This window comes from Podarcis pityusensis (genome assembly GCF_964106645.2).
Source record: "Podarcis pityusensis genome assembly, chromosome: 13".
In the NCBI taxonomy this organism is placed as follows: domain Eukaryota; kingdom Metazoa; phylum Chordata; class Lepidosauria; order Squamata; family Lacertidae; genus Podarcis; species Podarcis pityusensis.
Window position 1 is genome coordinate 19,892,832 of NC_138038.1, and position 120,363 is coordinate 20,013,194.

At 46.8% G+C, this 120,363-nt stretch overlaps 3 protein-coding genes and 2 long non-coding RNA genes across 8 annotated transcripts; 2 read left to right on the top strand and 3 right to left on the bottom strand.

Moving 5' to 3' along the window:
• Positions 1-1,731: 1,731 nt before the first annotated feature.
• On the bottom strand, positions 1,732-31,489 carry KAT7 (lysine acetyltransferase 7). Of its 3 annotated transcripts, none has more exons than XM_080979344.1 (15): positions 30,434-31,384; positions 26,843-26,990; positions 25,864-26,040; positions 24,789-25,028; positions 24,589-24,671; positions 23,311-23,400; positions 21,590-21,688; positions 20,065-20,193; positions 13,685-13,876; positions 13,416-13,505; positions 11,957-12,097; positions 9,601-9,694; positions 8,092-8,238; positions 7,229-7,335; positions 1,732-5,338 (listed from the first exon to the last, which is right to left on the bottom strand). In XM_080979344.1, the coding sequence occupies exons 1-15, from the start codon at positions 30,446-30,448 to the stop codon at positions 5,237-5,239; spliced, it is 1,854 nt and encodes a 617-aa protein (XP_080835470.1). In that variant the 5' UTR covers positions 30,449-31,384; the 3' UTR covers positions 1,732-5,236. The 3 variants fall into 3 exon arrangements, with proteins under 3 accessions (XP_080835470.1, XP_080835471.1, XP_080835472.1); XM_080979345.1 differs by having other exon boundaries at positions 20,083-20,193; positions 30,434-31,379; XM_080979346.1 differs by lacking the exons at positions 1,732-5,338; positions 7,229-7,335; positions 8,092-8,238; positions 9,601-9,694 and adding an exon at positions 9,702-9,801 and having other exon boundaries at positions 30,434-31,489.
• A 4,783-nt stretch (positions 31,490-36,272) lies between these two features.
• FAM117A (family with sequence similarity 117 member A) lies at positions 36,273-74,915 on the top strand. 2 transcript variants are annotated; one of them, XM_080979427.1, is made up of 8 exons: positions 36,273-36,489; positions 55,798-55,970; positions 65,346-65,435; positions 67,204-67,317; positions 68,717-68,851; positions 69,866-70,094; positions 71,985-72,105; positions 73,193-74,915. In XM_080979427.1, the coding sequence occupies exons 1-8, from the start codon at positions 36,384-36,386 to the stop codon at positions 73,533-73,535; spliced, it is 1,311 nt and encodes a 436-aa protein (XP_080835553.1). In that variant the 5' UTR covers positions 36,273-36,383; the 3' UTR covers positions 73,536-74,915. The 2 variants fall into 2 exon arrangements, with proteins under 2 accessions (XP_080835553.1, XP_080835554.1); XM_080979428.1 differs by lacking the exon at positions 36,273-36,489 and adding an exon at positions 42,412-42,466.
• On the bottom strand, positions 60,431-61,375 carry LOC308462185. Its single transcript, XR_013979055.1, has 2 exons — positions 60,598-61,375; positions 60,431-60,499 (listed from the first exon to the last, which is right to left on the bottom strand). It is a non-coding gene; the product is annotated as an uncharacterized lncRNA (long non-coding RNA).
• On the bottom strand, positions 73,879-75,432 carry LOC308462172. The gene is made up of 2 exons (XR_013979041.1): positions 75,237-75,432; positions 73,879-74,990 (listed from the first exon to the last, which is right to left on the bottom strand). It is a non-coding gene; the product is annotated as an uncharacterized lncRNA (long non-coding RNA).
• Positions 75,433-76,397: 965 nt separating this feature from the next.
• SLC35B1 (solute carrier family 35 member B1) lies at positions 76,398-95,964 on the top strand. The gene is made up of 9 exons (XM_080979478.1): positions 76,398-76,636; positions 78,229-78,332; positions 79,615-79,745; positions 81,060-81,090; positions 82,954-83,114; positions 86,702-86,828; positions 91,359-91,465; positions 92,947-93,100; positions 95,559-95,964. The coding sequence occupies exons 1-9, from the start codon at positions 76,413-76,415 to the stop codon at positions 95,609-95,611; spliced, it is 1,092 nt and encodes a 363-aa protein (XP_080835604.1). The 5' UTR covers positions 76,398-76,412; the 3' UTR covers positions 95,612-95,964.
• Positions 95,965-120,363: the final 24,399 nt, after the last annotated feature.

A 120,363-nucleotide genomic window follows, 5' to 3' on the forward strand; every position in this document is an offset into this window, starting at 1 on the left:
ACATACTGGGAGCCAATGTAGTTCTTTCAGGACCGGTGTTATGTGGTCTTGGCAGCCACTCCCAGTCACCTGTCTAGCTGTTGCGTTCTGAATTTGTTGTAGTTTCCAGGTCACCTTCAAAGGTAGCCCCACGTAGAGCGCGTTGCAGTAGTCCGAGCAGGAGATAACCATAGCATGCACCACTCTGGCAAGACAGTCCGCGGGCAGGTAGGGTCTCAGCCTGCGTAACAGATGGAGCTGGTAAACAGCTGCCCTGGACATAGAACTGACCTGCATCTCCATGGACAGCTGTGAGTCCAAAATGACTCCCAGGCTGCACACCTGGTCCTTCAGGGGCAGTTACCCCATTCAGGACCAGGGAGTCCTCCACACCAGCCAAAAATCTTCCAGCTCATGCTCTTAACTGCTTTGATGCCAGCTTGAAAACAGGTGTCTATTAAACTGATCAGAGGAGAAGTTTAAGACCCGATCTCCATCACCCCTGGGAACTCTGGCAGGAAGGTTTGAAATCTCTGCAAATTGTCCCATGGTTGATGTTTCTACGGTGCCTCCCATTTAATAAGAAATGGATTGTTTCCCCTAATGGAAGATCCAGAGTTGTGTATTGGCATGGCTCAAGTCACAGGGCGCATAGACAAGAAACATTAGCCCCCAAAGAATTACACGGATGTCTCAATTGACGGTGGGAGTTCACAGTACAAAAACAAACCAATTTCACCTTCAAGCTTTACTAGAATTGGACCTCCAATAAAAAATGGGGGCCATGGGAATCTGCACTGCCCAGGGCTCCTTTGTGTTAGGCCAGTGCTTAGAACAGGGATAGGAAGCTTGTTATTGGATTCCACAACTTGGATAGCTAGAGTATGAAGACTCTTCATCTTGGGGTCACTGGTTTGAGCCCCGCGTTGGCCAAGATTCCAGCATTACAGGAGGCTTGAGTAGATTACCCTCGTGGTCCCTTCCAACTCTACAATTCTATGATTTCAGCATGCAATCATCATGGTCAATGGTCAGAGACAATGAAGTACACTGAGAAAACCATAGGTATCCCAGGCTTACCATTTAAATTGGCCTTGGCCTCACTTCTCCATATTACCCTACACTGCCAGGCCACAGATATGAGAACTGATATTTAGCTCAGTACTCTCCTCTCCTAATGGCTTTGGCTTCAAGTTATCAGGTGGAAGACTTTTCCAGGTTTGCTTCCTGAGATCCTTTTGAACAGAGATGCCAGGGCCCGAAACCTGAACTCTCTGCATTCAAAAATGTGCTGTGCCACTGATAAGATTTTATCTTTCCCTTTGTACAGTGGTACCTTGGGTTAAGAACTTAATTCGTTCCGGAGGTCCGTACTTAACCTGAAACTGTTCTTAACCTGAAGCACCACTTTAGCTAATGGAGCCTCCCACTGCCGCCGCACAATTTCTGTTCTCATCCTGAAGCAAAATTCTTAAACCAAGGTACTATTTCTGGGTTAGCGGAGTCTGTAACCTGAAGCGTATGTAACCTGAGGTACCACTGTATTCCCGAACTTGGAAGAATGTGAGCGAAAAAAAGGAAAGAAACATGTGCCAGAAGCCGATACAAGCAAATGGCTTCCCCTGCGTAGTCTATAGGGGATCAGTTTTGTTTGTTGCAAAATGGGCAACGGCAGGGAAGTCTCCAAAAGTCCAAAGCTCAGATCAACACATTGAACGGACATTTTCCCCCCAGGAATGATTGTGCTTGGAATACTAGAGCAGAGAACATGCTTTATTGAGAAGTAGATACACTGGTAGCATATTCTAACATATCCAGGAAACAGAGATTCACTTCTGTACAAGAATGGCCAACCTCCCCTCCCCACCTGAGAGGGCGCCACCTCACCATTTGCTAAAAACTAGAAGCTGAGGGTGCTGGATGACACTTGCCAGTAATGTGCACAGAAATCTAAACTTTGGCAGATTTAGGATGGCAATGAAAAGACAAAACCAAACACGAGAGCCAACCACAGGAGTGCTTGCGGAAAGATCTGTGCTAGAGGGATCGGCTTTCAACTGGAATCCATTTTGTCCCAAGATGGGAGACAAGGAGAGGCGTTTCTTTTTTTGGGGGGGGGGGGAGAAGTTCAGCTAGAAACGAAGAGGTTGTGTTCCACACACGCAGCAGACTAGAGGCCAAAGACATGGCGAAAGGATGGCTATTTATGCCCTCAGGGTGTTTTGCTTTGAGTTGGAAGGGTTTTTGTTTTGTTTGCCAAACCTTACAATCGAAAAACACTTTCTGGAAATGGATCGTAACACATCCATCCGACTGACGGCAGTCTGAAAGACAGGTGAAAACACAGTGCGCTCTCTGGCCAGGCATCCCCAAGGTCCAAAGGCTTGTGCCAAGGTAATTTCTAGGAAGGAAAGAAAATTATGTTCTAGGGATGACATACAGTACTAAGATGCAACCTGGAGTGAGGTGGTGCAGGGGGGCAAATATGTGACTTGCGCGCGCACACACACACACCCGTTTCCTTTGTGGCCTCTTTGGTTGTGCTGCATGTGACACACACACGTAGCCCAGCTTGGTCTGTGGCTCGTGACATGTGCCCTCGGACCCTGGACCCTTTGTGCAAAAGCACCTCAGCGTTCAAGGGAGTGGGCTTTTGGCCCCCCAAATGCTGGGGTGTCACCAGGCGACTCTGCCCTGCACAAAAGCTCACCGGAAGCAGCGCAGGGCAAATGCCACCCGACGATTCACAATTTTGAAATCACGCCAATGGCGTGTGAGGGGCACAGACCTTCAAAGAGCAAACCTGTCAAGAGGTTTCTGACTCTGTAAGCAAAGGGACCTCTCTGGCTGCAGCTTTTCAATGGGTTGTCCTCTCTGTGAATAGCAAGGTTAGGCAAAGTGTGCTCAGTGGAGGCTTCCCTTTGGTCTCTGAACACTTAAGGCGTATTTGTGAGCTTAATACCTAGAGCAGGGATGGGGAACCTGTGGCTCATCCCACCATCCCCTAAGCATGGGGTTGATGGGAGCTGCAGTCCTCATCTCTGACTTCACAAGACATTTTAAAACGACCAAGCGCCCTCCCCCTTAACAGACAGCCCATCAGGTCCACCTACCGCACAAGCTTCCTGCCTTTCCCCTCCCAGTCCTTGGGAACAAGTGCCACACAGCTCAGGCAAGAGTTTCCATCCCAAGCCGGGGAGTGACGATCACTTAAAAGATGGGAGGGCTCCCCTTGAAAAGGGGCACACCCATTATTTTTGTCAAACTGATGCTATGTGTGCTTGCACACACACTTTCCAGGCTCTTGGAACTATTTCCACAATTTTTCTAAGGGCGAATTTGTCTTGGGACGAGGACCCGCATGCAACCAGGTACGGCATCCCAGAAGTGTGGGAGAAACCCAGCCTTTCTGGGGGACCTCATGCTTCTGCGAGACCATCAAACAAAACCAGTAGAGAAGGTCAGAAATGAATGGGGTAGGCTGCCTGCCCATGGTGGCCCTTAGGGGCTCTCGCAATCTATGGGTGAAATAAGCACACGTTCTGGAAAATGGAAGCTGATTCCCCCCCCCCCCGGCAATCCTTTAAAAACAACGGCTGTTTGCCTTGGCCAGAATGGAGGTGGGGAAAGGTCCAGGGTTGTCTCCGGATGAGCACAGAGGGTTCAAGAGATGCAGGAGCATGCATTGCAAAAGGAGCCAAAACGTGTCGGGGGGAACTAAAACTACCACTGCATGAAGGCAAGCCAGCCGACTGCAGCTAACTCCTGCCTAGATCTGACACTATCGGATCACCGCCGCAATTCAAAGTAGCGCCAAAGCTGGGCGGTAAAAGCTGCTGCGCAGGAGCAGGCTGGCAAAAGGAGCGGCGTCCGGCTGGCAGTGCTCTCTGAGCAGCCGCCGCAGTGTGGCTGAATGCACGCTCCTTGGCCTGTTAGGTGCGGGTTTCTTTTGGAGCGGGTGGAAGTTCAAAGGACAAAAAATGTCGGGAGCGGCGTGGAGGCACCAGGACAAGGGGGCTGGTAAGGGCTGCTGGTCCTGCCATTTCTCCTCCTGCAAAGGAACAGTTATAGCTGGCTCTTCAGAAGGGTTTGTGGTCAGAGCACTCAAAAGCAGCTGCGAGGAAGAGCAAGGAGCTCCATGTCAGGCGACACTGGGCAAGGGCACAACTACTGCAGGAGTGAGGGAAGTGGTGCTTTTCCCCCCGTTAGGCCGCTTTCCCCCACCGGGGACTCAGCTGTGTGGCCCACAGAGATAGCAGCACGGCCTTAACGTTCAAACTTTTCGAGGGAAGGGAAGGGGAAGCAGCCAAAGGACGTCCCCACATTCAGTCAGAACCTCCCGGAGATTTCCTGGCCTGCTGGGAAGGAAGAAATAACTGCTGTTTGCACACACTTGGTGTGCAATATCCAGTTAGCGCTCAGACCTGCAAACGGGTATGAGAAATTGATGGTCTCGAAGGAGCCCAAGGGGGTGTCTGATCATTTCCACTTGCAGTGTGACGGGGGGGGGAGGGGTCCAGCAAACCCACCTTTAGGCTGGATCCAAAGGTGCAGCAGAATAAGAGGGGGGTGGGAATGTGGGGTAGAATGGACTGGCCCAAAATTTCTTATGACTGATAGGAGATAATTGATTCTGAATGCTCTCCTTTGTATTAAAAAAAAAACCCCTGTGAGTAGAAACCTAGGACAGGAGATAAGAGAGCCTGCTAGAATCTTTATCACTGTCACTGCTGGTTTTCTACTGAAAGGGAATTCTTTACATGGGGAATTGCGGTGCCCCACACTTGCAATCTGAAACAGTACAGCCCTCTGTATCGTGCAGGACCTTCACCACCTCACAGCAGGTGCCAACCAGGCCCTTCAAGGCTGCATGGAAGCAGGAGGCTGAAACAACTAAGAAATTACGAGTTACGACACCATCTTATGGACTAGGGCCTTGTGGTTCACGGAGCGGCAAGTTGCAACGGTGCAATGGAAGATCTTACTGCCCCTTCACGGGGCCACATTAACACTGTATCCATTCTGATCTTCCCGACCTTGCAGTGCGGAGGAAGGACCTGGGTCAAAACGGTCCCGGGGAGAAGAGAAACATCCTGAAGGCATGTGAAAGAGGGGCGGGGAGGGTTGGTATCAACAGCAAGTCACAAATCTGCGATCCCAAAGGCAGTTCCTAATGCTGGAAAAGGAAAGGGGGTTATGGTGGTGGTGGTGGTCGGCGGCGAGGAGGTGTCCACACTTCTCAGAGAGGTTGGTCAAATTAAGTGCCCTTAGGAGGGGTCCATTTCAAACAGCTGGGATCCATGCTTTTATTGCTGTTAGACCGCTTGGCCTCTTTGGCTATCCATTCGTCGATAAGATCCTGAAGGGGGGGGGGAGAAAAAGGGAAGGCACAGGTTAAACGTCTGGGGGAAGCTGCTAACAAGATGATAGAGCTGCGTCTAGCATTGATAAGGATGTCCCTAAATTCAAGGAAACAAGCACAGTAGTAGTTTTGTGCTGCAAAATGACCCAGCTTAATCAGCTGGGGCTTCCATAGTAGGAGAACTCTCTTTCTGTGTAACTGCCGAGTAGTAACTTCAGTTTCCATCGTGCAAACATGGACCTCCATTTTTGAGAATCTGCTGACCTTTCCTGCTTGTGTGTTGCGTTTTCTGCAGGTCAAATCTTGTCACTGGGGGGTTTCAGGCTTGATGTTTTGGAGGGGGGTTGCAGGAGGCTGAAATATCTGGGTGTTTTAATGCTATGCTAGAGAGACTAGAGATGGAAGGAGAAGAAGACAGAGAAGACTTAACGAAAGAAGAAGGCTGATTTCGTTGATCTCTCCACATTCTGGTTATCGTCTTAACCCGATGTTTGCCGAGCCCCATCACGAATGTAGCAAGGAGGCGATTTTGCTTAGCAGACAGGGTTTTCTGTGTGCTAGCTAAGTAGCAATGAAACATTTGAGGCTGCAACCCTAACCACAGTTACTGGGGAGTAAGCCTTGCACTGAACAAGTGAGACTTACGTGTGAGCACAATCCTAACTATGTCTACTCAGCAGTAGGTCCCATTGGAATTCAGGGAGCGTTACTCCTAAGTGGAAAGGGTTAGGTTTGCAGCCTAAGCCCACAAAACTCGCCAGCTTGCCCCAAAAATATTAGTAGCCTCCTGGAGGGTGACAAAGGAGTGAAAGGGCCCCGTGTCTTCTCTAGTAACCTGATTGGTGCAGAAAAAGGATGCAGTATTGCACCTCCCATTCTGCAGGTTCATCACTCATTGGCATGCAATTCCTTATCACCAGGTGAGTTGACTCTAGTCTAAGGCACTTCAAATGACACTGTAGACAAGAGACTGATGGGTGAAACAACCCAAACGTCTCCTGAAAGGTAAATGAGATACACAGTGCAGAGGGAGCATGCAACGGAAGCCACAAGAGGGTTCCCTAAATGCAGTGGTTCTCAAATTTGGGTCCCCATCTGTTGTTAGACTACAACTCCCATCATCCCTGACCACTTGTCCTCCTAGCTAGGGAATGATGGGAGTTGTAGTCCAGCAACGGCTGGGGACCCAAGCTGGAGAAACACTGGCTCACTGGAACCTCATTCCTGTGGTCTGTCTGTACGGCACACTTCGTTCTTTTCAACTGCAGTGGCTTTTCTGCTCCATAAAAGCAGCTTTGTTGTGACCAACTGGGCGCATGTCTGATGTTGTCAAGAACCACGGCAGCTGGAATTGGAGCAGTAGCAACCATCACGAGCAGAAATACAGAGGCAGGGAAGGAAAGAGAGACTCTGTGGGTGGGAAGTCAAGGAACAGGGAAGCTACACACATCCACTTTTCCTGGTAGCCATCCCTAGCCCTAAAGCAGGCATGTCCAAAGTCCATTTCGGGGGCCTAATCCGGCCCGCTGGTCGGTTTCATCCGGCCCCTGTGGCAGTTTATTTCCTGGGGTAAAATCCTACAAAAACCTCAACAACTTCAACCCTCAAAAAAGTCAACAACTTTGGTCGGCTCTTTGGTCGGCCCTCACGGCCCTTCACTTCATCAAATCTGGCCCTCTCGGAGAAAAGTTTGGACACCACTGACTGGTTACATGCAGAAAACAATCCTGCCATAGGTGGTTTCTGTGCTAAGCTGGGCTCTCTGCTTTTCGTTCACAGCAAATCTCGGGCGAAAGAGTGATGCTTTTCTTAGAAATCTCTCAAGAGAAACACAGCGACCCAAGAGAGGCAGATTCCTCTCTCGCAGGTATTAGCCCCACAACTTACCTGCCTCTTTAAGACTAGGTGTTTGCCCTTCCAATACTTGAGCATCTGAAGCGCTTGCAGAGTGCTAACAATGTCAACAGGGTTGACGGCTGTCTCCTGGCTGATTTCTGAAACAGAGAAGAAAGAGTGTGTTTTACTGAGGGCCTTGGGGGAGAGGGGGATATATGGGACAAACCACCAAGAGAGCTCTCGCTGTCTCCTGCCAACTCCAGCTTTAAATGCACGGAAGCATCAGGACCGAGCGTCTTCCACGACTCCAGACAAGATCCCCGAGCATGATGGCTGAGAAAGGTAGGTAGGAAGCAGATGAGCAAGGCTAGGAGAATCTCAGTATACAGGGGGGAGGTAAACAGAGGTTCAGCACCCCACATTGCTCCTTTGGCATTCGAGGGAGGAGGAAAGGTGGGAGAAATTACATTTCACAGTTTTGGGGAAGAAAGACTAGAACAGGGGTCGGCAAGGCTTACCGGCCATGGGCCGGAAATTGCGTCTGCGCATGTCCGGGGCGCCAGAAATCGCTTCTGCGCATGCCCAGACGCCGAAAATCACGCCTGTGCAGAAGCGGTTTTCAGCATCTGGGCATGCGCAGAAGTAACTTCCGGTATGTGCGCGTGCGCAGATGCAATTTCCTGCGCCGCTCAGCAAATTCCCATGCGGCACCAGTTTAGCGCAGCACGTGGGGGACTCACTGAGTGGGTGGCTTGCTTTGGGAACGGCTCGTGGGCCAGTAAAACGGTCTTCGTGGGCCGCATCTGGCCTATGGGCTGCACATTGGCAACCCCTGGATTAGAAGGGTTGTTGTTGTCGTTTTCAAAAGGTGCTGTTTGCTACTGATGGACTGGGGAGGAACATCTAGAACCCACCTTTAATGGAGATCTCTTTGCCTTGAAAGTTATGCAGATAGCGGAGAAGAACTTCCTTCCAGTAACTACGGTAGCTAATAAGGCCCAGGTCTGAGAGGGGCCTTTCTGGGGAGCCAACCTTTTCTTCCACTTTGGAGAGTAAATAGCCTGTTGAAAGAGAACAAAACAGACTCTCTGGAACCTGAATGAAGTGGTCAGTCATCCCCTAGCTGCTGTCAAAAGCTCGTAGCTCCCTGTCAGGCAGTTTCATTTTAAAGTCTTTTTTAAAAAGTATTTTTTTTTTTTTAAACATCACAAAAGCTTGTGCTACTGCAAAGCTAAAGCACCTCCAAAATATGTAGAAAAGACCTTATTTCGGAGGTGGCCAAATTTTACTTCCAAGCTAACTGGCCCTCGATCAAAAGGGTTTGTTATAGAAAGATGGTGATTGCTAAGAAAGCAGCAATCATGTTTATTTACCTCTTAACAGCCCTGAGACCCTAGTCATACGACCACTAGAGTTATAACTTTTTTACAACCTCATGCTCCATTAAGATTAGTTAGATGAACTTTTACCTAAAAACAAAGGAATGAACTTTCATTTCCAAAACTCTTGAAAAAAGGTCCCCCCGAAATCAATAAATTGATTTTTGTATATGCAACTGTATAATGCATTACAGTATGTCATATGCATAGCATATATTACAATACAGGAAAAATAGAGCTTGCAAATTTTCTAACACTTGTACAGTGGAACCTCGGATCCAAACGGCTCCATTGTTGCACATTTCAGTTTCCAAACGCCGAAAACCTGGAAGTAAATGCTTCCGTTTTCGAACGTATTTCAGAACCCAAACATGCGACGCAGCTTCTGCTGAGCGCAAGAAGCTCTTGCAACCAATGGGAAGCCACACCTTGGTTTTTTAACGGTTCAGAAGCCAAATGGGCTTCCAGAACGGATTTTGTATGAGAACCGAGGTACCACTGTATAAGGTTTTGTACATTGTGCATTACTTCTTATTGCTTAGAATAAACCAAGGTTGCAGTTTGTCTTTGTTTCTGCTGCAAGCACCGTAAAGTTCCCGCATCGCTTTGATTGCGCACTGATTACTTCTTGGTATCTTGAGTACGGATGGCTCCTGCTTCCAGTGATTCTCCAATACAGTTTCAGGAAGTTCCATAAAAGTCCTAAACAGTCCCATAAAGTTTTTAAAAGTGCTAATACTTATGAGTAGTAACATTACATATACAGTGATTCCAACTTTCATTTCGGGGTGACCTTTTTTTCACAACTGAGAAGAATTAGTCCCTAATTGCTTAGTGTTTCTAAGCAAAAGTTCATCCCTCTATGATACAGGAAATCATTGTTTTGAGAGAAAAATAGTCAAAAAGTTATACCCTAACAACCATGCTGCATTTAAAAACCCCCTCAACTGCTCTGTGTCACATTTGAGGCTATGAAACCATCTGATTTGTGGCAGCATGTAAGCATTGGATTAAGAACAAAAGCGAGTGTCTGTCCACACTTACTGAAGTCGATGAGCATTTTGCCGTAACCCTGCCTCATGTACTGAGGCATCGTCAGGATACAGGAAACGTTGTAGTTGAGGAATGAGTTCTTCTCCTGGAAGTAAACAGTATAGCCGCGAAGGGTCATGTTTGACAAGAACTGATCACATCGTGGCAAAAGTTCAAATGCATGGCTTTTGCAAGCTGATCAAAACAGAATGGCTGCAATGCAAAGAATCACAAAGCTAGTCCTGGGCACCCAAGGAGCCTTGAGACCAGGGGTGGGGAACCTCGGGCCCAGGAGTTAAATGTGACCTTCAAGGCCTCTCTATGGGGTCTTCAAGACTCTTCCCAGGCCACAGTCCTCACTGGTCCTGCTCTGCACCCTCTCCGAACGGTTTTGTTTGGCTGGAATGCGTCCTTGAACGGTGACAATGTCTCTCGCTTGCCTAGATGGACAGGTGTGGGTGAAGAAAGCGTCTTTTGCATGGTCTGGATGCAGTCTGCTATACAAAAGCAACAGCTTTGGCTCCACCCTCTTGTCCCACCTGCTAGGGAATGTGGCCCTCGGGCTGAAACAGATTCCCTACCCTGGCTTTGGGCCTGAATTTCTCAAACACCAGCTCCCCTCAGGTCTTGGGAATGCCAGCGAAAGCTCTTTTGATATTAGCTCATACAGAGACAACTTGAATTGGCCTTGTTTGGCTGTGATGGCCGTTTCCCGCAAATGTCTGCCTGGGCGATGAGTAGATTCCAAACTATTTGTGAGGGGAAATGTCAAACTGGAAAAGGAAGTGAGCGATCGTAACATTCAACTTCATCCTTAATACCTGTAACAGGATGCACACAAGACTGCTGAGCTAGGTTTGAGGTGCTTCTACAAAGCCCTGTACAGCTTGGGATCAGGATACCTAAGACCTAAAAGACTGTCTTACCCCTTCTTATGTCCAATCTATCACTGCACACTTTAGGAGAGGGCATCCTGCAGATACCATCTTATTAGGAGGTCTGTTCCATAGGATATACGAATTGGGACTTTAGTGTGGTGGCATCTACGCTTTGGAACTCCCTCCCCTTGAATTTTAGACAAGCATCGTCTATATTGCTTAGGGTGCTGTTTTCAAAACCCACACAAATTGAGAGTTGGGCAAAACAGTCCATTTGTCTTACAGAATTTGTTTGTTTAATCTTTTCACAGAAACTGTACCAAAACGGGGATTTTATCAACCTATCATGTAAAAATGCACGAGGCAAAAACTTGAAAGTGCTGCACGTCCAATGGCAAACTATTAAAGTTTTTTGATGCAGCACTCCTAGTGGCCTTGCTGCACACGTCAGAGACCAAAGTTAAACAGAATCGATAGTTCTAATGGCCGTTTTGGAAAATGGCCTCTCACACTGCCAGAGAAAGTGAAATTCAAATTGTTCCTGTGCTCTATTTTGATCAGCATGACAAAGCACTGTATCTGGGAATTCAGATCAAATGTAAAGGAACATACAGAACCCACACCAGGCCTTCATTTAACCTCACATCACACCTGGACTTGCAATATTCCTCTGTCAACAAAACAGAGACTAATATTGAGATGGAGAGCTTGGCTGCCTGGGCTAAAAAGCCCTTACTGAGGAGCAGGCTAGAAGCCATCTCCTCTGTTTAAAACAGTGGTGGCCAAACTTGGCCCTCCAGATGTTTCGGGACTACAACTTCCATCATCCCTAGCTAACAGGACCAGTGGTCAGGGATGATGGGAACTGTAGTCCCAAAACAGTTGGAGGGCCGTTTGGCCACCACTGGTTTAAAAGATGAGGATTCAGTCCACAAACCTGATGTTGATCCAATTCTAAGCCAGCAAACCAATGAGCAGAACCACCACCCACCCAACAGTCTTTTCAAGAAAGCTCAGTAGATTTATAGTCGGAACTGATCCCACTGTGGATCTGATACGGGGTGTGTGTGTCAGGGTGTTGTGCTCCCTGCCACACAATGCAAGAGCACATTCAAAACCCTGATTTCTGATTAATATACCTCCGAAACCCAGCTCTTATGAATGTTACTGGAAGCAGGTGTTTGCACATGCAACTATAAGGGGGGTGGAGGAGCCTCATGAATACCAAGAATAACTGGCTCTGTTTGGCACCAGAAGTTTGCACTTGTAACAAAGCCTGAATAAGATTCCAGTAAGCAGCCTGGCTTTCATTTGTCTTTGGACTATAAGCTTGCTTTCCGCTGTTAACTATATTTCACGAACCAACTCTTACAGATTCAGTGCCTGGCCTTTGAACCCCCTCTCCAGAGCAGGCCTGTCGTTCTGATTTAATGCCTAAGTCGTGGCCAGTGCCCTGGTTGTGGAACAGAGCTCGAGAGGCTGCTACCGACCTTGGAGAAATAGCCTATCAGGTGACAGCCGGTGTTGTCGGCTTCCGTCATGACGTAGAAGAGGAAGGGCTCCACATCGTAATACAGGGTCTTGTGGTCCAAAAAGAGCTTTGCCAGAAGGCAGAGGTTCTGGCAGTATATCTGGAAGAATCAGAAGGCATGTCAAAACGCAGATGTGTTGGGAAGAGGCGGCCAATTCTAGACACCCCTCTCACTGCCCTCAAACCCTGAAAAACCTCTTTGGCTAAATCTGCTTCTTTGAAGCTGTGACTGGCCCATCTCTGGTTTTCTGAAACTGGCCCCAATATGTTTCCAAACACAATTCAAAGTGTTGGTGCTGACCTTTATAAAGCCTAAAACAGACGATGCTCGGCAAAGGGAGGGCATCCTCTGAAGTATGCGGCTTGGCTTACTTGCATGAGTCATCTGAACCCAGATGCTCTGCAGGTATTGTTTGTCAGTGCACCCAAACCTCTGATTGTGCCACACTGTGACCCAGATTCTGCAGATCAGCCTTTGCCAAACTGGTGCGGTAAAGATGTTTCAGACTAAACATCTGCTGGTAGTCCAAAACATCTGGGGGCACCAGGTTGGTGAAAGATTAGAACCTACATTGGCTCCCAGTATATTTCCGAGCACAATTCAAAGTGTTGGTGCTGACCTTTAAAGCACTAACGGCTTTGGCCCTGCATACCCCCATTGTTCAGCCCGGATACTGAGATCTAGTTCTGAGGGCCTTCTGGAGGGTCCCTCACTGTGAGAAGTGAAGTTACAGGGAACCAGGCAGAGGGCCTTCTCGGTAGTGGTGCCCTCCTTTTGGAATGCCCTCACATCAGATGTCAAGGACAACTTTTAGAAGACATCTGAAGACAGCCCTGTAAAAGGAAGTTTGTAATGTTTGATTTTTTTTTTTTAATATTCTGTTGGCTGTGGCAACCTAGTCAATGGGTGGCACATAAATTTATTATTATTATTATTATTATTATTATTATTATTTAAAGAAACTTTGGTATCGGTTTGAGAAAAAGTCTGCTTCAGGCATGCACGAGTGTATACATTTAATATGGAGTTCTGTGGACACTAGTAAGCCGGGCAAGACTACCTGTCTAATACCATCAAAGGCAATGGAGTTAGACCAATATAATGACCAGTACCATATCCAGGTTTTGGAAGGTCTTAGGGCAAAACATCCTCTATAGGATACCCTCCTGCAGCAGGTCCCAGGGCTCTTGTCAATGGGCCCCTGCTTGGGTGTGACCTCTCGCCAGATGCCCAATAATGCCAACCCTTGACACTGATCCTAATTAGCATTTTTCAGAGAGAGCTGGGACAGGTTGGGGTGGCAGACTTCAAGGAGAGCCAGCTGGGCAGCCTGCCTATGGCCCACAAAAGACAACGTGTTGCACAAATTCTCTCCTCCTCCTCCTCCTCCGAAACCAACTCCAGTTAAGTATGTTACCTTGTTCTTTTTCCCATCGACTTCAAACACCGAAATGGAGCCTTTACGGTAAATTTCGTCACCCGGAGGATGCTTCCAGACACATTTCGCCTACGGAGAGCATTGCACAAGCATTAGCGTGGCCAACGGCATCAGAAGCACAAAGAGGTGGAAGAGAGAATCGCGAGGGGAAGAACAAGATCCTTACTAGGGGGCACAATAACATAGCAGCAGAAGCAGCTACACATTTTCTGCTCAGCCAATAAAAAGGCGGTGTGCCCAACGCTTACCATGTGCCTGCGTAGTATCGTCTGGCTCTTCATGTATTTGAGGCAGAACTCGCACATGTAGAGGCGCCCCAGTCGCGCATACTCCTCTGGGTAGGGAGAATGGTACCATGTGTCCAGCTCATAGCGGCCAAAAGCAATCGTCTTGATCATGTTGCTCCCTTCTGTGATCTGGCCCTGAAGTCGCAGCTTTTCCTATTGAGAGAGAAGGGGAATCAAAATTATTTTAAAAAAGAAACAGTTCACCATGCTATTTATTCATACGATCTATGCTAGGCCCATGTGAAAAGAGAAAACATTCCCACCCACCCCAAAAACTCAAATCAAAACAAACTCCAGTATCGGGAAGAACTGAGTTTTGATACACAGATTAAGAAAATTTATGTGGAGTTGCTTATTTTGCAGTTTATTTCACTAATCGCAGGGAGCGGCAGAGCTATAAAAAGCATCAAAGCCCCACTCCGATCTTTGGAAATGCAAATTGCCCCACCCACATTCAAGTCTCTCTTTATTTAGCCTTAAGGTCTACAAACAGAAAACTGAAACTGTTAGGAAACTGAACTCCACAGCTTGTGAAATACGGAATTGGCCAACTCCGGTCTGGATCCATCCCAAGTTAACTGCACTTTCAAATCTATGGAACTTAAAAGTCAAGACTAGCTGGATCCAATGAATTCAAAGGCATTCAAGTTCAAAGGCATTGGGGCCATGTCTACTCAGCCCCAATGAATTCAATGGGACTTAACCACGGTTTAGTGCAAGAAGGACGGCAATCTAATTTAGGCTGGATCAAGCCCATGTGTGTAAATTCTATGTGAAGGTGTCTAGTAGAGGACAGCAGCCGCAGCCTCTGTCTCCTCTTCCTCACCATGGTGCCTTGAGAACAGCTGTGGAGGGAATTGTCTTCATCGAATGCTGGAAGGGACCCAAGGGTCATCTAGTCCAACCCCCCATTAATCTCAGCTAAAGCATCCATGGCAGATGGCCATTCCCTTCTGAACAACCTTCTGGGATCACATGGTAGTGGGGGATGAGACCAGAAGCAAATGCAGACAGAGCAAAACATGTCATTTACACCTTTGTGCAGTAGTGAGGGTTTTTTCACATTCACCTACAGACTTTTTAATGTTTTATGTGATGTGTTTTAGTTTTTTGGAAGCCCCTCAGAGTGGTAGGGTAACCCAGTCTGGTGGGCGGCATGTATACCAAATAATCGTAATCATTATCGTCATCATCATCCTACAGCCAGGCAAACAACAAGTATCATCAGAGTCCCAGGACACACTCCAGCCCATCCCTGCAGTAAGGATTTAGTTTTTTCTCACTGCTTGTACAAAGTTTCCCAGTGTGTTTGGGGGCGTCTTAGAGGAGTCTTCTGGCAAGTTAAAAAAATAACAATTCAAAGACCTCTATTCAGTATTCACTCAATGTCTTCACGCCTCTCTGTATTTGCAGGTTCTGTGTCCCAGGTACAGAGGTACCTTGGTTTTAGAACAGCTTAGTTTATGAACAACTTGGAATAAGAGCGCTGCAAACCCGGAAGTAGATGTTTTGGTTTGTGAACTTTGCCTTGGAAGCAGAACATGCTCCGCTTCCTGTTGAGTGTCTTCCGTTTGTGAATTGAGTCCCCCGCTGCTAATCAGAGTCTGTCGGCTGTTGAGTACCAAGCACCCACGCAACACAGAGGTGATATTTGGATCTTTTGATTTTGCTATTATTATTTTTTTGCATTTTTGTTTGTGTGGCTTTTTCATATTTTTTTACTGTGACTTGTTCTTTGTTTTATGGGACTGACTTGTGACTTCGCTTCTGTGACTTGTTTTTGTGACTGTGTGGAACCCAGTTCAGCTACTGGTTGATTGTGTGACTGCAGAAATGGATCAAAGCCCCACATCCAAACAATGACTATCATCAGTGCACATAAGAAAAAAAAATTTTTTAATTTATTTAATCTACAATACTGTTTTATTTATTTTATAGTACAGTACATTGATTATTGCTTTTATTTTATGGATCAATGGTCTCGTTAGATCAGGCATAGGCAAACTCGGCCCTCCAGATGTTTTGGGACTATAACTCCCATCATCCCTAGCTAACAGGACCCAGTGGTCAGGGATGATGGGAATTGTCTCAAAACATCTGGAGGGCCGAGTTTGCCTATGCCTGTGTTAGATAGTAAAGTTCATATTAAAATGCTGTTTTAGGGGTTGTTTTGCATTGTCTAGATTCATTTTCCATTACTTTCTATGGGAAAGCAGGCCTTGGTTTAAGAACGCTTTGGTTTAAGAACGGACTTACGGAATGGATTAAGTTCGTAAACCCAGATAACACCCACATTCCCCTGAATGGCATTCATTGGAGGCAGGATTCCTTGAGGATGCAGGAAGGCACAAGTGGGTGAAGGCGTGGTTAACAAGCAGCTATTGGGGCTCTGTGATTTCCCTCTGCCCTGGATCCCATTGACTCCATGTTTTACATCCTGGGCCTGGTTTTCAGAAGTCCTGAGAAAAATCAGGAGACACTGCCCACTTGCCTTTCATTTTCAAAGCCTGTGTGTATTTTCTTCCTCTCTCGTTGTGAACAAGATGGGGGCACAGCAGCGGAGGTGAGCTGGCATATGTGTAGCTTTTAACACTGAGGCTCGAGGACTGGGGTTGTGGGGAGGAAGTTGGTGGTAAATCGTGGCTCCTTGGCATCACGGTGGTTAACCTGACCCGCTGTGCAGCTCTGATCACAGTTAGCCGTTGGAGACGGGAAATCTGGAAGGCCAGTTAATAAGCTCCCCTCCCCAAGATCTGAACAATGCAGAGAGCTTGGAGGTCCCTGCAGCTTGCAGTCTTTTTCAGATTAACTCCCAACACAAATCTGAAGAAAGTGCTGTTCTCAAAGCCGCCGCGGCCACGTGGAATAGGGGGCTCACCACTTCCACATGACTTAACAGAAGTACCAAAACATTATTCTGGAAGTGGTGGTCCACTCTCAGCAGAACCCCAAGTTTCTTGCTGTTTTGATTTACTCTAGATGCTTTGATCTACGTTTGCCAGAAGTCTCTCCCTAATCTTTTGGGGGAGAAGCATGGGCCTGAGGGGTCATATCACAAGGAAAGCATCAAATGAGCTTCAATCAAACATGAAAAAGGATCCATTCTCTTGCCCCAGGGCTTCTGGCACTCTCTAAGCTGGGAAACCAAAGAGATGCAGACTGCACCTCCGGCAACTGCTTTCGGAAGTCTGGCACCTCCTTACGCAGCGAAAGACAGCGAGGTGGAGGCCTGCGCTCAGTGTAACTGTCACCGCAGAAAGAAAGTGGCACTTCTTCCAAATGAGAACACTTACGAAGCTGTTTCATCTTCTCACACTTTTCAGCGCCGGTCCTCAGGGGCACGTCAACACAGCCATCCACACCCCAACAGCAGGGCCAAGAAATGCTGGCTCAGAAACAGTGGGGCTGGGCATATACGTCTGCATATCTTGGCTTCCAAAGATTATGGCACATGTAGTTCTGCAATTCTTTCCTCCAGGCTTTTTTTCCTTTTCTATTTAAACCTTAAGCAGCTCGGTCTGCTCTGAGCAGAAAACGGGCAGGCCAAGAGAGCCTGCTTAACTCCATGGCGCTCTTGTCATCTTGCAGCTCAAAATTGCTGTACTCAAGCTGCTTTTTCACTCTGGGGAGGTGGGAAGGAGCCACCCCATCCTCTTCAAGTGGAAAAGAAGCTTGGGGAGGGAAGTTTTGAGCTGGGAAAGGACCAGGAGGGAAAGGGTGCATATTCCCACCTGAATGTCTTCTCAGGCACAGTCTCCCACCCCAGCCTGCTTTGAGTTTGAGAAAGAAGCAGAATGATGCAACTCCGCTTAAGACATAGCTTAAGCCTCAAGCAACCTAAAACCTGCATCTCCAGATAGGCAGTGAGGTTTCAAAAGCATCGTCTTTTCTCTCTAGGCATTTTCTCTCTGGAGGTCCTTTGGCAGGACCAGTGCATCTACAGCGAAACTGCCATTCAGCTGACATAGCCCCGGTCCGACCGAATCCACGTTCTGCTGCCATCGGCAGGTTAAAAAAACTTGTTCTGCTGCCAGAGCTTTCCCACACAATTGATCGGTCCACTTTCCGCACGCCTCTTCATTGTCATTTTTTTAAATGTGCCCTTTGTTAGCATTTTCTTAATTATTATTTTTTTAGAAAAAAGAAAACGGTTTGAGAGTTTGGTCTCATTGGGAAATATGCTTTGATTGTTTCATCACAAATCTAAAAAGGGGCCAATGCAAAACATTATGTGACATTTGTCGCAGCTCTTACACTGCATTAGGCTCCCTCCAACTGCAACTGCAATGTCTTTAATAACTGCCCTTCATCCAAGACAGGGTTTCCCAAACTTGGGTGTCCAGCTGTTTTGAGACTACAACTCCCATCATCCCTAGCTAACAGGTCCAGTGGTCAGGGATGATGGGAGTCGTAGTCCAAAAAAAGCTCGAAACCCTGGTCAAAGACATAGAATTCACCTGCCCCCCCCCAACAAGGAGGGAAAACTAAATAGATATTTGATGCTGGTGGGGAGAGTGTAAAAACAAAAAACAAAATCAGCTGTGTACGAATCACTGTTTATGAGTGATCTAAATTGCAAATACAGTGGTACCTTGGTTTATGAACTTAATCCATTCTGGAAATCCATTCTTAAACCAAAACGTTCTTAAACCAAGGCGTGCTTTCCCATAGCAGCGGGGGACTCAATTTACGCTCAACAGGAAGCAGAACATGTCCTGCTTCCAAGGCAAAGTTCACAAACCAAAACACCTACTTCCGGGTTTGCAGCGTTCTTAATCCAAGTTGTTCATAAACTAAGCTGTGCTTAAACCAATGTACCACTGTAAAGAAAGATACGATAAAAAAGAAAAGCAAACCTTAACTGATCTAGTGAATGGTTTGCAGTGGAAACATCCAAGAAAGGGCCAAATTTTGGGGTGGAGAGAAGACACTAAGAAGATAAGAATAGGGGAGTGACCGTAGTTTACCTTGATCAAGGCCACAGCAGACAGAAGCGGTCCAGCTTCCAAGAAATGGCCTGCTGTACCTCTATACGTTTAAAAACGGTTTTATTTGTAAGTTGTCTTGAAGTGTTTCCTGAAGGGCAATAGATACACTCTAAAAATATAAGCAGATGCACAGCAGATGAGAAGCTGGCAATCTTCTTTCATTCTGCTATGTGAATGGTTCCACGGTGCTCCTTGATCTCCTTCTGCTGTTCTGCCATCAATACACTTAGCCTTCAGTTCACATTAATCTAAAAGCGTCAATGAACGGAGAGGTGGGGCGTGTCCCGCACTTGGAAACCGAGACCCTCTCCTCATTTTCTCAAGGTTAAGTCTGATAACAGTGGGAGAGGCACTTGCTTGCGGTCCCCATCCCCACAAACAAAAGTGGGGTCAAGAGCTCTGATTCCCAGGAAAAACAGCAACTGAAATGGACTAGCGTAAGATTGGGACCAGTGGGCTGAGCCTAGCTCGGAATACTGAGCACATGTGTAGTAACAGTAACTCAGAAGACAAAAAATCCACATACAGCTCCTCAAATACCTTGTTCTCAGAACTGAGGAGTCAGAAACCCACAACCTAGACCTAGTTAAAGATCCATCATTGCTTTTCCAATCCTCCGCTGGCTCAGGAACCAAGAGAGACCACCAAGATTCTCTACACCACACAGCTCTCTCTGTCCATTCTGCTGATTCAGCTTCTACCCCCTGCCCAACTGTCCTCCCCTCCAGCTGCCATGATTGGTGAGGGCCTACTGCCAAATGCCTCCAGTAACAGTTGCCTCAGATTCTCCGTACCCTGGTTTCTCCCTCCATGCAATGCATATTGTTGAATTTCTGAGCCCTTTTGAGGAATACTTTTCCTTCTTTCTGTTTACTTCTCCCCACCCCTTGCTCAGAAGTTTGATTCTGTCCAAACGGAGTCACAAGCTTAGTACAGTGGTACCTCGGAAGACGAATGCCTCGCAAGACAAAAAACTCGCTAGACGAAAGGGTTTTTTGTTTTTCGAGCTGCTTCGCAAGACGATTTTCCCTATGGGCTTGCTTCGCAAGACGGAAACGTCTTGCAAGTTTGTTTCCTTTTTCTTAACACAGTTAATACAGTTGCGACTTGACTTCGAGGAGCAACTCATAGAACGCGGTGTGGTAGCCTTTTTTGAGGTTTTTAAAGACTTTGGTGATTTTTGAAGCTTTTCCAAAACTTTCCCGACACCGTGCTTCGCAAGACAAAAAAAATCGCAAGACGACAAAACTCGCGGAACGAATTAATTTCGTCTTGCGAGGCACCACTGTACAAAAAAAGAGAGTACAAATGGTTTTACTTCAAGCCTAGAAGGTGGAAGGATGTGTATCTTACCCAGCCCAGTCCTCTTACCAGATCCTCAGAGGCTCTTGCTTGCGCTCGTCGGAATAACTCGAGGTCGTACTCACTGGTCAGATTCTCTAGAAGGGGCTCTCTGGTGTTGCCGTAGGTTTGCCGGTGCTCCTACAATAAACAGCAGAAATAATCTCTTAGAAATAGTTTGCCTGTCCTGGGGAAAGTGGATCCCCTCATCCTCTCCTCTCTGCCCTTTCTTGCTGGATAGTGAAATTATACTGGCTCCTGCTCTGAGGGAAGTAGAAGGCTGAGGGAGCCTGGAAAGCTTCATGCAGGATTGCTTGTAAGGACAAGAAGAGTTGTGGGCTGTTGTGAGTGCAGAAGCAAGGAGTCAATACAGAGATGATGCATATACAGTAGTACCTTGGTTGTCAAACTTAATCCGTTCCGGGAGTCCGTTCAACTCCCAAAACAGTTTGAAAACCAAGGCACGGCTTCTGATTGGCTGCAGGAGCTTCCTGCACTCAAGCGGAAGCCATGTCGGACGTTCAGCTTCGAAAAACGTTCGCAAACAGGAACACTTTCTTCCGGGTTTGCGGCGTTTGGGAGCAGATTTCTTTGGGAGCCAAGCCGTTTGAGAACCAAGGTACCACTGTACCATATCCAGTTCTAGGTACCACATTTTAAGAAGCCTGTGGATAAGGGGCAGCCCTCCTCTGTGTTGTTGGGACTACAGCTTCCATCATTCCTGACCACTGGCTCAGCTGGCAGAGGCTGATGGGAGCTGTAGTTCCACGACATCTGGAGGGCTACAGCTTTCCCACTCAGTGGAGACCGTATGAACTGGGAGGCAACAGATATAGTATGGAACACAACTCCTACGATGGAAGGCTGAAGGAACTATGTTTAACCCGGGGGGGGGGGGGATAGAGGGAAAATCTACAGAAGCACTCTTCAACTGCATGAAAGGCTGTTCGACAGAAGAGGGCGGAGGCTTGTTCTCTACTGTCCAAAAGGGCAGGACTAAGTCCAGTGGATTTAGAGGATAAATATTGATTGAACATTAAGAGAAATATCCTATTGGTAAGAACAGTTTAGGAAGGGAACAAATTACCTAGAGAGGCAGTGGGCTCTCCCTTGTTGGAGGCAGTCAATGCAGAGGCTCGGCAGGAACCGGATGAGGTTGCTCCAGCACTTAATTTCTTACATGGCACAGGGGGCTGGGCTGGGTGGCCTATAAGCCCCCCACCCCAACTATGGCCTCGCGCAGGGCCAAAGGACACGAAGGTCTGTGTGCAAGAAGGGATGGGAAGCAGCAAGGCTGGAATTCACAAACTGAATCAAAATAACTGGAGGAGTGTTTAGCTCATGGCTGCCTATTCTTGTTTTGGTTCTACTGTATAGCACTATGACCTAGAATCTTGGGATCAGATGCAGTTAGAAATTAACTATTCCCTCTATGCAGGGTGTGAAATATGCCATGACATTAAGGGTGGCCTGATTCTGCCAAACACACACTCCTGAGAGAGAGAGAGAGAGAGAGAGAGAGAGAAAGCTTCTGTACCATGTACTTTTCCTTCTGCTCCTTAGTCAGCCCAGCATTCCTCTTCTTCCTCATCTCTGCTACTTTCTCTTTGTACCTTAGCTGTCTTTCAGTTGGTGCCTACACAGGGGATGACAAACACAGGACATGCATAGGAGCCGGCAACCTGCCTAGGATCCTCTGACCCCATAGCAGGCCAACTATTGCTTCATATGCTATAACAGAGGTGGAAAGCCAGGTGTTGCTGGACTACAACTCCCATCATTCCTGACCATTCCTGACCTGTGCTGGGCTGACGGGAGCTGGAGTCCAGCAACAACCTGGAGGGCCACAGTTTCCCCAACTCCGTGCTATAGGCCACACCTTTCTGACACGGAATGTCGCATATGCAATATAGCACAAGCTCCCGCCGCATGGGTCTGGCAGCTCAAGTGTGTCTGCGCTGAAATGGATTCTTGCACTTCACTCCATACATAATGGGATATGCGTTTCTTTCACACACAACATCAGCTCATGTAGCAAAAAGTACTCTGAATCAAACTGCACTAAGCCAGATACCAAATTCCATGGAGAAGAGGTGTTGGCTGTGGTGTTGTGAAGTCTGCTGAGCATGCCCAGAAACATTCGCATTGCCAGCAATCTGGCAAGTGCAGAGGACCATGGCACTGTCAGGTTTCTAACCTGCTATTCTTTTGAGTATGCTTTTGCGGGAGTTAGATGCTCGTCTATTGCACTTCCATGTCAAACAATCCAGACCATGGGTAGGCAAACTAAGGTCCGGGGGCCGGATCTGGCCCAATCACCTTCTAAATCCGGCCCGCAGACGGGAATCAGTGTGTTTTTACATGAGTAGAATGTGTGCTTTTATTTAAAATGCATCTCTGGGTTATTTGTGGGCCATAGGAATTGGTTCATTTTTTTCCCTTCAAAATATAGTCCGGCCCCCCACAAGGTCTGAGGGACAGTGGGCCGGTCCCCTGCTGAAAAAGTTTGCTTACCCCTGGTCCAGACCATCCCTTGCAAACCAACATGAGCCTGATCACTGGGAACTATTACTGGATGGCAGAACAGGACTCTTGCCACACTGCATTGTAATATGTGTGTTTTATCCCGGTATAGCAAGATGGTATACTTGGGACCGTGCTTGAAAAATATCAGGGATTATTTACATGTCCTTCACTTGGCAACAGAGAGATGACTGTGAGAACTGCCTTCAGTGAAGTGTATGGCATTTGAAAGGATACAAAACATATTATTATGATCTATTAAATTTGTATACTGCCCTATACCCATAGATCTTGGTGGGGTTTCACACATACCTATCGCTACAGCTGAAGGATGAACATGCACAGAGTATTCTCAATCTAAAGAACCACATCCCGTGAACAAGGCACAAAGCATGAATTCTTCTCAAGTTATCATGGGGCAAGTTATATTCAATTGTTTTAGAAACTAACATATTTATTCTTTTCTTGGTAAAACTGAAGAATGGAACGTGTCTGTCCCCCCCCCCCCCCCGAGTTTTAGATTACTCAGAAAATGTGGTCAGCAAGATAAGTAGACACAGGTTCAGACAGAATTTCCACACAAAATTGCTTTTGATTCTGGGTTCTTTTAATTTTTTAACTGTCTTCTGAAACTGAGATGTCAATGATCACTAGAAAAAAGATGGTCCTGTTGGGTTGTTAAAGCCAGTGGATACTTGATAAAGGTGCAAAAGTAAAAATGTAAGATGGAAGTACCTGATGTCTGGTAGCATGTCTGTTGTTATCATCTTGTCGGTGAGACAGCATTCTGTCCTCAACTTGTTTATCGCGGCTCTGCGCTCTCACCTTGAAATCCAGAGAGAGATCGTATCAATCCTCCCCTTCTCACGCCATGCGAATTCTTGCTCAGATAATGTAAGAACAGTCCAACCAAAACCACAATATGAGGGAGTTAAGGTACTGTTGGCCCTGAGCCCAGGCAACTCTGAGGTTTGCAGGCAGGAAAGGATCATCCAAGGAGCCATAAGCCCTCAATTTGCAATTGACCAAACAAGATTTGATGTTTGAAAAGAGAAGTGGCAGGGCTCAAGCCCAACTTCAGGCTATGCAGCTCCATCAGGAATTTCTGCCCCAAATTACAGGTGAATTTTTAGATTTCATTGTATTTTTGTATTGTCTTCTGCCCCAGAAACCATGGTGGCTGAAGATGTAGGATATAATTTTACAAAATAAAGAATAATTTAACTAATTCCTACACAAGCATTCAATATGAGAAAATCTGATCACCTCTCCCTGCCCCATTTTACCACCTCAAGTTCATTTCAGCAGTTACTACCAGAGTCCCTAGTAAATAATTTCTTAGTCACGTGCAAAAAAGACTCTGAATATCATGCACAGAGAGACATTTGCTACAAACAGCTGGTGTTCAACAGCATACAATTTTTTTAAAAAATGTTAACTTTCTTGGGGAAATAGCAAAAAGCAAATTTGTAAATTGAAATTTTGAACACCAACATACAGAAAGCCTACAAACGAAGGGTTCAATTCAAGTTTCAAATAACCATTTTAAAACTCAAATCATAGGTTTGCTGGATTTTTGGACAAGCCTGAGAACAGAAATTCCTAAGTATGCTTCAAATAGCGTGCTTCCCGTGAGAATTTTGTCCCCGTGTTTGTTTCTGTGTCACAAATCACAACGCTCAGAGGAGAGGAACTGCACCAGTCTTTGACAACCTGGTGCTCTCCAGATGGTTTTGACTACAGCTCTCATCAGATCCAGCCAGCACCGCTGATAGAAATGGTAATCCAAAACATCTGAAGGTCAGCAAGTTGGCAAAGGCTGCGCTGCACATTACATGGCCATGCTGTATGTCCAAACACTGAGCACCGCTTCTCTCCTGCAAAGCAGCACTGAAAAGAGGAGAGACGGTGGGTGGGATGAACTGTGCTGTAATTCTCTCTGCTCCCCATGCCATTCCTCCTGACTGATCTCTTTCCATTGCCACAAGCTCATTTTCCAAGAGAATAAATTACCTTGCATTCGTCCGCTGAAAGGTTATGATACAGTGGGCATCCAGATATGGAGAAATGCCGCTCGTGTTTTCCCGTCAGGTGTCCTGTGGAGAGCCAAAGGAACACGCCTTAGGGCTGGTAACAAGAAAGGGCACGTGGGGGATTTGGGCAAGAGGAGAGTCCGCTAATGAAATCTCAGATCATGGAAGGTTCCACAGTACCTAATGAATTGCAGCCGGGCGTCGGGCATTTCATGTTGAAGTTGTAGCTCTCGTGGAATCGGCGGCGTTTGGGACGATGGGACAGGTCACTCCCCGAATCCTTCATGGACATATCCTTGGCGATACTCTCATCGTGAGACATGTTGGGGCTGGAGATGTCGATGTCGGACTCGGAAGACGGGGCGTTCCCAGTCGGCGTGCGGGGTGGCGACTCATCATGGTCAGCGGCGTTTTTAGTGTCTGTGTAGTCACAATGTTACAAAAGTGAGCAGAGCCCAATAAACTGGGGGGGGGGGGGGAGTCCTCCCCAGAATCCCTTGTAGGTCAAAATGCCAGGCCTAAAAAAGCAATACAGTGGTACCTCGGGTTACATACGCTTCAGGTTACATACGCTTCAGGTTACAGACTCCGCTAACCCAGAAATATTACCTCGGGTTAAGAACTTTGCTTCAGGATGAGAACAGAAATTGTGCTCTGGCGGCGCGACGGCAGCAGGAGGCCCCATTAGCTAAAGTGGTGCTTCAGGTTAAGAACGGACCTCCGGAACGAATTAAGTACTTAACCCGAGGTACCACTGTACAGTGGACGCTCGGGTTGCGAATGTGGTCTGTGCAGGATGCACGTTTGCAACCCGCAGCGGCGCTTCTGCGCATGCGCGACTGCCGAAACCCAGAAGTAACCCATTCCGATACATCTGGGTTTCGGCGGGTGCGTAACCTGAAAAAACGCAACCTGACGCAGCTGTAACCCAAGGTATGACTGTACTGTACTAGGAAATGTATTGTTGCTCTCCTGACCAAAACTGCCAGGGTGATCTTGAGATGCAGAAAGAAATCAGAGGGGCAGATAAAAGGCGATTTCAACTGGGCATCATCTCAGCTGTGCTTTTACTCTCTTTGGGATCAACACAGCAACTAGTATTTCGAAAGCAGCCTTGGCTAAGCTAGTGCCCCTCAACCTAACCTAGAAGTCATCGAAGTTGTAAAGAAATCTGATGAAGAACATGGTATAAAGAAATTCAGCATGATCTGTGCCAGTTCTAGCCACTCTATATCCTGCCCAGCCATTTACAAACCTCTATCTGAAAAGTCAACCACTTGCTCCGTTTCAGATCCTGACGAGCGGGTCTGTCGAAGGGGATATTTCTTGGGAGTCACGGGTGTGGGTTGCTGCTGGCTACGGGTTACCCTCCGGGTGGAATAAACAGGCTCCTCTGCTCCAAACGATGGTGGGTTGCGAACCGGGCTGGAATCTAGTTTTAAGAGGATGGGGTGGTAAGGAAGTGGGGAAACACACACACGTAAGTTTCATTGGGAGAAACCATCTGCAACACTCACACTGCAAAAACATCTGCCCCCTGCATGGAAGGACACAGTGCAGCCTGCCTTCCCAACATCATCAACATACGTTCTGAGGATTTAAGAATTTTAATATAGCCAGGATTTTCAAAAGCACAAGTTAAGGAGCAAAGAACAGCAAGGTAATAAACAAGCTTCTTTCTGATACTACTCCATGCCCAAGTTCAGTTTTGAACTGAACTCATATTTTGAGTATATGAGAGCCAGTGTAAGTAACGGATGTGAGCGAGCAGATCCTGGGTTCAAATCCCAACTCAGCTCTGATCTCAGAGCCACTCTCTCAGCCTCTCTCTGGAATATAGGAATAATACTGGAATACCCAACATTTGCAATGCCTCTCCTTGCTGCTTCTTTGCATACACCAAACAGAAGTCTGGAAATCCTCCAGGGAGATAGAATTCTAATTACTGGCCCATCAATATCATCCACTTGATGTCCAAGCTCGTTTTAAAGGTGTTATTATGTAGAGGTCATTTTCTTACAGACTGACCTGTTGCAGGTCCACAAGGTGGTTAACGCAGAATGTGCAATGGCTTACAGGGCTTCAGGGGTGGGTGGGACTAAAGCTAGCATGTCTCCAATTAAGATTTTGGCTGTGCCTGCATATGGAGTGGGGTGAGGAGGGCAGACACCAGCTTATTGTACAGCTCATGCCATTTAGAATAAGGCTTAAGACCAAACATTCAAACGCTCTACCTTGGGAGCTCTGGCTGAGCCTGGCGGAAGAGCGAGTCACACGCGCAGACTGGCGTGGCGTCCCGTCACTTTCTGAACTGTCTGTATGCTCTGGGTCCGTGGAGAAATCGGAGTCTTCGGTTCCGTCAGAACTGCTGCCTGCATTCCTCTGAAAGGCCAAAGACTCAGCCACATAAGCAACACACATCATTTATCTGGGGTCTGCTCCTTGAGGAGCAGCACTAACTAAAATGTTGCAGAAAAACAGACATCGTAAACTAGAAAGTATTGCGCACTGTGCTTGCAGAAGCCAAAACAGAAACCTCTTACAACGGATTGGAACAAAACGCTTAGGCTAAAGCACTGATGAATCTCCACACAGCCACAAGAATATTTCTCTCTGTGCTCTTGCTGTCCAGACCGTGCATACAACTATACGTGAGTGCTCATTTAGTATATGGGATTGCAATGGGACATGGTGACGGTACTGATCTCTGATTTCAGTCAAGAGGAATTGCATAGGTCAAACCAAACTCTCCAGAACTTTGTCTAGAAGGCAACAGGAACAATCCCATCAGAAGAAATGAGCTCTGTTGTATGCTGGCCACAACTTCAAAACAGTCTTCAGCCTGAGGAGAAGCATATTGTGCCTGTAACCCAAGTCTCACGCACATTCAGTCAACACAATAGGAGAGGATATGGTACAGTGCATTAGCAAGCCTTAAGTGTGCAGGCAATTCTTCTTCCTAGCATGAAGATAAGTAGTGGTAAAGGTTCACCTCCTTGATTTCTGTTGTTAAAAAGACACAGGACCGGACAAAAAGTGGCAACTCCACCCAGTCTGTGTATACCACAATCTTCACATCACAGGAATCGACACACTCTGAGCAAAAGTCTGTTTTTGCAATTGCCACCAAACAGGGATGAGATCTCAAAACCCAGGGAACAAAAGCTATAGCTGAACAATTCATCCAGGGGCACACAGCAATCCACTTAAGATTGAAAGTTATGAAGCAAGGATGGGAAACCTGTTGATCTTCAAATGCCCATCAGCCCTGGCCAGCACAGCCAACAGTTAGGCAGGATGGAATTTATACTCCAACATCTGGAGGGCCACAGGTTCCCAAACCTACTACCCAGACTAGCTTTCCTCAAGTCTGAAACAAACATTGTATTTGTAGAAGCAGCTGCCGCTCCTTTTAAATAGCCAGCCTAAAGCCAATAACCTTTTTCCTTTTTTGCCAGCACAATGCATCTCTTACTACAAGCATGGCAACCTATTCTCTACTCTGCAAGAAAGAGTAGCCAAGTTTGGCTCTTGAACTCAGTCTGCTACTACTGGCATCAATTTTGAACCTGTCACAAAACAATTCTCTTTTTGTAGGAGCACGACATTGCAACAGATGAAAGACCCATCAGCCACTTCCCACAAATTCAAGAGTTGCTGCCTGGTTCGGGCAGGCAGAAATATAACAGGTGACAGAAATGCAGTGATAGGGAAATCTGTTCTGTTGCTACCTGTAGGGGGTAAGTGGGAAAGGAAGGATTGTACACCATCCATGTACACAAGCAGAAAGCACCCCACCTCACACACAGCTGGTGCAATATATTCAGTAGTCAGAGCAGGAGCAGACACCAGGTGTGTTGCATAGAGGGGGGGCTGCAGACCAGATGGCTCTACAAGAGACTCAAGCATGTGAGACAAGCCAGCACACTGCAGGGAAAGGCAAACATCTCAATTTGGCTTCCACTGCAGGACTGAACAAGCATAAAGAATAGCCTTCCTCTGACTCACAATTCTTTCAGGACCTTAAGTTTGACCATGAGAGCAAATTCCCCCATCGTGCTTTCCAATTTCTATTGTAATTCCTCCCACTTATTTTTTTTCCCCTCTGACTCTATTTCCCCACTTGTAATGATGTGTGTGACACAAGAGGGATACCAGGGAAGGGGGAGAAAACAATCTAGAGTTGCAGGGAATGAGGATTTCATTTATATAGCACTCCAAACAGATATGAAGGTGGGCCTTTGAATGCTGCAGGTGCCATCCCAATTCATTTCTGATTATGACTGGGGCAGTCAACCTTTTTTCTGTTGAGGGCCACATTTACCTAGGGGTAATATATTGTGGAGCTGCATGGTGGGTGCAGCTGGAGACAAATGGGGTCAGGACCAGAGCCTAAAGTAGGCTATCCTACCCCTTCTCTCTCTTTCTCTCTCTCCCCCACTCCCCATGACTTTCTTTCCCCCAATATTTGTTCCTCCTTTCCACTTGCATGAAATGAGGTTATTACTCATTGCTTTAAGACAATCTGCACAAGTAACAAAACTGGTCTGCTAAATGTTATATTTTGTTGTTGTGAACCTTTAGCGAAACAGGCACTTTTTTAATATACAGACTAATGAGATCACTGAACAACCTGGAAGGACCAGATGCTACAGCAGGGCTGATTCTAAGCAGGTAGGAATCGGGTCAACCCCCATGGTGTATATGCACGTGTGTGTCTCATAAAAGAAATACATTTTAAAAAGCAATATGAAGACTGGAACTTTGAGCCTTCCAGACTGCATGTTTAACATGTTGTGGGCTAGAAATCTGCTCTTTTAAGCTAGATTTGTACAGGGTAGCAAAACTTGGTTCTTGTCCAAGTTAAAGGACTTGATGGTTCAAAACCAAGACTGCAGCCCAATTCAAAATACAGCTACTACGAAACATGTCCTATTATTAAACCTCTTGGTGAATTGTCATTCACATTGCAGCCTCCCTTCCTTTGTTGCAAGAGACTATGGAAAGTCCTCTAAAAATGTGTAAGATTCCTACTCTCCTGAAATCAAACTAATTCTATCTGTATTTAAAACTGGATAGTTGCAAAAAACGACTTGGATTTGCAGCTAGAATGATCAATCCTTTTATACATGCAGACCGATTGTAAGAAGATTTACTTATAAGAAACTCCTATTGAATTCCATGGGACTTACACACAAGTAGGCACAAAACTATAGCCTTGGCTGCTACCCATCCCCATGGCCCAGTCCATCTTGCTTGCTGTGTTTTGAACCCTCTGTGCCATTTTCCCTCTCCTCCAATCACAACAGCGAGGAGGAGGACCTTTACGCGACCCTGTCCCCCAATGGGAAACGGAGAAACAAGAGAGGGGCGGGACTCCGTGGACGCCAATTCAGGCCAGAATGCCCGGCCAATCAGCAGCTACTTCAACACCCGCTCCCAAGGCACCTAGCCAAGTATGAAGTCGTTGGGAACAGGAGCGACGGGGGAGGAGGGGAAAAGAAAACCGCGCCAGTAGGAAGTGATAGGGAAAGCAGCCAATGGCATTTCAGCGCCGGAGCCAATGAGCAACGAAAGAAGGCGGGACACAACAATCACCGAAAGGGTGGAGGGAAACAAATAACCGTTGAGGGTGGGGGCTGCGCTTGACTGATGGCGAAGATGGCCATAGAAGTTGCGGCGGGAGGCAGCGGCGCCCAATCAAGACGCGAGATGATGCAGGGGCTTGAAGGCCTACGTTTTTAACTGGTTTTCGAGCCTGACGGTCTATGCAGCTAAAGGAGAGGAGACGGGAAGGGGGTTTGGCTCGGTTTGCGCTCTCTCACCTTCCTACGCGACATCCTCGGCGGAGGAGGCGGCGGAGGCAGCGAGGGTGGCTGCGCCCCGGCCGCCGCGTTGGCTCCGGCTGTATCCGTGGTGACTGGCGTGTCTCCGGTTCTCCAGCGCTAGGCCGCGCCGCTTTGTTTTCCCTTTCCCTCCAGCTGCGACCTTTCAGCCGACTCCCTTCACTCTTCCGCCGGGACACACGACGGGGATACACACACCCCCGTCCTGCCTGTCACGTGACGCAGACAAACCTCACCTCACGCCGACGGCGCTCCGCCATCTTGGAGTCGGGATTGGCGCCTCCGAGAACCAGTCGCCGGTGAAGTGCCGCGGCCATCTTGGTTGTGGGCAGCTCCTCCACTCTTTATAGCGGGGGCGGCCATGTTTGAGGTGGGCACCGTTGGTGGTTTCCTGCACTCGAGGTCAAGCGTCCTCAAGTGCAGTGCGGTTCGCACTCGCCCCGATGCTGGATCCGCCATCTTTGGTTAGGGGCCCAGCCTGCGTTTTTCGTGGTGGAAGAACCATCTTTACTTTGGGCAACGGAGGCGGTGCTTCCCCTATGTGTAAGGAAAAGGTGCACGATTATCTCTTTCAGTAACCCTTGGGATGTTGGAGAAGTTACGAAGGGCTGAATTACTGAATCTAAGGCTCCATCTCGTTGACTGATTAGGTCGATTAATCAGTTTAAAACTTCTACTAAAAAACTTCTGACTAATTGGGCAATGCATTTTTTTAAAAAAGAAGTTAATATGGTACATTGGGGTGGGGAGTGTCAGGTCGTGCAGTTTTCTGAAAAACCTTGCTTTTAACCTTACAGTAAGACAGAAATCCTCTAATGGTATAGCAGCATGCATAATCTAAACTAAACGATATTGCTTTATTCATATGTCAATTAATCAACTAAAATACAAATCATTATTAAATATGGTGCCTTGGAACATTTATAAAGAACAGGTTTGGCAGGCCCCTACCTGTATGCATGCTTATGCAGAAGGAAATACCGTTGTGTTCTGTGGGGCTTACATCTAAGAAGCCTGCATGCAAATCTTTTACTGTAATGTGAGTTGTAAGCCTTACTTGAGATTTGTAGCCTGTTCCTAAGCATGTTTGGTTAGAAGTATCCCCATTAAAGTGGGTTCTCCCACCACCAGGTAGCTATGTGTAGATCAGTGCTTAATTCTGAGTCTTCATAAAATTGTAGGGTTAGAAGGAACCCTGGGGATCATCTAGTTCTAGTCCAAACCCCTACAACATAGGAATATGAAGCTGTCCCATACAGGGATCGAACCTGCAACCTCAATATTATCAGCACCACACTCTTAACTAGCTGTTTAGGATCAGACTACAGTTGCAAGCACACTTATCTTTAAGCACATTCTTTCAGAGAATTCTAGGCACAGTAGTCAGAATTCTCAGCAAATCTTAACAAACTACAGTGCCCAGAATTCCTTGTGCTGGGGGTCAGGAGATGCTTCAAATATAGTGTGTATGCTGTACGGCTTTATAATCTTTCTGTTCTTTGTCCTCACAACTACCCTGCAGTTGAGGCTTGTTCCAGGTTCTTTACTTTCAGTTCCTAGTGCCTTATTCATTTCAGAGGTTCAGATGAAGTTCACAGAACCCTTATGCCCACAGAACATATGCTCTTGAGCCATCCCTACTGTTCCCTGAGATATTGTGCCTTTATTTGCCAATAGAATGTGTGTCCCACAGCTTGGTTTCAGCTCAAGCAGAGACTCCCTGGGAATCTCTCTTGCAATTTCTCACTAAAGAAGGAGTTAAAGAACAAGCTTGTTTAAAACAAGCTTGGGGTCACCCCAGTCATCACCATTCATGTCACTCTATGAGATACCCTGTTGGTGCATTTGGCTCAAAACTTCAAAAAAAAAAGGGGGGGGAACCAACCAAACACATAACATTTCTACCCCCATCTTTTTAGCCCCAAATGGGTCCCTGAGGTGATGTCCAGATTTTAAAATCTCATTTTTATTGCAGTTTAAAAAACACAATACATAAACAGTAAAACCAGTGCATGGGAGGGGCATGAACAACTGGGTCAGTTTAAAAAGATTTGCCACAGCAGGAGGTTTACAGATTAAAATCAAAGCAGAATTAAAAAAAATCTATGGCACTCCTCAGACAGTGGCATAGTAAGTCTGTTTGAGATGCTTTGTGGGTCTAGTCCATGTATCCCATATCCAGGTTTCTGAATACAGCTAGACTACAGTAACAGGTAATAAGGTTGGAATTTAGTAATAGTGTTGTAATTAAGTATGAGTAGAGTTTTGATAGTGAAATCCAAGCTATCAGTAGCCTATCTTGTCTTAGTGCTACTAATAAATAGCTAACTCATACCCACGGGTGAGCTCTCCACTGTCTTAACTTGGCATACAACTTATCAGCAAGTTGAATTTATGCCTCTTAAAACATGGAAATTTGTTAAAGCCAGATGCAGACATAAGCAGTTAAAAATGCAAATGCTAAATTTATGGTGGTTCAACCCCCAAAGGGAGCTAAATGCTCTGAGCGTGTTTGGTGTGAAAGTGTCAGCCAGCTGGGGGGTGGGATGCGAACGTCAGTGTTCTTGCACTTGGACCATCATTGATGCAATGAAGTTAAATGGCTCAGCTGCACTATAAACCTGAACTGTGCGAGTGGGTGGAGACAGGATATGGTGCAGAAAGGACGTGCGAAGGAGTAGGTCAGCAGTCTAACCATAAAACCAGGATAAGGAATGCATCTTCATCATTATAATATACTCCGGGGTGCCACAAAAAGCAAAGCAGCGGTTTTGGTCCTTAAGACGTAATCCAAAACACTGCTGGGGTAATACGTTTCTTAAGCCAACCAAAATGTCACAAGATAGTGTGGTAAGCTTTCGAGTTCTCCAGAACCCTTCATCAGGGCGACAAAAATGGAGGAAGCTAGTGATAAAGGTTGCAACTGGACTTTCAATTGAGGCTATGATATGGAGGCTTCAGGTTGTACCAAGGCCTACTAGGAGAGAGAAAAATAAAATGGCTAATTTCTCATTTCTGAAAATACAAAAGCCAAGTGCTGCCCTGGTCTATCTCCTTACCTAGGCAAAACTACAATGGTGTTCTGATAGGCAGAAGTTATCAATCTTCCTTTTATTTGAATTACAATGGGGGTTGTTCCAAAGGCATAAGAACCTAACATAAGAATCATTTGCAAGTGGGTAGCTCTGATGTCCAGATCTAGGACCTACATTTTAAAATGTGTAGCTCCTCTCAAGCACATGCGCACTACAGACATACTAGAACAAGGACTTGGGAGTCTGGTGCCCATCATATGTTGCTGGACTACAACTCCAGTCATCCCTGACATTGGCCATCTTGGCTCGGTCTCCTGGGAGTTGGAGTCCAACAATACCTGGAAGGTTAAAGGTTCCATATTCCAGTATTAGAACCTTTAATTGAGCTATAAGATGAAGAGGTCTGTAGCACTGAATTTTTGCCCCTACACAAAAGTACAATTCCCAGGATTTGAGGGTGGAGTGGTTTCCTCCATGGTAATTCAAACTGTGGAATTAACGTATAGGCATACACTGTCCCTTCTCTATCCCATTTTTCTTTCTTTTTTAAACAATTGTTGCAGGACCCACTTTAGGTGAAGGGATTTCTGGGACATTAATAAATTGTGCACACTGGTCTTTTGAATATTTACTTGGAAATAAATTGCACTAAGTTAAGTGGGACTTACTTCCACATAAAAACAGAGACCTGGGGTTCCTTCGATGTTAAGACATTTGTTAGTTTTTTTAAGGTGCTACAAAATGAAAGTTAGTCTTGTAACAGACCTATTATGGCTTCCCCTCTGTTTTTATTTAGTCAGGACCAGAGACTGAAGTAGGTTTTTATTTTGTTTACTGACAAGCATTAATAGAGTCCAGGGTGGTGGCTTGTAACAGAATAAAACTATAAAAATAAAATAAATGTAAATCCTGTAAGACATTGAAACAATTTAAAACCGGCTGGTTAGTCACATCTAAGTACATGCACATAGCAGTCTCAAGGCTTTAGTGTTCAGCACACTTGTATGGAAACAAGGCCCATCCATTTCAAAGGAATTTATGTGCAAGTAAATCTGCTAGGTGTTGACTTCTCTGGCCCTGTAAGAATGGTTTAAATCCAGTGCTGACCTGTGAATCACTTGGCAAGTCTTTACAAACTAGGGGGGGCGGGCCTAGGATGTGGAGATCTATCTTGAGGTTCTGTGCAAGGAAGTTTTCTTGCAGAAACAGGAGCACCTGCTGCTACTTTATCCCTGCCTCTTATCTCCTTCAGGCTTCAGGGAGTCTGCTCTAGCTTCTATAAGAGATAGGCAAACCACATCAGCTACTTTGCAGACACTCCAGAGAAGACTAGTAAAGGTAAAAATGCCTTTCAAAATAATAAAGCATAAATAAATAAATAAGGAAGGAAGGCTCTTTACATGACTTATTGCACTCCCAAATTTTAGCACAGCTCCTTTAATTTGTTCCATTGTTTGCTTGGGGATGCAGTTGGAAAACTTCCCCTTGTTTAGGAATTTTGACTCCCTCCTCCTTGTTTACCTGTAATAGCAAAATGGTCAGAAAGGAGGCTTTGCCTCATTATGTTTAAGAATGCAGGGAGAGTTCAGACTTCCAAGTACCGGTAACTAAGGAGGAAAAAAATGTTCCCCACCTTGACATTTAATTGCTAAACTTCAGAAGTGCTGAACCTCTGCTCCTTAACAGTCCAATATTGCACTCCATCTCATCTAAGTTAACTGCCAAGTCTCTTGCACCAGTGCAAGCCAGTTCCTCTCCTAGCCTCCCATCTATTTGCCACTCCACCATTCACTTTGTATACTTGGCACTAATTTGGCCTAGTTTCTGTCATTGTTCCTGCAACGTCTGTGCTTCCTCCGCGAGCTGTGTTTGCCATCTTGTCACATGCCTAGTAGGCCCAGAGAGAGAGAGAGATCATTGGTTACAGGTAGGGCTGTGTTGTCAGGGCCTCTGCATTTAGAGGCTGTTGGTGGGGACAGAGCATGCCAGCGATAGCATATGGGTTAGCGACGTGTGACAGCTGTAGACAGGATTTATGCTGGGGGGGGCAGGACACCCACCTGTCACCATCCTTTGCCTGGCTCTGAGCAGATTTGGAATGAAACGTCTCAACAACGATTGTTTTAAATGTCTTTCTTTCGACCCCTTGTGTACTGAAAAATCTGTTAATGTGTACTTTTAGTTAAGTGTTTTGATTTACCTGCTTGATTTAGAGGGGCAGTTTCCCCCCCCCCCCGGCTACGCCCATGTGTTAAAACCCCATTTTCTGCTGGATATAAAAGGTGAATTTAGAAGGAACGCCAGCTGTTTCTTTTCGGGGGTTGGTTGGTTTTTTTGGGGGGGGGGGGGAGATAGCGTGCTGCTTTGCTCGGTCGAATCGCAGCTTGCATTAAAAAAAACCAAAAACCAACCCTGCATTTCTCTCGCTCCCGCCTCTACCTTTGGGGCAAGCACACAAAACCCCACCACAACTCGAGAAACCCCCAAGCCGAGCAACCTTGCATAGGAGCCTTACCAGCACAAGTCTATGGGGACCGTCTTAAGCAAACCTGCAGGAAGAGGAGGAAGAGGTCGCGCGCTGCGTGCAAGAAGCCCGAAGCCTCCCCATTGGCCCTCCGTTCTGTGCACGGCGAGCGGGCAGAGGGGGCGGTCCCGTGGGCGTGGTCTTTTACCGGGGACTCCGCCCAACCCAACTCCGGTGGCCAATGACCGGCATCCGCCGTGCGGCGTCCCGCCCCAAGCGCGTTGAAAAGGGGACCCCGTGCCAGGGGCGTCCCGCGGGCGGCTCAGTCGCGGCGGCGGAGGCGGCGACAGAGGGTCTGCAGCCGGGCGCTCGAGAAGCTGCTGGCGCGGCCACCTCGCCCGCGGAGCTTGGAAGGTGGCGGGGTTGGTCCATGGCGGCAGGCACCTCCTCGTGTTGCCGGGGCGGGCTGCAGCCGCTCAGGGCCACCGTCCCCTTCCAGCTGCAGCACCGTCGAGGCGGAGATGGGGGCCGGGCAGGTAACTGGGGGGGGGCGGGGCGTCCGTTAAACGAGACCTGGCTAGGCCTAACTACATGTGGGGGGGGGGGACAGGGTAGGTAGCCGCCTGAGGGGGAAGCAGGTTAGGGGCCGTAGGTGGGCAAGCAAGCAAGCAAGCAAACAGCGAGGAAGGGGAATAAAACCGGTAAGTTCGAGGTGTGTGGGGGGGTGTAGAAAGTGTTTGAGGGCTGTTGGGGGGCTGAGCAGCTGGGTGGGGTGCAGTAGAGAGGGGGAAGTAAGGTGGGGGAGCCATGTTGGAGAAGGGGCTGCATGAGGACAAGTCATGGGTTCGGGGATGGGGGGGGGGCTGAGAAAGCAATGGGTGCACGTTGCTATTAAAATGTGCAAAGAAGGCGAGGGGGGTTGAGGTAGTTTCTGAGGTAGTCGAGCAATTATTAAATTTGTATGCTGCCCTTCATCTGAGGGCGATTGGTCTGTGGAGTTGAAGGGGCAAAGGTTAAGTCGAGGGGGCGTAGGGTGTGAATAATGAGGGGACCCCCCCTCCCCCCAGTTTACAGCTGACAATAAGCTTATTAAGCATGATTGAGTTCAGGCAATCTGCAGGGACCCAAGTTGCTGGGTTGAACAGGCAGCAAAAACTCCAGGAGAGATTCTCCTATCAAGAAACTGTAACGTAATGCATGTTGGGATGAACCAACACATACACCCCTCATAAAATCCTGCCTACATATTATACTCTTGGTGCGTGGGTCGGCTTTGTCCACACCAAAAAGGGATCTTTGGGAGCCTGGTGGAAAGCTCCCCTGAAAAAGGCCTACGCTTTGAGTGCTGGAGAAAGCTAAAACAACACAACGTTGGAGATTAATAGGCTGCAAGTATCATTGTTGCCATATGATGTGGCCACGCTTTGGAATGCAGCCAGAGTTGTATTATTTTGAAGGGGGAAAAGGGACCTTGCACAGCTGAAAGAAGGCTCAGAAAAGAGCAGTTTAAAATGAAGTGGGTGTGGAGGAAGAAGGTGGGCGGTGCTGTTTTGGGGGGTGGGGGTGTTCCCTGGAGCTGCTTGCACTGCAGGCTGGAACTCTGCTTGTGGCACAAGTTAGGATGCCTATTTGAGAGAAGGTATGAAAATACGTATATACGGTGAAGAAATGGGATGGGCAAATGTTGGATGGGAGCATAGAAGAAAAAAAAGGGTCAGCTTCCAGAGGGGGAGCCATAGTAGCCTGCTGCAACAAAAACAAGAGTTGTGGCATCTTTTTTTTAGAGGACTAATAATTGATGGAGGTGCTGCAGGTGGAACCAAGCAGGTTCAGGGCTCGGAGGGAATATTTAGTGACTTTACTGGGCTGTGAAAATGGAGGCTGCTTGAACAGGTGGGGATTTGTAAAAACATTTGCAAATGGTCTTGGAACAGAGGAAGCTATAGGGCAGGTCAAACAGTGGGTGTGGAAAAGTTAGGCCAAGATCAGTGAAGAGCAGTAGCAGCTGAGGGCTTCTCTGTTGTGAAATGGTGGGAGCAGCAAGCACCTGGGGAGGTATATGGAAGTAATGGGGGCAGCAGTAGCAGGGTGTTCTGCTTTGTATTCGGTGTACTTTGCTATGATAAATGGCTAAGGAACATGGTAGGAGCTTAATGTAGGTAGGACAGGAGAAGGATTTAGTCTGGGGAAATGGGGGGGGGGCAGGACAGAACTTGGACAGAGATGGGGAGTAGTGATGCCCCGTTATAGTACTCTTTTCCCTCTCTGCTGCACTTGGTGATTCCATTGCTGTGATATACTACCACCTCCTTTCTCTGCAGGGTTTTTTTTTGGGGGGGGAGGCAACTGTATCTGGGTCATCTTGATTTAGCACCAGCCAGTTCGTGGCCAATGTTCCTTTGCAGACAAAATGGTTAGCCTATCCAGGTGATCCTGTACATAACAGCAAAAAGCAGGAGCTTAAGCATTTGCATGATGGATCGATCAGAAGTTGGAAACCGAGATAAGGATGTGCCTGTGCCTGTGGCAGCCTCAGTCTCTTGCTGTTCCCCTCCTCTAAATTCTTCTCTAGGGCGTATAGACGCTCTGTGTTTGTGCTTTGGGAAGCTGGGCTTCTCTTATTCTGTGGGGAGCTTGGCTTGGCTTACTGATCTTCCTTTACTGCTCCTGTGGTTTGCTTGACTTACTGTTTTAAAGAATCGAAAGCCATGCCTGTTTAATCTTCGGGTGAGTACCTAGTGCCAGATCATATGTACCTGTTGCAGTTCATATGTACCTAACACCTTATGCAAGCTCCCTTAAGGAGGGAGACTAAACTGTGAAAATAAAGCATTAACAGTTGTCCGTTCAGATTGTATTCTTGCAGGAATATATGTGTTTTTCCAGGCCTATCCCAAAGAGTACGCCAAAACACTTCATAGTGCTGTGTTGTTTTTTATAAGTTGAGGAAACAGTGCATTTTGAGTGAAGTTTTTTCACCTCTGCACATTTTAGTCTTAGAATCTGTTGCTCAGCTTGCTGGCAAAGGAGTGAAGTTCTTTCAGGGAGTTTTGGTTTGATCTAGTAGCTGAGGCTCTGCAAGGCTGTATTAGCTGTCACATCAAACCATTGATCCAGCTTTTGGATGCTTTTTTTTTAACTTTGCAGTTATCTCTAGCAGTAAGAAATGTCAGTGAAGGTGGATCTGATCACAACAGAGTTGCCTTAAAACAGGTTGCCTTTTGACCAGTTTGGTGGATGTGCATCTTATTGGAGAAACTGCTAAACTCTTTATTTTGTTTTATGATGTTGGGGGGAATTAATAACACTGGGCTGCTAGCTTATAGAAGCCTGTCTACTCTTGCTCCATGTGCAGCTTATGACAACTTACTAAACTCCCCCAGGCACACACAGCAAGTCAAGATGCTCTGAGGTCAGCAGCTGTCCCATCATTAGTTGACAAATGCATTATTTTCAGTTGCCAAAGACAGGACCACAATGAAATCAGTAGAGTGCAATGTTATGGCCAAACTCCATAAGAAATTGCCCCAATTTCTGGCTTAGCTGCTCTCCATTAAATTCATATAAGTGTACCTTTATATCTATTAGTGTATTGATGCCAATGTTTTCCTTTGAAAATATTGAAACCCATCCTAATAAGATGTTTGATTAGTAAAAAAAGGATTGCATTCTTCCATTTCCCCTTTTGAAATGAGCGTATCTTTTTTACTTTGTGAATCACCTAAAGGAGCGAATGGTGAGATCTGAACTGAAGTAATTGAATTCCAGTGTTAAAAAGTAAGGCTGTGTGTGCTGTGGGACAAGACTGAATACCGGTAACTCCTTAGTGCCTTATTTTGAGCAGCTGACACACATCACAGCCATGATCTCTCTGTCCTAGCAAGGGGGTGTTCTGTAAAAACACCCTCTGTTCCCTAGTAATTCCTTTCAGACCCTGCATTACACACATAGAGAAACTCTTCCTAGAGAGAAAGTATTTCCCCCTCTGGTGGACAAAGGCATCCTGGCGACCCTCATGTAACAACATTCCTATCAGCAAAATGGCTGGAGTTCAGGGCATGTGTTTGTCAGCTCAAAGGGGAATACAGAAGTGTAGATTTCACTTGTGTTTTGTGTACATCATACAAGCTGAGTGTGTTTAAATAAGGAACCGAGAGCTCAGGGTCAGATGATTCTTGATGTCAGGAGATTTGAGTGTTTGCACCCAGATATGCAGAAACCCACAAAAGCGAAGCAGGGCGGGAGAGGTTACTACTTGAGAAGCAAAAAGGATATGCAGTGGAGATATTGCATTCCTGCTTTGCTCTTTAAATTGCCCCCCTCCCACGCACATGCACGTTTCTGCAAGATCGTGGCAGATCCAAGTTTAAACACATGCCTGCTTCTGTTTTCTATTACCAGCGCAACAAATGGAAAACGGAGAATTGCTCCAGAGATCCACACAGATCCCACAAGGCATTAGCAGCGTTGTAAGATTTAGATCCCCTCAAGGCTGCTTATCAAAATTAGGAGGCTGGGAAATGCCATCTGTTTTCAGTGAGACCTGATCCCTTAGATCCCATTTTCTCTTTCATTATCCAGTTCCGACTCTGGTACTAGTTAGGACCGAGGTGTGTTTTTTGTGTTCCATTTTTTAAAAATACTACCCCTGTTACCAGAGGGCCTTGACAAATGACTCCCATTTGCAGAAAGTAGTTATTGCCGTGCCAGGGAAAGTACACGCAGTGCCTTAGAGGCATGCGAATTTATATTTCAGGCTGAGTGGGTAGAATGAAAGGAATACGAGATGGCAAGGCAGGTAATAGGCTCGCATGAAGAGGTGGTTGGGTTCTCCCTCCCCCCCAAAGGAGCTCTCAGCCTGCTTTGCATAGCATGTGTGTGCTCATGGCACCTGGGCAGAGGTGGTGGATGGAGCAGAATTAATAATATTAAAAATCTTCCCTGTGGTGGTGCATACAGTGGGCACAGCCTGTGCTTTTTCTTTCTGTTTGGGGCAAAGGGAAGTGGGCGTGAGAAAAATCCCCTTGACATCCGCCACCAAGCTGCTCTGCCGCCACCCTGCCTTCCTCAGCCTTAGGGAGCCTGCGGCGGGTGGCTACGGAGAAAGCACATTCACCCTGCAGCCCCTCGTGTCACAGCTCCTGCAGAAATGATGAGCTAGCTCTGAGCTCATCATTCTGCCTCCTTGGTTACACACATGTTGGATGACACAGTTGAGCCTTGCACACTATGTGAAAACGATTCTTCCGGCTTCTGTTCAAACTCTGGCAGCTAGCCCCCAATCCTGGTGCTCGCACAACCCTGGCAACGGGCCCAGAAGCACTAAAATATTGTAAGGTTGTGGTGGTAGTGGTTATTCCCCTGGTTAGGTGGTTAGCAATCCTAAAGTTACTGAGGAGCACAAGAATTGAAAGGAGGAAGAGGAAACCTCAGTCCTTTTTTCATTTGGAGATGGTTGGCAGTGGAATCGTGGGAGGATTATCACCAGTGTTGCAACCAGTGTTTGCTTAAGGTACCAAATGGCTCCTTAAACCAGGGTTACAGTCGCCAGAATGGAATGTCTAGTTGCAATTTTTGGGGTCAGGTGGCTCGAAAGTCATATTTTTCAATATGGCTCTTTGGCACCTGGAATTCTGATTGTGCAGACAAAATATAGCAGAATTCTTCTACAGGGTGTGCTGCTAGTGTGTGAAAACGGTCACGATCCAAGGATCCCTTGGCATGCGCCTCCAGATGGAGACGTCGGTCACCGTCCTGGCACCCAGGCATCTTCACTTGGCCTCAAGTGGCTGATTGGCAGGTGCAAAATGCACCCAGTAAATTTTGAACGCTGGATGCACATGAACAGAAAAGCGGCTACCAAGAGAAGGCAGGTAGCAGTGGAAGGACTGTTGCTGGCTGGAGATGGATAGCAACCTTAGATTCCCCAGCCTTGCTCTGCTGCACCTGGAAAACAACACCACCAGCCTTGCCCATCAAGAGCAAGAACCCGGCCACTCCCATAGCTTGAGCCTACTCATTTGGAAACACAGCAGGCTGCTGTCAGTGGGGCAACCCCAAAGGGTAAGAGACTGTCCCTTTGGGTCGCTCCTTCGTGGAGTGATTTGTTGTAGATGGACTTACTGAGACATTGGACCAGCTGGGATGGGGATATGAGTTAACTTGGCTGCTAAGTGAGAGGTGGAATGCTCTGTAGCTCTGTCTGTGTGGCTGGTAGGTGCTTTGTGGTTTTGTTGTTTAATATTGTTGCGATTAACCTGTATTCATAGGTTGAACCCTTGAACCAAAAAAGCAGCAGGTAAATAAACTGTAGAATAACAAGTTGGCCCCAAGGAAGACAAGATCCACTATGATTTGATAACAGTTCTTGCCACAGAACTGCATCACCCGGCTCGAGTTTTTTTCATATCACATGTTTCAACAGGCGCTAAAAGGTTTATCACGGAGGCAAGAGCGAAGTAAGGAAAGTACAAATGTACATTTGTATCTGGCAATCAAATCCATGCACAATAGGTAAGTATTGTCAGTTATGTTCTATTATCGCAGGGCAAACAACTCAACGTTATGTAAGCCCTGTTGAGTCACCTTTTCATTTCGTTTTCTTATTTACCTCTTCTTAAAACGATCACCCCATCTTCATTAATACAGTATCCTGCAAACACAACCGCAACAGAGGGTTGTTACCATCTTCTAACCCATCAAGACACTGGCTGGAATATACTGGAGCAAAAGTAGAAGGAGGCAAGTTATTCTCTCCTTTAAAAAAGAAAAGGGCTTTCAGCCAAAGTTTTCATATTGTGTGTGTGTGTGTGTGTTTTACCACCTAGGAAATTCAGCTGTTCGTGCCTCTTTCCACCAACGGCTCATGCCACCTCGTTTTATTTAAGACATATGCACCGCTTTCTGCTATAAATAGTACAAAAGGCTGCTTGCAAATACCAAGGATAAAAATGGTGCCTGATGCCTATGTGAAATATTCCCTCCTTGGTACCTTCTCTTCAGCCTCTCTGGGCCAGGCGGTTCCCCTGTCCCTGTGCTTTGAGGGAGGTTGCTCCAGAGAACTTGAGAGCAGAATGCTCTGCAGTTACCAGATGCCCATCGCCAGATGACAAACGCATCTCTTCAGCTGCCAAAAGCCCTGAACCATAATAAAATCAGTGGAGTTCTACATTAGGGCCAGATTATAGAGGAGCAGCTCCGGGGTTTGGCACAATTATGGCCTGGCTGCAGCATCAAACGGTTAATATGCCCATCTTCCCTAATATGCCGAGACACTTTCTCTCCCCCCCCCCCAAACCCCTTCAGTTGATCTTCCAATTCACTTTCAGCAGGAGTGTTGATTTCAGCATTGCATGGTGGTCTCTTTCTCTCTTACTCCACAATTAGGATGTTTATGAACGGTTTTTTAGCATCGCAGCAAGCTCAGTCGTGGCTGAGGGCCAGGCAACAGGTTTTTGATGGTTATATATGAGGTCTGGTGGCTGCCATTGCAGTCTCTCGATCCATACAGTTTCTGGGACTTGTCCCTTCAAGAGAAGAAGCATAGGTCCAGAGTGTGACCCACTGGCACCTCCACCGTGCATCTGGCATCGCGGCTGCAGGATAGGGGCCAGTCGTAGGGTGTAGCCTCCTTTGGCTGATTATAAAATGCATTTGGGGCTGGGGTGGAGGGGGCAGAAGAATCCCCTACTGCTGCTTGCCTAGGGCCTCCTTGGGTGCAAAGTAGGCAGCAGTGGTACAAAGTGCTGTAGGTGAGCAGGCCAAGAATGCTAGCACTCATGCAACAGAGCTGCACCCACAGGGCTGCCCTGCATGCAGTGTGTCTGCGCTCCCGGGTGGGAAGGTTTCATTGTCTCCATAAGCAGCCTTAACACACTGTGGTACTGGGATTGGGGGGCCCAACTGCATGTTTCTTGCAAACACAACAAAAGGCAGGCGGAGGTTCTCCCTCCATCTCACAGAAGCATGAGGAGCAGGAAGAGTTGGAATGATGTATTGGAGGACAGATGCCCTTAACCTTTCTGTGCATACACCACTTTACTGCTAAGTCCCCCCTCGCCTCCTTTGGGTGTCTGTGTTTGAAATTAGCCAGGAGCCAGGGGCATTTTGCACCTGACTGCCACTTGTGAAGATCTCTGGGCACCAGGATGACGCCTGACATTTCCACCATCTGGAGGTGCATGTCTGGAGATAACTGGATCTGGACTGTTTTCACACACTAATAGCCCATCCTGTAGAATTCTTTCAGTTATATTTTATTTGCACAATCGGAATGAATTTCAGGAACCAGAATGCTTTTTCTGTGCAGCCTGAGCAGGAGCAGTGCACAACCTTACAGTTCATTGTTGCAGCTTGTCTTCACTTACCCCACCCTACTACCCTGCTCAGTTGTGAAGAATATTCTGAATGGTCTGTGTCACCATTAAGGGGGGAAAAAACCCCAGAAGAAATAGGATGATATATATTTGGACTGTCCCCAGATAAAGTTCTCAACCCAGCTCAAGGTTGTCATCTGAACTAGCAAGATGTTTAACTGAGAATCAATCACAGCCAGTCCGTCATTTGAAAAATAAGACTTGAGTTGTTGTGCCCCCAAAATGGCAACTAGACATTCTGTTTTGGCAACTGCAAGCTCTGTTTAAGGAGCGATTTGGCCCCTAGCTTTTATATTGTATCTGAGTTTTTAATACTATGGAAGAAAAACTACGTTTCAGGGCAGGGTAATTTAAATTGAAGTAGTAGTGGGTGGTTATTTCCCCCTAGGGATCTCCACTGGCATGCTCTCATAAGATGCACATGTGTCTAGCATCAGTGGGGGGAATCCAGATGTTGCTGAACTGCATCTCTCAGCACCCCAGGCCTTGCTGGTGGGGGCTGATGGGAGTTGGAGTCCAGCAGCATCTGGAGGACGAAGGACTCCCCACTCCTGGTGTAGCATGTCGTTCTGCTCCTGGCCTCTTCTTCAAGAGCAAAGTTACTCTTTCTTTACCCATTAGATATCTAAACATGAAACAGACGGGCAGGGTGTGGCAGTGGCAGCTGCCTGTTGCTGGTGCATTTGATTCCGAGAAGGCACTTAATTGTGGAGTGGATGCTAACGAAAGCCATGATTTCAGTCCTGGTCTCGTTCTCTTACCAAGCTGGAAAATGTGATGCTTGCTTCGGTCTAAGTTGAGTAAAACCGCCGTGTGAGCCACCAGCTAATTCCTCTCAGTTCTGTAAACTGGGGGGGGGGGGGGATCTCATGTCAGCTTTTCCTGCGTTTGAGGTCCAAGTTGCTCGTTTCTATGCCTTTAGTACCCTCTCGTGTATCGTGGTGGGGTGGGGGGAGCCAAGCAGTCTTGCCTGGCATCATCGCTGCACAGATGGCTTAAATCTGGCATTCTGACAGCCTTCAAATGCAGAGCTGAGATCCTGATGGGGCATTTGTGCCGGAACAGTAGAGATTAGTCACCGCTTAATGGAAACAGTTCTGTGGAAGCTGACATACAAACTGCTAACATAGGTTGTGCTTCTGAGCAGACAGGATCTTGCTAGTCTTGGTAGAGGAGGATGCACTCTGCAGGTAGTGTGCTTGAGAGTTATCCTTCTCTGCCCCACCCCAAGAACCTCACCCCAGGGGGATGCTGTTGGCATAGTTTATTCTCCCCATTAAAGGTGCTTATGTCTCGAGCTTCTCCGTCCAGTAATAACTTCCCCCTGCTGCCTGGATATATGGGGTGTGGGTGGGCTGTGGCTCCTCAAGAAGACCTCTGCACATGTTCAGAAAGTAGGCATTCCAAAGTGCATTGCCAACCTTAGTCCTCTTGACCTCCACTCTTAAGTGTAAGCCCTGGCTGGTGAATTTTACCAATTGCTTCCTTTAATGTACTGTTCTCTCTCTCTTTCTCTGCTGAAGCACTCAAGGCTTTGAAATAATGGACAGCAAGCTCAGAGGCATGTCACAATAGGGGCATAAGGAAATCCAGGCACCAGCTTTTCCATAACATTACCATGTTTCTTGCTGGAGACTGGCTTCCGAACTCGTGCCTGTTAGCCGTGATGGGTATGGGTATCCCCCCCCCCCGTGCCTTCAGTTGGAGGCAGCTGTGCTATTGAATACCTGTTGCTGGAAACCTCAGGAAGGGAGAGTGCTTTTTTGCTAGAATCCTGCTTGCTGGTTGGCCACTAAGAGAACGGGACGCCGGACTAAATGACTCATTCGCCAGATGCAGCAGGCTCTTCCTGTGTTCCTGTGTTCTTAAAAGCCCAGAGTGAATGGCAGCTGGTCCCCGCATTGATCTGACATTGTGGGTCCTGGCTATCTCATCCCTTTTGCTGATTTAGCCGGGTGCAATTGCAGTTTGGGGAATCATTTCTAAGAGGGGGAGAATCCAAATGACTGTTGGACCCAGGCAAACCAATGGAGGGTGGTGGAAGAAGCACCACTGTTTTCTCCATGCTGCTTTTGGCTCCAGGAGAGCTGTTGGGGACGGTGTGGTCACCTAGGGTTTCCCCCTGTGTGCCCAGTGATCATTCTTGCTTGCCGCAGTTTGGGCCATTCAGTGCCGCTATCTGGAGGAGAGAAGGCTGCTTCTGCCTCCTTCCCACCCGTCCAGTGCCAGAACGCTGGATTTCTGGGAGCAAAATGGAATCGGTGGGAGTAGTTTGGGCCAGAAGACTCGAGGCTTCTGCCCAGAGATTGTCTAGGCAGTTAAAACGGAGCAGCAGAATCTACTGGTCCCTGCTTGCTAATCGGCTGATAAGAAAGTAGGTTATGGAAACTAGCAAAGCAGAGGCTTCGGAACAGACATGAGCGGTAGTTGGCAGTCATCCCCTTCTCAACCAGGGCAAAGGGAGCATTTCTCTCTGGCTTGCAGCACATTGTGGTGATATTTCACTTTTCAGGAACTTGCTGTTACAAAAAAACTGAGGTGACTCATCCATCTGACGCTGGGGGTTTTCATTGGAACTTCTCCGCCAAATAGTTTCCTTGCAGCCTAGGTGAAGTGCACCACTCCAAGAGCAGAGAGGGAAACCACTGTGAAACCTTTGCCTTTTTTTTGGGAAGCACCCGGCATGTTGGCTAGTTAGGGCGTGTGTGTGTGTGTGTGTGTGTGTGTGTGTGTGTGTATAGGGTGGGGGTTGCTGGTTAGTTGGTTGGTCAGTCGTGATGCTGCTTGCCAAATAGAGCAAACTGGGCGTATTCTTGGCTGGGTGGAAATGTTTGGATGCCGAAGGACAAAAATTCCACTTTGCGTCGTCTGTGTGGGTGGATGGAGCTGATGGAAGAGAGCTTTTATATTGCGAACAACTGCTGGCTCTTCTCCTGCCTAGCAAAGAATGGAAAATAAGAGTGTCTCTACTATGAGCTGGGCCTAGTGGAACTGTAAGCAGTAGGATACGTGCCTGGGTGGAGGGGAGAACCCAGAGCAGGCTTACCCAAACTTGGGTCTCCAGCTGTTTTCCAACTACAATCATCCCTGACCCACTGGTCTTGCCAGGTAGGGGAGTTGTAGTCCAAAAACAGCTGGAGAGACAAGTTTGGGAAATACTGATCTAGAGTATCTTCCTACCCCCACCCCCCCAAAAAAACTGGTGCTCTCCTATTAGCCTTGACTATTGCTCACGCTGTTGGGAGCTCAAAATGCCTGGAGGGCACCAAGGCTGGCATAGAGTTGGCAGTATCAATTTTCCTGAGTTTCAACAGTGTCCAGAGTCTGGGTCTGTTTACTACCGCTTCCTTGTTGCAGCCAGGCTGCTCACAATAATAATAGGCTCCATCTGTGCTATATACATTGAAAGCAGTAGCACACCGCTTTAAACAGCCATGGTTTGCCCCAAAGAAACCTGGGAATGGTAGTTTGTTAAGGCTGCTGACTGTTCTTAGGATCCGCCCCCCCCCTTTCCTCTCTGAGCTACAATTCTCAAGAGCGGTAGTTAACAATCAATCCCTCTTCCTAGGGAACTCTGGGAATTGTGGTTCTGCGAGGGGGAACAGGGGTCGCCTAACAACTCCCAACAACATCCTTAGAAGGCTATGGCTCCCATGACTCTTTTGGGGAAGTCCATGTCTTTTAAAGGGGTGTGGTGCTGCTTATATAAATGTGTAGTGCAGATGGGGATCTAAATGTTTCCTTTGCTGCGGGTGTTGAAGATTTGTGGTGCTCGTTTTGTGGTGGTTCTGAAAGAACTTCTCTACACGGGAAGTTTCCGTGGAATGTTAATACTTTGTTTGGGTCATTGCTAGGTTGCTGTTTTTCCTTGTGCTACTCTTGTCAGAAGGTTTTGCTTGTCAGAAGGTTTTGCACTGCGACTTGGGGCTATTGCTGCCTGTGCCTCCCTGCAGAATGCAGTGCAAAATAATAATAATAATAATAATAATAATAGCAAAGTTCTTGGGTGCTATCAACAAAAGCTGCATAATTCTTCTGTTGTTTTTATCCTAATAACTCTCGGCCAGAAGAAACTCAAAAGTGGCTAACAGTTAAAACATACAATGCTTTCGAACTACTGTAGAAAGATGACCTGGTCATACTTGGCAACTTGTGCTATATTTGGCAGCTCCCCTAAGGCTACTAATAATTGTGGTTGTACCTTGTATGTGTACTCTTGTCTTAGTGTAGCTAGTGTTCACAACCTATTTTATGACTTGTGGTTGTTGTAGTAATTTGCAGCTTTTATTTTGCACTCATGGTTTTGGTTTAAACAATCGCGCTACGAGAAAAGGGCAACCCGCAGTTGCGTATTGCAATAAATGGAAACCACAGTGGCAGCGCTTGTCAGATCATCCAAAGGTTGTAAGGCCTGCCTAGGCAGAAGCGTTGAGCAGTTTCTCAGCCATTCCAACTGCTTTAGGCTGATGGGTCTTGCAAGGAGAAAGGTCTTCCAGGCTACAAAAATGTTGCTTCTGTTTAAGGTTTCTTTTCATATGCAACGTGCATTCATACCGGTGTATGCTTAGCTGCACGTATAAGTATGATGTAAGAATGCCTGAGCACATGGTAAACTTATGGAACCAGACCGCACATGAGACATTTGGTTTTTGCAGCAGCATGAAACACTTCCAGCACTCAGACCACTGTCTGGAGAAGAGTGGTGCATGCACACCCACACTCGGAGAACTCAGCTACCCATGCATTAATTCAAAGAGAATATTTTATTGCAGTGTTGTTGGTTGGACTACAACTCCCATCATCCCTAGCTAGCAGGACCCCAGCGGTCAGGGATGATTGGAGTTGTAGTCCAACAGCAGCTGGAGACCCAAGTTTGAGAAACACAGTTTTATTATTAAATTTCTACCTCACCCTTCCAGGAAAAATGGGGAGTTCTTTCCAGCATTGGGGTCAAGCTGAGATGAGTAGCAGCAGCAGTTCAGATACCTGCTGTACCGCTAGTGAAAAACAGTGCAGAAGTCGAGCGGAGAAGGGAATGTGGGACTCCCGTTAGCTCCTGTGGCTCTGGTTGTATTGTACGCAACAGTATTATATTCCATTGTGTGCATTGATCGTATGTAATCAGCCCACTGAATTCTATCCAGATGTTTTATTTCTGACCCTCTGCATCTTGCAGTCGTATGAACTAGGAAGGGACTGTTGCATGCGTTCCTGAGAGCCAATGCAGCTGAGTATTGGGGGGGGGGCGAGGAAGGAGCAGAACCCCCTTTTTTGCCTCCTTTCCAAAATACTGATTCCCTGCCCCCCATCTTCCTTCAGTGTGTAAAACAAGACTAGGTAATTAAAAAGGAGCTGTCCCAGACGGAGGAGCCGAAGAAGCGAGGCAGCTGCCAGACTGGTGGTCCGAGATAGTGCCGGTTCCATTTATCTCCGAGCTGTTCTGTTCTGGACGTCCGTCCCCCCCACTCCCCAGATCAGAGATGCTCAGCTAGCGATGGGAGTCTAGAATATGCAGCCAGGTGTGGCTGGGCTGAACCCAGCCTAATGGACGAGGCTGATAATAGAGCTGTGCTGTAAACAGGACACCCCACCCTGCCTCTGCTTCTCTCGCATGCCATCTTTGTCTCGCAGCGAGCATTGTTTTGCTCCCTCTGGTGTATTTTTAGGTCGTGCTGCTTTGACGGGAGCTGAGAAGTGCTCCCAGGCCAGCTGTTGGGACTGCAATCTTTCTTGGCTCTTCTCTCTCTGTCTGTCTGCGCAGCCACTGATTTCACAGGTGCCTTCAGCGCGGCAGGGCCTATCAGGTGCGAGTTATATGGGGGGGGGGTTACCAGCTGACCACCCCAACCCTGGGATCGTGAGTTTGTGCAGACTGCCTTTTCACCACTGAGCGGCCACATCTCTAGGGTTAAAGGGCAGAGTTTTCGGGCTGCTGAACCAGCCTTCCGAGCTGGCTTGCGACTGCTCTGAAACGGAGTGCGCATTGCATGCGCCTCAAATAGAGCCTGCCTGATGCTCAGTCAACAACCGGTGGAGGGGGTGCCTTAAATAGCTGCTAAACTGCTGTGAGTCAGGAGCTCTGAATCTGAGCTGCCAGAGATCTCTCCTTGGCAGCGTACCAGGAGGTCCCGGCTTTGGTTATTACGAGTGCATATTAATTTACGTGTAAATGAAAAAGCAAACAATCTCCAGCCTTGGGGCTTGGGTTGGCATTTCTCTTTTGCTTTAAACGCGGTAGCTGGGAGCGTGATAGCTGAGAGTGAGCCGGGAGCCAGGAAATCGTCACTTCAGAGCTCTCCGGCTCAAACCACAAATTTGCGGGTGGCTCTGTGCCACTTGGTCTGTGTCAGCGCTTCCACACCCCCCCAAAGTACATCGATAACGCAGGCGTGTGCTGTGGGAGGGGGCTGTAGAGTTTGCTACGATAATGTGTTGTGAAGTGGTTAGATATTCCATAAATCTGAAGTATTACAATGCGGTTCTTGGGGCATTTGCAGCTCATGATAACAGCGTTTTCATTTCTTCTCCCTAATCAGGCTAGTACCAGTTACTTGCCAATAGCCCAGTATTCTGCTGCTGCTGCTGCTGCTGCTACTACTACTAAAGTGGGGAGGGTGAAAACTTTGATGCAAGGGGGTGGCTGCTGCCCCCCTTTTTGCTTTACGAAAGAAACTGGTTGGGTGAGAGAAGGAAGCATGCACTCTGTGCCGGCAAGCACAGGTTTAAAGTGCCATTTAGCTCCTAGCTTTCATATCTCAGTTTCTAACACTGCCTGGATAATGGGCAACTTCTGGGGTCTAAATGCGGCCCTCCATGCCTCTCTCTGTGGCCCCCAGGGCTCTTCCCCAGGCCACACACCGCTCCCACAGGCCACATTTTCCTTAAGTGTGTTTGTTTTGCATGGCTGGAATGTGTCCTTTAACTGCGACCATGAACCTTGCTTGCCTAGGAATAGGATGCAGAGGCAGGTCTCCGTGTGTGGAAATAATCTGTCTTCTGCTTGGACTGTTGTGACTCACTAATACCCCATCCTGTAGGATTCTATCAGTTACATTTATCTACACAATCGGAATGAACGTCTGGAACCAAAATGCTTTTTCTGTGCAGCCTGAGCAGGAGCAGTTGCCATTAACGAAAAGAAGTCGGAATAGGCCAATGCATATGTGGACTGTTTCTGGATCAAGTGACTTCTCTTTGAATTATCAAAGCTCTTAATCTAGCTCAAGTTGTCAACTGAACTATCCAGATGTTTAACTGCGGGTCAATTGCAGTCATTTGAAAAATAAAGACTTCAGAGCCATCTTGCCCCCAAATGGCAACTAGACATTCCATTTTGGCGACTGCAACCTTGGTTTAAGGAGCCATTTGGCCCCTAGCTTATATATCTGAGTTTCTAACACTGGTGGAGAGAGCGCAGTTGCACTCAGGTCCTCCTTGCAGGTTTTCCATAGGCATCTACTTGGCCCCTGTGATGCTGGACTAGATTGGCCTATGGCCTGATCTCTTCTGTTTTTAAGGGGCCTGACTCTGCACAAGGCAAAGCTTCCTACGGGTCTTGAGTCTCCATTATGATTAAACTGCATGCGACACTGTTCAGGGCACAGCTTGCTTTATATCCATCCGTCAAGGTTCTTGAGGTGGCGAATGTCACATATATGCCGCTCAGGACCCATGTGGTTAACAGCACTTGTGAGCGCTGTACAGTGTGCTTCCTTTGCCAATGAGTGAGCTGGCTCTCGCGCATCTGAAATCAAAAGTGCAGAGGCTCTTGAGGTTTCAGTAATAAAACCTGCTATGATTAACACTTAAGATCAGGCACCGTGGCCTGCCTAAGCCTACCTAGTGGCTTTAGATAAAGTTGGAGCATTGCTCAGGGTTGTTTCCAGGAAGGGTATCTCTCCTGTTCCTACCAGGAGATGCCAGGGATTAAGACCTTTTGCCTTCAAAGTTTGTGCTTTTACAACTGAGCTGTGGTCTCGTTCCTCCCCTGCCAACAAGCTATGGCTTGGCAAAGCTGAGATCTTGGGTCCCCGAACTGAGGCTTAGCCTATCAACTTCCAGAAATGCTGGGGACCAGGGACTGGGCATGCTGGGAAGCAGGAATGTTCACAGAGCACAGCTGTTCCTAAATATGGCTGCAGCCGTTGGCATCAGAAATAAGTGCATAAAATAGACTTGCCCCGGCACAGTCAAGGAAATAGTAATCATCATTTTACTAAGAAAATAGTTGCAGATCCTTGTAATAATTTGGGGAGGCCTACACCAGGCCCAGCCTACATGCGTACAGTCTAAAAATAAGAGGAGGGGATGCATTCCTTTACAGAAGCAATTGGGAAGCGAATGTATTAAGATGCAATTAGATGTCTGTCCCAAGGGCTAGGTGTTACACTATCTCATCTCATATTTCATCTCTTAAGCCTGTGAGGAAGGTTCAGCTGAGAGAATTGCCCAAGGCCACTGAGCAAGCCAGTGGATGGGGGGGGGGCGTGTTTCTCACGCTAAATTGGATACAGGTGCAGTTTGTTCAGAAGGCGCTTAGATTGCCTCTGTTGCAAAGGAGGTGTGAGTCCCCCTTTCCCTTTGGAAAAACCCGGGGAAGGTGCAGCCAGTCCTTTTCACACATAGAATCAGAGTTGGAAGGGACCCACGAGGGTCATCTAGTCCAATCTTTTTGCCCAACATGCGACTCGAACCCATAGCCCTAAGACTAAGAGTTTCACGTTCTACCGACTGAGCTATTAAATAATAATAATAGTAATAATAAAATTGTTTATACCCCGCCCATCTGGCTGGGTTTCCCCAGCCACTCTGGGCGGCTTCCAACAGAATATTAAAATACAATAGTCTATTAAACATTAAAAGCTTCCCTAAACAGGGCTGCTGTTTTCTAAAAGTCTGGTAGTTGTTGTTCTCTTTGACATCTGCTGGGAGGGCGTTCCACAGGGCGGGTGCCACTACTGAGAAGGCCCTCTGCCTGGTTCTCTGTAACCTCACTTCTCGCAGCGAGGGAACTGCCAGAAGGCCCTCAGAGCTGGACCTCTGTGTCCGGGCTGAACGATGGGGGTGGAGACGCTCCTTCAGGTATACTGGGCCAAGGCCGTTTATGGCTTTAAAGGTCAGCACCAACACTTTGAATTGTGCTCGGAAACAGTCGATGCTGCCTGTCTGTCTTAAAGGGGAAGGGCAGTAGTAGTGCTTTGTTTACAGGTGCACCCTTCCCAACTGACTTGTACAGGAAGAGGGTTTAGCAGGACTTAAAGAAACGCTTGGAAACTTGTTGCTAGCTCCTGCGTTTAGAAAGCTGACCTACTGCATGGGCCCTTCAAGGTAGAAAAGTGAGCTCTTCCTGACTTTGTCCCGGTTTGCCTGTCACAGTAAACTGTAGCTAGGAATATGCTGTGAACACATCGAGGGGTCCTGTTTTGTTTCTCCCCTAACATGGGCACAGGAGTGGCAAGCCGCACTTCTAGGCTTAGCTTTATGTCTGATCGTGGTGTTTTGCTCCAAACAAACCACAGCACAGAGCCAAGGTTTATTCTCATGGCTTGTTTGAGCTAAACAAATGGTCCATCGTAAAGCTAAAGCCAGATATCCCGGCTTGTCTCTGCTGTACATGGTAAGGAGAGTTACGTTCACAGTAAAACATTAACCATGCGTGGCAGCCTTTGCGTCCTGGAATTCCCAAGGCCAGCAATAATGAAATAGTCGAAGAAATTTTAAATTGGTTGCAGTAAATAAGCAATGAAAGCAATAAAGCGGTGCAGCAAGTAACAGGAGGTCGGTAGCAATAAAAGGAAAAAGAATTGAGAAGCAGAGTTTTGACTGATCATCTTATAAGCAAATCAAGAGAGGATCAGAGGAGTAAAAAGAGCGACTCAGATTTGCATGAAATTTGTGCATGCTGGTGTGTGCGCGCTGTGTATAGAAATACAGTACATTTCACTTTAATACAACTCACTATAGTGGGGAAGCTTGGCCAGCTGATCAGGGTGCCTATCCGGTCTGCTGTCAAGGTGCTGACGGTTGTTTGGCAACATCAGGACCCCCCCTGCTCTCCCTTCTTAGGGGTCTTGAAACTGGGCTTGGACCAGATAGCCTTTTGAGTCTGTAAACCTGCCCTCCATAAAAAGTAGGGCGCATTGACCATCTTCCAAATGAGCTGCAGAGAAGGCCTTAATTCCACGTGCCCACCCGCCACATCTTGGATGGCGAGGGTTCACAGAGGAGGGCGTCAAATGCCATCCAAGTGGGAGGAGGCAACCTTAAGGATAGTGTGGGCTTTAAAGGTCAAAATTAGCACTTTGGATTGTGCTTGGGAACCGGGAGTCAACGGAGATGGCACAACACCAGAGAGCTCCGTAGTCCAAAAAACAAAATCCAAGCTTTGGTAAATAGTCTGTGGAATGCTCTCCCCAGGGAAGTTCGCCTGGAGCCTTCATTATGCACCTTTAGGTGCCAGGCAAAAACGTTCCTCTTTAACTAGACATTTGGTTGATCCGATTTACATCCCATGCCCTTTTAAAATGGGGGGGGGTTAATTGGTGGGTTGTTTTTATTTTTATTAGTTGTTTTGTGTTTTTATATTTTGATTTTATTATGTGAATCAGCCTGAGACCCCCAGGTATAGGGCGGTATATAAATGCTAATAATTAATTAATTAATTAATTAATTAATTAATTAATAATAGTACTCTAGGTGCTGAATTTTGAACAAGCTGGAGTATCCAAATGGGGAATCTATTTTTTTTTTTTAAATACTATTTATTAAATTTTCCACTTTAACAATCCAATCAAACCATATTAAATATTCCAAATTATACATATTATTCAATAATCAATCAGTCCAAGTATTATGCCAAATTACAAAAAAAAATATTGGAGGTATCTTCCCATGTTCTGAGGTTGGGGGGCTCTGATCATCTCATACTTCTACTGCTTTCATAATTTCCACGATAGTTCCCATAAATCATTCCGATGTTATTCGTTACTTTTCACAGCTTCTGAGTTTATCAAACAAGCGAGATCAAACAAAACAATATATTCTGTGTGGAATTTACGTCCAGAGTTCCCTCCAAATGGGGAACCTAAGGCACCTCTGGCAATGAACAGATAGTGTCGAAATTATATGAACGGCATATGCAAAAACAAAACGCAGCCCCATCCGTTTGCAAAATTTTGGGGAGATTTGGCAGGGTGCGGAGGGAATCTGCTAATAATTGTTCCTTCCCTTTGGGGGTTTTTGATTTAGTTTTTGTTGCTTATTCAGAAGCACATGCATCAGAAAGGTTAGGGAAATCATATGGCCGGTCTACGCACCATACATTTAAAGGATTTGGCTTCCTGGGAATTGTAGTTTGCCCCCTCACAGAGCTACACTTCCCTACACTACAGATAAGCTCCTGCTGCAGGTAGAAGAGATTTAGGAGTGATGCTTCGAATTCTTAACTTGTTTCTCTTCCTTCCTCTCCAGCTAGTGTCCCATGTGCTGCGGCCGGTCCGGTCGAGAAGGCCTGCCGGAACAGGCCCCCCCGGGTGAGGCGCACTTCCTCCCTAGACACCGTCCTTGGATCGTACCTCTTGGGCCAGTGGCCTCGGGATGCAGAAGGAGCTGCCGTAGCGCATATGAGTGACAAATCCACCCAGGTACTGGAGCTACCTTTTTGCAGGGACAGTGGGAGATCATGGAGGGATGATGGGGCAGATCCCTGAAGGTGGCAGGAGATGTTGCCTGGTTGGGCTGGTGTTCCCAGAGGTCAGGCTGGGATCAGCAGCGATGTGTTTCCACGAGCCCTCTCAACTTAACCGCTTCGTAAGAAAAGCTTTTGCCAGATCAGGTCAGAGGTTCACCTTGTCCTGCACGGAGCTGAGTGATGCATTGAGAAATTATCTGAAACGATTATGGTGTTCACATCACTATACTGGTTTCAGACAATCTGAGCTGGCGATAAACCGTGCCCGTTCAAATGGCCTGCAGACAGCAAAGTCGCAGGCAGGCAGGCAGGCAAAAGGAACCTAAGGTGGGAAGGAAGAAGCAGCCAAGATACATTCCAGAGTTGAACATCGTGGTGTTCAGCTGTTGGTATATCACAGTGTTGAAAACCAGATATCTCTCAGTCCTACTCACCCCAGCACTGTCTCCTGCCTTATTGCAAACTTCCAATTTGTTGCCAAGTCCCGTACAGTTCTGTCTGCACTATGGCGATCTTGGTGCCCAGCCCCAGTAAACACCATGCAAAGTCTTGGGGGAACTTTCCCCCTCCATCTCCCAGGAGTGGCCCTTGGCTACAGGCAAGAGATGCCTGGAGCAGGGCTGGGCGATAACAGTTTTTCAGCATCGCGGTATATCACCAGCCAAACATCGCGGTCGGGCAATATACCACGATGTTGAAAAACAAGCAGCATTGGCCTCCGCTTGCGAGGCACGGTTGAAATTGCCGCAGCTCTCACCGTGGGAACTGAGGCAGCTTCGCCCCTTGCCTAGCGGACTGGGACGAGGCAGTTTGTTTGTGCAGCTCAGCTGGGGCGTGGGAGGGCTCCCGAGCCCCCACTGAGCCATCCCTGGTGCTCTCCCCGTTTGTGTGAGAGCCAGCACTGGGCTGGCGGATCCTTTAACTGCTCGGCTGAGGTTAGCTCACTCCTCAGCTGAGCAGTTAAAAGATGCATAGGGAGGAACAAGCTGTATCGGCGCCTCACCAATGCAGATTTCCCCCCTCCCTCTGCACAGTATGATATATCGCTGGTGAAACTGCCACCGCTTCTGAGTCCCTCCGCTAGCAGCGCTTGCTGGAGGAAGTCGCTAGCAGAGGAACTCGGAGGCAGTGTCAGTTTCACCAGCAATATACTGCTGAGTGTAATCGACATCGTGGTCTGCTCCTCATCCCGGTCCTGGGCGATATATTGATATATTGCCCAGGCCTAGCCTGGAGGGGCTGTTTTGCAGTTGTGTTGCACAACCACGGGGTTTGGCTTCTGTGGCGATGCAGGTGATCTGAAGAACCTCTGCTTTCATCTTACTTGCAGCCCACACGGTTGTCAAGCAGACAGTGCTTGATGGGAAGCGAGAGGCGGTTGCTAAGGAGCCATCAGTTGCTGGATGACGGGCAACGAGCGTCGCAGTCCAGCTGCATCTGGAGTGCCGCAGGTTCCCCATCCTTGCTACACTCCACAAAAGCATTTAATATGTCTGTTCTTAAAGGGTGCTACCGGACTGTTTGGTTGGAGAGGCAGGTTAAAGACAGGTGTGCCCTTCCCAGGCATTCAACCCAGTAGCTGAACGTAACCTCTTTGTTCTAATTATCAGGTTACGGGTTCAATCCCCGTATGGGACAGCTGACTATTCCTGTATTGGCAGGAGGTTGGACTAGATCAGGTTTCCTCAACCTCGGCCCTCCAGATGCTTTGAAACTACAATTCCCATCATCCCTGACCACTGGTCCTGCTAGCTAGGGATCATGGGAGTTGTAGGCCGAAAGCATCTGGAGGGCCGAGATTGAGGAAGCCTGAACTAGATCCTCAGGGTCCCTTCCAATGCTACAACCCATATTCTGTCTCCACATTTGGTGGCTGTACGTTGTAAGGAAGAGTAGGAAGCATTAAGGAACTTTAAAGTGGGGCCTGAAGTCAGAAATGGAAGTACTTAAAAATAAAACTGTGTGTGTGTGGTTTGTGTCTTTTGGCCAAACAGCAATACCCCCAACCTGGAGAAAGCAACCCATGAGCAGAAATGGATTTGCTGGGCTTGGAGTGAGGGCTGTCTCCAACAGCCTGCGACTGTACAGTGGTACCTCGGGTTAAGAACTTCATTCGTTCTGGAAGTCCGTTCTTAACCTGAAGCACCACTTTAGCTAATGGGGCCTCCTGCTGCTGCTGCGCCGCCGGAGCACGATTTCTGTTCTCATCCTGAAGCAAAGTTCTTAACCTGAAGCACTATTTCTGGGTTAGCGGAGTCTGTAACCTGAAGCGTATGTAACCCGAGGTACCATTGTACTGAGAACCCTTAGTGCTGCCCCACAGGGGACTGTATTTTGTTCAGCAACAGCATTGCCCAGCCGCCTTTCCCTTTGGCTGAAGCTAAACCAAGGCTATGCACCCGGGGAGGGGAATATCCCGGTCACTGTTTTGCAACCCTCTTGTAAAACCAGATGTGCAAGGGTTTAAGCTGGACTTTTAAAATTTAACTTAGATTGTGCAAAAAAAATTATGCTGGAAAACATTGAGCCGGGTAAACTAGAAGTCTAAATGCCTTTCCCTGCAAAATGCATGCATGCCCAGGCTGGGTGAGAGTGCTCTCCTAAGTCTCAAGCCCTGCTCTTTGTGTCTGGCTTTCTAGGGAAGGCCTTCCCTGTTGTGCTTCTGCTGGTTAGAGGCAAAGCTTGACTTTTCCTTGGCTTTTGTTGCAGAGGCAGCTGTCCTCCTGGAAAGGGGCTCAGTGCTCCGAGGCTCTTTCAGCTCAGTTCACCGCCCTGGGCCAAAACCCTTATATAACATTTCTCAGGGCTGTGTGCCATGCGCTGATTTTGAGATTGAGGGCTCTTGCGATGGAAGAGAGGCTTGCTCAGCGCGAGGCGTGTGTGCTCCCGGATGGAGCGGGGAGCCTCCAGCCATCGAGGAAGCCTTGGCAACCCATAAATATTTCTGCAGAGCAACAAATGGTCCTTCTGAGACAAAAGGACAGCCTCGGCCCCTTTCAGCTGGAGATGAATCTAGCCTTTTTAATTGGAGTGCCTAGATAGAGAGCGTGTTACAAAACCAGCCTCGCAAGCAGTGACCAAATAGGTACATTAGCTTGAGTGGCTCCCTGCAGGGTTCAACGTTTCATCCATTAAGAGAGGTACTCGGAGTAGCAACAGCTTGGAAAGGAGGCAGATCCATAAAAAAACAACAACCCACCATCAGGCAAAGTTAACAGCATGGCGGGAGCTGGAAAAGCAGCCCAGTGAAGCTATAAAAATACAACATAACTGGGCCCCGAGGTATTAAATCCTGGAAAAACAAACCTGTTAATTGGGAGCCTGAAGCTGCAAAGCAGTGGCTGAGCAGGTTTCCCTGGGGATAGGATTCCAAAATGGCGGTACCATCACCAAGCACGCTGTCCCTCCTGGCCAGACTTTGGGCTGGTTTTCGGTGTAGCGGTAAATGTGTGTCTGCGCCATACCTCTTCAAACCATGTGTGGAGTCTCACGTTGCTGAATAGGCTTTTATAAAAATGAAACTCCTTCGCATGGAGAACTTGAAAAACCCTTTCTTCCTGACATGCTAAACTTCCAAGTGCAGGGAGTTGGGAGTGCCTGCAGGAGTACTGATGTGTACGTGAAGCGGTGGAGTCTTCTTGCAATTTGACCGCTTCTGCAAGAACCAGGCCTTGGGTCTCCTACGATGTTGGAACCTACAGTCCTATGGCATCTGCTGATCCGGGTGACCAAAGAAGTACACGGGAAGCTTCCTTACATTGAGTTGGACCTGTAGTCCATCTAGTATTGCCAACACTGACTGGCAGCAGCCTGCAAAGCTTTTCTGATGTGGGTCTTTCCCAAGCTTAGGTAGAGAAGATGAGGTAGAGAAGATGAGGATGGAACCTGGTACCGCCATTTTGGAATCCTATCCCCAGGGAAACCTGCTCAGCCACTGCTTTGCATGAAAAGTAGCTGCTCTAGTCCTGACCTATGACCTTTACAGAAGAGGTTGGATCAGAGCTATGCAAGTCCACCTGTGCAAGGCAGGTCTAGGGTAGCCCCTGCACAGTGACTGTAATGTTGGTTTAGCCAAGACGCGCAGCCAGTCTGGACAACCACAAAGGCTTCCTTACTGAACCTGCCCCAGACCAAGGAACTTGGGGGTTGCCCCATTTTCATCTTTGCAACAACCCTTTTAGATAAGCTCAGTTGAGAGCCTTTCTTAAAAGTTGACTTGGCCAGCTGAGGACTTGAACCCGAGTCTCCCTAGCCCAAGGCCGGCACGTTCTTTGTGCAGCCTGCCGTTCTGGTGCTGCGCCCACTTCGCCTTCTCTCTCCCATGGGGCGTGGGGATCTTGGGGTAGACTGCGCAAGCTCAGGTCGCAGGTGAAGCGAGTGCCTGAAATCCTTTTTTTCTCTTGTGTGCAAGAGCTGGTTTAACGTTTCAACAGAGCCTCCCAAACCTCCTGCCTTTCTGTGGGTGCTGTGGCTCGCTTTCTGCTGTGAAGACAAAGGATTTATTTATATTTATAGCCTTGGGGATGAGACTCAAGAGGCACGCCCTTCCCTGCAGATTATCTGACCTTGTGGTTTCAGACCTTGTGGTTGTCTTCTCAAAGCACTTTCCTCCCCTTCTCTCCTGCTCGGCGGAAGCTGTTTGGCCACTACTAGAATAACGTGTTTGGAAACTTCCTGCCTCATGGCAGAAGGCTGGGCCTGCGGGGGCAGGGTGCTCGAAGCCAGGCCTCCCCCTTGGCAGCAGCACCAAGAGCTGCAGCTTGGGGGGGGGGGTTTCCTCTCCTGCCGCGCATTCCCTCTGTACCCCCTAGCCAGATCTTGTGCACATTTTATTTATTATTTTATTATTTATTTCTTAATAAATGTTACAGAAAATTAAAATCAAGTAAACAAATACTAACACAAAATTAAACTAAAGAAAATACATGTACCCCTACCCTGTAAACATTATTATTATTATTATTATTATTATTATTAATGCTCCACCCATCTGGCTGGGCTTCCCCAGCCACTCTGAGCGGCTTCCAACAAAATATTAAAATACAGTAATGCATCAAACCTTAAAAGCTTCCCTAAACAGGGCTGCCTTCAGATGTCTTCTAAAAGTCTGCTAGTAGTTGTTCTCTTTGACACCTGGTGGGAGGGCGTTCCACAGGGCAGGTGCCACTACCGAGAAGGTCCTCTGCCTGGTTCCCTGTAACATAAACCCTACATACCCCCATGACTTCCCTCCACCACGACTCGACTTCCTTTAGCTCAGATTTACCGTATTTTTTGCTCTATAAGACTCACTTTTTCCCTCCTAAAAAGTAAGGGGAAATGTGTGTGCGTCTTATGGAGCGAATGCAGGCTGCGCAGCTATCCCAGAAGCCAGAACAGCAAGAGGGGTTGCTGCTTTCGCTGCACAGCAATCCCTCTTCTTGTTCTGGCTTCTGAGATTCAGAATATTTTTTTCTTGTTTTCCCCCTCCAAAAACTGGGTGCGTCTTATGGTCTGGTGCGTCTTATAGAGCGAAAAATACGGTAAATACAGTGGTGCCTCGCAAGACGAAATTAATCCGTTCCGCGAGAGTCTTCGTCTAGCGGTTTTTTCGTCTTGCGAAGCAACCCTATTAGCGGCTTAACGGATTAGCGCTATTAGCGGTTTAGCGGCTATTAAAGGCTTAAAGGCTTAGGGGATTAGCTGCTAAAAGGCTATTAAAGTCTTAGCAGATTAGATAAGGGGGGGGAAAAGCGAAAAAAAAATCTCTAGACTCGCAAGACATTTTCGTCTTGCGAAGCAAGCCCATAGGGAAATTCGTCCTGCGAAGCAACTCAAACGGAAAACCCTTTCGTCTAGCGGGTTTTCCGTCTTGCGAGGCATTCGTCTTGCGGGGCACCACTGTACTGTCATTGCATTCTTTGGGCAAAACATCTCTTACAGCCACTTCTATTTATTCTTCTCGCTTATACTTTACATACTTAATCCATGCATGTCAACATATTCTTTTTAGAGCAATGTTTTGTTCCATATACTCCTCAAAGCTCTTGTGTACACTTGAGGAATGGAGGCCGCCTACAGCTTTCCTTGAGCCCAGGACAGGCATGAAATCTGCCGGCCGATGTGCATTTCAGCAAGGAAGCAAAATAAAACAAAGCTTTCTGGGCTCTCCGCTGCAACATGATGTGGGGATTCCAGGCAAGGCAGCTCAGCCGTTCTTGCAGCCGGGGCAGGAAGCTTGCACCAAGGTGCAGCAGTTTCACCTGCAAATAGTTTTTTGAGACGTCGCTGCTGCGCGTGGGGTGGGTGGGGTGGGTTAGCCTCCCCCACACCGGCGGCATGGGTGGAATTTCCCCCTTGTGACCGGCACTTCGTAACTTGAAAGATAAGGGTTTATCTCGAGGTCTTAAAAATACCTCGAGTGGCGGTTGCTATTTGCTCCTGCTCCCGAAAAGCTTTGCTGAAGGGTTGGGCGGCAACTCTTGGCTCCGCATCAACACTTGTGGGCACATTTTTTCCTGGCATGAAGTGGGGGTCAAGGGGGGAGTCATTGGCATTCTACAGTTCCACAAAATGTCTGGGTCCTGCCCCTTGCAACTCCTCTCCCGCCACTTGCAAAAGGCCTGTACCAGTCAGGATTTGCAGCGGTTCGAGCTAACTTTCCAGGGTTGTTCAACAGGGCTGTTTAAACAAAAAACATTTTAAAAATGGCTGCCAGATTTCCTGTTTTACAACAGCCTTTCTAGGGAGGCCGGTTTTGCTGATAGAAAAGCCCCTTCTGCTGCCTTGGCAGCTGGAGAAAGAGATGTCCCCAGACCATGGTCTTGACTGCAGAGCTCTAAGGTGATTGGGCCTTAATAGCTTTCTCTGCACTAGTATTGCTAATTTGCTACTGGTCTTGGAACATGCCCAACAAGATGGAAGCGTAACGTGTCCCAGCAGCCCAACCATCTGGGTTGTTGGACAGGGTGGCCTGTCCTCTTGCTTGTCCTGTAAATCAGGGGTAAGGTGGGGCCTTGAATGCTGGTGGTCTGGCAAGCCACTTGTCTGCAAGCGCTTGCCCGAACTTAGGCAATTCTGTCACCACCACTTCCTTTGCTTCTGTGCAGCCCCACCTTGAGGGCCGTTGATATCATAGGCCAGCAGTCCTTGCATGGCAAACCCCTTGAATAGCAGGAAACAGACAAGTGCAATGCTCACCATTAAGGATTGCCTCTCGCCATACAAACTGACCCAGACCCTTCGCTTGTCACCTGAGGCCCTTCTCTATGCCCCCCATCCCAGAGAGGTCCAGAGAGTGGCAACAAGAGAAAGGGGCCTTTTCTGTGGTGGCTCCCCATCTATGGAATGCTCTCCCCAGAGAGGCTCACCTGGCACCATCATTACATGTCTTTAGGAGCCAGGCAAAAACATTCCTCTGTACCCAGGCCTATGGTTATTAAATACTCTATGTATGGCCTGTGAAAGTGTGGGACTGTTATGATGATGACTATTTTATTATTAGGCTTTATATCAGTATGCTTTTTATTATGTTTTCATCACCGATGTTCTGTGATGTGGATTTAATGTTGTACCACCGCCCAGGGATCTTTTGATGAATGTATATAAATTTAATAAATAATATTAATAAATTTCCAGGCAGGTCACAGAGATTGAATGAGAGCTGCTGGGTGTCATTAAATGAATATAAGGCTTTTCCTTAGTCTTTGAATAATGTTCTGCCTATAGTAACTAATTTCATTGGCATCTTTACTTGGAATCTATTAGGATTTTGCTTGTAGCATTCAGCTTATTTTTCTTAAGAGTTTGTTTTGTGTACATGCAGTATTAAATTGCCCTGAGACATTGTGACGTGATGGACTACGGTTCCTGAATAAAGACCCAAGCATGGAAGCCTATAAGTTTGCTGGAAATATTATTGCAGGGCTATGTGGGAAGTAGGGCTGGGCGATATCTGGCTTACGACATTGTGATATATCACCAGCTAAACATCACAAAATACAGATATTATTATTATTATTTATTGAATTTATATACTGTCCTATACCCGGAGTTCTCACGGATATATCACGATGTCTGAAATAAGGATGGTGCCATGTAGAAGTGTTGGTTGCCTTTGTGGTTTTTCTCACGTTGTGATTTTTGCTGGCACCTGCTCTTGTGTTTTGCTGCCCCCCTGTATGAGGCAGGGGAGAGCTGAGCCACCAGGGTTAACAGGGGTTGCAGGAATCGAGAGATGCCTTGGCGGGCTTCAGTTTTTCACACTTGGTGATTTTTGCATAGCACACACCCATCAAGATTTGCAATACATTGCCAGGTCGAAAATTACGAAACTGATAATCACGATACGGACTCCAAACCAGTTTTTGATGATATATCACCCAGCCCTAAGGTAAAGGTAAAGGGACCCCTGACCATTAAGTCCAGTCGTGACCGACTCTGGGGTTGCGGCGCTCATCTCGCTTTATTGGCCGAGGGAGCCGGCATACAGCTTCCGGGTCATGTGGCCAGCATGACTAAGCAGCTTCTGGAGAACCAGAGCAGCACACGGAAACGCCGTTTATCTTCCCGCCGGAGCGGTACCTATTTATCTACTTGCACTTTGACCTGCTTTTGAACTGCTAGGTTGGCAGGAGCAGGGACCGAGCAACGGGAGCTCACTCTGTTGCGGGGATTCGAACCTCCAACCTTCTGATCGGCAAGTCCTAGGCTCTGTGGTTTAAGCCACAGCACCACCCGCGTCCCATATCACCCAGCCCCAGTGGGAGGCATATTCTCCCTCAAAAAGAAGTGGTATGGAGCTCCACTTGGACTTCACTGGCTGAAATGTGGATGAACACTCTTCTTGAGTTAAGGTTTTCCTCCTCTGGGAACACTTCTGGGCATAATTTTCCTGAAAGCAGCTTGTGTGGAACACAAGCTCTATGTGAATTTTGGCTATCGTACTCTGCAAGGAAGATGTGAAGGCATAGAAAGTCGTTCGCAAATCTTTCTTGAAAGTTTTAGTTGGGCTTTTTCCATCCAGGCCTGTGTAATCCATGACATTTTATACCAATGTCGTTGTGTAGGAAAACGGCGGCCAAGCATTCTGCCCTGGATTCCAAATGCACTGAGAGCAGCAGCCAGAGTTTCCTAGGTAGCATGGCAATGTGGTTGTACTCTTAGTTCCCATAGGAAAGTGATATATATTTTTTTTCATTTTCCAAAGTCCCACAAATTAGCCCTTCGGCATGACACTTCCTCCCTCCAATGGCATGTTTTCAGAATGACTCTTGCAAAGTAGACTGCCGTGTTGGAACTCGCTTGGACTGGCCGTGCTCTGCTGAACGCCTTGCTCCCTTCTTTGCAGACTCCTGTGTCCTGGCACGAAGCAGAGGTGGGGAAAGCCGCTGCCCATAAGCGCTCGGCCTCGTGGAGTAGCGTGGATCACCGCAGAGAGGTGAGAGAGCTGCTTAGCAAGCCAAACGAAAAGCATGCTTCCCGCACTGCACAGTGCGCAAAGGAAACTCAGCCACTGGCCTGCATTGAGCATCCCAGAAACCCAGAATTAGCGTCCTTCACAGATAACACAAATCGGCAGGTAGTTTTGTCAAATAAGGTACCTTCCCACTAGGCCCTGTGCAGGCTTTCCCAAGCTTAGGTCTCCAGCTGCTTTTGGACTACAACTCCCATCATTCCTAGCTAGCAGGACCAGCAGACAGGAATGATGGGAATTGTAGTCCAAAAGCAGCTGGAGGCCCAAGTTTGGGAAACCATGGTTTATAGTAATAAACCAGTTGTTGCTGCTGTTGCTGAATGCTGCTTGCAATCCTCACAAGCAGTGGCAGGGAGGAGGCACCACACTCACCGAAAGCAGTAGTGGCTGGTGCGCATTGGTAGGGCGTACGTCAAGCAGAGGCTTGACAACCATATGTCAGGAGTGCTCTGATGGTGTTTCCTGCTTGGCAGAGGGTTGGACTCGATGGCCCTTGTGGTCTCTTCCAACTCTATGATTCTATGATTCTATGTGAAGGCAAGGGACCCAACAGCAGGGGGAGCCAGAGCCAGCTGATTCTGCCTTTATTACCATCCTCCTTGTTGAGTTCTATACAGAGGTGTAAGCTGACACTTTCTGTAATGATTGTAAGTAAGAAGGCAGGGAGTAGGGGCTGGCTGAGGACAGGCTGAGATGGGTGGGGCAGCGCCCCATTTGCCCTAAGAGGCAAGACTCTGCAGACAACGTCAGGCTAGTGGTCCATTAACTCAGCATTGCTTACAGTGCCTAGCAGAAGCCTTGGAACTAGCTCAAAATAAAAAAGGAGATTATTATTTATTTTTTAAACAAGGTTTCATGCACCCAATGGATTTCACATAAGTATCTTTGAGGGCAAAATATAATAAACCTGGCAGTGTCTCTTCTCCAGTGAGGGAAATTAGAGGCCACCTAGAGAATAAGCTATGTTCCCAACTCCTTCTGTAGGTTCTCTCAAACAGTTCAAAGTGCTTGTTTCTTCCCGTGCAAAAGCTATATGGTAAAACACATTGGATGCATCGAGTTTCTCATATATACATGCGTACATACACACACATATATACAAATACATACATATATATGTGTGTTTTTTCCATGAATAGTGGTTATTAGGTGTTGCCTCTTCCTTTCGAAAGGATGCTCTTTGTGTTTGTGTGGGTGTTTTAAAAAAACACAGCAGAAACGGCCCCACAGATTTCAGAGGAAGCCCCCTGCAGAGCGAACAAGAGGCCTCCATTGCCCACAGGAAGCAGAGCAGCTGTTGCTGCTGCTGCTTCCCTGGCTTGTGTTTGCAAAAAACCAGGCCTAGCTGTGTGACTTCCAGTTGCTTAAAAGACAACACCTCAAAAAGGTGACACCTCCTTAGAGGAAAGACTGGTCCTATCAGACGATCTGATAATTGGGCAGCAAGTTATCCCAGATGGCTGAGTTCCTTAGAGTATGGTGCTGATAATGCCAAGGTCACAGGTTCGATCCCTGCATGGTGGGACAACGGCTTATTTTCCTACATTGTAGGGATTTGGACAAAAGGATCCTCAGGGTCCCTTCCAACTCTACGAATCCATGGCTGTAAGCCGGCACTGGAAGGGCACCTTGCAGAAGTTGCCCCCTGTGCTTGTCATGCATTGCGCATGGGCAGAAGAAATTGTGAGGTCCTTTGCCTCTTCTAAATGCAGGTTGCATTCTCATTCCCCAGATTGCCAAACTGAAGCAGCAGCTCCAGAGAACGAAACTCAGTGCCCGGAATAGCAAAGAGAAAGACCAGATCTCCCCCGTCCAGGGGGATCATAGTGTCCTCTCGCCCGCCAAGGTAGGCACCGCATCCCTCTCCTTTGTTTGCCCCCATCCAGCCAGAGGAAAACAGGGTCCAGCTGTCGATGGACTGTTGGCAAGAGATGAGCTCGAGGCTATTTTTGGGAAAGAGTTTGAAGTATTCAATTCTGCTGCTGCATTTGCAGGGTGGGGGAGGGCAAAACCATTCTCTTCAGCCCCACCCAAAACAATGCGAGGAATTTGGGGGGGCGCACACACACTTCCTACTGGCCTGTGCTGGCTGCTGTGTATGTGGAGGTCAAGAGCCTTGCTCCAAGCTCAAGTGATCGTTCTTGAGCTGCCCTTTGAACTAGGCATTCAAGGTTCATTTCTCAGGATCCAGGTCTCTCGGCATCCCTTGGACCAAAAAAAGGAGAGGGTTCAGTGTTTGAGAGGCATGTGATTAGAAGGGTATTAGGAAGCAGGACTTAGGAGAGACCTTTGAGAGCGCATTGCCAGATGGGTCAGGGACGGGTTGCATGGACCAGTGCTCTGAGTCTTCATCATACTAGACCAGAGTGGTGGAACTGGCCTATTAAGTATGCACCTACTTGACCGGTGCCCTTCCAGATGTTGTTGCCCCTGCCCACATGGCCCAGTGTCAGCAATGCCTAGGCAACACGATGACCATGTACGTACGCAATAGATAATCTTTATAGAATTCCTTCAAACCATAACAAGTACAAAATGAAATCTTTAGTCTCAAAGTCTCTGAAAATCTTTAACTGAAGCGAGGTACCAGACTTTGTACGATGAAAGACAAGCTGTGAAGCTTTGTGTATTCAGCAAATATGATGTCCAACACTGAACAGTGATTCCGGATATTGACTACTGTTTCGCAGAATTCGTCAGCAGGGTCCCCAACCCCTGACCTCTCAGTATCCCTTGGGCAAACAAAGAGGAGAGCATTCGAAGCTCAGTATTAGGGAAGGACCTGATTGGCTGTAGAGCAGTGGGTCTCAAACTTTCAGAATAAAAATTTGCTCGTGCCACACCCAGTTTCTTTAGTGATAAGAAATACATTGGAAAATTAAAAGAAACAGCTAGCTGTGCTTGATTTTGGAAAGAAACCTATCTGTACTCTGCAAATTAAGAATTTTTTTATACTGTACTATACTGAAATGTTTAGTACAGTTTCTTTAGTGATAAGAAATACATTGGAAAATTAAAAGAAACAGCTAGCTGTGCTTGATTTTGGAAAGAAACCTATCCATATTCTGCAAATTAAGAATTTTTTATACTGTACTATACTGAAATGTTTAAATGTTTCTTTGATTTTCCTTGAATCTTCCCATTCTCGCCACACTCTTAAAGAACCATTGCTGTAGTGAATACTTTCCTTGCAAAAAAGGTGTCGGTGGCTTGTTTTACCACATTGCTGGATGTCCTTGTTGCAGGTTTCCCCACCTGCACCCTTTCCAGCCCTGACTGTTGCGCCGATCAGCCCCTGTTTGCACAACAGCCTCGACGGTCTCAATCAAGAACTGGAAGAAGTGTTTGTAAAAGAGCAAGGAGATGAGGAGCTCCTCAGGGTGAGTTACGGCTGGTTCCCAAAACTCTGCTGGGCAGAACACACCTTTGTGGCCCCTTTTGCCATCTTTTGCACCACTAGTTGAATACAAAGCTCCCATTCATGACATACCCTGAGCTGTACACTGAAATTCTCTGTACTGAAATTTCCAAACACTCATCTAGAAACAGTTATGGCTGTTTTAAAGTACAGATAGGGTGAACCTACAGCATCAGCAGCTAGCCACAGCCAGCCCCTTGTTCTCAATGAGGGCCGCTGACTTTCTATGGTGATTTTATTTTTATTTTTAAAAGAAATCTCCAAATGCTTGAGGAATCCTACGGTACTAACCTCGTCTCCTGCGACTTAGAAACAGACCACACCTAAAGGTTCATAACACGCTTTAAGCACATGTTTGATTTGGTTCTCTTGAACTCTGGGGCTGCATTGCATCCTTCCCTCGCTCCATAGCTGGCCTTTGAGTCACAGCAGATGTGCAACGTCTCCTCTGGAGGGCAAACTACAGCTGTTTATAGCAAAATGCCTGCACTGCTGCAGGAGAGGGTCTTGGGTTTTTTCCCCCTCCCAATAAATGCGTTGATCTTGCAGTAAAGTAAAGGGACCCCTGACCATTAGGTCCAGCCGTGACTGACTCTGGGGTTGCGGCACTCATCTTGCTTTACTGGCTGAGGGAGCTTCCGGGTCATGCAGCCAGCATGACTAAGCCACTTCTGACGAACCAGAGCAATGCACGGAAACGCCGTTTACCTTCCCGCTGGAGCGGTACCTATTTATCTACTTGCACTTTGACGTGCTTTCGAACTGCTAGGTGGGCAGGAGCAGGGACCGAGCAACGGGAGCTCACCCCATCGCGGGGATTCGAACCGCCGACCCTTCTGATCAGCAAGCCCAAGGCTCTCTGGTTTAACCCACAGCGCCACCCGTGTTCCTCTTGCAGTAGCTGCCCTGAAATAAGAGCTGGGGTAAAAAGGCCCTAAGTGAACCAGTATTAATTTAAGAAGTGTCTTCCTTCTAGATCCTGGATGTCCCCGATGGCCACAGAGCCCCAGCCCCGCTGCCGAGAAGCACCAGAGAAGCCTTACTGCTGCGGGTGGAGCACAGCAGTAGCAGCTGCAGCAGCCTCTCTCTCTCTCCGTCCCCTTCAGCTGCCTTTGGGCGGTCCCCACACACGCCTGCCCAAGCAGCAACAGAGGAGCTTTCCCCCAGTGTGCTGGATAAGCCGCCAGTGGAAGCTAAGGGAAAAGGTAAGCCAGAAGGGGGCTAGTAAGAGGCATGTTGGGAGCCTTAGAAAGTTGCACATTTTTTAAAGAGGTTTTTCCAGGCCTTGTTTGCCCCCCACCCTCTTGACCCCCACCCTCCACAGTACAAGAACACAGCCTGGAAGCTGGAGGGGACAGCATAGGGTGCTCCCCAGGCATCACTATTTATCGAACAGTCATCCTGATTTGTTTGCAGGGAGGTCAGACGGCGTTGGTTATTGAATGAGCCTTCGCTCTGATTGGTTTGTGTAGATGATGTTGCATCAAAGCAAGTCTCCCCACAATTTTCCAGACGCTTAGCTGCAAAAAGTCCGATCTTTCGGGGAAGTGGGTTTTTGTTGTTGCTGTTTTTGGCGCAAGACCCTCCCAATCCTGAAGGAGCGTCTCCACCTCCATCATTCAGCCCGGACACTGAGGTCCAGCTCCGAGGGCCTTCTGGTGGTTCCCTCACTGAGAGAAGTGAGGTTACAGGGAACCAGGCAGAGGTAGTGGCACCCGCCCTGCGGAACGCCCTCCTGTCAGATGTCAAGGAAATAAATAACTCTCTGACTTTTAGAAGACATCTGAAGGCAGCCCTGATTAGGGAAGTTTTTAATGTTTGATGTTTTACCGTGTTTTTAATATTCTGTTGGGAGCCGCCCAGAGTGGCTGGGGAAACCCAGCCAGATGAGTGGGGTATAAATTATTATTATTATTGTTATTATTATTATTAATTGGCTTCAGTTGCACAACCTAAATTTACTGGAATGTGATTGAATCCTGCCAGAAAACAGTGTCAGCACATCAACGCCCATAGACTCACCTTGGAATTGTGGGGGAGGGTAACCAAAAGCAAGCACTGGAGCATGAAACTCATTTTACTGACTTGCACTAAATCGCTAACTCAAAGCAATTAAACCCTAAAATAAAGAGATCTAGCCTGCTCTTCCCTTTCCATGGATCATCAGTGTCCACAAACCAGTTGAAGGGAAGAGTACGGATATTAGGGATCGCAAAGAGTGTGATGTGCCTATACAAGGTCACAGTCTAATTAATTGGATTGAACTTCATTCTAAATCTGACCCTGCTCATTCAGGATTTCACATCTTTTATCCCTAAATAATTGCCGTTCTAATTATTTGGGCATTTAGAATCCTCCCGACTGTATCAAACCAAATTTCTCAAGTCTTATATGAAGATAAATGGTGAAAATCCCACCATACGTCCACCGTATGATCTCTCCTTCTTTACATATGGACCTGGCTGCTAGTTTTGTAAGCTTTTCTTTTTTTATGGCAGCAAGGGCAGGGAAAAGCCCACTGTATTCTGTGATGCTTTGTGGAGCCCAGTGAAGGGGGAAAGGATGGAGGGAGGACTTGTAAACATTGGAGACGTTTCTGGGAGTGTCCCCTGAATGTGTAAGAAGGAAAACCAGGAATGTGTGGTGAAGGGAGAAGTTGGAAACAGGAAGCAGATACCCAAGAGCAGGAGGTAGCAGGCCAGACTTCCAAAACTGACCAAACCCAAAACTTTCCTTCTCTTTACAGGATACACAGACAGCCCCGAATCTGCATGTGAATCTTTATTGATAAGCACCTTTACCAACCACCAGTTTGTTTAAAACTATGTGTCACTGCAGTTTGCAACAAAAGTATAAAAGTGATGCCATCTAAGCAGTGACTCCATAGGGATTTTGCCTATACAGATAAAAAACCCTGGATTTTTAATAAGGCTGAGTGTACAGAAGACACAGCAAGAATAGCTTTAGAATCAATGACCTGGATGGGACATTATGCAAACGATTCTTCCAGATATAGATGCATTACAGCATTACTGGTTCTGCATTTGTCTGTGTCACATTTAAGCCTTTCTCTTTTTCTCCCCCGCTTCCGCCAGAAAATGGCAGCACTTCTCCAGTCCTTGCCTTTGCCCTGTCTCCTCGTCCCAACCACACCTATGTGTTCAAGCGGGAACCTCCAGAGGGTTGTGAGAAAATCCGGGCTTTTGAGGAAGCTGCGTAAGTAAGAAGGGTATTTGCCTCTAGGGACACAGCAGGCCGAGATAACTGCAGCCTTACATAATGCAGTCCACTTCCTACAGGATCAGCCCTGGGAAACCTCTGGTCTGTGGTCCAAATTAAAAAGGTAAAGGGACCCCTGACCATTAGGTCCAGTTGTGGCCGACTCTGGGGTTGCAGCACTCATCTCGCTTTATTGGCCGAGGGAGCTGGCATACAGCTTCCGGGTCATGCGGCCAGCATGACTAAGCCGCTTCTGGCGAACCAGAGCAGCGCACGGAAACGCCGTTTACCTTCCCACCAGAGCGGTACCTATTTATCTACTTGCACTTTGACGTGCTTTCGAACTGCTAGGTTGGCAGGAGCAGGGACCGAGCAACAGAAGCTTACCCTGTCATGGGGATTCGAACCGCCAACCTTCTGATCGGCAAGTCCTAGGCTCTGTGGTTTAATCCACAGCGCCACCTGCGTCCCGTGGTCCCAATTAGGGGGTCCTAATTTAGCCCCTGAGGCTGCTTCCCCCCAAATACACACCCATGCACCTGATGTCATATGTGAGGGACAAATGAAGAACTGGGAGCCTTAAAGTGTACCCCTGATTGGCACTGACAGCAAGCCCTACTTGCCAAGAACAATCAGCTGACTGGCCGTGACAGCAAACTCTGCCCAAAGTTGGGCTTTCTATAAGAGCCTGTTGGCTGAAAGGTTAAACAGCAAATGGTGCAGGGAGGAATGCTTTTCCTAATGTCATGGTGATGTCAAGTGATTGACATGTGAGTGGCCCACAGGGGTTGGGGGAACATCACGATCCAACCTACCAATCAGCCCTCAGCATTCCTAACGATCAGTCACGATGGCTGGGGCTGATAGGAGTTGGACCCTGCAGGTGTTGTTGGACCACAGATTCCCCGCCCATGTCCCAAAGTGCAAGACCAAGAAACGTCAAAAGATTCTCTTCCTTCACGCTCCTCCTTGCTGTTCTCACTGTAAAGGATCTTTACAACCACCAGTCGAAACTCTCAGCCAGTTGATGGCATCAATCCTTGCATTCCTCATCTCTTTGTCCTTGTGGTTTCTTCCTCTCCAGGCCTCCAAGCCCCGATCAGACTTTCCTGCCCTCCTGTCCCGATAAGAACAAAGTTCACTTCAACCCAACTGGCTCTGCCTTTTGCCGATTCAGCCTGGTGAAGCCTTTTATTCCCACTGTGGACTTCCTGTTCAGAGACTTCTCTTCCTCTCCCAGCCCCATGCCACCGGGCACATTCTCCTCCTGCCAGCCCACTCACACGGTCCCAATCCTCGGTTTGCGGAAAGACTCGAGGGGAGACGACTTCAGCGAGAACCCAAAATCTCCTCCGCTGGGCTTGGAGACTTGGAAGCGGCACCAGGCTGAAGACACCGTCCTCTTCCACAGCTCCCTGGTTGTCTGAAGCTCAGAGGGGCAGACCCAAAATGAATCTGTGGTCCCTCCATGGCCTGTGGAGAAGAGTGCCTTGGAATGCAGAGAACAGAGCACTTCTAGAACACAAGTCCTCCAGCAACTGCCTTAAAAAAATGCAGACTGCCACTGGACTTTTCTGCAGCCGCAGTAGTTTTTTCCCCTTTTGACTCCTGGTACTTAAAAGCACTTCAATTCCCTAGAAGTTCATGTCACTGTCCTGCTATTGCGATGTCCAAAGAACCCCTCATCCTCTCTGATGGAATATACACACTATAAGCTACCGGGTTTTTCCTCCTCTTGTTTGCTTGCTGGGTGAGGCAAGAGCTCATGTATGTTTTGTTTTGTTTTGTTTTGTTTTGTTTTGAATTATCCTAAGGATGTGTCTCAGGCTTTCGACAGACTAGGGAGGATGAAAGGTTTACATGTATCCAGAGGAACTGGTGTACGCTGCTCTAGTAGATGGCTGCCGGGCAAGAGTTGTGCTGGGCAATCTGTTTCCAGGGAATGAGACATCTAGAGATTATTTTGCATCCTGCCCTGCACTCTATGAGACTAGCATTACTGGAACACAGCTAAATGCTTGAAAGAAGCATTTTCTCTTCCAATCATGCTGTAACAGTTGGAAGTTGAATTGACAGAAATTCAACTTGTGTGCCTTTTTTGAGGTCTTACTCCCTTCCCTTATGGAGTAAGAATAAGGGAATGGTCTCTCTTTTCCCCCTCCCTCCTCATACACTCCCCAGACATCTTTTCCAGTGGACCTCTTGAGGAGATTTCTTGCAACAGTTCTGGCAAAGGAAACTGATGCTGAAGCCAGAACAATGTCTAAAGTTCCCTGGTGGAATGCAGCTCTTAGCATATCAAATCCACTTCCTTCCTTTTTTTAATTGTAATGATTTGGCCAGTCCAGTTAGGTCTGACACTACTACAATTCTGGCTGATGAGTCAGGGGGATCTGCTCAGCTTTAACCTTACTTTTTAATGCACAGAACACTCCAAAGATCCCATGGTTCACTTAAACTTACATTTTAGGCCACCCGCATCCCCACCCCCCACAGCACAACTGTGAAAGGCCTTAAACCTGGTGATGCCTTGATTGCAAAGTATTAGAAATGAAAGCAACTCGTCTTTTTGCTAAGCCTCTGGATTGCATTGAAAAGGTTTTCTTGAACCTGAGATGGAAACTATATTTTCTATTTGAAAACAGTATTTTTGCAGCTACTTTTGAAGTTTTGTAAATTTTAATGTATGTATCACAAAAGCTTAAGGAAGAATGTTAGCCTTGGAGGATCACTGCCTTGTCTTGGAGAGGCTTTTGCAGATTTTGGTGTTTAAACCAATTAAAAAAATAAAATTGTTCGGTATCTGAGGTATCTGTACTGTGCCTTGTCTGAGTAGAGATTGGTCAGTGGGATTGGATGAAGTGTGGGACACACTTGCAGCTCTGTAAAAAGAATAAGAAATCTACAGATGAGTGGCATATTCTTGGGTTGGTATTTGCTTGTTATCCCATCAGTTGAACCTATTAACTAATTTCTAGTGAAAGAGTTTGGCTTAAACTGGGAATAATATACTTTAGGAGGCTGTAGATATCAATTAATACAGGCTTTAAGTATACATCTCCTTTCCTGATGAGGTCAAGACCATCCTAATGAGCTCAGAGACTGGTAACAATGCATGTTAAACTTACAAGGAGCAGAAGAGCCAGAACATTTTTTCAGGAGGCTGTGGACTTTGGCTGATGGGAGGTTTGTGACTGCCACATCATCCTTCCCATGTCACGTCAAGGCCATCCTAATGAGTTCAGAGACGAGTAACAGTAGTAGATGGCAACAATGGCTGCATAGCATGCTGAACTTGGAGAAGCAGAGGAGAGACATTTGGGAGCCAGGTAACATCTATAAAGACCAGGTGTTCAACTGAGACAGCATATAAGCTTCAAAGGGAGTCACCATGACTACTGAAGTTTTTGTTTGGCTTTTTTAATGATCAAGGGACATATCAGTTTTCTTAATTAAGCAAACAGGCCACTCTGGGTTGTAAACAGCAGGATTTAATCGGGGCAACCTTCCCTAAAAGGGATTTAATTTGCTAGGTTTCTTGAGTCATTTACCATTAGAAAATCAAAGCAGAGGTTAGGAAAGGCGCATGTCAGCTCCCAGCTCAACCAGAAGGCCACGAGGACGGGGGTAATTTTAGGTTAAGATGAAGGCTAGCAAGTAAGAAAAACCAGCTTGTGTGTCTTTTGTGCATAAAATTGAAGGCACGTTCATACCAGAGGGGACTGGAAGTGGCATCCCGCCAGGACTCTGCACTTGATACCTGTGGAGGCGCTGCTTCGTTTATTCCTCCTTAATTATAATTATTTTGGGTGGGTGGGAGAAGGAAGGCGGTAAATAAGCGCAGTAAGTAATTTACTGCAGCAGCAAACGCGTGTCCTTTAGGAAGCCCTGACACGTGTATCCCAAATCCTCACGTTACCGTGCCGCGGAGCCGCTGCCCCCCGCGGCTCCGCCTCTCCCGGAACCAGCAATAAGGCTCCGACACGAGGCAAAAGCCCTTCCCCGTGGGCCCCGCCTCCCGACGAGCCACATTTGTCGACGTCTAAACCTGCCGCCCGCTTCCTTCTAGGCCCCGCCGCGGTGCTGCTTTCCGCGGCGCCTGAAGAGGCGCGAAACAAGCGCGAACAAAACAACGCGGGCGCTCCGGAGCAGCGGGAGAGAAGACCCCCTCAAGCGGACCCGCGCGCGGCTCGGCCGACCCCCGTTCAAACGGCGTCGTCCTCCTCCTCGTCAGGCGCCGCGGAGGGCAGCCCCCGGCCGGGAGTCGGCGGGGGTCCTTCCGGGCCGCCGTCGCAGCCGCCTCTATGAGGCCCGCTTTCCCCCCGCCGGCGGCACCGCTGAGGGATGTTTGCGTGGAGCTGCCGGCGCTGAGGCTGCCGGCGCCGGGAACGGTTCCAGGGCCTGTCATGGGGGTGAGCGGCGGGCCCGGAGGTGGCGGCGCCCTGTTCCCTGAGCGGTTTCGTCTGCCGCTCTGCTGCCTGGGCGTCTTCGTCTGCTACTTCTGGTACGGCGTCCTGCAGGAGACAATGTAAGTTGCCCCGAAGCCGCGCACGACACGCGCCTCTGGCTTTGAGGGGTTGCTTGGTGGCGACCTCAAAGCCGCCGCCTCCTCCTCCCACATGCACACGTCTTCTTCCTACCTTCGCAACGTACCCCCAGTCTCTCTCCACGGACTTGGGGGGCGGGGAGCAGTGCCGGATTTACGTATAAGCTAAACAAGCTATGGGACGTGGTCTAAACCACAGAGCCTAGGACTTGCCGATCAGAAGGTCGGTGGTTCGAATCCCCGTGACGGGGTGAGCTCCCGTTGTTCGGTCCCTGCTCCTGCCCACCTAGCAGTTCGAAAGCACGTCAAAGTGCAAGTAGATAAATAGGTACCACTCCGGCGGGAAGGTAAACAGCGTTTCCGTGCGCTGCTCTGGTTTGCCAGAAGCGACTTAGTCATGCTGGCCACATGACCCGGAAGCTGTACGCCGGCTCCCTCGGCCAATAAAGTGAGATGAGCGCTGCAACCCCAGAGTCGGCCACGACTGGACCTAATGGTCAGGGGTCCTTTACCTATCTTCAGGTAGGGCTGGGAACATTCCCTGTCTGAAACCCTGGAGAGCCACTGTCACTCTATGCAGATAGTACTGAGCAAGATTAAGCCAATGGTCTGACTTGGTATAAGGCAGCTTTCCCTTCTGTTTGGTGGATTTACTTCTTACGTCTCTTCCATTTCTTACACTTGCTGTTTGAGGAGGAGGTTTTGCATGGGTTGGATTTTTATACAGGCACCTCCCCACTTGTGCACGATCAGCACAAGCGTTCCTGCAGACACACGTGTCATTTTCAGTGCTGCAAGGGGGCAGAACAGGGGAATCCCCACTTAGAACAGAACCCCTCTGTGTAGGGATTCCCCTGTAGAGTGGTACCTCGGGTTACATATGCTTCAGGTTACAAACTCCGCTAACCCAGAAATAGTACCTCGGGTTAAGAACTTTGCTTCAGGATGAGAACAGAAATCACGCGACGGCGGTAGTGGGAGGCCCCATTAGCTAAAGTGGTACCTCAGGTTAAGAACAGTTTCAGGTTAAGAATGGACCTCCAGAACGAATTTAAGTTCTTAACCCGAGGTACCACTGAATTTTACTTGTTATGAGCTGTTTGAGAGTATGTGTTTCCTCTCCCTATGCCTCCCTGCCTCATTATCTGGCTTCGATCTTGTGTCTCCCCTACCTCCTCCACAGTTAAAGCACTTTCAAGAGTTGGGCTGCCCTCCCTATTCCTTGTAGTGTGTTTCCAAAGCAGCTGTTGTCTCGTGGCCCTGCAAGAAACCACACAAATCTGAAAAGAGCTACAGTTTGTGTGTTCTCCTGACGGGGACACAAGTGCAATCCAGCAATTGCATTCCTGTGCTTTGTTCCCCTCAGTTACCCATGACTGCAAGGGCGGAAAGATCCTGATGCCGTTTGGCTCACTGAAAAGAAGTAAATGTACCTTGGCCTATCTCAGATGTTCAATCCACCGTAAAACTAGCGCATGCCTACCCTTTGCTACTGACACATGCAAATAAGTTGAGTCGTTTGATATCTTTTCCTTTGCAACTGACACTACCCTCTCAATTTGGTTTTCCTGCAGTACAAGAGGCAAATATGGGGAAGGAGCAAAGCAGGAAAAGTTCAGATATGCTCTGTCTTTGGTCTTCATCCAATGTGTGATCAATGCTATTTTCGCCAAACTGTGTAAGTACTTTTTTATTTATTACAACCTTTTTATTCCACCTTTCCTCCACGGAGCTCAAGATTGTATGTGTGGTTCTCCCCCTATCCATTTTATCTTCACAAGAACTCTGAGGTATGCTAGGTTCAAAGACTGTGACTGGCCTGATTTCTCCCATTGTGGTTCTATGACTGAGTGGGAATTTGAACCCTAGCTTCTTGGGTCCTAACCCAATATGCTAAACACCACTGTATTTCCAAAGAAATTAGTGATGTGGCTGCTCTGAGCCCTTTGCCTATCCCTTACTTGTGAAAGTTTTTTGTAAAACCCACCAGGTTTGAAGCACACCCTTTGCAGGAAGGAGTTGCTTTGGCCTGATCTGATTAACACCTGCAGCCAGAGATTTGGCTGGCTGTTTTCAATCCAGATAGGAAATTCAGTTCCCTTTTGATACCTCTGCATCACCCTCATCCGCTTTCTCTGAGGAAGGGAGGAGCGGGTGAATGAGAATTCCTGTTGCTTGTGTGCTTTCCTTTCTCTCCCGCCACATGCCTTTTGGTTTTGAAAATTCAAAATAGGGTAGGGGCAAAAAGTCATGCAGAAGACATCTCTGTTCCTTTTTTCCCTTTTTCCCCCATTCAAAAATGGCTTCAGAAAGGTAGCAGAAAGTTGTACACTCTTTCAAGTGCATCCATTTCCTCAGCACCACTACCATTGCAGGTGGAAGGGAGAGTTAGTCTTACCATCAAGCAACTTAACTTAGCCCCCTTTATCTTCCTGCCTCCCCTCCTTTAAAAATATTGGCCTGCTGGATACTCCACAGAGATTTCCTGGATGGGGGGGAAACAGCTTAGGGGAGGGTGATTTGGTCAGGGAAAAAATGGCTGAGGGGGAAAGGATTATGTGCCCTCTATTGCCTACCATCCCAGCTGCTGGTGTAATCAGTTATACAGGGTTCTGATGCTGCTGTCTCTTTTTTAAGAGTATTGTGAGAAAATTGCATGTGTAATGTCTTGTTTGGCTGTAAGAAACAATACGAAAGACTTTTAGGGTTCTGGTTCCCTCCCCCCTTGAAACAAGTGTTAGAATGCTGCTGATTTGCACCAATGTATACCTGTGTGGTCCTCCTAGACAAGGCTTTGCCTCTATTCCATGTTCAGGTTTTAGAGTTAAGAGGCCTGAGCACCTTAACCATTTCCCCTTCTGCATATGAAAGCCAGGGCCATGCAGCTCTGCCGTTGGTTGGTCTGCTCTTGCTTTGTTGCCAACATGCCTGTTTCTTTCACCTTTTTCTCCCCCAATCAGTGATCCAGTTTTTTGACAGCGTCAAGGTGGATCGGACACAGAACTGGCTATACGCAGCTTGCTCTCTCTCCTACCTGGGTGCCATGGTCTCCAGCAACTCTGCCCTGCAATTTGTCAACTACCCAACTCAGGTGAAGAGGGGGAGGTTGCTAGTGGGAGCAAGGGGGTTAGCAGGAGACGAAGAGGGTCTGGGAAATGGGGTGTCTCCTGCTTTCTGGTGCACAGCTTGGCAACCTTTTCACTGCTGCATGCATGATACCTTAAGCCCAGGGAATAACAAAGAGAATATATTGAAAGCAGGATACTAGCTGCATAAATGTGGCAGACGTGATGTTCTTCCATGATGGTTCTGAAATAATGGTCCTTAAATGAGACAGGAGTAATAAGAGGCTCTCAACAGTGTGTGACCCTCCAAGGGGGGATATCAACAGTAGAACAAACCGTTTTGCCTGCCTTTTTGGTAACTACCTTAGAAGAGTTTGGTGCTTAGAATCTGCCAAACAAGGCTTGCTCCAGGATTTGGGGACACCCGTATTAAAAAGAAAGCAGCCAGACCAGCATACACCCCACTTCAACATTCACCCAGATTCCCCTCGTCTCTCTGCTACATACACAAGCCCATGCGCACTTTTTCTTGCAGAGGTTTCTGGGGTCTTTCATTGTCTGCTCCTCTTCCAGTAAAGTTGGAAGTAGCATAAGCTGCTTATGCTGCTTAAAGCTTTTCTGCAACCCAGAGCAAAGTGACAGTATCCTCTGTTCCCTGAGTCTCCTGCAATGTGCTGACAGAGACAGAAGACTGTGAGAGAGGTGCCTGGACACATGGCACAAAGGCGAGAGTGATGGCCCAGTTGTTTCAGCAAGCCCTCCCTGGGCTTGCAAATCTAGGCATTTTGCTTAACCCAGACAGCCTTTTGCACCGGCCATGGTTCCAAAGCAGGGGTCATGGCCTTTCTGGGATTGCTGAAAGGGATGAGCAAGATTGGAGATGTGTGCAGGAGACTAAACACTGCAGGTGGGGGAAGAGCTGGGATTCCGAGAAAGCCGTGGCTTCAGGAATGTAGAAGCCAAGCAGGAATGGCCAGTAACACCACCAGGAAGATTTCGCAGGCAATGTAAAAAAGGGAGGGGTGTGATTTTGTAATAGTGGAGAGGGAAGAATGAGTTAGCAAAGAAGGAAGGGAGGGAGAGAGTATAGAGTAGAGATAGAGCACAGAATGTGAGAGCTTTTAAAATTAAGGTATAGAAGCTTAAAGAGGGTGCCGGATGTGATGAGTTTGCAAAAGGAAAGAACAGAGATTCTTCGTGTCTGTTCAATGAGTATCTTCCGCACCTCAAGCATCAGTTTTTCTCCAGGGCAGAGTTGACTCAGGCACTGACTGATGCTGCTAAAGGTGAGGCTATGGAATGTTAGGGCTAAATAAATCTCTCCCTTTTCTCCCATGTAGGTGCTGGGGAAGTCCTGTAAACCTATTCCAGGTACGTAGCCCCTGTGCTGGTTTTGTTCTTTGTAGAGCAACTATGTGGTTGAGTTGAGCATATCGACAAAATCTGCATGCCTGCTGCTTGGTTTTGCTACGTTTGCTTCCCAGATTCAGACTTCACCCCAGAAGTCAGAGTTAAGGACTGGAATGGCAAGGAGGGGAGTTTAAAGGCTCTTGAGACTTTGCTGCCTGCCGTCTCTTTAATGAGCCTAGAATGGCATGTTTATCCTCAAACAGTCCTGAGTGGTAGGCTAGGCAGAGAGGTAATGGCTTGCCTAAGCGCAGCCAGTGACTATCCAACCTGAGTGGAAATCTGAACCTAGATTTCTCCCGTGTCGAAAGCAACCCCTCCAGTGCTTCACTTTCAGGTATTGATGCATTCTGTCCCATCCATCAGAAGGAATAGGTAGGTAGCAACACTTTTCAAACGATGCAGCTGAATGAAAACGGAAAGTGTGCTAAATATTAAATAACCACAAGTCAAATTAAAAGTGACCCTTAATGCCACTCACCAAAAGCTAAACCTGAGCAGCAGAGAGGGTGGTTTAAAGGCTCCAGATACACCTCTGAAAGTAAAGGGTGGGCTGGAAGCCTCCTATAGCACAGACTGTTCTAAGCTGCTTGGAGGGAAAGGTGGCTCAAGATGATAACTAATGAAACGCAGCACCTAATACAGTGCAGGTTCTTTTCTTTTTTAAAAAAATAATTTTTATTAAAGTTTTTCATGAACTACAAAGAACATGCAGCGTCTCTCACCTTTTTTTCTTTACAAAAACATTGCATACAGTCAAACCTCGGTTGTCGAACGTAATCTGTTCCGGAAGCCGTTCAGCTTCTGAAACATTAGACAACCGAATCGCAGCTTCCGACTGGTTGCAGGAGCTTCCTGCACTCAAGCGGAAGCCACGTCGGACGTTTGGCTTCCGAAAAACGTTTGAAAACTGGAGCATTACTTCCGGGTTTTCGGGAGTCGAGGTTTGACTGTACTAATAGAGTTTCTGCTACTACAGACACCCATGGAGCCCTTAAGTAGGAACTGGCAATCTGCATATCTTTTAGAAATGCAGTGATTCTCACATGGAATGGTGCACCGCAATGGTGCAGCAGGAGAGGATGGCAAGTATGGTTGGAAAGTTCCAGGACAATCAAATAAACATTTAATTAGACCTGATATAAATGAGATTACCAAGCATAGGCTGGCTCACGCCAGAGGGTCATTTATAATTACATTTTGGGGGTGATTCATGTTCTTATGCAGCTGCATTGTTTTATACTTTCTGGATGCTCCAGGATCATATTATAAAGTAGTTGTGTTCTATGTTATGAATCAGGCACTGCTAGGAGTTCCTTTTTGTTTTCCAGTGTATTTCTTGCCAATAAATAGCTTGGTGTGGCACGAGCAAAATTTATTCTGGAAGTGTGGCCCAGGGGGGAAAGTTTGAGAACCATTGTGCTAACAGGGTTGGAGAATTCATTTTGGGTTCTCCCCACAGTTTGATTCCTGGGAGGGAAGGGAGCCTGTAAAAGCCAAGCTGGGCAATGCCAACCCACATTTTGTAGCCCCTTGGGATCCCTCCAGATGCAGATCTGCAAGCATCTTTTGTTCATTTGACCGGGGCCGTTTCCAAGGCCATATTCTCGCAGGACCAGGCAGAGACTCAGCAGGTTTGGAGCGTCACTTGGACTCAGTGTGACAGTTCCTGTTCTTGAGACTGGCCTGTGTCTCCTGCTCTTTGGGAAGCAACATTGCCGCAGCATGGAAGCTGATGTCGCAGAGTCTGCAAAGGTCAACAGTTGGTTATATTTCCTAACAGAGCCACCCAGGGATTCACCTTGCCCATGGTTCCTTTCTTTCTAGTCATGCTCCTGGGGGTGACGGTGCTAAGGAAGAAGTACCCCTTGTCCAAATACCTGTGTGTCTTGCTGATCGTCACAGGCGTGGCCCTGTTCATGTACAAACCAAAAAAGGGAGGAGACATCGGGGACGACCACCTCTTTGGGTATGGAGAACTCCTGCTGGTAAGCCCCTGAGCATTAGTAAGTCTGTGGCAGCAGTGGCAGGGTGCTCAATTGGTGCTGGACGCAGCAGGAGGGGCACCCATGCCTGGAGCATTAAGCCACCCTTGTAGAATAAGTCCACACAAGTTACCAGCCTGCCACTTCCTTCCTTTATTAGCCTACTGGGGGCTAGCAAAGGAGAGATAGTGAACTCCATACATTTTGCAGCAGCCTGCTACGTTTCTGTGCTGGATGCCCAAGAAGGGGGGCTTCTGTCCTCTGGCGACCCACTCAGTTTCTCTGCTGGGCACAGAGGAGGTAAGGAGTTCTCAGTCCCTCTGTGGCCAGTCCACTCACTCACTTGCATGCAGTGCCTTGCTCCCTGGAGCTCCCAGCACATAAGCAGCACACAAAACACTAACAAACCATTCTACGTTCTAAATCTTATATTAATAATCCAAAAATTGAGAGAGCTATATACAAGATCTACTACAGAAGCCACAAACAGAAAACTCATTCAGATTGTGTCCAAAAGGAAGATTCAGTCTTTAAAGGTTCCTTTAGCCAGGCTCTTGTAGATATCAACAAAGGCAAGTTGGATCAAACGGGAGTGTCGGCTTAGTAAATGAATAAATGCTTAAGTCAAGAGAGAACTTAGCATATGAAGTTGAATGAATGTAAATACACCAAAATCTTGAGAGAGAATTTCCTGAAGAAAGAAATTAAATATTATAGCTTAATCTAAGAAGAAATGTAACATATGGACTTGAATGTTTATACAGTGGTGCCTCGCAAGACAAAATTAATCCGTTCCGCGAGAGTCTTCGTCTAGCGGTTTTTTCGTCTTGCGAAGCAACCCTATTAGCGGCTTAACGGATTAGCGCTATTAGCGGTTTAGCGGCTATTAAAGGCTTAAAGGCTTAGCGGATTAGCTGCTAAAAGGCTATTAAAGGCTATTAAAGGCTTAGCAGATTAGATAAAGGGGGGGAAAGCGAAAAAAAAATCTCAAGACTTGCAAGACATTTTCGTCTTGCGAAGCAAGCCCATAGGGAAATTCGTCCTGCGAAGCAACTCAAAAACGGAAAACCCTTTCGTCTAGCGGGTTTTCCGTCTTGCGAGGCATTCGTCTTGCGGGGCACCACTGTAAATATATCAAAACCGTGAGAGAGAATTTACTGAAGAAGCCCGAGACTCTTCATGGGCGAAACAGGTGACAAACGCCGGCACCCTGTCTAACCCTTGAGCGTAACATCACCGACACTTCGTTTGATCCAACTTATCCTTGTTGATATCTAACCCTTGAGCGTAGCATCACCAACACTCAGTTTGATCCAACTTACCTTTGTTGATAAGGGACGCAGGTGGCGCTGTGGGTTAAACCACAGAGCCTAGGACTTGCTGATCAGAAGGTCGGTGGTTCAAATCCCCCCGATGGGGTGAGCTCCTGTTGCTCAGTCCCTGCTTCTGCCAACCTAGCAGTTCGAAAGCACGTCAAAGTGCAAGTAGATAAATAGGTACCACTCCGGCGGAAAGGTAAACGGCGTTTCCCTGCGCTGCTCTGGTTCGCCAGAAGCAGCTTAGTCATGCTGGCCACATGACCTGGAAGCTGTACACCGGCTCCCTTGGCCAATAAAGCGAGATGAGCACCACTACCCCAGAGTCGGTCACGACTGGACCTAATGGTCAGGGGTCCCCTTTACCTTTACCTTTACCTACCTTTGTTGATATCTACAGGAGCTGGTCTTCTACGAGAATTGGCAGCATAGGTTCATTTCTTCAGCCCTGGAGCTCCCAGGCATGTGCTTAAATACAAGGCTGGCGTAGTCAGCCATGCTGAACTGGGTGACGGTTAATTTATTAGCACACTTGGAGGGCTGACTGCAAAGGGAGTTTTCTCTGCCACGGGGCAGGGAACCTGTGGCCCTCCAGATGTTGGACTGAAGCTTTTGGTTCTGCTCCACCTCGCTGTCCAGGAGCCTGGATAGCTCTGTTGGTTAGAGTGTGGTGCTGATAATGCCAAGGTTGCGGGTTTGATCCCTGCATGGGACAGTTGCATAGTCTTGCCTTGCAGGGGCTTGGACTAGATGATCCTTGGGGTCCCTTCCAACTCTACAATTCCATCATTCTATGACTCTTGAGAGGCTTCTGCGTGTTAAGGCCTTCAATACCTCAAAGCTGAATGGGACGCTCTAGTCGATCACTTCTTGTCTAACTCATTTTCTATGGGTTCTGATCGTGCTCACATTTCACCTATAAAACACCCCTTTCTCCTCTATTGGAGGAAGGGGGAATCCTGTTTGGATTGGCTCCGCCTACCTCTCCACTGGCAGGAAGTAAAAACCTTTGAGAGACTACAACTGGGGCTGGGACAACCCCTCTCTCTGGTTCAGTTTCCTTCCAGCTCCACTGCAGGTTGTTCTAGCCAGCTGCTCTAGGCATGGCGAAATAGAAAAGGTGGGAACGCCATCTTGGAAGGGATTTTTCCTTTGTTCTTCCTTTGTCTGTTCTTGGTTCCTTTTTCTGCTCCCTTCCGCTGCTACTCCTGGATGGAGTGGCCAGTGCTCTTTGGGCCCTCCTCTTCTGTCACAGCCTTTCCAGTCTGCGCCTGTCGCTGTCTACAATCATTGGGAAATTGCATGGGGAGCATGCCTGGGTGGTGCAGAAGAGCCCCCCCTTTGGGCCTACAGCAACATGTGGGTGGTGGCAGGGGCTGGGGTTGGCAGGGGGCGAGGCAAACAAGGCACATTCCCACTATCCCGGTGCATAGCATCATGATGAAGCTGTAACAACTGAAAGAAGCTGCTGTGACGCAAGGGGTTTGCCTTGGAGAAGGGGCGCATTCTTAAAGTGCGTTCAGATTTTAAAGCAGGGTGGCTCACCTTTCTCAGCTGGAGGACCAGGCTGCTCCTTGCCACCCCTCCAGGAGCTGCGTGGCACAGGGCTGGTGTCGCCAACCATATAGGCCACCCTCATGCATACATGTGTATACTCAATAAATAATGGGTGCAAAAAGATGGCTCCTCCGTCTTTTATTAATTGACTTTGTTTGGCAGTTGGGTAGCCCCATAGAGTGAAAATTGGGACGGGGAGATTTAAATTCATAACCTGACTTGGTGGTGGGCTTCCCTCCCTGTGCCCTAATCCATACACTTATGTGGAAGTGGAGACCACCTTACCACTTTGTAGAGTAGCTGTTGTCATCAGTGAACACAAATCTACTTTTTGTTTGAGGCTTTTAGGGAGGTCAGAGGGAGATGCAGAAAAGGCAGGTATGGAAGGCAAGGAGGCAGGAATAAATGTCTGGGAAGCTGTGCGTGTGACTTAGAGATTATTAAATCTTCATTAGTAACTGCCTGGATGTGTTAGCTTTCCCACTCTAAAGGCTGGATATTGGCCTCTCCTTAAAGCTGCAGTTCACTGTTCTTGGAAAACACCACCCATTTCTGCGCTGCAGAACCAGATTTGGCATATCCGTGTTTGAGTGTTGGGTTTGTGGGGGAATGTATGTGTTGCTAATCCCCTTGCTAAGCAGGTTTTGTTCAGCCCAGCGTGCCGTACTCAGCAGGCGTACATGTGTGTGTGATTTCTCCCTCTCTCACCCACCCTAGTTGCTATCCTTGACCTTGGATGGACTGACCGGAGTGTCTCAGGACCACATGAGAGCTCATTACCAGACTGGTTCCAATCACATGATGCTGAATGTCAATCTGTGGTCAACTTTGTTCCTCGGAGCCGGTAAGCACTTTCTTGTGGCACAGGGAGCGGGGGGAGAAGCAGGACGGCCTAGTTTGACCTCAGTAGCTCTGATCTGCACCGTCTGCACCGAAGGCTAAGTGCATGTGGCTGTACCTGCAAAAGGGGGTGAAGGTCTAAGCCTGGTTAGTACACGAGCCTTGGATACGCCAGAATCCTTGTGGCATGTAAGGCATGGGGGTGTGCATTTTCTTATCCCATTGATGGATATAGTCTGTCCCGCTTCCTGCTCATACACAATATGCCTGGGTCCAGTAAATTCACCTGCAGGAACCTGTTTCCACGCCTAAATTGCTGTTTGCTGAATTAGGGCAAACCTTTCCTTGGTTGGCAGCTAGACTGCCCAGCAAGCCAGTTTAAATAAACTGGATAGCTCAGTCGGTAGAGCATGAGGCTGTTCATCTCAGGGTTGTGGGTTCAAGCCCTGCGTTGAGTGAAATATTTCTGCATTGCAGGGGGTTGGACGAGATGACCATCGTGGTCCCTTCCAATTCTGAATATGTTGACGGCTGCCTCCCTTGGGTTGCGACTGCTGTGCATTTCTCCACATGGCCATGGAGTGGTGCTAACGTCACCTGTAGGACTCCCCTTCCCAAAAAACCATTCCTGTGCGCAACTCACTTTTGCCTGGGGTCCCACTGCAGCTTGGCAGCAATAGCCTGTTTCCGCCGTTTGGCGTCTCCCTCGTTCCAGCAACCTGGGTGGTTTCCACATTCTGCTAGGCTTCCAAGAGTTAAACCTTTGCAGTTTGGCTCCCCCCCCCCCCCCATGCAATTGTTAGACCTCTCCGCTGAGGCTGCCTTAGGAGAAACAGCTGATAATTAATGAAAAGGAGCAGTCCCTTGCAGCCAAAGTAATTTGGAGAATGATTGTTCCCCTGTATATTATTTTAAAACAAGGCAGTGTGTTAAAATGAATTCCGTAGAAGCTGCAAAGGAAGCCGGTTGGCCTGTCGCCTTCAAACGAATTATTAAGTATTAAACTGCGCAGTTTTCTTCTCCAGGTGAGTCAAGCCGTGGTCCACAGTGACAGGCAGAAAAACCCCAAATACAGAAAACACCAGCCTTGCAGGGTTTGTTAGCCAATCTAACCTGTGAGGAAGGGTCTTCCTGACTGGAAGAGGAAGGGTGATCAGCCTGAATGTGAGGTTCAGCCAGCAATTTATTTTTGCTTTATTTCTTTTTTCTCAAATGCCAATCTTTGACAGCACACCAGACCATTCCTCCTGGCGGCACATCCTTAACTGTGTCATCTCTTGGTGGCCTTGGGGAAGCTGTCACCCTCCTGGTGCTCCTGGACTACAGCCCCCATCATCCCTGACCATTGGCCATGCTGGCTAAGGCTGATGGGAGTTGTAGTTCAATATAATAGTTGTTGTTGTTGTTTAGTCATTTAGTTGTGTCCGACTCTTCATGACCCCATGGACCAGAGCACGCCAGGCACTTCTGTCTTCCACTGCCTCCCGCAGTTTGGCCAAACTCATGCTGGTAGCTTCGCGAACACTATTCCAACCATCTTGTCCTCTGTCGTCCCCTTCTCCTTGTGCCCTCCATCTTTCCCAACATCAGGGTCTTTTCCAGGAAGTCTTCTCTCCTCATGAGGTGGCCAAAGTATTGGAGCCTCAGCTTCAGGATCTGTCATTCCAGTGAGCACTCAGGGCTGATTTCCTTAAGAATGGATAGGTTTGATCTTCTTGCAGTCCATGGGACTCTCAAGAGTCTTCTCCAGCACCATAATTCAAAAGCATCAATTCTTCAGCAATCAGCCTTCTTTATGGTCCAGCTTTCACTTCTTTCAATATAATATGGTCCAGCTTTCACTTCTTTCCAAAATAATAGGGAGGGCCACAAAGTTTCCCACTCCTGGCCTAGAAGCTGGTCCCGGGAGGATGGTGACGCTACCCTGTGATTGGGACCTTTCCTATCCCTTGACTCTGAGATTTTAGGAGGCGGAGTCTCCAGCTGATGGGCAGTGTTTGCAGAAACTGCCTTTTGACTCTGCTTTACCTGCCCCACGCTTGATGTCATGCATCTGACTACCGGTGTAGGTGTGCTTGGCTGTCAGGGACTGGCAGGATGCTGGTGAATGTGCCACGGGGGAAGCGGGGCCACAGTCTGACTTGGGAGAGGGGACAGTGGCTTGTAGGAATCTGTACCAGCCAGGAGGCAAGAAGCAGGGAAAGCTTCAGAGCTGGAGGGTGAAGCCACAGGATGAGTCAGAAGAGGAGGCAGGTTGGGAAAGTGAAGGGGCAAGGGCTTCCCTACCCTCTTCAACACTGTCTCCCAGAACCAAGAGGGGGTTGAAATGGGAGGAGCAGAGGAAGTTTCCACGCAGGCATGGTCTCTGGCTGTGTGCACACAGTCCGTCGGGAGAAGGTACATAAACCGGCGGAGGGGAATTGGTCCCGTGTTGCTGCAACTGCTCCATAGAGCGTGGACCTGGGAATAGCTGCCTAGACGCTAGTTTGGTGTTCGTGGGTACCCAGAGTGACGGTGTTATCTTTGACAATAAAGACTTAACTATCTGCTATGTAGAACCATTGAATTGTAGAGTTGGAAGAGACCCCGCGGATCATCTAGTCCAACCCCCTGCAATGCAGCTGTCCCTTATGAGGATTGAACCAGCAACCTTGGCATTATTGGCACCATGCTCTAACCAACTGTGCTATCCAGCTTTCCTTTGGCTGGGAAGCGCCTGTGACATTGGCCAAGATGGCCTTGCGAGCCAAGTGGGGAGGCCCGGCGGGCCCAATTTGAATGCTTTACATGCTGCCTTTGGCCTCCCTGGTACTGAAAAATGGAGGTTTCTGCTCCATTCATTTTCTCTCTCCTGAAGGTGGCTGGAGGCTTTTGCATGTGATGGCAGATGAGAAAACATGGAGCAGCTAGGCAGGCACGTCGAATTCAAAAATAGCTCATTGAGCAAGGAGCAGGAGGGACTGGTTTTTTCCTCTTCCAGACGCTGCTTGCAGCGTTGCAGACTTACCTGTGAGCTAGACAGGACCTGCTTTCTTGTGGAACAGGAGATGGTCAAGGATGCAGAATGCTGGTCGAAAGTGGATGGAAATACTTGGAGCCTGAATTGCCTGCAGACAAGGCTGCCATAGTTAAAAGTAGTTGTGAGGGAGTCTCCAGCCATTTGGGCACAGGAAGAAGGACTGGGTGGGACTGAAACGGAAAGGAATCACTTTGCAGTGTGTCTTTCAGGGGATGGGAGAGGATTCAGTGCTTTGATTTCATCCCAATCCTTGCAGCTTATTTATATATTTTACATAATTTACATGCTGTTTATCTGTATGTGTAACCTCTTAAGCAGTGTGTGTGTGTGCGCGCGCACACACACACACACACACAAACCCTGTGTATTTTGGCAGGTGTTCCTTTTGGAAGACGTGACAGCAGCCACTGAGGGAAAAATCAGGGCTCCAGTTTCCGTGTTTTCAAGGAAGCCAGCATGCTCCCTTCCTAAATGACAAAAAGTTCCTTTTTTTTGTAGTCTGGTCGCCATACCAAATAAAAAAGAGGAGGGCATTTTTCTCAGGGTGAGTTAGGAGGAGATTCTACCATAATGTGTTTCCAGGTATTATGAACAGGAGCAGCACCTCTGCTAATGTCCATATCACCAAAAAGCTTGGGAACGGGATATGTTTGTTCAAGAAGAGCCTGCTCCCCTGTTCTTCCACAGCACACTTCTCTCATTTTCACTGAGGAGCTGTAGAGTGTTAGGCTTTGTGAAGTGTAAGTAACTGTTCTGGTTAGACGTAGCCTTATCCTGCAAGCTCTTTCAGGGCCGCCTGCCTGTTTTTACCCCCTGCCTGAGTGAAGGGAAGATTGAGCTGTAAGCATAAATAAATGTTTTGCCTAGGAAAGTTTAAAGACACTTAGTGGCTGAAGTTGGGGGGAAAAGGAGAGAGCTGAATTCTAAACAAACATGTGAGAGAACACCCAAACTACCAATAGAATCAGAATGCTCTTATATGGTCTCTATTTCATCTTTTATGATCACACAAACACACACAAGTTACTTTGATTCATTCTGATAAACTCCTGCTATTGGCGATTTAGATTTTTCTCTATATCGCTTATCTGTTTATGGTCTGTGCCAGAATGGAAGACTTATATCTGTGGACCCTGCATACACTGCCTCAAGTTTAATTACGGAAGAAAGATGGGAAGAAATATTTAGAAAAACAATACGTACAGATGCGTGTGAACACAGCTGCAGTTACCTTTCTGGCATATTCCTAATGCACACCTAAAACACACAAAGACAACAGTTTCTTCCAGGTCCAGAGTTCTCCCCAGCCAGTATTTTATGGTTTTGAACCACCCGAATTCGGTGGTTGAATATTGTCAGCTGGCCAGTCCCAGTCAAGTGAGACCGTTTAGCCCTGTAGATTGCCGGCCTGATCCATCACAGCAGTTGGAGCCAGATAACTTTGAACGCCTGCTGATTAAAGCAGACAGAGGAGAGCACATTCTATTTTTCTAAACATGCCCCCTCCCTTTGCAGGTATCTTGTTTACAGGAGAGCTTTGGGAATTCTTGAGTTTCACCGAGCGTTACCCCAGCATCATCTACAACATCCTCCTCTTTGGCCTGACAAGCGCCCTGGGCCAGGTGAGTGGCGTGCATTTGCTATTCTGTGCATTTCTTCATTTTAACCAGCCCAGGATGTGTGTGTTAACCCTTGCTCTGTTCTCAAGGCGTTTGGCGAAAGGTAGGATAAAGTCTGCTGCTTGAAGTACATGGATTTCCGGGTAGGTTGTTCATGGGACTATTTCCAGAGTGAGAAGCCCTTCCCAGGATGCGCTTCACCACCATAGAGCAAACTCTAGGTTATCCTGATAGGATTTCCCACTGCTAATGAAAAAGATCTTCCTGTACATGGGTAGGCAAGGGTCTTTGCCTTCATCATGTGAATCAGGAGGGGACGATCTGTGTATCTTCTCCCATTGGTCCTGTGCACTACAGATACCTTTTAACTCCTGCAGATGATTCCCAGAGACTGCAGCTCAGGCCATTTTGTGGGGTGTTCTTAAGGCTCTGCCTCTTCATCCTGTCCCTGCAGTCTGACTTTGACGCTTTGCTGGCAAGGAAAAGACGTTCTGCGTGTGCTCGGAGGGGCCATTCTCTTGCATGTTCTGCAGCCGGGCTTTCTGTCATCTTCGCCCCTTTCACCTAGATCCCTTTTGCTCTGACGTGCAAATCAACAAGAGAGTGCCTTTTGCCTTTCTGCTCCCATGCTGGGTTCAGAAGCCACCCATTTGGCTCCTTGCAACGTGTGGGAATCGTGTCCCTGCTTTTCCTCTTTGCTTGGACCTCTCTGCTTCAGCAGCAAGGCTGCTGCCACGTTCCCTAAGAGGGAGTGGAGGACACAGCCTCTGAAAAAGGAAACTCTGCCCAAATCTTTTTTGGCCTAGGTGGGTGAAAAGCAGCACTACCTCTTCCCAGTACTCCAAGGGGAAAGGGCCATGTAACCCACTGTTGCGTCCGGTCATGTGCAAACTCGACAGCGCAGGGGCACGTTCCGCAGCAAAACCACCTGGGAGGATGCAAAATCTGTGTTGCTGTTGTTTGTTCCCTTGTTGATGGCATTTTACCATTGTACTGTGGAGAGTGTATTAACTTATGGTCTGTGTGTATGGTTTGGGAGCTGCACGGCCAGGGAGAAAACAATTCTGTCCAGGATTGTAAAGACTGCAGAGAGAATAATTGGGTGCACTCTTCCCACCTTAGATCAAATCTATGCTGCCAGGTGCCATAAGAAAGCTGCAGAGATAGTGCAGGATAGTACACACCCTGGAAATTATCTCTTTCAGCTTCTGCCTTCTGGAAGAAGGTATAGGGTTATAAAGACCAGGACTAGCCGCCTGAGAAACAGTTTCTACCCAAATGCAATTCTGGTTCTAAACACAGCATAAGGAGTCTCTATAGTATATTGTATTTTAAAATGGGGTTTCAGAGTTTTTAGGGTTTTTTTGAATGTCTTATGTAGATTTTTCAATTTCATTGTTCTGTATGGGACAGTGACAATAAAGATACCGTATCGTATTGTATCGTATCCAGCCTGACTGCGCATCTGCCCCTTCTCATTGCAGAGTTTCATCTTCATGACTGTGGTATACTTTGGGCCCCTGACCTGCTCCATCGTCACCACCACCCGCAAATTCTTCACCATCTTGGCATCGGTCATCCTGTTTGCCAATCCGATCACCGGCCTGCAGTGGGTGGGCACCATCCTAGTATTCCTTGGTAAGTTTCGGCTCCATTTGTTTCTGGGGGAGTTTTGACTCCGTTTCCAGCAGCTCAGTCGGTAGAGCATGGGACTCTTAATCTCAAGGTCATGGGTTCGAGACCCACCTTGGAGAAGCGATTCCTGTATTGCAGGGGGTTGGAACAGATGACCCTTGCTGTCCTTTCCAACTCTGCAATTCCTAGCAAAACTGCCAAAGCGGTCCTGCAAAGTCTGGTGCTTTAAGTGGCATTTCCTGTTGGGAGGGGCAGCCTGGCTAGTCCCTCCCTGTGAGGGTCTGTAGGCAGGACGGTGCTATCCTTTTCTCCTCCCCATTCATTGGGGAGGTAGGGGGCAGGGAATGGTTTTATTATCAATTTTAAAAAATCTATTTACAGATTCCCAGGGTGGCATCCAATTTAGAATAACAAAAGGCAATAAAAAATTTCCATATAAAGCATTAAATACACGGGAGCAGTAGCCATAAAATCAATAAAATCCATGCAGAGCTGTAAAGACAATAGTAAAACCCATTATAAAATACGCTGGAAGGCCTGGGCAAATTAAGAGGCGGGTGGGAATATTTGCCTGGCGCTGTGTAATGTCAAGCTTCTCCAGGAATTGCATTCTTCTGACTACAAAGTGCCACAACCAGCACCCAAGCTGCACCTTCCGTGGGCACCAGAGGTAGGGGAGGTCATCTGATGAGCAAATGATCTGGGCCGATTCCCCAGGGGGGTTTTTAGTTTTTGGTTATGTCGCCCAGAAAGCAGAAAAGCTTTTAGGTGAGTTTTACAGGGGGGACAGGGGATTATTTATTTACTTATTTACTTTGTTCAGAAAGCATTTTTAAGACAGGACCATCTAACTGGGTCTTGTCCGCAGCTGTTTTATTTAATTGCCACGATGCTCTGTAAAATCAAGGATTGCTGGGGAGAGTCTGCTGCTGGGCAGAGGGAACCGCCACAATGTAAGCCCTGCTGCACTCTCACCAGCCAGGGCAAAAAGTCGGGAGGGAGCAAGCTTGTGCATTCCCCACCTCCCCTCGCTTACTAGCAATGGGAGGGAAAGTGGCCAGAGGGCGTTGGATCCAAACGCAACCATGATGCCCCCAGAGCACCCTGTTACCCTTTCTACATAGAGGACAGGTCTGCAACAGTGATGCTTCATAGCTCCTCTGCAGAGGCTGCTTTCCACGCACGTCACACTCCAAACACAGGGAATGAGGTTTGCAACATCCTACAGGCCCTCGGCTGCTCCCCAAGGGAGCACTAGATTGTTCTCTATCCCAGATTTTGGTTCCTAATAACAAGCCACGTGAATATATATTGGTATAGAAAAGGAGGCTATCATAGAATGAATAATGAAAATACAGTGGTACCTCCGGTTAAGTACTTAATTCATTCCGGAGGTCCGTTCTTAACCTGAAACTGTTCTTAACCTGAAGCACCACTTTAGCTAATGGGGCCTCCCACTGCTGCCGTTCCGCCAGAGCACGATTTCTGTACTCATCCTGAAGCAAAGTTCTTAACCCGAGGTACTATTTCTGGGTTAACGGAGTCTGGAACCTGAAGCGTATGTAACCCGAGTTACCACTGTAGGACCTTCTGTCCTATAGACTACTGCGGTCAGAGAGAAGGTCTCAGCTCCTGGTTGTGCTAGTCGTGTGAACCACGTGTGTATATATTCATAATGTATAAGCATAAATGTGCATTTTTGTGCTTGGAGAAAGAGAGAGTGTGTCATTCCATAAAATAGTTGGAGGCTGCATGCTATTTATTTATTTATTTATTTATTTATTTGATTAATTGATTGATATACCACCCTTCATCATAAGATCTCATGGCAGTTCACAGAATAAAATACAGGATAAAAGCACGAAAATGAATAAAACAAAACAGCAAAACATTACCCCCCACCCCTTTGCACAGACACATTCAAAAGACTGTGGAATGCTAATCAGCCAAAGGCCTGGTTGAAGAGGAGCATTTTCTCCTGGTGCCTAATATATATAATATATATATATTATATTTAAATTTATACTATGGATTGCAAATGGCCCTACCCACAAAGAAGGGGAAGGTGTATGCATGCTTGGACAGGGGTGGGGACCCAGAGATATACGGACTTGCATTCAATTTCTTAAAAGCTGCAGAGGAGACGACAAAAAAAACCAAATGGAAATGAAATGACTGCATGTGTGAACTTGTGCAGGGGGAAATGAGAGGAGGAAGGAGCTTAACGGTTACGGGGTTGGTCAGCTCAAGCAGGCTGCCTCAAACAGGAAGCGTCAAAGGTGCCAGTTTTGCCTTCTGAGAGCCAGCATGGCTCTTGGGGAGTAATTGGCCGGCAGGGGCAAAGGCAGAAGCACTTCTCTCTCCCATTCATTGTAAATAAAATCTCGCACACCCACAGGAACGACCTATCTGCTGTGAGAATAGCCTCTTAAAGCCGTATTCCCCTCTTGTTTCTCTGCAGGACTTGGACTGGATGCCAGATACGGGAAAGCGTCCAAGAAAACCTCACATTAAGACAGCAGTGGGTCCTTCTCTTGGAAACCTCAACCTGAACAAACTGTTAACTTATTGTCTTACTCCCCAGCACTTATCGGATATGGACTCGTGCTTTGGGGGAGAGGGGGTTTTATGGGAGTGTGGGCAGGGCATTAGTTTGGTGCGGCTCCAAGAAACTTGGAATATTTTTTTAAAAGAGAAATCAAAGGTTTTGTTTTAATTGAAATCAACAACGTGAAGGTTTCCACGTGTACTGCCTCCTCCCCTCTGTGCCAGGAATCGAAGCTGAGGTTGGCAGGCGGCAAAAAAGAGAAGCAATTGACGAAAGGAGAGGAGCCCTTCATAATAAATAAAAGGAGGAGAGATTGAGAGAGATTTGTCTTCTCGCTTTTTTTGTCACCTTGTGGTCCTTCACTCTTGGAGGCTTTGGGCGGGAGTCACACGGACGTCCTCCAGTTCATATGTGGGGAACCTTTGGCCCTCTAGATGTTGCTGATTGTCATGGGCTGGTTGGATACAGAGGAATGGTGGGAGGAACTAGCTTGGGAAACCTCCAAGGGAAGAAGGCTCATAGCCTGGGGAGCGGTGGTGAGATGACCATGAGGGAGAAGACGGGGGAGAGGAGCTGTCGGAAGCTTGAAGCGGTAACAGGGTTTTGTGAGCAGGGAGCATCTGTGACGGAGCGAAGTCAGGAGTTAGAGCTGAAGCAGCCGAGGAGGGAAGCCAAGAGGGAGATATGAATCAGGCCGCTGAAGAGTCACAGGTGTCTCTCTCTCCTGCTGCAACAATCTCCCCTTCCCCCATGGTTTCCCAGAACCAGAAGAGGCATGAAAAGGGCAGAGAAGAGGTTGGCTTCATGCAGGCGCAGTCTCCAGTTGCTTGGACAAAGCCCTGGAGAAGAGGGGACTGGGCAGGTGGGGACTTTCTGTCTCAGCAACTGATTTCCATGGAGGAAGAGCAACAGGAATGAATTGCTCTGCTCATTCACACACAGCTGGGTCTGTAGCGATCGTGGTTTATTTTTTTCTAATAAAGCGTTAACTCCAATTTTGAACTGTGTGATTACTGACCGGCATGCTCTGTGACACTGAACTACAACTCCCATCAGCCCCAGAAAACATGGCCAGTAGCCAAGGATGTTGGGAGTTGTAGTCTAGCAGCAGCCGGAGGGTCAAAGGTTCCTTACGGGTTCTGTAGCAGCTAACTGAAAACACACTGTGTTCATGTTGTAGCGTAGGTGTTTGTGGGTTAACATTACAGTGGTACCTCGGGTTAAGAACTTAATTCGTTCCAGAGGTCCGTTCTTAACCTGAAACTGTTCTTACCCTGAAGCACCACTTTAGTTAATGGGCCTCCTGCTGCTGCCACACCGCCGGAGCACAATTTCTGTTCTCATCCTGAAGCAAAGTTCTTAACCCGAGGTACTATTTCTGAGTTAGCGGAGTCTGTAACCTGAAGCGTCTGTAACCCGAGGTACCACTGTACTTCACTGAAAAGCCCTTTTCTTCAGGGAGCCAATTGACAGAGCCATCTTATATATGTTGACTCAGAAATAAGTCCCAATGTGTTTACTGGGGCTTACTCCCTAGCTAAGCATGCATGGGGCTGCAACCATAGCTTGAAGACTTGGATTTGAATACTGGGGCTGGGGCTGCAAGCCAACCTTTGCTATGCGCTCACTAAACTCTGAGCAAGTTGCTGCCTTCCTAATCTCTAAAAGTGGGAGATTCTGTGTGTATCTGAAGAAGTGTGCATGCACACGAAAGCTTATACCAAGAACTAACTTAGTTGGTCTTTAAGGTGCTACAGGAAAGAATTTTTTACTTCTAAAAGTGGGAGTTAGCAGTCTCTGATCAAGAAATCCTAACTAGGTATTAAGGTATGCAAACAAAGCATCATTTGTCATCCTGTCTCTTCCTCCCCCTTCCCAGTTTTTGTAGATATGCTGAATTTAATCTGTTTTCTCAAGCTTGTTGCTAATGTTGTAAACCTGTGTTCTGCAGGTACTACTTCAGAATGCAGGTATGTATGACCTGAATTTCCCTCTGTGCAAAATTATAAAATAAATCCACATAGGGGACAAGGTTAACACAGGAACCCTTCTCACTCCCATCTATGTAGATTTCTGTGTGGAGAGAACTGGTTAAATGTGTCTACACTCAGAAGCTGTAAGGCCCAAAGTCTTTCACTTCTGCGAGAAACTGTCATATTTGTGTTTTATAGAAGCTGGGATCTTGGTGCTTAGCAGAAGAAGGCTGGAGAAAGGGAAGTAGGCAGAGAAGGCTGGATTGCCAGCAGAGGAGGACTTTATAGAGAACAGGAGCCAAAGAGATGTTTCATTCTGCACCTGTATGTTTTTTCATTCATAACCACTGTCCAGCAAACTATGTGATGGGTGTTCTGATTGAAAGATGAGACTACCAAAACTCTGCACCATTTACCGAATTCTAGTTCTGGTCTGTCATCACACACACACACACACACACACAGAGAGAGAGAGAGAGAGAGAGAGAGCAGCTGCTTTTGGGGAAGTTGAAGTTGTACGGGGTTGTGATTTTTTGCAGTCTAATCGCAGAATGGTCATATTTCCAGGCCTCATGAGTACAGAGGGGAAACTGGAGAGAACAGCGCCAAGATGAGTCATAGACTCTCAAATAATGAAGTAAGTCGAAAGAAGGCCTTTCACTTTGATCCTTCGTGATTATGAGCGCTTAACTCGTGCCAGTTTGGACCTTTTCGAAGCTGCAGCTTCGTTTTCTTTGTGTATCTCTCCCTGGCTGCAAGATCATACAGGGACTTGGCTGCACACAGCTACAGCCTGCCAGGGCTGACAGCCATTTCTGCCTCGCGCAATGCTCATCCAGTGCTTGAGCCTGTTCTGCATAAAAATAATACAATAACTGCGTTCGTAAGAGAAAGGAAGGTGACTTAGGATCGACTGTTTCTGCACACAGCGTCACAACTCCCAGAAGGTTGATCTCTGCTGCTGAAGATCTCTTCTCCCAAACGCCACTGAACCCTGGCCAATGGAGACGTGCATTGCAATGTTTTTAAAAGGGCCCCCTGTTGTCATTAAGCACCAGCCCTGAGAGTTGCACCAGGCCAGGCCGTTTCCTGAGCGCACAGTAACAGGGAGGGACTGTTAGCAGAAGGATGCCTTCAAAACCAGAGTGCCAGAGTCTCTGTGGAGCAAACTTTACACATGAAAGCGTGTCTCCACCAGCTGTCGCCACCAGCTTCCATCTGCTCTGTGCCTTTGGCCTCTCGCCCTTCCAGATGGGACCTTGATCTCCCATCCTCAGTGGCTGCTGCAAACTTGCTCTTCCCCCTCCACTCGTCTTTTCTGATTTCGTGCCAGTCTTCGGCTGACTTCTATGTTAATCTCTTCTGATGTCCTCAGTCGCTGCTCCAGGAACACTTTTTGCTCCCCTTGCTCCAAAGGGTGGGGGGCTGTTGTTGTTCTTCTTCTTGTTGTTGTTGTTGTTGTTGTATTTTTAAGGACAAAGAAAAGGAAAAGTTAAGGAGTTGCTATAGTCAAAGGTCAGCCAACTTGGGGTAAAGGGAAGATCTTTTTCACAGTCAAGGAAAGATGGTGTCTTCATCTTCCTTCCTTTAATGAACTCCGCAAAATTTTGGAATGGTTTCCTGTTAGAGCAGGCATTGAAGCGAGGGACCCAATCTGTAGATGTGTGCTTTCAACAAGCCAGGCATGGAAGAGAGAGAGAGAGAGAGAGAGAGAGAGAGGCTATTGACGCAGGCTGTTTCAACCGGTGCCCTGTTCCCACTGGGCAATTCCAGTCGTCCTACTCCTTAATTAAGAGTGAGAGGCTTGTTTGGAAGGTGCTTGCTTTCAGCTCGAGAGCCTTTTAGTCCGCAGCCCCCGAGAGACATTGATTTGTTAAATGGGACCACCTGCTCAGCCTTTCTGAAAGTCTGTTCCAGCCTAAGAACAACCCTGTGAAGTAGATTCAGCCGAGAAGGCCAGATCCCAGCTGATCAGAGAGCAGCTTTGGAGTTGTCTTGATGGCTAAGTCAGAGAGATGGGCGTGGAGTCTGGCTGTTCTTATCCCTGGTGAGAAACGAGCCCTTTGTCCGTGCTGACTCCTTGTTGTTAATCCAGGGCTTAGCCGTTGCATTCAGAACAGGGGCCGGGGTTGAGTCTTGGCTCAGTAGCTTTTAAAAATATTGTTAACAAAAGTTGGGTGCCTCCCCATCTCTCTGCCAAGCAATAGCAAGATCCCAGGGGGTTCCAGGCACTCACCTAGGGTCTGTGGTCCTTTGGAAAACTGAGACACAGTGGAGACTGTTGTAGCTTTAAGAAATATAGTTTATTCACCTTTTTACATGTTCAGTCTGCATGGTCTTACATGTTCAGATCTTGCAGCAGGATCATTTCAAGAGGAGCAGCAGTGCAGCCCTGAAATCCAAAGCATCTCTTCCAGCCAGCCTTCAGCCAGCCTGCCCAAGATGGATCCCAGTATTTCTTATTCCTTCTTCCTCCCAGAACACCTTCCTAAAAACCTCTCTTTTCCTGTCACCTCACATCCAGTTTCTCTGGCAACCTTCCAAATCTCCAGTCTCTGTTCACACAAGGAGGAAGTACAGTTCTCTTGCATTGCCAATGCCTGTTTATTGTTTCTTAATGGCTCTAGTTTGGCCAGGTCGGTTTTTTTTGCATAGGCTAGCCCAGGAATTCCTCTGCAGCTGGTATTTCTCCCTTCATATCCCACATAATCAAAATCCTACCATTTATTAATTTCTAGGGTCCCCCTCCCAAATCTATAACAAGATACACATTTTCTTATTGGAAGATGAAACAGTACATCAAATCCATCACCTTTGGGATTAAACAGACCCTTGCTCTCAGCAAACAAAGGCAAAAATTACACCCACACCCACACACATCTTGTCACATCTCCCAAAAGCCCTCTTATTAGAATTTCCAGGCTCTCCCTTCCTCAAAGTGACGATCCACAGCTCTCAAGGTTTAGGAATTTTCTATTAGCACTGACCTCAAGCTCATTCAAACTGCTAAGTTTCCTGCACAACTAAACTGAAATGAAACACTGCACAAATTTGCCTGAACAAATTAATCAATCTGGAATTGAAATTCTGAAAAGTGCAAACTGCTGTTCTGAAAGAGAACTTCTAAAATACTCTTTTCGGAGTAATTATATGTACTTTGATGACAATTGTTTTAAATGTTATTGTGACAGGCAGACTTAAATTTGGCCCCTGTATGTACTATAAAATTAAAGCGGTATCACACCATTTTAAAGAGTCATGGCTCCCCCCCCCCCAATAATCCTGGGAAATGTAGACTTCCGGGGTGGCGCCATCGGTAATGGCGGATTCCCTCTGATCTGGAGGGATCAGCTCCACGGGAAACGGGTCTTTTCCGCTACGGCGAAGCGGGGACCCTTTCAAAAATCACAGGCGGATGAAGCCTGTGACCATGGGACTCGGCGGGCACCTTTAGCGCCCCCCCAACCCGCAAAGGAACCCACTAACGGGCTCCGGAGTGAAGAGGGGGAAGTGGCGCGGTGCTGAGAGTCAACTGCTTCTTCCGTGGAGCGAAGCCGCACAGTCGTTGCCGGAGAGCGCTGCCTTTTTCCTGGGACAATTTGGCTTTTAAAACAATCACCGTGAGTACTTAAATTTCGGACAATTGGACTCTAAATAAGGAATTGCGAGTAGAAAGGAAAATTGGACTTAAAAGTTTATTTCAATTTGGTACTGAAACGGGAAGGTCTAAACAGGAAGCCAGCCTTCCGTTTCTTTGTAGATAGATTAAAGCAAAGACATGGCAAACTAGAGTTCAGAAAATCGCTTGTAAAGGATTAACCATTTAAAATTGTTGAACCCCCTTCGGAAGCAGGAGAAGAGGGGCGATTTTTTTCGGACTGTTTAAACCTGCAGAAGTGAGTGTAAAGCAAAGTAACTTTCCACCGTCTTGATCCTGGAGCGGGGTGTCAGGACTGACATTTTTTGAAGCTCATTGACCAGAGACAAACGTTTTTGACAGATAGCTAAAAGAAGAGAAACATAGTGATTCCATTGCTCCCTTTCGCATTTTAAAGGAACAAATATTGACAAAATATCCGAAAAAGGAAACTTTGTTGTTAGATCTGTCTTTAAAAGAAAAGAACAAATAGAAGTTTTTCCCCTAGAGGGAGCCTGTGAAACTGTAACCAATTCTGAATCAGGGAGCTTGCAGCTGCTACAGATTACGATCGTGGGAATAGACTTCTGACCTTGCAGGACAACGTATTCAGAAGCTCTGCTGTGTGCTCTCTGTAAAACAAGTGCCCTACTGGAACAGCTACATGAGAAGACGGACTTGATGACTGATGCGATCAGAAATTTTGAACAGGCAGTGGGAAATTATATGGAGCCCACCCAGGAATCAAATCAGGAGTGTGCCCTGACAGAACAGATGAGGGAAGAGGATGTTGCTGAACCTCGGGCGCCAGAGATGGAGGGAGCTGCGGCCCAGCAGGAACATGAGTTCTTGGATTTGACAAATGAACTTGGAAAAAGCCAGATTTGGAAAGATAAAGTTTGGCTTGGTTTGGAAATGGGGGGTTGGATAGACCCCCCTACGCAGGGATGTTTGGACTTTTCAAGTCTGGTAATGGGCCGTGAGATGTTTGGGGTTGTGGGGGCTCTTAAATTTGGAGGGACTTTGAAACATGTTCTTAAATACCACGTGGAGTTTAGTGTGGACTATGGAAAACGGGCTGATTTGTCGAGAAGGGTCAAAAACATTGTTAAGCTGGAGTTCCCACGAGTGAAAGGAGCAGGAGACAAAGGAAAATACAGCTATAAATATGAAGAAGAGCCGCAGAAGGGACATGGAAGGGACTTAAGGGCCTCGGATATAAGATTACCAGGTTAATGCGCTAGACTGATGGGATAGAGAGGACTGACAAAACCCGGGACCAGGAGGAAGAGACGCTGGATGAAGATTGGATTGTTTTTTATATTTTTTTATTAGGATTCTTTTATAAAATTGAATGTTAGAAAAATGTTGGAACGAAATTATTTGGCTTTAGCAAAAATATTTAAAGAATTATGTAAGAATATTATGGTTATGAGAAATTGGTAAAAATAAGATTTAAGTTTTAAGTTTTAAGGTTTTTTTATAGTAAGATAAGATTAAAATAAATTAAGGTAATGTAATGACAGAATATTATGAAATATGGAAAGGATTTGCTGTGACAATTAACAACTAGGATACAAAAAAAGGGAGGAGGAGGAGGTCAAAGAAAGAAGGTAATGACAGTTAAGGATTTGAGAAAATTGGATTTGTTTTTAAATGTTTGTGGTATATTTTTTGATTTTGATTTTTATTAATTTGTATTGTTTGATGTGGTTTGTTTTTTCTTTGTTTTTTCTTTCTCTTTTTCTACTTTGTTTTCTTTTGTAATTCTAAAAATTTTTTTCAATAAATATCATTTAAATAATAATAATAATAATAATCCTGGGAAATGTAGTTGATTAAGGGTACTGAGCATTTTTAGGGGATTTCTATTCCACACACCTGGGACGCGGGTGGCACTGTGGGTTAAACCACAGAACCTAGGACTTGCCAATCAGAAGGTCAGCGGTTTGAATCCCCGCCACGGGGTGAGCTCCCATTGCTCGGTCCCTGCTCCTGCCAACCTAGCAGTTCGAAAGCACATCAAAGTGCAAGTAGATAAATAGGTACCACTCCGGCGGGAAGGTAAACGGCGTTTCTGTGCGCTGCTCTGGTTCGCCAGAAGCGGCTTAGTCATGCTGGCTACATGACCCGGAAGCTGTACACCGGCTCCCTCGGCCAGTAAAGCAAGATGAGCGCCGCTACCCCAGAGTCGGTCACGACTGGACCCAATGGTCAGGGGTCCCCTTTACCTTTACCTTTACCTACCTTTGTTGATATCTACAGGAGCTGGTCTTCTACGAGAATTGGCAGCATAGGTTCATTTCTTCAGCCCTGGAGCTCCCAGGCATGTGCTTAAATACAAGGCTGGCGTAGTCAGTCCCTTTACCTTTACCTTTATTCCACACACAGAGCTGCAAATACCAGAGTTCCCTGGAAAGAACAGCGATTGATTGTTAAACCATGCTGGAAATCGTGGCTCTTTGAGGGGAAATAATAATAATAATAATAATAATAATAATAATAATAATAATAATGTAACTTTTATTGTCACTACACCACCTGTGTGCAGTGAAATTAAATGAGCCCCCCTCCCCCACACACATACACTCAGTCTTGTTGGCGCTCTATGTGCTTGTCAGAAATCAGTTCCACCACTATTTTTTTCCATTCAGCAGCCCAACAGCCCACCGATAAAAACTGATATAGGGATTTCCTAACAACTCTCAGCACAGTTAACAAACTACAGCTCCCAGGATTTTTAGGGGGAAAGCCATGACTCTTTAAAGTGGTATAATGCTGCTTTGAACATATACAGTGGTACCTTGGTTCTCAAACTTAATCTGTTCCGGAAGTCTGTTCCAAAACCAAAGCGTTCCAAAACCAACGTGCGCTTTCCCATAGAAACGAATTAATCCATTCCAGACTTTTGAAAACCCCTAAAACAGCAATTTCACATGAATTTTACTATCTGACGAGACTGTTGATCTATAAAATGAAAGCAATAATCAATGTACTGTCCTATAAAATAAATAAGACAGCATTGTAGATGATAAAAATTAAAATTAATTATTTTTCTTACCTGCACAGATGGTAGTCATTGTTTGGATGGGGGGCTTTTATCAATTTCCACAGCCACACAATCAATCAATCAATCAATCATTAGCTGAACTGGGTTCCACAAAGTCACCAAAAAAAAAAAAAAAAATAATCAAAAAGGTATTAAAAACAAAAACACAAAATACATAGCAAAAACAAAAGCACCAAATTTAATCCGTTCCAGAAGTCCATTTGACTTCCAAAATGTTCAAAAGCCAAGGCACAGCCTCTGATTGGTGCAGGTGCCCTGGAAACAATCACCGACAGCCGCATCGGATGTTCGGCTTCCCAAAAAATTTGCAAACCGGAACGCTTACTTCCGGGTTTTTGGAGTTTGAGAACCAAAGCGTTTGAGAACCAAGGTACCATTGTAGTACAGATGGAGCCTTAGTTTCATTGATCTTCCCCACCACCAGCAGCAATTTCCTTACATTTAATTCAGTCACAACATTGCAGCAGATTGCTTGTTCTCTAACAACAGAGGAACGAACAAACCGGTAAAAACATCAACCGCCACTTATGGAATGAAGGCATCATTACAACCGAGCTGATGTCAAAATAGCCTTGAGCTGTGACCCACAAAATTTTCATCGCTACACTCATGCGACTGCTGCAAATAGAACGATTGTAACAGCTCCTGGCCAGGAAATGGGTGCCACAAACTTGACATGCTTCCAAGGTAAATGGTATCCGGAACAACCTGTTCTCAGTCATTGCAGCAAGGAAGCTTACTGTTGCTCTGAAGCAGGTGGGAATGGTCGCTCTCTTAATGCCTTGATACCAACTGATGGGAGCAACTGTTCCTGGAATACTGTGCTTGGCTCTGGTCTCTGCACCTCTCAGGTGGGCGCCATTGCCATTCTAAGAGAACAAGGTTCAGGGTGAGTGCTGGCACCTCTTTCTCTTGAAAAACAGCACTGAACTCTGTACTGAGAATCCTCCAGAAAAACAATCTCTCAAAGGACCTGTTGATGGCATTTTACCGTTGTACTGTGGAGAGTGTATTAACTTATGGTCTGTGTGTGTGGTTTGGGAGCTGCACGGCCAGAGAGAAAACAATTCTGTCCAGAGTTGTAAAGACTGCAGAGAGAATAATTGGGTGCACTCTTTCCACCTTGGATCAAATCTATGCTGCCAGGTGCCATAAGAAAGCTGCAGAGATAGCGCAGGATAGTGCTCACCCAGGAAATGATCTCTTTCAGCTTCTGCCTTCTGGAAGAAGGTACAGGGTTATAAAGACTAGGACTAGCTGCCTGAGAAACAGTTTCTACCCAAATGCAATTCTGGTTTTAAATGCAGTATAAGGAGTCCCTATAGGAGTATATTGTATTTTAAAATGGGGTTTCAGAGTTTTTAGGGGTTTTTGAATGTCTTATGTAGATTTTTCAGTTTCATTGTTTTGTATGGGACAATGACAATAAAGATATCATATCGTATCGTCAGGGAAAGGTGCAGCAAAGGGCAGCCAAAATGATCACGAGGCTGAAAGAACGTCCCTGTTGAGTTTTTTTTGTGCAGAATAAAGAAAGTGGATGGGGGGGTTGTGTCCCCCCTCTTCCTCTCATCATAGTGGAAACCCAGCTCATCGAAGATTCAGGACAGGCAAAAGGAAGTACGCAGAATCATAGTAATGGAAGGGACCCAATGGATCATCAAGCCCAATCCCCCCTTGCAATTCTTCATTATTTTGAACTGCAAATAGTTAAAACTACGGGATTAACTGCCACATTGTTGTGGTTGGGGCTCTTTCGAAAGGGGTTCATGCTGGATAAATCTTCTGATGGGTACTAGCTCATGATAGCTCTAGGACCAAGGGTAATGGGTGACACAAGTGAGGAGGGGGCTATTGCCCTGTGTTGCTTTGGGGCTTCCCAGAGACATCTGACTGACCACTGTGATAACAGGATCCTGGCAGAGACAGGCCTTTGGTCTGATCCAGCCTTGCTCTGCCTGTGTTGTTGGTTAGGAACACAGGAAGATGCTTTATACAGAATCAAGCCATCGGTCCATCTTCCTCAGTATTGTATACCCCAGGGTTGGCGGGATCCTCCACTCCGCAGGCCAGATTTTGCCCATCAGGCCTCCCCATTTGGCCTGCGAGTCTCTTTCCCCCAAACTACGCCCAGCTGCCTAGACATAGAGTCATAGAGGGGCTCTGAGGATCCTCTCGTCCAACCCCCTGCAATGCAGGAACACGCAGCTGTCCCTTATGGGGATCGAACCTGCAACCTTGGCGTTGTCAGCACCACGCTCTAACCAACTGAGCTATCCAACATGTGGCTCATGCAGCCAATCCTTGCAAAAAGCACTGGCAGCAGCTCCTGGGTTTCAGGCAGAGGCGTACCTGGAGGTGACAGGGATCGAATGTGGGACCTTCTTCACGGAAAGTAGATGCTCCCCCACTGAGCTAAGTCCGTTCCCCAGTTTTGAGTTCTGGCTCCAGTAAAGCCCATTGCTTAGTGACCTGAGACCATTTCTCAATGGCTGGGTTGCCGCTCAGACAGAATATCGCCCCTCTTCTGTATTTACGCCCTCATTGCCTGCCAGTTTAGCCTTGGTCTTAACTAAAACAGTTGCTTTTGCTCAGAAGCTGCCCTTGCCTGCTGTGTGTTTGCTTTTTTTATTTTGTTTCTAAAAATGTACTTCTAGCAGGAAACCCTCTGAGGAGCCTTGTCAGTTCTCGGCCGTTGCAGAGATATGAGTGGGCTATTCACACGGATACCGAACCAAACAGCAGATTATGATGCTTCTGCCTCCGCAGGTCCTCTAGGAAGGAGTTGCTTGATAGATCAGCTAGGAAAGGTGAAGCTTTATCTCTTAGCCAGCCAAGATGTGGCATCCGTGGGGGGAAGAACTTGGCAGACCATCTCTTCTCTCTTTCATCTCTTCCTGTCTCGGCTGGTCCCCAATGCAACTCCATTTTCAGCATTTTCTTAATAAATAAAATTGGACTGAGGAAGAATGAGCACTAAACCAGAGGGGGCTGGCATGACCTCACATGTAAATATTAAAAGCTTGAGTGGGAGGGAATCTACTTTCCTAGCCAGGATGAAGACATAGCTATCAACTGTCCCTATTCTGAGCGGGACATCCCAGAATTACAGAGGTCATCCCGGCTTCTGATTGGATGCCAGAATGTCCCGTTTTTGGGTCCGGTGCTCTTTTGTCTTGCGCTCTTGCACAAATCAGCTGACACGCGCCAGACAACTGAACCAAAAGAAGCTCGTTTTGGGGGGTCTTGCACAAATCAGCTGTCTCATGCCAGAGCACCAGACCAACAAACACTCGTTTTGGGGGGTCTCCTGATCTTGCACAAGTCAGATGGTTTCCATGAGAGCTCAGGGCCAAAAATCGAGCTTCAGGCAGCTGGTGTTTTTTTGGAACCCCCCGCAAGGAGCTGGAGAGATCCCTGTCACATAAACCTGATGCATTACCAATCTGTATGCAGCCTGAATTTGGTAGTTGCAATTTGAGAGAAACATGCCTGACAGAACTTACATCACAGTAGATTGGGAATGTGAAAAGAAAAAATCTTTGTTTCATCTGCTGGCAGAAGAAATTCCATCACCCTCGCCAGAAAAAAACAACACGAAACTAAAACTGCTTGGGAAACAAGTCAATCCCTCCCACCAAAACTGTGGTCTAACTCTTACTTCTGTCACAGAGGTGCTGTCCATGTGATGAGTTTTCCATCTTCTTGAGGGGGGAGAGCTGTAGCTTGGTGGTAGAACATCAGCTTCACAGGTAGGAGGTCACACGTTCAAACCCACCTCCCTGGCATCTCCAGGTATGGTTGGGAATGTTCCTCATCTGAAGTCCTGACGAGCTGCTGTTCATCACTGCAGACCAGAGGCTTCCAACATGGTGCTTTCCAGATGTTTTGGACCACAACTCCCATGAGCTCCAGTCAGCAGAGGGCAATGGTGGAGGATGATGTCCATAATATTGGCTTCTCCTAATGTAGACTATACTGTACTGTGCTAGATGGCCCAAATACATGCCAGTTTTGGGGGGGAACCATTGACAAAAGTGACTAGAGTTTTGTGCCAAGTATGGCCAGCACTGGATACGGCCCATTTTTTTATCATTACTATATTACTACACATTTACCTCACTTTTCCTCCAAGCGGCTTAAGGTGACATACACAGCACATTGCAGCCTTCATCGCCACAGTCCTCCTCTATCCCAAGTACTGGGGGAAATGAACAGAGTGCACTTGTAAGTCATATTTAGATTTATTTATTTTTTAATCTTCTTTACCCTGTCGCTGTAGATTCATGCCGTACCCTCCCTGCATTGCCATAGCTTTTAGGGCTTACTTCGTTTGTTTGTTCTTTTCGTCTTGCCCGTGGCAGCTCAAGCAGCAATTCAGTAAGGCAGCCTTTCTGGAGACACGAGACTCTCTTGCAGGGGCATCCTTTTATAACTGCATGCACAAGAGAGAAAGTACCATTGAGCCATCCGGGATGCAGGACCAGCTTAGACTGCATCCCTCGCCACTAATGCGGGTGAAGTTCTGCCCTGCCCACTGTTGTGTGGTCCTTCCTGGGCATCTTCTGCGCACGAGGCCTTTTCATAAACATGCTGGTCCCACAACACTGCTTGTATTTTCCTCCCTTCCTGGCGCCAGAAAACCGACAGCTGTCTCCGCGAGCGCGATGCCCACTTTGCTTCCTTCCTCTGTCCTCCCATTAAGGCCTACTTTTTGCTTCGCCTTTCCTTTGCTACCGTTGTTTGTTTGCCATTGCTTCTTGCCACTTGTCATACTAGATAGATCACCCTCTTCTTCTGCCGTGCCCTTTGGCCAATTATCCTTCTCTGCCTACCTGCAGATTGGTGGCGGGGGCGGGGGGCGGGCTTGGAGAAAAGGCAGCAATAAAAAGCCCTTCGCTTCCCTTCATCAAGACAGTTCTCACTTCTACTTTTGCAAAAGCAGATTGCGGAGATAAAGCCGAAGATTAATTTCTCTTCTGCTGGGGGCTGGGGGCGTCGGGGGTGGGTGGGTGGTGTGGTGGGGAGGGTCGGGCGGTAGAAGCAGATCTAAATAACCCAGAGAAGCTTTTGACAATTCCCACCCCCAGCCTTCTCCCCCCCTCCACCCCCCTCCAGTGTTCGCCAGCTAGGTGGATGCTAGCTGAATTAGTGGCGTCTTTGAGAAAGGGGGAAATAATTTCACACACCATTAGGGCTGTTGGGAAGCAGCAGGATCAGTTTTTAATGAATACAGGATCAAAAGCATCTTCAAGGCAGGCAGCCGCTGAAAACAAGAGACAGCCCTCGCCGGGGAGGAGGAGGAGAGGACGGAGATGCTCCTAATAAGAAACAAAGAACGGACTCAAAGGCACTAGGGAGCCGGTGCCTCACAACTGAGCATTTTAAAGTATAATTACCTCCTCTCTAAGAAATTAACTTTGATATTCCTCCCCTCCCCCCCCCAAACAGGTGTATATATAAGAGCATCACACAGACGGCATGCAATTAAAATCCCCAGATCGTATTTAAAGGTGATAAGAAACCAACAAACCAAAGAGCTCGGCGGTTGACTTAACAAGACCAAGTTCCCCTCCTTGCGAGCGATGTGAAAGCTTGAAACTTTTGAATCTCTGCATCTGCGGCGCTGGGGATGGTGAAGATGTTGCCTACCAGACTAGCCGTAGATGGAAACGCACAACACACTTGCTTAGCAATCTCACTGCCCTTTCCCGTCAGTGTGTGTGAAACATCCATGCCTTGGCAACGTTAAGCCACCGGCTTGCTGCAATCCAATCCTTGGCCTTTCTCTGGTGGGCTCAGAATAGCACCTGAGACCCAGATGTGGCTCAGGACCAAGCAGAAGGAAAAGGAAAAAGGGGCACAACTAGAGGGTCATTTTGAGTTCACTGCATTTAACATATTTTACGTGTGTGTGTTTTTTTAAATGCCCTGTGCCACTCCCAGCTAGCATTCACTAGCCAAAAGGACCAAGAGAACACACAGATAATTACCGTAGGTATCGGTTCCTCAGGGATCTCACCCAGTTAATTCAAGCCCTACAGACAAAAACTGATGGTACAAACGTGGATAAGCAGAACCCACTTTCCATTTTAATTGTTTCCTGTCTACTTCTATGGCATTGCTATATTTTGGATCCCTATAAGAAGCTCTGAGACTTTTATAAAAACGAAATAATAATAAATGTAACGAATAATAATAATTGGTTCTATCTCAGCAGTGATAAGAGCAGCATAGCAAATCTTGGAATTTTAAAAGGCAAATTGTCTAGCTAAGGTAAAGGGACCCCTGACCATTAGGTCCAGTCGTGACCGACTCTGGGGTTGCGGCGCTCATCTCACTTTATTGGCCGAGGGAGCCGGCGTACAGCTTCTGGGTCATGTGGCCACCATGACTAAGCTGCTTCTGGCGAACCAGAGCAGCGCACAGAAACACCATTTACCTTCCCGCTGGAGCAGTACCTATTTATCTATTTGCACTGGCGTGCTTTCGAACTGCTAGGTGGGCAGGAGCTGGGACCGAACAATGGGTTGCTGTTTAAAAGATCAGTGTAGGAAGGAGGATTAGGGGGAAAGGGGACAACGACCTGGAGCTGGCTTAGATCATAGAATTACAGAGTTGGAAGAGACCCCAAGGGAACATCTAGTATTCTAGTCCAACCAATAAGCAACTGTTCCATATGGGGATCAAACCTGCAACCTTGGTGTTACCAGCACCATGCTCTATAACCAACTGAGCTATCCAGCCTTAATTGTCACTGGTGTGGTAAACCTGAAGTGGTACAGTCCAGATATAGGCTTACTGCCTGAGTGAGGGCCAAATTAGACATTATATTGGGAAATCTCTTATTGGATCTCCCACGGCCTGTTTGAAACAGGGACGAGGGACTTGTTGCCTCTCAGATGTTTGGTGATCTCCAACTCCCATCAGCCCGAGCCAGCCAAGCCAATGGTCAGGGGTGATGGGAGGTGTAGTCCAGCAAAATCTGGAAGGCCACATGCTTCCCAGCGATAGTTTAGAAAATGAAAGCAGCTGTGTGAGGGGAAGGATCAGGGCTGCAATATTGGTTAACCTCCCTGCTGCATGCATGACATGTACCTATTGTCAACCATCGCTTGGTGCTGCCATTTTCCACAAAGAATGAAAGCTTCCCATGGCAGCTTTTAACTAAAAAAATAATAATAATCCAGGCAATTCACGTTTTTCCTGACATCGAGCTCAGTTTGGCCACAGCAGACCTAACTAGAAGTTGCATGATGAATGTGCGTAATACAATGGAAACCTACGCATGCCTACTCAGAAGTAATTCACTGGGACTCATACCCAATGTAAATGAGTATAAGATTGCATATGCTCCAACATTTCTCTGATGAAAATAGGGACATCCTAAATAATAATAATAATAATAATGGTGTTATTATTTATACCCCACCCATCTGATTGGGTTGCCCCAGGTGGCTTCCAACATATATAAAAACATAAAGCATTAAAAAACTCCTGTATACAGGGTTGCCTTCAGATGTCTTCTAAAGGTTTTATAGTTACTTATCTCCTTGACTTGGGGGTTGCGTAACTCCATACCCACCAACTTTTCTCCAAGTAAAATAGGGACATCCTAAGGGAAAGCGGGACATTCCAGGATCAAATCAGAAACTGGGATGGCTTCTGTAAATCTGGGACTGTCCCTGGAATATAGGGATACTTGGAGGGTCTGGGATTGCAGCCAGTCTCAGTGTCTCAGAAGATTATTGTTTTAACCAAAAAGCAGATGAGGTAGGATCAGGGTCGAAGCAACAGCAGGTTGACAAATTATGATCTGAAATCAGCCAGAGAGGTTCCCTCATCTGTTCTTCTGCTTGTGATTCTAACTTCCTGCAGCTGCTTTTTATTAAAACAAAATAAAATTATATGCACCTCCCATGTAACATAATGTTTGGCTCCGACATAACTAGGTACATATGGAAACAGGAAAAAGCAAGAGCTAATCGTTGATGGGGTTCACCCGATGTTCAGCTGCGCAGCATGGGAAGCAATAAGCGTGGTGAGAGCTTCTGGGCGCATGCAGAGTGGCTTACAATGCAACTCTCTTTTTAGAAATTAAGCACTTAGGGGTGGGAAAAGGTGGGGGAAAGTAATACATTTTTTAAAATGAAAGTCCTCTGAATGTAGCTCAGCACTTCCTTTGAACACACATAAAAACATTCCTTTTTAGATTACCTTCAGAAAAAATCAGTTGCAAAGATTTCCCAGTGGCATAAGGAGAGGTGAATCAAATTGAGCTCCCATTGTCTGCTTTGACTGTTGCATAGATAAAAGTCCTATTAAGTCCCTCCAGTGAACAGTGGCAGGGTTTTGTTTGGAATAGTTTTTTGTTTGTTTTGGTAAGACAAAGATTAGCAAATAAGAAGAAATAATTAAATAACCGGTTTTTGTACTGTCTTGATCGTCAGGAGCTTATATGAGTTTTTAATTAGTGCTGCATTTTCAATAAGTCTATCTGTACGTGTTACCGATTCTTTCCTGGATAACGGGGAGATAATTACGCGAATCCTGTTTGGGTTTTCTTTTTATATGTTTTTTTCTTCTTCTTCTCTCACTAAAGGAACGGCTGATATATTTAATCATGATGTGGAAATGCTGGCAGCTTTCTCGCAGCCCAACCTCCCTCTAATTACATTTCTAGGTTTTTAGTAAATTGAAAGGCAAAAACGGAGGAACAAAATAATTAAAAACCGAAGAGGAAGTGAATTTTATTTTATTTTATTTTTTTAAAAAGCAGATGCTGTTAAAAAATCCGCACACGCAACTGCTTTCAAGGACATCGGTTTAGAAACTTGGGGATACAAAAGGCTGTCGAAATGCCACCACCAAAGCCATGTCAACGCTCATAAGGTCTGCTGCGGCTTCTCAAAGAGTGGGCGAAATATCCCTAGCCTGTCTCAAAGTGTTCAGATGATCATTAAGAATGTCATGGTAGTGCAGTGGAGGATTTCTGTGGCTACCCCATGGACCCCGGCGTCAAAACTCATATGGCAGTGATGGGTCGTGAGGTTAAGCTCCAAATACAGTGGTACCTTGGTTCTCAAACTTAATCCGTTCCGGAAGTCCGTTCCAAAACCAAAGCATTCCAAAACCAAGGTGCACTTTCCCATAGAAAGTAATGCAAAATGGATTAAACCGTTCCAGACTTTTGAAAACAACCCCTGAAACAGCAGTTGAACATGAATTTTACTGTCTAACGAGACCATTGATCCATAAAATGAAAGCAGTAAACAATGTACTGCAGTTGCATAATCAATCAATCCGTAGCTGAACTGGGTTTCACACAGTCACAAAAACAAAAGGAAAAAGAGCCGCAAAAATGCAAAATAAATAGCAAAAACAGACAGACCTCAGAGTAACACTCAAAATGGAAGTGTGGCCCTCAAATTGAAAGCGTAACACTCAAAACAGAACACATTCGGCTTCTGAAAAAAGTTTGCAAACCGGAACACTTACTTCCGGGTTTGAAGTTTGGGTTCCAAGTTGTTTGAGTACCAAGGCATTTGAGAACCAAGGTAGCACTGTACAGTTGTCTGCATGTGGGACTGACCTCCACAATTGTCTTATGACCCAGAATGCCTCTTAATATTTTTTGAAAACATGTCATGGTTCACTTCTATCCTTTCAGTCTCTGAGGGCTATTAGTATCTCAGATAATGCAGTTTAACACAGCACCTTTGCCCAGTTTTGTTCATTCACTGGTTTTGGGACTTTGCTGACTTTCATCTACACCATGATATCCATATGAAGATCTCTCTTTTTTTTAAAATGATATTTATTAAGAATTTTAAGATTACAGAAAAAACAAAGAGAAAAAGAAGAAAAAAACAAGGAAAAAACAAACGGCAATCAAACAATACAAGTCGATAAAAATCAAAATAAAAAGCAAAACAAAACACATAACACATCAAAATCAAAAAACAAAAATAAACCACAAAAGTTTAAAAACAGATCCAATATTCCCAAATCCTTAACTGTCATTACCTTATTTCATCGACCTCCTCACCCCTCCCTTTTTTGTATTCTAGTTATTAATTATCACAGCAAATCCTTCCCATTTTTCATAATATTCTCATTAAATTACCTTAATCTATTTTAACCTTATCTTACTATAAAAAACCCTGAAACTTAAAACTTAAGTCTTATTTATACCAATTTCTCATAACCGTAACATATTCTTGCATAGTTCTTTTTAACATTTCTGCTCAAGCCAAATAATTTCGTACCAACATTTTTCTAATACTCATTAATTTTAGAAAACATTCCTAAATAGAATTTTTGAAACTTTCTCCAATCGTCATCCAACGTCTCTTCCTCCTGGTCTCGGGTTTTGTCAGTCCTTTCTATCCCATCCATCTAGTTCATTAACCTGGTAACCTTATGTCCGAGGCCCTTAAGTCTCTTCCATGTCCCTTCCGCAGATCTTCTTCATATTTATACCTGTACTTTACTTTGTCTTCTGCTCCTTTCACTCGTGGAGACTCCAGCTTGACAGTATTTTTGTCCCTTCTCGACAGATCAGCCCCTTTTCCATAGTCCACACTGAACTCCATGTGGTATTTAAAAGCATGTTTCAAGGTCCCTCCAAAATTGAGGACCCCCACAACTCCAAACTCCTCCCGGCCCAACGCCAGACTTGAAAAGTCAAAACATCCCTGCATAGGGGGGTCTATCCAGCCCCCCATCTCCAAGCCAAACAAGACTCTATCTCTCCAAATCTGGCTTTTTCCAGGTTCATTCGTCAGATCCAACAACTCATGTTCCTGCTGGGCCACGGTTCCTTCCATCTCTGCCTCCCGGGGTCCAGCCACAACCTCCTCCTTCATCTGATCTGTCAGAGCACACTCCTGAATTGATTCCTGAGTGGGTTCTATATAGATACCCACTACCTGTCCAAAATTTCTGATCGCAACAGTCATCAAATCCGTCTTCTCATGTAACTGTTCCAATAAAGCACTTGTCTTACAGAAAGCACGCACCAGAGCCTCTGAGTACATTGTTATGCAAGGTCAGAAGTCTGTTCCCACGATCTTAATCTGTTGCAGCTGCGAAGCTCCCCAGTTCAAATTTAATAACAGTTTCACAAGCTCCCTCTAGGGGAAGAACTTCTATTTGTATCCAACTCTTTTCTTTTTTTTTTAACAGCAGATCTAACAACAAAGTTTCCTTTTTTAGATATTTTGTCAATATTTGTTCCTTTAAAATGCGAAAGAGGACAATGGAATCACTATGTTTCTCTTCTTTTAACTGTCTGTCAAAAACATTTGTCTATAGTCAATGAACTTCCCAAAAACGTCTGTCCTGACACCCCGCTCCCAGGTTCAAGATGGTGGAAAATTACTTTTTTTTACACTCTCTTCTGCAGGTTTAAACAATCCGGAAAAAATCCCCCCTCTTCTCCTGCTTCCGAAGGGGGTTCAGTAATTTTAGATGATTAAAGTTGATCCTTTACAAACGATTTTCTACACTCTAGTTTGCCATGTCTTTGCTTTAATCTATCTACAAGAAACGGAAGGCTGACTTCCTGTTTAGACCTTCCCGCTTCAGTGACAAATTAAGAGGAATTTCTTAATCCAATTTTCCGTTCTACTCACAGATCGTTGTTTAAAGTCCAATTGTCCAAATTTGATCTGTTTTGTTTTTGCAGCCAACTTGTCCCAGGAAAAAGGTAGCGCTCTCCGGCAACGGCTGTGCGGCTTCGCTCCACGGAAGAAGCAGTTGACTCTCAGCACCGCGCCACTAGCCCCTCTTCGCTCCGGAGCCCGTAATTGGGTTCCTTTACGAATTGGGGGGGCGCGAAAGGTGCCCGCCGAGTCCCATGGTCACAGGCTTCATCCGCCTGTGATTTTTTAAAGGGTCCCCGCTTCGCCGTAGCGGAACAGACCCGTTTTCCGTGGAGCCAGTCCCTCCGGATCAGAGGGAATCCGCCATTACCGATGGCGCCACCCCGGAAGTCCATATGAAGATCTCTGTGGTAAGAACATGAACCAATTCACTGCAGAATGCCATCTAGCTGTCTTCTGTGTAGAAGGTGGCTCAGACTCACTTGTGGGCATTTTGTTTTCCATACAGATTGCATTACCTGTACTAGGGTGACACTTGAACTTTATCATACTCAACCATCATCTGAAGGTACCAAGGCTGAGAAAGAATGGCTTAACTGGTATTTGAACTCCCATGCCATCCATTGTTCAGCCTGGAAACTGAGGTCCAGCTCCGAAACTACAGGGAACCAACAGAAGGCCCTTTCGCTAGTCCCACCTACCCTGTGGAATGCCCTCCAGCCCTGCCAGATGTCAAAGAGTCTTTTGTAGACCTCTAAAGTTTTGGGAAGCTTTTTAATGTTGATGTTACTGCTGCTACTGTTGTTGTTTTTCCTGTATTTTTGTTGGAAGCCACCCAGAGTGGCTGGGGCAACCCAGTCAGATGGGTGGAGCAGAAGAAAAATGTTGTTGTCATTTAAATCTTCCTCTTCCTCTTTTTTAAATCTATCACCTTCTGGGTTTGTTTGTTTGTTTTTTGCAGATTTGCACCAAAACAGGTGATGAAGTCAGCATGCATAAAGTTTCTATGGCTTCTGTTTGTGAAGACAGACTGACAACTGCCCAGGAAGAAGGATTCCTGCTCCAGAGATTCAAAGGAACAGTAGAAAAGTGGCTGTATTCATGGATCTACAGTGTCTAGCACAATACAGGACAAACTCTTGGGGGATATGAATGGGGGAGACGGAAAGGGTTCCATGTATATTCCAAAGCTGCTAGATGAACTCCCTGCCTCTCCAGCTGCAACACTGGAGCATCTTGTATAGAAGATCTGCATGAAGAAATCTGATTCTGCACACGGCTTATATTCACTTGATCAGGGTGACTGAAAATGTCTCTATTGCTGACATGTGTAGTATACCCCTCTGCAGCACCACAAATCCAACCCAATGGTATAATGTTGTAAAGTGTCGATCACTTCTCCTACCTGGGCAGTTACCCTTCCACAAGGGCCGACACTGATGCTGAAATCCAGCATCGCCTGACCTCTACAAGTGAAGCTTTTCTCCCAATTGAAGTGCAGAGTGTTTGAGGACCGGGACATTCACAGTGAAACCAAAATGCTTGTTTACAAAGCTATTGTACTCACCAACCTTACTGTATGCTTGTGAAACATGGACTACTTATAAACGCCATCTCCAACTCCTCGAAAGATTCCATCAACGGTGTCTCCGAAAAATTTTACACATCACTTGGGAAGACAGGCGAACTAATGCCAGTGTTCTGGAAGAGGCAAAGATCACCAGTGTCGAAGCGATGATTCTTCAACATCAACTTTGTTGGACTAGTCGTGTTGTTCGGATGCCTGAGTATCTTTTTCCAAAGCAACTATTTTATTCTGAACTTAAAAATGGAAAGCATATGCTGAGTATGCTAAGATGGATAAGCTGACAGCGCAGATAAGAGATCAAATGAAACAAAAAATTAAAAATGATTGGAATATATTTAAACAGTATTTGAAAAGAGTATTATGGAGAAGTATAAATTTTGACTGGTTTAGAATAACTCTTGTAAGGAGAAATATTAAAACACTGTATAGTAGAAAAGTAGGTTACTAAGTATACAGATATGTTATGACAGGCACTCAATTAAACAAAATAGAGGAACCAAGTAAGAAGGGGAGGGAAGTCAGATGTAAATGGAATACAAATGAATCAAATGATTAAGAATATACCTTTGTTTTCTTCATTATGTTTTAGGATCACATGTTTAATGACAAGAAAATTTGAAACGTTATAATGTGATTTTATGAATGTTTGTTAAAATAAACCAATAAAGATGAACTGAAAATAATAATAATATGGAAAGCGTAATGCTGGTGGTCAACAAAAGAGGTTTAAAGACACTCTCAAGGCAAATCTAAAAAAATGTAGTATAAACACCAACAACTGGGAAACACTGGCCTGTGAGTGCTCTAGTTGGATAACAGCCTAGACTCTGAAGATGCTCAAACTCAGGACGAAAGGGAGGAAACAAGCAAAGAGGAAGGCACGCTTGGCACACCCTCACCGTGATCAACTCCCGCCTGGAAACCTATGTCCCCACTGTGGAAGGATGTGTGGATCCAGAATTGACCTCCACAGTCACTTACAGACTTATTGTTAAGATTGTGTTCATGGAGGACAATCTTACTCGGCTATGAGTGATAGCCAAAGAAGAGAGAAAGAAGAGTATACGTGATACAAGTAAAGACCCTCACGTTTTTTCTAAAAGGATTTGTAATCTTCACACTCACACCCACAACTCTCTTAAGCATTTTATGCTCTCTGCCCTTCCTCAGTGGATATTCTCCCACATATGAGAACTGGAGACAGATTGGTGGAATTTCCACTACGGGCTCAAGAACAAGGCAGGGGAGATTTATCCAGTCTCTCAACCTCAGTTTCCCGATCTGTAATATGAGAACAACAATAAGATTGATTCACCTATTTCATTTTAGGAAGAAAAGCAATTGTAAAAGTAAGAGCAAGGTGGAGTTAAGAAGCCTGCTGTTAAAAAGAAAACCAACAACCTGCAGTATCCTACCTTAGAAGAATTAAATATTGCCTGTGGGCACCTTGAAAGTCTGCATCTTTAACCCCGTCAAAGTTTCATTCAAAAGCCTATGCGGCGTAGGCAGTACCTTTGTGGTTTAATTTGATACAGGTTGCTCACGAGTCTCAGAATTCAGAATCAAAGGACTCCTTTTGCTCCTAAACCGTCTGCTTCATGGATTAAAAGCAGGAATTCATAAACACACCATGTTGCCAGCAGCAACCATACATTTATTTCTGACAAGAGCTGCGTGCCCATTGAAAGAGCACAGCTTCTTTCCCTGCAATCACAGTATGAAAAGGCCACTCACTGTTCCACACTTCGGTATGGGGGCTCTTCTGCACACACAAAGAGGACTCTCCTTCACTGGAGGTTTTTAAGCAGAGATTGGATGGCCTGGCCATCTCTCATGGATGCTTTAGTCGAGATTCCTGCATTGCAGGGGGCTGGATTAGATGACTCGCAGGGTCCCTTCCAACTCCACAATTCTACGATTTAGAGGAGTGTTATGTACTGAAGTTCTCACCCTGGGCCAGCAGGGGGATACTGTAGATAGTTTTTACTCAGGTCCACATATGCAAATAAGGGATTGAAAGTGACGTTCAGTGATTGGATAGTTACAGAAAATGGTTACTGTTGCGTTCTAGTGGAGCTCTATATAAGCAGGCTGGCTGAACCCTTCAGTTCAGTTCCCTTCTGGCCTGTGAATAAACAAGAGCTGTTTGAAGAATCGCTGTGTCGTCTGATATGTTCACCCACAACTTAACAAGGGGGATTGGCATTCTGGTTTCTCCTTTTGCATTAATAATAATAATATTTTTTTAAATTTATACCCTGCTCTCCCCAGCCAGAGCCGGGCTCAGGGTGGCTAACACCAGTAAAAATTACAGTAAAAGCATAATGGGGGAGGGGACCAATTTAAAATACAGATTAAAATTCTATTTAAAATGCAGCCTCATTTTAAAAGTAGCCCATAGATCTAAACCACAAGGGGAGGGAAACATAAGGGTCAGACTGAGTCCAAACCAAAGGCCAGGCGGAACAGCTCTGTCTTGCTGGCCCTGCGGAAAGATGTCAAGTCCCGCAGGGCCCTAGTCGCTTGTGACAGAGTATTCCACCAAGTCGGGGCCAGTACTGAAAAGGCCCTGGCCCTAGTTGAGACCAATCTAACCACCTTGTGACTTGGGACCTCCAAAATATTGTCATTTGTGGAAGCGTTAAAGGAAGTCAGAAAGGGGGGGGGCGCTTCTGCTGTTTTCCGTTTCTTCAGTTACCATTGGCTCGTCTGCTCCAATTTTGGGAATGTGATGCACTGACTGAGGCTGTCCACAAAGTATGTGACCAGACCGTCCAAGTGTCCCTATTTTCTAGGGACAGTCCCGGATTTACAGAAGCCGTCCCGGTTCCTGATTTGATACCG

Excerpts from the sequence above, each read along its gene's own strand:
- KAT7 (XM_080979344.1), bottom strand. Across the intron at positions 25,029-25,863 it reads GGTTGACTTTTCAGATAGAG|ACACTAAAAACGCCGCTGAC; the intron begins GTTTGTAAATGG and ends GTGACTACACAG. Across the intron at positions 23,401-24,588 it reads TTTCAGCGGACGAATGCAAG|GTGAGAGCGCAGAGCCGCGA; the intron begins GTAATTTATTCT and ends CTGGATTTCAAG.
- SLC35B1 (XM_080979478.1), top strand. The coding sequence starts at position 76,413 with ATGAGGCCCGCTTTCCCCCCGCCGGCGGCACCGCTGAGGGATGTTTGC. Across the intron at positions 76,637-78,228 it reads GGCGTCCTGCAGGAGACAAT|TACAAGAGGCAAATATGGGG; the intron begins GTAAGTTGCCCC and ends GTTTTCCTGCAG. Across the intron at positions 79,746-81,059 it reads TTGTCAACTACCCAACTCAG|GTGCTGGGGAAGTCCTGTAA; the intron begins GTGAAGAGGGGG and ends TCTCCCATGTAG.
- FAM117A (XM_080979427.1), top strand. The coding sequence starts at position 36,384 with ATGGCGGCAGGCACCTCCTCGTGTTGCCGGGGCGGGCTGCAGCCGCTC. Across the intron at positions 68,852-69,865 it reads GAGATGAGGAGCTCCTCAGG|ATCCTGGATGTCCCCGATGG; the intron begins GTGAGTTACGGC and ends TCTTCCTTCTAG. Across the intron at positions 70,095-71,984 it reads AGTGGAAGCTAAGGGAAAAG|AAAATGGCAGCACTTCTCCA; the intron begins GTAAGCCAGAAG and ends CGCTTCCGCCAG.